Here is a 144,179-nt window from a genome sequence, read left to right as displayed (position 1 = left end):
GGAAGAAGGGGTAGCATAGCTGAACGAAGCAGAATACTTGGGACCTGACGAAGAAATCTGACAGGGTGACCTTAGGCTCCAAGAACTTAGGAAAGAAAGGGTGTGATTAAGGGCGAAAATCGCTTTGGTGGAAGCGGAAGTCAAGAAGCTTGAGGACGAGATAAAGGAAGATTTTCTTGATAAGAAGACCAGGGTGATAAAATAGGGTGTGCACGATCACGCTGACAAATTTTGGGACTATCATTGTGAATTGATCAGTCTGATGCCTTGGCTCGAACCACATATTACTACACGAATCAACCATGGTGGCGCATTGCAGATGATAAAGTGTGCGACACCGCCAGTAACAATAAAAGGTGGGTATTTTCCAGGAAAAGTGATGGATGACCAGATGAAACCCTATATAGGTGGCGTGGCCACCTGACTAACTGTGAGAAGTATAGTATTAGCACTCCTGGTAGTTGAAAGGAGGCACGGGACTATAAACTACTCTGCTCGGGAGCTATGCGATGTTGGAGTTGCGTGTAGAAGCACAGAGTCACAAGGTCCGCGACTACGCAAGGGGGGCTACGCTGCCACACGGGTTGGCCGGAAAGTGACCATTGGAGTCACTATTCATGATGTGATGCTTGACTTGAGACCAAATGGAGCAGGTGGCAAGCATTTAAGACGCGATTTATGGGCAAGATTTGGGAAAATTTGCTGCCAAGGGAGCATTAATGAACCAGATTTGGGGGGAACGATCGAATTCAAATTCAAAAGGCGTTATAAATTACAAAGGGCTGCCCAGCAAACAACACTTGGTAATTTGCAAATTGAGTTGTTGTATACCCCGCGTAGCCTAAGCAGAGCCTTGTTTGACCTGTGCAGAGCATTGATTGAGCCCCTGATTACGCGAGTGATAGATTTCTGGTCGGACATGATGGCAGCATCTGAGGAAGTTATGGAAATTGCAGAGATGACCGCCGAAGAGGCCGCGCAGGCCCTGACTGTGGGGGATTCCCCTAAAGGCACTGGGATTGTGGCAGAAATCCCTAAATCACCACGCACACCAAGGCCAAAGAAAGACAAACAGTCGATGGTTCCCGTACGTGTGTCCCCATGAAACCCGCTACGCACCAGGTTAACAATGGAGGAGAAGGGGAAAGCTGTTAATGTAGAAACCGACGAGGAGGAGGAAGACCTAGAAGAACTTATCATTGAAGACGACGAGGACGAAGGCATGGAGGAAGAAACCGAGCCTGTGCACCCTCCAGCAAAGCTGCCTGCCTATATGCCCCCGTGTAAGGGGAAGGCCAAAGTGCCCAAGGATCTTGACAAGAGCAAGAACTCTCTCCAGACCCCGCTCCTCTCAGATGACATCATTTTTGAGGGCACGCACCTGGGACTGGTGCCTAGCTTGAAATTTGAAGGTTTGGATCTCGCTGACCATGAGAAGTTACCTCGCCTAGAGAATGCGCAACTCATGAAGCCCAAGCAATACAACGTGGCAAGGGTTACCGAATTAGAGCCGAGAAAGTGGTTACGTGGAGTGGAAAGGGTAGGGTTACTAAACCTTCTTTGGGTGCCACATTTCCATCGTGCCCCAATAACAATTTTCGTCATTAGGCAGCTACTCTACCTGGTGCATGGTGGGTGTTTGTGGCTGGAGGAGCCCATCCCCATCATAGACCACTTGATTCACCGCATTACTTGGCTCCCATGCAAAGGTGAGGACCCCACATATATCTCGGAGGGGAAGAGCAGTGACTTGGCCATCGTGGAGACCACGAAGAAGAAATATAAACTGGAGATGAAGAAAAGTGGCTACGCCATATCCAGCATCAACAACAAAGCAGTAAAAGTGGTCACCTAAATATTGACAAGTAAAGTTATGCACAAGTGCCGCATGGACGAGGCACCCGCGTCGGTAGTGGCACTTGCTGAGTAGTGCGCAGAGGGGGTCCAGTTTAACTAGTCTGAGTTCCTCTACAACAAGGAAAATTTTAAGAACCCCCTCAAATTTACATGTATAATAAATGGGCGAATCTCCATGGTGTATAGGAAAAATGGAAGGCAATTTTATCAAAAATATGATATGTATATATAATTTTTTGGCGAATCTCTCACCAGGCATGGAAAATATTTTACTCAATTATAAAATCTTGTGTTTATTGAATACACAAATGAAATCGTTGCATTTCTTTAAAATATATTTTGAAATCAAAATTACCGAAATTACATATCGATAACCTAGTGGGTGTAGGATAAAATTCACCTGTGCCATTCACAGAAAGCATGAGAAAAAACCTAATACTATATATAAAACCAAGAAAAATTCAAATTCATCACTTCTAGGGACCTCGTAACCACCCTGCCAATCCACAAGTATGTTCCTGTTTGCAATTAGAAAAATTACCCAAATTACAATCTGTTTACTCCAAATTCATCACTTCTAGGGACCTCGTAACCACCCTGCCAATCCACAAGTATGTTCCTGTTTGAAATTAGAAAAATTACCCAAATTACAATCTGTTTACTCCAGCATATGTTGGAAAGTTATAGAAGGATGACTAGGGCAATCAATCCATTCCTTTTAGCCCTGGATTTGTTTCAGTTTAAAACAGAAGTATACAAATATACTTGTCCAATGTCTATGCTTTAACCATTCACCTTAAGATGTTTTTACAATATAATTTCCTAAGTCTATTTAATATCTTCATTATCATAAAAACCAACCTATATCCATCTTATCTCCACATCTACCACTCTTAGGGGGATGAAATCTATTTATCCCTCTGAGCACTTGGTAGACCCAGAATTAAGATGGATCTAAGATGATAGAATTTCCCCTTTAAATAATCTATGCTCACATGAATACCATGGTATTACCATGGGTCAATACCATGGGTTATCATAAACCTAGAGCTTAAAAATTACTATTAGTAATTTATATTTTTTATTTTAACCAAGCTAAAATGTTTAACATACATTAAATTACAACATCCATTTTTACTCTTGATCGGATCAAATATTTTTCACTCTATGCTAGTTTGCATATCATATTTGATACCTCTCGGGGGTTAGTAGATCCAGAGTGAAGATGGATCTATGCTAGTTTAATTCCCCCATTTAAATAGGCTACATTCCAAGTGAATACCATGGGTCAATACCATGTGCCATTTTGGTGAATACCATGGGTCAATAACATGTGCCATTTTTATTTTTATTAATACTAGTATTAGGGTTAATAATGTTTTTTTGCATGGTATTAATAACAATCTAGTCCATGGTATTTGTCCCATAGTATTTTTCCCATAGGTTTCACCTAAATATAACGCATTTTTTGAGTGTTCATAAATATAAGGTGACTTATGGAGTAAATATAAAAAAATGTTTTATTTGTTTACCATACCTCTCGTTTATTTATATTTTTATTAATTTACCATACCTCTTTTACAAATATGGTATTTGGCCCATAGGATTCACTTAAATAAAACCTCTTTCTTGAGCCTTCATAAATAGAACGAGGGTTATGGACTAAATATAAAAAGAGGTTTTATTTATTTACCATGCGTCTAGTTTATTTATATTTTTATTTATTTACCATACCTTTTGAGTAAGTATAAAAAGACGGTTTATTTATTTACCATACCTCCACCTTACTTATATTTTTATTTGTTTACACCCTTGCATGTATATAAGGTGACTTATGGAGTAAATATAAAAAATGTTTTATTTATTTACCATACCTCTCATTTATTTATATTTTTATTAATTTACCATACCTCTTTTATAAATATGGTATTTGGGCCTTTCGCCCATAGGATTCACTTAAATAAAACCGATTCTTGAAAATGGGCAAATGGATTCACTTAAATAAAACCTATTCTTGAAAATGGGCGAATGGAAGGTTGTAACTCCTAATTTCAAGGGCTAAATTTACCTTTTTTACCCTCTCCTTTAAAATAAGGTGGGCTATTTGAGGTGATTTGTAAAAATGTACTATGATACAAAATATTCGCCCACTAAAAATTTAAAACCCCTTAATTTCGCCAAAGGGCGAACATTCGCCCCTAAAATTTTCTATGCTCTACAAGGAGTTCCTGGAAAATTGCCGCGAGGTCCAAGAACAAGGCAAAACGTTCCACTATGCATGGCTTCTGCTGTCCATAGTGCTCGTGGTGGGGGAATTATCGGAGGACAGTTAGTTCCCCACAATTGACAGGGATCTACCAGAGGTCGCGAAGTACGCTTCACTCTAGGCCACGAAGGACAGGAACCGTATCCGTGACAGTAAGATATTCTGGGTGTCCATGGAAATGAACATCAGAATGGGGATTAACTGAAAGCTGTGGTTGTCACCCACTGTCTACAACAGCCTGTAAAGTTTTGTAGAGTTTAAAGCGGACCTCCAAGAAATCTATATCAGGGCGCGCGATGACCTGACCAAGCAATGGAGAGAGCTACCCTTTGTAGGCATGGATGATGTAATCTTTGATGTACTGGAGACATGGCTGCCGGAGTGGCGGGCCCTATACATCACAGCAATGGAGAATTCTGTGGCACAAAAGAAGAAAGAGGAGGCCAAACTGCGCATGGCACAGTTGGCAGAGAAGAGAAGGCAGGAGGCAGTGACAGCAAAAGCACAGGAGGCGCGAGATGCTGCACAGACAGAAGTAGAACGGAAAAAGGTTGCTGCAGTAGCAGCATCGCAGGAGGCAGCCAAGAAGGCTCGCAGGGGCCAAAAGTCATCTTTGCATGGGCAGGAAGCAGAGGAAGAAGAGGGAGGCGCGGACCCACAAACCATGTCAACACAGCTGAAGCGCCAGTGCCCGAGTGAGCAGACAAGGCCGCGTAAGAAGGTCAAGGCATCAAAATTGTCTATTGACCCACTCACCCTTACTGAGGGTGATTTGCATGACATCAGCAAGATGGTGTGCGATGTCACCTCCAAGGCTCTCCAGAATTTTATGCAAGAGAACCAGATTATGTTGGGGGCCCTCATAGCGCAGCTGCAGGAGTTACGAGTGCGCAGTCCTCAGGCTGGTACCCTTTCGACCAGCCTTGTAGTAGGGACAACTACAGCAAAGCAGATGTTGTATTCTCAGAGGACAAATATAATAGTGTTGTCGGAAGGGGCACTGGTGACAACAAATGAGGCTGACAAACCTATGATTAGCGCACTAAAGGGTATTGGGATCAGCATGGTTGCACTCCCGCGGGAGACGTTATACGTTCTATAGGATGGGATTACTGCAGAACTGTAGGCTAGGGAGAGCCACGCACTGTAATTACTAAGCGAGCAAAAGATCAACATGGAGCAGTTAAGCTTGCAGCGTGACGAAGTGGTGTCGCAGAATTGACACCTGGTATAGGTACTGGAAGAAGCCTGTCAGATGGTCCCTAAGCTGGCCATACTAGTAGATGCACCAGCAGAGGCGCGCACCCATAGACTAATAGTAGGGGTGCGCGAGGCACGGGAAGAAATGACCAAGGTTCAACTGGAGCTAAACCTTCAGATAGTAGAGTTGCAGTTGAAGGCGCAGCTGTCCACCCCTCCAAAAGTAAGAGAACAGCGTGCCAACACTATTACATCAGGGCTAGACAAGATTGGCAGTGCAGTAAGGGACTACACCAAAATGTTGGAGGAGTCATTTGAGGTCCTCACGAATCTGTAGGAGGACCCCAACATCCAGTGCTTAGAGACAGAGGTGCGCGAACTCTAGCAGCAATATGATAGCGTCAAAGGGATTGCGTAGACGATGGCCCTCACCCAGAGGCTCGCACGGACGCAATAGGCCAAAGCGCTGAAAGAGCAGGTGTTCCCCTTGAGGATGATGTTTTTCTCTACTTTGGGAGAATGTTCCGTGTAATAAAGTTGATTTAGAGCTAATGGACAAGACTCACAGTTCGATATTCAAGTAAAAATCCAAAGGTAAAGAAATACATCCATAAGAGCCATGTGAAGCGTCACCCAAGAAAGGAAAAGGCTCGCCTGTGTGTTTTAATCTCTTCAAAGTCATTTGGATTTGTACTGGTGAGATATGAAAAGTTCACATGCATTATCTTTCATTATATGTAGGGTAATTTTTTTTAATTATATATATAAGGTAGTAGTGATGAAATGATTATGATTATTTTTATGTAAATTTAATTTCCCCATATAACATGATATAATGATTTTGAGTTTTGTTATGAAAAATAAATAGTCGCTCAAATGCCTAAACATCTCATATTCCATACAAAATATAAATATATTCTCTTCATGAACACACACACACATATATGACCATGTACTTTAGATTTACAACAAAACATATACTTTCATTTAATTGTATATCTAGTGATATATACTTTTCTCTAATGTCATATTTCATAAGTATCATTTTCATAAGTTTTGATCTTAAGTATTAACTAGAGATGATAGTGAGTAATAACAAAGAAGGCTTTGAGAAGTGTAGTATACACATCTTATAATTTAAATTTTTCGGATCATTTTTTTTCTTCAAAATTTGATCCAAAATATAGAATAATTGTAAGAATTGGAAATACAATTACTGATATTGGGTGTTGAATGAATTTATGTTTTTAAAATATACTTTCAATGTTCAATGACTAAATACAATTTAACCATAAATTAAATAGCCATATTCTCATGATGATTGCCTAAAATAGTCCAAATTGTATAACATTTAGACTTGCGATGTTTACAAACATGTGAAATTCATAATTAATTTTGTGAATGGATGAAAAATATTTAAAAACAAATTTTATAATCCCCAATGGGGGTGTTGCAATCGACACAAGTGAGTAGCCAGTTGGGGCCTCCCATGTGTGCGTGTGGAAGGAGGACTGGAGGGACAACTATGTCCATTTGGCATTGAAAGCACAACATGGTGGAGGATCCACATGACCGAGGTTTACCTTTTTTCAGCATTGAATCAACCTCACCCAATCTTACCTGAGTAGTCCCTGGTCTCATTGCATTCACTATGCAATGAAGAAATATGAGGAAACATAGGATGCCATTGATGGCAATACTAGTTGCATTGCATTATTCAGTTAATTTATGGGGAAACCAGTAATGTTCCAATCACTATGGTTTTTTTACTATGAAGGAATTGGTAATTCTAGGGTGCAAGCAGGAAACAACTCCATTCATTGCCTTGGTGAAGCTAAGTAATCAGAAGGACCAAGCCATCCTAGCCTAGTCTTGTCCCTTCTTTGCAATTCATTCTCTTGTCTAAGGTTTCTTTTCTTTCATCCCTTTCATCCGTGGTTGGACCTCGCTGGAAACAAAGCTCTTTTAGTTCTCAGTGAAATTTGTCCTCAGTATCATTAGTTGGAATTCTTAGGTATACTGCCTATTAATGATTTTTCAACATTTCTGACAAATGCAACAAGAAATTCTCAATTTGATTTTTCCTTTATTAAATTGAGAAAATTTGAATTTCCATGTCAACAGACAATTTTGATGCAGTTAACTTGTGTGAAATGGCTTGTGTCACCCACTTTACTCAGTAAATTCGAGTTGGAGGAGTTAGAGTTCAGTTAAGTATGTGTTATTGCTAATTTGTATCAGTCAAACTCAGTTATCTCAAATTGTTTTCAGTCAAACTAGTTCCAACTGTTGGAGGAACTAGTGGAAGGTAAATTATGCAGTGGGACTTCATTCAAACTCAATGATCATCCAGTTAACTGATCAATCAACCCAAAATATCTAGTGCATGCTGAGAATTAGAGTTCCATAGCTATGGTGGAAATTCCAAGGCAGTGTAACACTAGTTGTAGACTAGTCTTGAGTGTACAGGTGTTGCGTGTAGTTAGATGATCAACCTTGGCAGTTGCGCAATCCATTTTGGAGAAATTCCTAAAAAATAGGGGTCTAATTTCTTAGGAATTTTGCAAGGAAATAGGGGCTCAAGAAGAGGAAAAAATTAACTAAGTCTAGGTCATAGCTTCTTAGTGAGTAGAGAGAGAGGTTATTCACTTGGAAGGTGTGCTCAGTTGAGTAAAGAAAGTGTAATACATATCTATTCATTAGATTAATGAAAGCAGACATTAGGGTTTTCAACAGTTTTCTTTCTTCGGGAAAAATATTGTTTGCATGTGTGTGATTTCTTATTGCATGTCTGATATTTTTGTTATTAATTGTGAAATAATGTCTGCAGAGTAGTAGAGTAGGTTTGTGTCTTGTGATTTTGATTAAAACTTCATAAGCAGTTGCAAATCTACACCATAATTTCTACATGGCATCAGAGTAGGATTCACATTAGAACAGGAATTTCGAAGTTGTTTCTCATGAGTTTTTAATTTGGAGATCAGTGCAACAGAATTTCTTCATAGATGGGAAGATGGACTTCAATGGACTAAGGCTAGAGTATGCCTTGGAAGGCACCTCTAATTTTGTTGCATGGAAGGATCACATGGAGGCAGTATTGGATGACAATGGATTGCTAGAATACATCAAGACAAATGTTGCAAAACCATCGGAATCTGATGCCCAAAACCTTGCTCAGTGGAATAAAGATGTAGCCAAGGTGAGGAGAATAATCTTAGAGGGAGTACGGGATCACATTGTCTCAAATATCCATGTAAAAGAAACTTCATTCACAATGTGGAAAGCATTGATATAATTGTTCAAGAATAATAGTGACCAAAGGAAGATGGAGCTCAAGGATAAACTTTGAAGTATCAAGATGCAAAAGAATGACACTACTTTGCAATATTTGAGCAAGTTCACACAATGTTGTGACTAACTTGGAGGGGTCAGTGTTAATGTTCCTGAAGAATGCCTAGTAAACCTAACCCTTCTGGGCCTTCCCAAGAGTTGCCATAGCTATAAAGATTCAGTGAACGGGTTGGAGAAAATACTGAATTGGGAGTGCTTTTGGTATGATTTGGTACAGGAGGAAATAAGGCGAATTACCAGAGATGGGACTTCATCCAACGGTAAGGATGAAGAAAAATTTACAATGGATGGAAAGGCAAAGAAGGGAAAAGGGAAGAAATCTCAATCCAAACCAGAATCCATTCAAGGCGAAAAGAAGAAAGATTTGTCCAAAATTAAGTGCTTCCATTGTCATGAATTCAGAGACTCAACGCCACGAAGTCTCCACACAAAAATGAAAGCAAGAAGACCTCAGGAGGAGTGGCAGGTGAACCCTTGGCTTCACAGTTTGAGTTTGACTTTACCCTTATCACATGCATGGCCAACATAATGATGGGTAGCGTGTGGTACTTAGACTCAGGTGCACCATTCCACATGATAGGGTTTAGAGACGTTTTCAGTGACCTGGAAGAAAAATATTCGTAGATGCACATCGAGATGGGGGATGACGGAAGGTATAACATGACCAGAATTGGTACAGTCACCTCTAAGAGGGAGTTCGTCTCCCCCCTTAGGCTAAAGGATGTCATGTTCATACCGAGCCTAAAGAAAAATCTCGTCTTTGTTGCATTTTTGGAAGACCGTGGTTATGATGTGATCTTCAACAAACGAAAGTCATTCCTGAGACACATAGCCATGGGAGAGGTGAAGTAGATTGGAGTTCATGTGAATAACAGGTATAAGCTATATGTGGAAGATTGTGTTGCATTAAGCACAAAGGCATAGAAGGTGCAAAATCATGATGTTGGTGAAATTTGGCATAGAAGACTTGGCCATTTGCATCATGACACCCTAAAGATTATGCAGAAGATAACCACAAGCCTCCCGAAAGGCGCACTTGAGTAGCAAGATGTATGCAAAGGATGTACACAAAATCCAAATTCCATGATCGGGACAAAAAATCACATGTAGTCCTTGAAAGGATCCACTATGATGTTTGTGGACCTTTCTCGACAACCTCCATTAGCAGGCACAAATATTTTGTCAATTTTACTTTTTTTTCATTTTTATTTTTATTGATGGCAGTGCTCGATATTCTTCATGCGCTAGAAATATGATACGTTCTCCATGTTGGTAGAATTCAAGGCATTGGTTGAGAAATAAATCAGAAAGAAGGTGAAGGCTCTCAGGAGTGATAATGGAGGTGAGTACATGTCGAATGAATTTAAAAATTTATGTGCAAAATAAGGCATTTGATGAGAGTTGACAATACCGCACAACCCATAACACAATGTGGTGGCTGAGAAAAAGAACCATAGCATTGTGGGAGCAACGAGGGAAATATTGCATAACCAAGGCCTACCTCTACATTTGTGGACCGAGGCATGCAACACAACAGTCTATTTGTAGAACCGAAGCCCTTGTTGGATTTTCAGCATGATAACGCTAAAGGGGGGTTTCTCAGGGAGGGAATCAAATGTGTCACACTTCAGGATTTTTCGAGCCTTTTGTTATTGCCATGTCTCCAAAGAATCAATGAAGAAGCTAGAGCCAACAACAAATATGGGGGTATTTATGGGTTATATAAAAACTCCCCAAAGTTACCTTGTGTACTTTTCATCCCTCTAAATGACACTTGTGCAAAGGGATGTAAAATTTGATGAGGATAAATCATTGTGGTGCTCTCTTGAGAGGGGGCTTTAGATCCCACAAGAGGAGGAGCTTTTAGCTCCAAAGGAGGAACCTCAAGAAGTTGTGGAGAAACCACAAATTGAGGAGTAGAGAGTGGAGACATCCACTCAAGCAGAACCATCCAGAGAAGGCAGAAAAAGAACTAGGGAAGCTGAGAGACTTGTGCAGGATGCGAGGGAGAATGTGGGTGCTCCTTCAAATCAGCATAGGCAGAGAAGGTCACCTGATCGATACACTAGCTACATGGATCTAATGACTGAGCTTGTAGAGACTGAGTCATCCTATTTTGAGGAAGTAGTAGAGAAACCTATATGGGTTGATGCAATGGTGGAGGAATATGAATCCATTGTAAAGAACAATGTTTGGGAAGTGGTCCCAAGACCAGCAGATAAATCAGTTATGGGTTCGAGATGGATCTTCAAGGTGAAGCAAGCAGCAGACAAAAGCAGAGTGAAGTATAAGGCCATATTTGTGGCCAAAGAGTACTCTAAAGTTGAAGGGATTGACTATGAGGAGAAATTTTCTCTTGTAGCAAGGTACTCATCCATTATATCAATTATTTCTTTGGTTGCATAGATGGGATGGAAGATTTCGTAGATGAATGTAAAAACAACATTCCTCAATGGATTTATTGAGGAGGAGGTGTACATCAAGCAACTAGAATGCTTTGAGACTTTTAATCGAGAGTCTCATGTGTGCAAACTCAAGCAAGAATTGTACGGTCTCAAACAAGTACCCTGTGTTTGGTACACCAAGATCGATAGCTATCTCACTAGTTTGGGATTCACCAAAAGTGAAGCGGATGAAAATCTCTATCATAGCTTGGTAGAAGGTAAATTTCTCATTATTGCCTTATATGTTGATGATGATTTGGTGATGAACAGTTGATAAGAGCTTGCAAGGGAGTTTTAAATGAAGGACATGGGTTTCATGCAGTACTTCCTCAGGCTGGAAGTATGGCAAGGCGATGGGGAATTGTTTGTCTCACAAGGAAAGTATTCAAATGAGATACTATAGAGGTTTTGCATGGAGAGGTTCAAACACATGGAGACATCTCTAGCGACAAACTGGAGGATGGATGATGTCACTTCAGGTCAAGAAGTGGATGCTACCATTTATCAGAAGCTGGTGGGTCACTAATGTATCTTATGAACACACAACCAGATATGTGCTATGCAGTGAACCAAATGATAAAATTTATGGTTAGGACAACCAAATTATTTTGGAAGGAAACTAAGCATGTTCTACGGTACCTCATAGGCACTGCCCAGTTTGGACTATGGTATAGATGGATAGAGGGAGTGAAGATGTGTGGCTTCATAGATGTAGATTTGGTAGTGAGTCCATCATACTGAAGGAGTACATTAGGTGAAATTTTCAGTGTTGGGTTCGAAAATGTTTCCTAGTACAACAAGAAGAAAAGACATGTGGTGCTTAGATAGGCAGAAGCAGAATATGGGGTTGAAATTCAAGCATCATGTGAGGTGATCTGGATGAGAAAGAAACTTGTTGGATTTTTTGGTCAAATGATGGATCCAACTGTGATCTACTGTGATAATCAGAGTTGCATCAAGCTCTATGAGAATCTTGTTTTTCATGATCAATCCAAGCATATAGGTATTTGGTATCACCATTTACGAAACTGCATGTAGAAGCGGATAATGTTGCTTCAATACATTTCGATGGAGGAACAAGATGCTGACATTTTGACAAAGGCCTTGTCAAGAGGGAAGTTCCAGCTCCACAAGTGCCAGATAGGGGTGGTTGATAATCCCATTCTTACTGAGAGGGAGTGTTGAAAAATGCCGCAAGAAATTCTCAATTTCATTTTGTCTTGATTAAATTGAGAAAATTCGAATTTCCACATCAACAAACAACTTGGATGTAGTTAACTTGTGTGACATGGCTTGTGTCACCTAGTTTACTTAGTAAATTCGAGTTGGAGGAGTTAGAGTTTAGTTAAGCATGTGTGATTGCTAATTTGTAGCAATCAAAGTTAGTTATCTCAAGTTGTTTTTAGTTAAACTAGTTCCAATTGTTGGAGGAACTAGTGGAAGGTCAGTTGTGCAGTGGGACTTTAGTCAAACTCAGTGATCATCCAGTTAACTGATCAATCAACCCAAAATAGCTAGTGCATGTAGAGAATTCGAGTTCCCCAGTTGTGGTGTAGATTCCAAGGCAATGTAACATCAGTTGTAGACTAGTCTTGAGTGCACAGGTGTTGCATGCAGGATAGATGATCAACCTTGGGAATTGTGCAATCCATTTTGGAGAAATTTCTAAATAATAGGGGCCTAATTTCTTAGGAATTAGACAAGGAAATAGGGGCTCAAGAAAAGGCATAAATTGACTAAGTCTGGGTCAGAGCTTCTTAGTGAGCAGAGAGATATGTTATTCACTTTTAGGGTGTGCTCACTTGAGCAAAGCAATTGTAATACATCTCTATTCATAAGATTAATGCAAGAAGGCATTGTGGTTTTTAGCAATTTGTTTTCCCCAGGAAAAATACTATTTTCATGTGTGTGATTTCTTATTGCATGTCTAATATTTTTGTTCTAAATTGTGAAATAATGTCCGCAGAGCAATACAGTAGGTTTGTGTCTTGTGATTTTGATTAAAAATTCATAATTTGTTGCAAATATACACCCTAATTTCTACAAACATATCACTTGTGATTGGTCTTTCTATCCTTTGTGGTTTGTGGTTTATTTTGTTGTTATCTTATTTATTAATTTTAATTCCCTCTTAGAGCATAATCCTCAGCACTAGATTCCCTCTTGCCTCCATCTCCTCCTTCTTTCCATATTCATCCACCTTACCCTCACCCTGGTTGTGAGTCTTGCCTCTTCGCTTTCTTTCCCACTACTATCCCCACTCTTCTCATTTGTCTTGTCACTCTCCCCATAGTTGGAAATATTTCATGCCACAGATCTCACTCGAGGAGGGGGTTGGAGGTCATAACACCCACAACAACACCCAAGATCGATCCCAAGTCATGCTTTAGGTAATAGATACTACGAACACGTGCCATTTGTTGTTCAACATGAAATTGTTGACATTGAGCATGAGGTGGCCAGTGAAAGACATGATGTATCAGATTCAAAGGTCATGGAAAAGGTGTCCAACTAAATTCCATATTTAGGTACTCTCAGAGTATGCTAAAACTAATATCTACACATTATTCACCTGTATTGGCACATCAAAAATATGTTGGAAAAGGTCCTATTCGAACATAATGAAAGAAGAGATGAGTTGCTCCTCTACATAGAGGAACTACACTTGCTTTATCAAATTATGGATGAGTGTGTCCATTGCATGGAGGAAGTCATCTTTCACAACAAGGATCAGCCACCACCAAGCCAGCGTAGGTGTCCAACTCTAGCTAGTTAGTATCTTCATGTTCTCATAGTATGTTACATCTTGCATTATATTTTCATTTTATATGGCATCTTGTTTGTGTATCTTGTTCTTAGTTACTCTAGTTTCCATGGCTTTTAGGCCAAAGTTTTGTAATGTAAACACTTGTCATGTCCAACACAATATGCTTATTTTGGAAAATTCATGCTTGAGTTTCAAGTATTGCCTTTGGTCTAGTTTCTAAACCAGTAGACCAACACTAATTAAGGTGTTTATCCAAAGTATGTATTATAAAAATATATATTTAGAAGCAAAAAAATTCCCATTGAAAAACTTGATATTATAAAAAAATTGAAAGTAAATAAAAACTAAAACAAATTCATAGTGGTTGCATCCATACCTTCCCACATCTTAGCCTCCAATTCTCTAAGTGTGGGCTTGATGAATTCCCATATACTTAAATACTTAATGCAATTGGTTCAAACCTCCAGCATTGCAAATATTGATTGAATTTGACTAAAAAAACTCAAACGATCATGAACATAATTTTGAATCCATAGAACTTATAAATCTGTTTAAGGATAAGGGCTTCTTAACCTTGAGTACACATCATATATCCTAGGTCTCTAGGAATAACGTTTCATTTGAAGTAATGGGTTTTATGGAACATAGTCCCTTCTATTTGTATAGTAAATGTCACCTAATAAAAAAATGAAAAGCTTATCATATGGAAGGGCTTGATGTTAATATCAGTTATGTCATTATGTAGAGTAATTCAACAAATTTGAGCTAAAACGGACTCTTAATCTAGAGATTTAAATCCTTGTCTTTAGAACTATCTAACATGCCCACCATAAACAAGAATGAACACAATAATTGTAGAAAAAAATCTTAAGGTAAGGTAACACCATTAATTATTCCTTGGAGGATAAAAATGAATCCACAAGAAATGCTTTCTACAATTACGATATACTTTACAATGCATCTCATTACATTGTTTCCACTTCTTTATATAAATCTATCTAACCTCATATGAAACTTCAAGTTAATGAACCTATTTGTAAGCCTTCTTACAATTATTGTTTTCATATTATGTGACTATATATCTATTATTATTTCCCCTGGGTACCTCCCTAACCCATATTATTCTTTCTAGTTACTCTACATCCCATCCTCGTTCACATGTTTCATCCTTGAAACATGGAAAGGGCCATACAATATGATATTATAAGAAACTTATTCAATTAGTACAAAGCATAAGCATTCATCCATCCTAGTGAAATGTAAACATGGAGTCCAATTGCATTCTTTCTACCTCAATCTTGATTCTAGATGTTCCTTCGGTGCCATGTTGTTCTTGTATTATTATGATATCTTCATGCACTTGATTTTAGTCATCCATCTAGCTACATATGTGTTGTTGTTCTAGTTCCATGAGGGTCCATAAGTTTGTTGACACCCATGCCCTTGCTTTGATAACTGATGTTTCTCTGAGTAATGTGGGTGGTGATATACATCAACCTTAGCTCTCGGTTCTTCTTTCTTGTACTCTTCAACATCGGATTTCTTTGAGTCATTTACCTCCTTAGCTATTTCTTCCTTTCTATTGGACCCTTCCGGTGGCTACTTTTCATGAGCTTATGTAGCTTCTAACAATGTAAAATTTGAAACAGGAATTGTAAACTAAAAACGAGAACTCTAGCCAAAAAAATCCCCAAAAAACATGAAAAACAACCTAAAAACGAAAATTGTGTATTCCATAACGATTTTTTTAAGGGTAATTTTTCAACATTTTTTAAAAATGGCAGTAAAAACCATTTTTTTTGTGCAAAAAGGATGAATAAAATACATTGAAAACGAAAAGTGTTGATGCTAGAATAACATTTTTTTTCGGGGTACAATTTAAACATTTTTTAGCAATGGCATTAAAGATAAAATATTGGGACCAGAAAACCTTAAAATTCCAACAATTCTCATCCATGTCATTAAAGATGAAATAACGTTACTCTAAAAAAACCTAAAATTCTAATTGTTTTCAACCATAGCATTAAAGAAAAAATGTCATAACTTAGAAAAACCTTAAAATTTTGACCATTTTTCAACCATGGAATTAAAAAAATTGAGTTTTCAACATATTTCAACCATTACATTTTGAACAAATTATATGACTAAAAAAACTTTTAAAATGAACACTTGAAAGAAAGAGTCATTATTGCAAGAGTAATTTTAATTTTAAAGGCTAAAAGTATAGTTTTTTTCAAATCTTAGTCTAAGACAACTTATCCCATTGCAACAAAAACATAAAAATCAACCATCCAAATGAAGTATCCCCTTTTAGTGAGGCATTAAAATTACAACATTTTTTTAGCTATGGTATTAATCAAATGATAACAATAAATAATATCATGGAAATATCACTTTATAATTTAAAAATTTAACATTAATTTCTAATATTTTTTTAACTTTTAATCAAATTATCAATACTTGTACATTGAATGAAACATAAATTATTTCTCTCAGTTATTGGTGCATTGTGGATATTATAAACAAATGAATTCATCATAATTAAAACATGTAATCCAACAAACATAGAAATGACTCATAACTTCATGTAAGAGCATACAGAAGTTAAAATATTTATTTCAAGTTACCATGCAAACATAATTTACATAAAATGTCTTAGACAATTATTAAAAATCACTCATATGTTCTGGCACACCATCAGAATTTACAACATCTTCAGATGAATGACTGGATGTAGATGAAAATGACCCATATTATTCTCTTTCGTCAAATAGTTCCCCATATGAGTTAACATGCATGCTTAACATTTCAGGTTTCAAAAGTCTTCTAGATCTACAACTGGGTTCAGTAGACTCCCATCTCAACATAGTTTCTTCCAGTAGAAACCTCTTCAAAATCTCTATCGTCCTGAAGCGAAGAGTTCTTCTCTTTGTTAAATTGAAGTCATAAGCAAGTATGTCAACATCCTCCAATTTTAAGAGGTTTTGTGGCAACAATTTATATTTGTACCCTTTCTTTTTCTCTTTGTACCATTTTTTTTTATCAACCACCCTCTTTGGCTTGTATACACCATTGAATGGGTATGTATTTGTGGCATACCAATGTGCTTCAACGCCTGCAACATCTTCATTTTATTTAATGACCTTTATAACCTTGGCAACCAAGAATGGATAGCCATATTGATCTCCATTTGCTAAAATTGTGATCATGCAACCCTCCTTAACATCATGTACAAAACCCCTATAAAGGTCTTCCATGGCTTCACGTTGTGTGCGAGATCTTCTGGAACTAATAAACTTTTCTCTTTCCCCTACCTGTGAAGAATTGATAATAGCTTGAGATTGTTGTTGTTCAACAATATTTCTCTCCTCGTGTTCATTTGAAACATTTTGTGGCCAAATAAATGGAGTATTCAAAAGTATATCTTCATTTGTTGATCTTGAAATGATATCACTTTATTATTGAAAAAAGACTCCCACCAAACAAAATCAGCAACATCAAAGTGCTCATATGTATATCTAATAGTTTTTATAATTTCTTCCAGGTATTCAAAATAATTTATATCTCTTTTTTCCCTTCTTGTATTATGAATTTCAACAATTGAATCATTGTAATAACAATATTTTTGATGCAAATATTAGATGATCTAGAATGACCCTCAAAAATGCAAAACCTGATGATGACCCCCATTTTGCAGTAGTTGAATACTTCTTTCCCCATATAAGTGTTTTCCCATTAATTTTTTTGATATGAAATTGATGTTGGAAGCTAATGTCATTAAGTTTTTCAATGCATTTCTCCTCACCATGCGATCCTAGAATAAACCTTCTCATGTCAATAGCTTCTTCCAACACATGAAAAATAGGCTCTGGAATGTATGATTTCTTAATACATTCAATTAATGATGGAAAGCTCCCAACATCAATCCATTTCAATGTTACTGAAAAATGATTGAACATATGATCAATATGGTCATGAGTGTGCCCAAAAAGAAGCAAACCAACCTTTACCTTTTGAAAAAATCTCAATTCAAAAATCATGTTTAGATATCCAAAAACAAATTGATTTTTCTTTTCACGACAAGTATAGTTGTCCAATTGTAGATACAAAACTTCTGGAAGATTGCCAGACCAATGAGAAAACACATCATGAATTATGGTTATTGTCATATTTGCATCATTATGAATATTTGGAGTTGTGAAGTAAACCCTTGGCGACATTTTTGCATTAAAGACCATACAACCGACAAAGTGAAATTGAATAAAAATTTTCTCCTGTAAATTTTTTGGTGTGCGGGAAAAATGTGGTAGAAGTGTTTTCTTTTGGTCCATATCATCAATTATCAAACCGAAATATTTATTTGGATTATCATAGCACTTCTTTCGATGCTTATAAAACTTTTTCCTTTCACTTTTTTGTTGATCGTGATGCTATTGAAATGCTTTGACAATGGAATCTACACACACACACACACACACACATATATTAATTACAATTTTTAAAATTAATGTTATGAATGGCTACCTCTTTCTGCCCCTTGACATTTATCCCTTTTTTATTTAAGAGAAGAATATGTATTACAAAACCCATCCTTATCTTCTTAGGAATACAAACATTGTTAAATTGTCTCCTCCATAACTTCATAAAAGATTGATATGGAATAAAATTACCATCTCCTTCAACACCTTCTACATATTCTTTGTATAAGTTGTAGATTTCTTGTCTTGAGAAATTATCCGGAATATGTATTGTGTCTCTATTTTGCATACACTCTCCATGATTTGAAAATAAGTCTTGCATCCATGACAATGCAATGTTTGCTAATGGTCCAAACTCTCATTTATGATGTACTTTTGAATAAGATATGGAATCTTTTCCAAATTTACTTGGATTCTTGACAGACAAAAATTACCAATTAAATGAAACATTTTGAAAATATTTCTATAGAAAAATAAAGACCCAATATGATAATCATAACCTCACAATGTATATTACATGCACTCCACTAAATATGAATTTTGCATGATTTTATTCATTGACAAATATATCTTCATTTTCTCTAATGCAAACTTAAAATTGATATGTGTCAAGCAATCCTTTTGACAACATTCACTTGAAATCATATTACCGATAGAACCTCTTCTCCTGAGATATTCTGTCCTACCCCTTGTATAACTGGAATATTTTGGATTGATACGAAAAGGTCTACTCATACTCTTAGATACAATATTTGTTGGCAACATCTCCATCATTTCATCATCCTCTCTATAAGAATTTTAATCATCATTAGGAGGAATATTATCCTCACTATGATCATTCTAAACATAGTTAGAAAATTCATTACCATCATTGCTTGTAAAATATTCATTACCATCCTCACCTGCAGGAAATTCATCAATACCATCATTTATGCTTTTGAAATACTAACTTGGAGGATATTCTTCATCATCTTCATCCTGACCTTCGTTAGTGTTGCCCTAATAGTCTGTAGAATTAGGACTACGAAAAAAAAATTGACTCTCTATTTACTAGAAATTCTTCATCCTGCCCTTTTTCACTACTACTCTCATAGTCCTTAGGATTGGGACTACATGGAAAATGTGATTCTCTATTTACTAGAAATTATTCATCCTGCCATTTGTCATTGTTGCTCTCATAGTCCTTAGAATTGGGACTAAGTGGAAAATGCGACTCTCTATTTACTGGAAATTCTTCATCTTGCCCTTCGTCACTGCTACTCTCACAGTCCTTAGGATTAGGACTAAGCGGAAAATGTGATTCTCTATATATTGAAAATTCTTCATCCTACCCTTCGTCACTACTGATCTCATATTCCTTAGGATTATGACTAAGTGGAAAAAGAGACTTTCTATTTACTGGAAATTCTTCATCTTGCCCTTTGTCACTACTACTCTCATAGTCCTTAGGATTAGGACTAATTGGAAAACATGACTCTTTATTTATTGGAAATTCTTCATCCTTCCCTTCATTTGTGTTGCTCTGGTAGTCCTTAGGATTAGAACTAGGTGGAAAATTTGACTCTCTATTCATAGTGAAATAATTCTTGTTATTTTCATCAATATGAATAGAATTGTTACGCGACGAAGATGTTGATGCTCCAAAATGATAAATTTCACTATCAAAAGAATCCATGAATTTCAAACAGAATTTGGTGAATGATATAAATACATTCTCTCCCAATGAAAATTTATAGCTTAAAGAATAAAAATTTCCCTCCAAAGTTACCCCCAAAAAATTTCTCCGAAAATTTTCCCTCCAAAAATTTCATTTCAAAAATTTCCCTCCAAATTTTCCTTCTAGAATTTATTTTGAAAACATTCTACTAAAATTTGATCTTGAAAAATTTTACCCTACTTTCCATTCAATTTTTCTATACAAATTTTCCTTTAACACATTCCTTCAAAATTAAAATAAATATTTTGCTTACTAATATTTTACTTAAAATTTTAACATTTACTATATAATTAAGTTATTTTTTATAATTTATATTATATTTTATCCCACATTTAACAAAAGTTAGTGTATCATCTTAATATTAACTATATATTATTTTTTTCTAATTTTAATTTTAATCCCACATTCAAAAAGCGATAAAGTAATCCCATAATCTCTGTTATATAATAACTTTCGTTGTTACTATTCCTTACATCACATCAAGTCTTCTGGAGGTTTCATTAAAAAGCTTGGAGCGATTTTGCAGAGGAGCTACATTATCATCGACAAGACATTCAACAGGAGATTTTCACATTTCAAAGGTTAGTTTCCCTTCTAATTTGACCATTTGGGGAGAATAAGTAGTTTTATGTTGACAAATCTTTTTTTTTTCTTTGTCTTGGGGGACAACTCAATTCATTAGTTCGAAATTTAGGAAATTCTTGAAACAAGGTAGACCTATGTTCAAATCCCACTGAGTATAGATCGCAAACATCCAGATATTTACTAGTACTTACGTGTCAGCTGGGTTGCTATGTTCTTCTAAGATACCAAAAAAAAACCTATTCCATAATTTTTTTTTTTTATTTTTACATTTATTTAAAGAAATAGATTTTTTTTGTCCAAAATAAAAAATTAAAAAAAAATTGCACCTAGATTAGGCTCGTTCACCCCCATGCCAAGGGGCCACTATGCCAGGACATGCATGTGGTACAATGCCCTGTCAGGGGGTTGTTGTGCCATGGGTGGGTGCTACGGGCATGCTCGCCTACAAAGCGGCCTCAACAAGACGTTGTACTGTGGGTTGTTGTGCGGGGATCTCTGAGGGGGATCTGTAAGCAAGTGTGTCACTATGGGCACGCTTGCCCGCACAGTGGCCCCCCATCAGGTTGTTGTGCCGCAAGAGGACGTGCTCCTGATGCAGTGATACACGTGTCGCAGGCACACTTGCCCGTAGGGTGACCCCCTGGCAAGAAGGGGAATGAATCCGTAAATCGATCCCCTACCTTCCAGGTGTGTGATGTGCCACTGTAGGCATGCCCGCCACACAACAGCCCTAGTAGGCAGGGGGTGACTCCCGGAATGGGGGCATAGTGGCTCCCTCGCAGGCAGGGGGTCGATTCCATCCCCCTCGCAGGAAGGGGCTTGGTTCCTTAGCCCCTGCTTGCCAGGGGGTCATTGTGCCATGGGTGGGTGTTGTGGGCATGCTTTCCTGCACATCGCCCCCCTAGCAGGAAGTGGGTCAATTCCACGAATCAGCCCCTACCTATTAGGGGGTGTTGTGTTGCAGATAAGCACCCTCCCGCGGCATATCATCTCAGAATCAAACCCTTACTTGTTAGGGGTCGTTGTGTCATGTGCGTAGCCTTCCCATGGCACAACGGCCCCCTAGAAGGTACGCGGTTGATTCCGGGAATCGAACCCCTACTTGTCAGGGGCTTGTTGTACCATGGGTGAGTGCCCACACAGTGACCCCCTTCCTGTCAGGGGGCCACTGTGTCGCAAACGAGCGCTTTCCTATGGCACAACAACCCCCTAGTCGGTTCTTGCCCAAGTGTGTCGTGACACAACGATGCCCTAGCAGGCGACCTACCAAGGGGGTGATTCTAGGCAGGGGACCATTGTGCCATGAGCACGCCTGCGGCAAGACAAGGTTGGCCCTGGTGCAAAAATTATAAAAGTTAAATTAAAATAGTTTATTTATTTATTTTTAATTTTAAAATTTTAAAATATGGGGTTTAAAAAAAAATTGTTTTGTTTGTTCTTAAGATATGGGTTTTTCCCCTCATATATATATATATATATATCTATATCTATATATAGATATAGATATATATATATATATATATATTATATATATATATATATATATATATATATATATATATATATATATATATATATATATATATATATAGATATATATTCTTTTTGCAAGAAAATGGCTTCAAGGAAGGTCTCTGTGAATCTTTCTGGACCAAAGGAAGCATTTACATCATCTAAAGTTGCAGGTGGACCCTCAATGAATACTGTTGAACGAAGCCGACCTGTGTCACATGGTAAAAATCCAGCAAGTGGCTCCTCAAAGGAAAAGAAGATGATTTCATATTGGATGAAATCACCAAAAATTGCATGGTATGTGAAAGATAGAGAAGGCGAAGAAGATCTGCAGATATATCTATATGCTGGTATGATTTACGATGGTGGAAGTTATGAGGTGCTGGGAAAAGTACTAGACATATGTTTGGTGCCGAATACAAAAGTTGTTTATGTACTTACAAAACTGCCCAAGTCACATGAGAAGATTATATATCGTTTTACATTGTCGATGTATGACACGGATGAAAATTCTACAAAGATATGTAAACAAATTATAAATGACATTGCACAAAAAAAGAGGTAAGTTTTCTTATTTATATTTACGTGTTTTGTATTATTGTAATTGTACCATTACATTTTTTATAACTTACTTATATTTTGTTTAACATAATATCAACAAATTAAACCAACTCTCAAAACTAAATATTCACATTATATAAGTTTTATAAACAATTTTCTCAATTTCGAAATCAAATTTCAAATAAAATCCAATTAAAATTAAAATTTTATATCATTACGCAATGAAATTTGAAATTTAAATTACTTTGCCATTTGAATTGCAATTCCTTCATAACCATTTGAAGTGAACTAAATTAACATTTCATTAAAATATCTACTATTGTTCACCTTTCACACAACATTCTGTCTTTTTGCCAACGTAAATAAATGGTGTTTTGCTGGATCCCATTCCACCGATCAAAAATAAAATCGGAAGAGACAAGGAACTTGTGAATGTGCGTCAATTGAGGAAATCAAATCATGTCCTCACGCTACCATTGCGCCAAAGTTCATAAGGGTCAACGGGAAACAGCCAGTTGGTGAGAACTAATGCGGGGTCAGTCCATGGAATCTGACAGTCGTGCAACCCGTCATAGGTCCCAACTCTAAATTGAGAAAGGGAAATTATTGACAAAACATTTGGGACAATGCATGACATGACGGGCTAAGGATGGGATTTTGATACTCATACAAGGAATCTCGACGCCTTACATTCGACACTGAACTTCCCAACTAATGCCTGCAGAGAGAGAGAGGGGGCAACCCCATCACAATGGACGGTGGACGGTCATTGGTAATGTATCAGTTTTGCGTCCTTTTATGACTTTATAGAGCCTGCTGGCTCACTCTGTCAGAAGAAAAAGCTTGGCGTACTATTAATTATATTTATGGTGGTCATTGTTATGAGATTTACCCCCACTTAAAATTATATTTATGGTGGTCATCGCAAGTAGTGTCTGTATCTTTTAATAAAGTTAACGATCATTCGTGTTGGGCTGCACAGGATTCGAAGATATTGAATTTTTATTAGTTGAGTTTCACTTCTGTTTGGGCATCTACGTAGCAGCCAGTCCCCTTGAGGACGATGTTTTGGTCTCTTTGGGAGAATGTTCACTGTAATAAAGTTGATTTAAAGCTAATGGACGGGATGACATTACAGTTCGACCGTTAAAGTGAAAATAAAAAATAAAAGAAATCCATCCGTTAGAGCCATCCCTAAGAGCCCTGTGAAGCGTCGCCCAAGAAAGGGGAAGGCAGGGAAAGGCTCACCCGTATGTTTTTCATCGCTTCTTCGTATTCAAAGGTACATGTAGGATTTGTACTTGTGAAAGAAAAGAGTAGTTCAGGCTTTCATATATATATTGGATTTTGACCAGTGATAGGGTGAGTTTTAATACGTAATGATTTTGATTTTTGTGGTTTAAAATAAATAGGTTTTTAAAAATTAGAATATGTATATTTATTATATATATATATAGAATATAATTTTATTTTTCACTGGCATGTACATATATAATATTTTAAATTGCCATGTAATTTAGTTCTATAATAAAGTATATATTTTCATGATATTATTATAGCCTTTGCATAATATAATGGAATGTGGATAATTGCATCACATATTTTATACCATAATTTATTGAATTGGTTTCAATATTGGAGTTGTCTATTCATGCATGATTTTTAGGTATTTATGTAGTTATTTTTTAATACGAAAATAAAATCTTTAAAAATAACTTATATTCAAGTAAATAACATATTTACCATAAGTCACTTCTCACCATAATTTAAGAAATCTTTAACCTAATATATAAATAAATATAAATTCAACTTATTGAATCAACAGTTAAATTTTTTTTGACATAATATCTTTCTTATCTTACTCCTTAAGTCTATACATCTTGGTCTAGTAGAGAGAAAAATTTAGTAACATTGGCATATCTCCAGTTTCATAAATGAATTTATATCATTATGCCTTAAGGTCTCCTAGATTCATCTAATATCTTCACTCCCCAGGTTATGATCTTATTCGGAAATTCGGAATCAATGAAGGCTCCCCCTGCGTTTTTTAATGGATTGTTGGGCCCATTTTTGGTCGTATTCTTTCTTTCTCCGGTCTCGATTTTGCTTGGATTTTCACATGTGGCCAGTTTTGGAAAACAAGTGGCTCTCTCCTTCGACCTTCCCCACTCTTTGTTGTCTTGTCTACCAAAGGCATCTTGGTTTCGAGTTATTATTGTATTCTCTCTGAGCTGCAGCGTCTCACTTGGAATGTACAAGCATGGATTTAATTCTCACTTGGAATGTACAAGCATGGATTTAATTCCTCTATCCTGAGTGAGTAATTAGTCATTTCTCTTTTGTACTAGTGAGATTTTTGTAGTGATGTGGGTTCAATGGTTTTAGATAGGCTCACGTTATGGTTTGAGGTTCAATTATATATAGTTTCCTAGAGACAGTTGGTTTCATCACTTGATTTTCCAAACTCCGGTCATCACTGATTTGAATTATATTTTTGTTGGTTGTGGTGCTCTCATCATCCCCTCCCAACTCACCTTGGTCAAGTTGGCATTTCCTTGCTCTTCTCACTCTGAGCTCCATGGATGTAATGGCTGACACAACTGATTTCCAAGACTCTCTCAATGCCTCAAAACTTATTGATGAGTTATTGGACTCCGCCCAATCCATGGTTACCACAATCAACAATTTGGAAAATTTGATTAAGCGTAGTGATGCTCCTTCCAATTATTTCTGGAAGCGAAGTTCTTAGTGCACCATGTGTTAAGCTCCCTCTCCAACGGCTTTCTGGAAACCAACTGCAGTCATTTCTGGAAACCAACTGCAGTCATTTCCTTAGATTATGGAAACCAACTGCAATTATTTCCTTAAATTACAGAAATCAACTATAGTTAATTAATTTCTTGTTGGGAGGTTTTGGAGTGGTCCATTACCCCCTCTGCAGTTCTCTGCCATCATCTGTGGAAACTTGACACATAGCCAACAGAAGCTTGATGGAAGCTTGGCTATATATACTTCTGTTTGGTCCCCAAGCTCACTAACTCAATCCCCTTTAGTCTTACACCATCAAGTTAGAGTGAGCAGAGCTTGGAAGTGCCACAAATGAGAGATTTTGGATGAATTTTTGTAATTGTGAAGGCGATGACTATATAATACTGTTCACATCATCATTCTCATTAACCTCCCCTCTCGCACTGCGTTCTCGTCTCTCTATTCTCTTTTTGTTGTGATTTCTTCCATCTGAGGTTTGGAATCTTGTTTTATTGTCGATATGTGCATGTCAGAATATGAATCGATTTTACTAACCGTGCCTGTCACTATTTAGTATCTATTTGTGTTTTGGCAAACCAAAGTACCCATCACTCGGCAAAATAACTTCCCATTCCTTCTTAGATTTTATAGCTTTGTCCGCTGCTCGAAGGTTTTGATCGCTCGAATATACATGTAAAGTGGATTCTGAAAACACAGAGATCGATGGGGAACGAGCAACAACAATAATTGAAGCAAATATTCTCGTCAAAGAGGAGATGTCCTAAGTGCGGTAATTTTGGAGAAATCAAGACTCTGCATAATGCATAGCTCAGAGTAGAGGTTGAATTGATTCGGCAAGTCTAGAATTGGAGTGTGAGCAGCATCAATGGCCGGAGGTATGATTTTTTGGGCATTAAAGTTTTCGATTCTTTTAAGTGATTATTCCACATTATAGAATCATTATTATGCTAACATTTCGTATCAGAGCGATTTTTTATCTCTGCCTTGGTGTTTATAGACATGCTCTATTATGCTAATGTTATATTTTGAGAATTTTCTGAATTAAGGCATTTATTTGGAAATATGTCTAATTTTTTCTCAATTTTATGCTTATAATATTTACTTAATTATATGCATTTTGAATAATTATTGTGCAAAATTTATTAACTATGCTCACATTTAATTTGCATGAATTTATTATTTCTGCTCTAATTAAAACATGCTATTTTGGATGAGTATACGAGACCCATCGTTAAATGTTATGCATGAATATTATAGTTTTATTTATGCAAATTATCATTATTTTCATATCAAGTAAATTTTTATGAAAGAAATAATGTCTAGTGATCCATATAATTTTAATTGATTAGAGAATAGCCACAACATCTCTAACTAAATAATATTATATATTATGATTAATTAGGATCACATAAGGAATATTTAGACATTAATTGTAATTAATTATAGTACTAAATATAATAAATTTGATCCCACGGGAATTTTTATTATATTTATATAATTAATTAGGATAAAATATTCCTAACTTACCCACAAAAATTATGAATTAATAGTTTTATCATAAAGTTCAAATCTAAGATGGAATTTATATCAAATTATAATCATAATATATCCTTTAGAATTATGAATTAAGTGAATAATTCGATAAATTCTATCATAAGGAATAATTGAATTTGCTTGAATTGAAAATTTAGTCCACAGACAATTTTTATGTCATTAGATTCAATTTTAAGCATGGTTTACATTAGTAAAGCATGAAATTTTATTTTTAGGCCTCAATTTTAACATAAGCATGTGATTTTTAATTTTATGCAGCTATACAACCTGCAAATTTCTTTGATGTTCGTTGTGATATCCCTGAATTTAAGGGAGATAACTATAAGGTTTGGAAGGAGAGAATTCTCCTTCATTTGGGGTGGATGGACATAGACTATGCTATTAGGAAAGATGAACCACCAGCACTCACTAATATCAGCACTACAACGGACATCATGCTTTATGAATGATGGGAACATCTAATCGCCTAAGCATGATTTTCATTAAGACTAAAATTTCAGCTGGTATTCGTGGTTCCGTTGATCAGCATGAAAAGGTCCGAGACTTGTTGAAAGCCATTGATGATCAATTCGTCACTTCAAACAAGGCACTAGAAAGCACCCTAATCATGAAGTTCTCATCCCTAAGGCTCACCGGTGTGAAAGGTGTGTGCGAGCACATCATGCAAATGAGGGACACTGTGGCTCAATTGATGAAACTCAAGGTTGAAATATCGTAGTCTTTCCTGGTGCACTACATTCTGAACACCCTTTCGCACCAATATGGACCCTTCAAAATCTCATACAACACACATAAGGATAAAGTGGTTAATTATTGAACTCATGACCATGTGTGTTCAAGAGGAAGAGAGACTAGTGATGGAACTGGGAGAAAGTGCAATGCTGGCAATGCGTGGAAAGGGAAAATCTCAAGCCAATCGGAAAGGGAAAGGTAAAGTACCTCCCCAAGCCATTATCAAGAAGGATTCCAAGTGTTTCTTCTGTAAAAAGAAGGGACACATGAAGAAGGAATGTGCCAAATTTTAGAAATGGTTTGCAGACAAAGGTAATCCAATCTCGTGTGTTTGTTATGAATCTAATATGGTTAAAGTCAATATTAACACCTGGTGGATTGATTCTAGATCAACAATTCACATTTCAAATTCCTTGCAGGGTTTGCAAAACCTAAGGAAGCCAGTGGGAAGTGAGCAAAGCATCTTATTAGGAAACAAGGTGGGCTTGCATGTGGAAGCTATAGGAACATGCTATTTAACTTTAAGTAGTGGCTTTGTTTTACAATTAGAAAAGACCTTTTATGTTCCAAGTTTTTCTAGAAACTTGATTTCAGTTTCAAGGCTTGTACCTTTTGGATATTCCTTCAACTTTTTAGAAATATCTTTCAGTTTATTTTATAAATCTGATTGTGTTGGAATGGTACTTTGTCTAATGGTCTTTACTGCATTAATTTACAAAACAATGTCACTTATGAGTCAATGCATGTTCACACTGGCACTAAAATATGTATTTAATAATGAATATTCCTCTAAATTATGGCACCGAAGACTAGGTCATATCTCCATAGAAAGAATTAAAAGATTGGTAAATGAAGGGGTACTTAATACTCTGGATTTTACTAATTTTGAGACTTGTGTGGATTGCATAAAGGGAAAGTAGACCAACAAGTCAAAGAAAGGTGCCAATAGGAGTTCGGACATATTAGAGATCATACATACTGATATATGTAGTCTAGACATGGACTCACATGGTCAGAGATACTTCATCTCCTTTATAGATGATTACTCACGATATATGTATCTCTACATGCTTCATAAAAAGAGCAAAGCATTAGATTCCTTTAAGATCTTTAAGGCTGAAGTAGAGAAACAATGTGGCAAGCAAATTAAGATCGTGAGATCAGATAGAGGTGGAGAATATTATGGTAGATACACAGAAGATGGACAAGCACCTAGGCCATTTGCAAAATTTCTTCAAGAGCATGGGATTGTTGCCCAATACACCATGCCTAGTTCACCCAACCAGAATGGTGTAGCAGAAAGAAGAAACCGAACATTATTGGACATGGTGCGGAGTATGCTTAGCAACTCCAATCTTCCAAAATCCTTGTGGACTGAAGCACTTAAGACGACAGTGTATATATTAAACTGAGTTCCAACCAAGGTTGTTCCTAAAACGCCATTTAAATTATGGAAAGGTTGGAAACCGAGTTTGCGACATATGCGCTTTTGGGGATGCCCGTCTGAATTAAGAATATATAATCCATAAGAGAAGAAGCTAGACCCAAGGACCATTAGTGGGTATTTCATTAGATATGTTGAAAGGTCTAAAGGTTATAGATTTTATTGTCCATCTCACAGCACTAGGATTGTGGAATCAAGAAATGCAAAGTTTCTTGAAAATGACTTGATCAGTGGGAGCGATCAAACTAGGAACATAGTTTCTGAGAAGGATCATTCAGAATCTCAACCTTCCACCTCAAGTGATAGATTGGTCATTGTTCATAGCACCCCTCAAGTACAAACTGGTGTTGAACAACCAATTGTTGAAGTTCCACAAACTGCTGACAACATTCCAATAGATCAGATAGTTCAAGAGTTGCCAAGAAATTTTGAACAACGAGTTGAACCACATACTTCTCATGAAGATGATGGAACAACATTAAGAAGATCTACTAGACCAAAGAGATTAGCAATTCCTAATGATTATGTTGTGTATCTGCAAGAATCTGACTACAACATTGGAGCCGAAAATGATCCCGAGTCTTTTTCACAAGCCATGAGTTGCAAAGAATCAAAATTATGGTACGATGCCATGAAGGAAGAGATGAATTCTATAAAGAGTAATGAAGTCTGGGATCTTGTTGAGTTGCCTAATGGTGCAAAATCCGTTGGATGTAAATGGGTCTTTAAGACAAATAAAGACTCATTGGGCAACATTGAGAGATACAAGGCAAGACTTGTTGCTAAGGGATTCACTCAAAAGGAAGGAATCGATTACACGGAGACTTTCTCTCCTGTATCTAAGAAAGATTCCTTGCGTGTTATTATGGCATTAGTAGCCCATTTTGACTTGGAGTTGCAACAAATGGATGTGAAAACGACATTTCTCAATGGAGATCTAGAGGAGGAGGTTTACATTATACAACCTAAAGGATTCCCCTCTAGTGATGGTGAGCAATTGGTTTGCAAGCTCAAGAAATCATTATATGGTTTAAAACAAGCATCCCGCCAATGGTATTTGAAATTCCATAATTTAATTTATTCATTCGGTTTTGTAGGAAACATTATGGATCAATGTATATACTTGAAAGTTAGTGGGAGTAAAATCTATTTTCTTGTTTTATAGGTGGATGATATTTTGCTAGCAACCAATGATAAGGGTTTGTTGTATGAGGTGAAACAATTCCTCTCTAAAAATTTCAATATGAAGGATATGGGTGAGGCATATTATTTCATTGGCATTAAGATCCATAGAGACAGATTCTGAGGCATCTTGGGTCTGTCTCAAGAAACCTATATTAATAAAATTTTAGAGAGATTTCGGATGAAGGACTGTTCACCAAGTGTCACTCCCATTGTGAAGGGTGATAGGTTCAATTTGAACCAATGCCCGAAGAACGACTTTGAAAGGGAACAAATGAAGAACATTCTATATACTTCTGCTGTTGGAAGCCTAATGTATGCTCAGGTTTGCACAAGACCTGACATTCAATTTATTGTGGGAATGTTGGGACGATATCAGAGTGATCTAGGTTTAGACCACTAGAGAGCTGCAAAGAAAGTAATAAGGTACCTTCAAGGAACCAAAAACTACATGCTTATGTATAGACGAACAGACAATTTGGAAGTAATTGGCTACTCAGGTTCTGACTTTGCTAGATGTGTTGATTCACGCAAATCAACATCAGGATACATTTTTATGATGGCCGGTGGAGTTGTATCATGGAGGAGTGCCAAGCAGACCTTGATTGCCACTTCCACTATGGAAGCCGAGTTCGTCTCCTATTTTGAGACTACTTTACATGGTGTATGGCTTAATAGTTTCATTCTAGGCTTAGAATTATGGATTCTATCTCTAAGCCATTGAGAATATATTGCAACAATTCAGCTGTTGTTTTTATGGCTAAAAACAACAAAAGTGGGAGTCGAAATAAACACATCGACATTAAGTAATTAGCTATAAGGGAACATGTTAAAGAAAAGAAAGTGGTCATTGAGCACGTCAGCACTGAGTTGATGATCGCTAATCCTTTGACTAAGGGCATGCCACCGTTTAAATTCAAGGATCATGTAATGAATATGGGACTTGGTTCCATTATGTAGTTTCTCATTGTATGGAAAATGTTATTTTAATGAAATTTTTAATTATTGTGATGTTTTCTCATATTTATTTGCGCCTTAATTTGATTTGAGAGAATTCATCTGTGTATGACCAAGAATAAACATAAGGTTTATTCATTAAGAAATTGTTGCCACATAAATTTTAATAGAAATAAATACATAGTAATACATGGAAGATAATACTCGTCATTAGAGGACTTATCGCCATGATTCATGTATCTATTACTTAATACAGATTATCAATGGGTTTTAAGATGAGACATTAAAATTGGAAGTATGGACCAAGTGGGAGAATGTTAAGCTCCCTCTCCCAATGGATTTTTGGAAACCAACTGCAGTAATTTCTGGAAACCAACTGTAGTAATTTCTAGAAACCAACTGTAGTCATTTCCTTAGATTATGGAAACCAACTGTAGTTATTTCCTTAAATTACGGAAATCAACTGCAGTTAATTAATTTCTTGTTGGGAGCTTCTAGAGTGGTCCATTACTCCCTCTGCAGTTCTCTACCATGATCTATGGAACACTTGACACATAGCCAACAGAAGCTTGATGGAAGCTTGGCTATATATACTTCTGTTTGGTCCCCAAGCTCACTAACTCAATCCCCTTCAGTCTTACACCATCAAGTTAGAGTGAGCAGAGCTTGGAAGTGCCACAGATGAGAGATTTTGGGTGAATTTTTGTAATTGTGAAGGCAGTGATTATATAATACTGTTCACATCATCATTTTCATTAACCTCCCCTCTCGCACTGCGTTCTCATCTCTCTATTCTCTTTTTGTTGTGATTTCTTCCGTCTGAGGTTTGGAATCTTGTTTTATTGTTGATATGTGCATGTCAGAATATTAATCGATTTTACTAATCGTGCCTGTCACTATTTAGTATATATTTGTGTTTTGTCAAACTAGAGTACCCGTTGCTCGGCAAAATAACTTCCCATTCCTTCTTAGATTTTAGAGCTTTGTCCGTTGCTCAAAGATTTTGATTGCTTGAATATACATGTAAAGTGGATTCTTGAAACACAGAGATATATGGGGAACGAGCAGCAACAATAATTGAAGAAAATATTCTTGTCAAAGAGGAGACATCCCAAGTGCGGTAATTTTGGAGAAATCAAGACTCTGCATAATGCATAGCTCAGAGCAAAGGCTGAATTGATTTGGCAAGTCTGGAATTGGAGTGTGAGCAACATCAATGGCCGGAGGTATGATTTATTGGGCATTAAAATTTTCAATTCTTTTAAGTGATTATTCCGCATTATAGAATCGTTATTATGCTAACACCATGAAGCCATGGAGGACTCACTGGACAGTAAGGAGATTTGACAGCTCAGTGCTCGAGTGGCGGTTATGGATATTTCGACTACCCATGCAGGAAGAGTTCTTGAGGAGGATAATGCTAGTGGTGTTCATGTTGGGCATAGGAGGTCTCGTTGCTTCAAATAATTGGAGGAAATGGGTCTTGGACTGTGGTGAATTCCTCTCTCCCTTGCAAAGGTAGTTTTTTGTCTCTAGTTTGTTCTCCTTTTGTACTACTTTGTAAGGTTGGCATGAAAATTTTGGTTCCTGTTGGGCTTTTTATGTAGGTTTTATGGTGAGCATCTCTTTTGTCTGAAAAGGGTACTTTGTTATGGAGATAATAAACATTTTGTTACTCTTTTAAAGATTTTTTTTTTTTTTTTTATAAGATTTGAGATGTAAGGGTAATGGCCCAAAATCTATTTTTTTTAAATATATATAGATTAATTCGGATAATGAGGTTTAATGATATTTATAAATAAAATATTTGAATCTTTTTGTATAAGGCTCAAGACTTAAGGATACGGTTCAAAATCCAAACTTTTCTTAACATATATAGACTGATTTGGATAATGAGGTTTAATGATGTTTAATGATATTTATAAATAAAATATTTGAATGTTTGTGTAAGTAGTTTTTTTCAATATCAACTTCTTATATGTAAAATGAGAAAGTTAAAAAAAAAAAAAATTATATTAACCATGATAAAATATTTTAATGTTAAAAAATTAAAAGTAAAAAATTCAATTACATAAAGTAAGTAATAATGGCATGTATTTAAAAATATATTAATTAAAAAAATAATAATGTGTATATCAAGTTTTATAAATAAAATATTCAATATCCATGTTAATTAAAATATTTCAATCTACACTATGTATTATATGGTTAAAAGGAATTATTATATAAAGCAATTGAGAAAACTAAATTTTTATGGTTAAAATATTAAGTAATTTTATTATTCTATATTTTGACCCTTTTTAAATATATATTTTTTGTATATTTCATATATTTCAATACCATATTGATCTATTGAATAGAGTATTTAGATGATACTATATAAATCTCGTAGTTTCTTGGCTTGTGTTATCTGATTGTGCAGGTTTTAATTTTGGCAATGGAAGGAGCATTCAAGCTAAAGAAGGATCGAAGCCTGCGATGGATTCTAGGTAGGTTTCATTCTATCATCTATCTACTTTAAGTAAAGTATTGGGTTATTTATCTCTTTGTTGTTCTAGATTAGCCACCAAACCTAGGGGAGATACTTTTGCCTACAATCGTAAATCTTGTATAACAAAGGAAGAGGTGGCCAATAAAATAGATGATGTATCAAATTTAGAGGTCATGGTAGAGGTGTCAAACTAGATTCCATATTTGGGTACTCTTAGAGCATGCCAAAACTAATATTTGTAATTTTTTGGGAAGGTTCCTATGTCATGAAAATAAAGATGAACTACCCTTCTACATGGAGGAACTACACCTGATTTATCAAATCATGGATGAGTGTTTGCAACAAATGCAAACAATCATACATCATAGCAAGGACCAACCACCATTAGGCCAACCTGGATTTACAAATGAATTACAAACGAATGACATATATTTAGAAACAAAAATTTTCCCATTCAAAAGCCTAATCTTATACCAATTTTCAGATTAAATAAAATCTAAGACAAATTCATAGTGGTTGCATCCATACCTTCTGACATCTCAGCCTCCAATTCTCTAAGTGTGGGCTTGATGAATTCCCATAGGTTTGAATACCTAATGTAGTTGGTTCAATCCTCCAATATTGTGCATATGGATAATATTTTGACTAAAAAAACATTGAATGATCCTAAATGTAATTTCCAATTTGTAGAACTTCTAAATCCCTTTAAGGATAAGGGATTATTAACCTTATGTGCATATCATATATCCTACTTATCTAGAAATAACTTTCCACTTAAAGTAATGGCTTTTATGGAATGCAATCCCTTCTATTTGTATAGTAAATGCCACCTAACAAAAAATTAGAAGCTTACTAGATGGAAGGGCTAGATGTTATTATTGGTTATGCCATTATGTAGTGTAATTCAATAAACCTGAGGTAAAATAGACTCTTAATCTAAATATTTAAATCCTTTTCTTCACAACTATCTAACATGCACACCATAAACAAGAATGAACAAAAGATTTGTAGATAAAATCCTTGAGACAGGGTAACACCATTAATTATTTCTTGAGGATAGAAATCACTCAACAAGCAATGCTTGTTACAATCATGATATACTTTACAATGCATCTCATTACATTGTTTCTACTTCTTTATATAAATTTATCTAACCTCATATGAACCTTTTAGCTAATGAACTTTATTGTAAGTCTTCCTACAAATATTGTTTTCATATTATGTGACTATCTATCTATTATTATTTCCCTTGGATACCTCCCTAGGCACCCCATATTATTCTTGCTAAGTATTCTACATCCCATCTATTTTCTCATGTTTCATCCTTAAAACATGGATTGGGTCATACAATATGATCTCCTAAGCAACTTAGCCAATTGTTACCAAGCATAAGCATCCATCCATCCTAGTGAAATGTAAACATGGAGTCCAATTGTATTCTTGCAACCTCAATCTTGATTTTGGTTGCTCCTTTAGTTCCATGTTGTTATTGTACTATTATGATATCTATGTGCATTGATTTTAGCAATTCATCTAGCTCCACATGGGTTGTTGTTCTAATTCCATTATGGTACACAAGTTTGTTTGCACCTGTATCTTTGCTTTGATAATTGATGTTTCTCTGAGTAGTGTGGGTGGTGATATATATACATCAACCTTAGCTCTTGGTTTTTCTTTCTAGTACTCTTCAACATGGGATTTATTTGAGTCATTTAGCTCCTCAGTTATTTCTTCCTTTCTATTGGACCCTTCCCGAGGTTTGTGTTCATGAACGTATGTAGCTTCTTCAATCATGTATGTTTCATTTGATGTGAAAATATGTAAATCAATTATTTTACCTATAGTGACTTCTTCATGATGCCCTTTCCTTCTTCTTTACAAAGATTCATATCTTGCATTGTGATTTTCTTTTCTCTTGTCATGAACGTTTTTTTGCACATGAACATTAACTATACTAATTGATTCAATACAGGGATATCTAATGATAACATCCACATCATTCATATTTATAGCATGAAAATATAAATGCAACACATATTTACCCATGGTAAGATTCAAATATTTAAACATTTGAACATTCTTACACTTGACCTGTGTGCTTTGAATATTCTTTGTTATGCAACTCGCTCACAAAATGGAAGAAAATATAGATGAACGCCTTCAAAATCATCCTCTTTGAGGGGGAAACCTCCTTTACATTACACAAATGAAAAATTTTTGGATGCTACAAATGAATAAACCTCCTTTCTATATATAGGAGTCTAAGGGGTCACAATATAATCAAAGCCGACATAACAGTAATAACATAAGGGAACAACAATAACAATAGTGGGTTTCTATGGGGCATGCCAATAACAATATGGGGACAATAGGGGCACAATAATAACAATAAGGGCTACAATGACAATAGTAATGGAGGAATCACTAGTATTATAGGGACCTAACATGCCCATCTACTTCAAAAAAGCGTTGTCCTCAACGCTTGAGTAGTTCTGGATGCTTATGTATAAAATTCTTATCCTCCCATGTGGAATCTTTAGTGGATAAGTTCTTCCACTTGATGAGATACTCCGAAATTGATCGATCTCGTAGTTTTCGAGTTCTTGTTTCTGTAATTGCTTCAAGTTCCAATATGATTTTCCCTTCCTCATCAAGTTCTGGCAATATTGTTTGAACTGGGAGCTTGTCACCTATAACCTTCTTTAAACATGAAACATGGAAAACTGGGTGCACTCGGGAAGCTGCAAGAAGCTCCAATTTGTATGCCATAGTACTAATATTTTGCAACACCTTGTATAGACCATAATATTTTGGTGATAATTTATTATCCTTCTTAGCTTTCTTGAGGGACATTTGTTTATATGGTTGTAGCCATAGGAATACCCAGTCACCTATATCAAAACTTCTTTTGCTGTGATGTTGATCTACCTATTATTTCATTATATTTTGTGCCAATGTGAGGTTATCCTTTAAGAGTTGGAGAACTTGTTGTTGATGCTCAATGTGATGTTCCACTGCTTGAACCTTATAATTTTCTCTTAAATATGATGGACGGTGGATGATATCCGTAAAGTGCCATAAATGGGGTCATTTTTGTGCAGTATGGAAGGAAGTGTTATACCACCATTCAGCCAGAGGCAACCTTCGACCCATTGTGTCTATTTATCAGATATAAAGCAACGAAGATATCCTTCCAAACATTTGTTTACTATCTCAGTTTTCCCATCAGATTAAGGATGATAAGATGAGCTATGAGCTAACTGAGTACCGAGACAAGAAAATAATTATGTCCAAAAAATTCCAGTGAAAATGGGATCCATGTCACTTACAATAATCTTTGGGTTTCCATGTAGCTTTTGAATTGTTTCCATAAATGCAGTAGAAATTGTACTGGCTTTAAAGGGATGCAATACTACACAAAAGTGTGCATACTTAGTAAGTCTTTCAATTACCACCATGATGACACTCTTTCCTTTGGACTTGGGTAAACCTTTGATAAAATCCATTGAAACCTCCTACCTATGTTGGCTTGGAATGGATAAAGGTTGTAATAGACTCGGGGTCTTAATTGTTTCAAATTTATATTGTAGGCAAATCAAACATTCCTCCACAAACTTTTGAATATCCAATTTAAGTCCATCCCAAAAAAATTCCTTCTAAACCCTGTGGTAAGTTTTTAAAAACCTTGAGTGCCCTCCTAAGAGAGAAGTGTGCAATTTCATAAGAACCTTTTGTTTGAGTTGGGAATTCATACATAGGTATAGGTGATCTTTGTACCATAATGAATAATTTTTCCATCTAAATATATCAGATGTATTGGGATCTTGTTGTAATTTTTGAATGAGTTCCCACACTTCTTCGTCATTCTTCCATTCATCCCTTGCTTCCTTTATCCAAACTGGTTGGATAATAGAAATGGCGCACAACAATGCTTCCACATCCTCATCCTTACTTGGGAGTGCATCTGCCACAATATTTTGCTTCCCTTTTTTGTAGATGATTTCAAAGTCATAACCCAACATCTTTGTGACCCATTTTTGTTGCTCTTCAGAGGATAATATTTTTTTATAAAAAGTATTTAAGACTATCATGATCCATTTTTACCTTGAAGAGTCTTCCCATTAGGTAGGGTCACCATTTCTTAAGTGCATGTAGTATTGCCAACATTTCCTTCTCATAAATAGCTTTGTGTAAATTCTTTTCTTTGATTGGATGACTTTCGAAAGAAATGGGTCTTTCATATTGCATTAAAATAGCACCAATTCCATTTCTTGAAGCATCACATTCCACAATAAAGGTTTTTGTGAAGTTCGGCGTAGCTAAGACTGGTGCTTGGCACATTGCCTCTTTAAGATGTTCAAAGGCCTTTGTTGCTTCTAGAGTCCATGAAAATGCATCTTTCTTCAATAATGTTGTTAGAGGTGCTGCTATTCTCCAATAATTCTTAACAAACTTGTGATAATACCCTGTCAACCTGAGAAATCCCTGCAGATGCTTTATGGATGTGGGGATTTTCCATTCCTTGATGGCTTTAATTTTGCTAGGGTCTACCTTAACACCTTCATGAGATTCAATATGACCCAGGTATTCCACCTCTTGTACTCCAAAGAAACATTTGGATCTTTCTGCATATAATTGTTTCTCCTCCAATAGTTTGAGCACCCTGTCAACATGTTGAACATGATCCTTCCAAGACTTGTTGTAGATTAGTATCTCATCAAAAAAATACTAACACAAATTTTCTAAGGAAGGGTTTGAAAATGGAATTCATCAAACCTTGAAATGTAGAAGGTGAATTGGTAAGGCCAAAAGGCATGACCAAAAATTCATAATGACCCTCATGAGTTCTAAATGTTTTTTTCAGAATGTCTTTAGTCTTCATTTTGATTTGATGATAACCTGAATGAAGATCCAACTTGGTGAAGTAAATTGATCCATGCAATTCATCCAATAATTCATCAATGACAGGAATGGGAAATTTATCTTTAATAGTGAGCTTGTTGAGCTCCCTATAATCCGGACACATGCGCCATGATCAATCCTTCTTGTGCACCAATACAATTGGAGGAGAGAAATAACTTTGACTAGGTTGAATTATACCAGCCTCTAGCATTCGTGCAGCCATACGTTCAATTTCACTCTTTTAGTCATGGGGATATTCGTACGGCGTGATGTTTGGAGGAACATTTCCTAGAATCAAATGAATAGCATGATCATGATCACGAATAGGTGGGAGGCCTTTGGGAGTCTCAAATACCTTGGAATGATTGTCCAAGACTTTTTGGAGATCTGTAGAAATAGATGATTTCGATGTGGGAACCTCTAGCGAACATAATTGTGCAATTATGCCTCATTGTTCCTTCTTTAGAAGCTGTCATACCATTAGAGTTGATTATTTTTCTTGGTTTCCCTGCAATACCCCTTAATTTAACTTCCTTTCCTTTCACACAAAATTTCATGATTTTTTTTTGAAAATTTCAAGCTATTGTAGCCAAGGACTATAGCAATTAGACTCTTAGTACAACATCAGCACCACCCATTGGAATGGAAAGCATTGGGCTATTCAATACATATTCTTCCATGGATAGCTTGATATTATAACACTTTCCAGAGCAATTTATGGTTCCTCCACTTGCAAACATCACTTGACACTCTGGTACTGGATATATGAAGCAATTCGATTCCTTGGCTATCTTACAATGAATAAAATTATGGGTACTTCCCGAATCAATCAACACTATTATCTTTTTCATCTTGATATGTCCTTCTATCTTGATAGTTTGAGGAGTGGTAATTCCAGCCAATGCATTACAAGATATGGTCAGATTTATTTCTTCTTTCTCTAGGGTTTGTTCCTAGTGTATATCCTCTTCTTTTGACGTTTCTTGTTCCTTTTCTTCCTCCTCTTCACAATCTATGTAGAATAATTTCTTCTCAACACACTTATGGCCTTTAGTGCATTTGCTATCACAACTATAACAAAGCCCTTTTTCTCTTTTTTCTTCCAATTTTTGTGGTGTCAACCTTGTAGGTTGTGGAAGGCTAGGGGCAACTACACTTCCATATTTATAGTTGTGAGTGGCAGGCTTCCTGGTTTCCGTAATTTTGCTTTCCATTTTTCTTGCTAACCTGAATGCCTTCTCCAATGAATCAGGTTCCCAAAGGCGAACCTCATGTTGGATTTTATCCTTTAAAGTCCCTATGAACACATCAATCCTATGCTTCTATGGAATATCTTTTACCCTTATGTTCAATTTTTGGAAGTCCTCAATGTGCTCCATCATTGAACCCTTTTGTTTGATATTTATCAATTGGCTAAAAAAGGTGTTGCTTTTTGTATCTTCATAATGTGCTATCATTTCTTCCGTAAAAATTGCCCAATTGACAATTTTTTTACGAGATCAAAGCCATAGATACCATACAAATTTATTTGGTTCCAAATATAAAGTTACAATATGTACCTTTTGTGTGTTTTTCACATTATGGAGATCGAAAAGCTCTATCTGTAGTATCCATGTTCCGGGATCCTTGCCATCAAACTTCCTCATATCAATCTTTGGAACATGGTGGGTCTTCAATCCAACATTAGATTCTATGAAATCATGATTAACATTTATTTTTTTCTCGTCATGAGTTTCCTTTACTACCTTTTCTCTATTCGTAAACATTTCTTGTAGCAACTTCGTCAAATCTGTCTTCAAATCTTCCATTTTTCCTTCCATCTTAGCTTCCAAACCATCCATCTTAGCTTCCACGACATTCATCTTAGCTTCCATGCCTTTCCTTAAATCATTCATTTTATCTTCCACGCATTTCCTTAAACCATCCATCTTAGCTTCTGTTACTTTTTGTTAGAGTGAATTTTGTTGCACTTGGTCTCGTAATTTTGATATATCATGTTGCATTTCTTCCTCTTCTTCATGAGTCATGCTAGAGCTTCCAGGTTGCTTACTAGGTGTTTCCATTTTCTTTCTTCGGGGCATAAATTAATGCTAATAATGCTTCACTATTCCCTTTGAATTCCTTCAAACTAATTTTTCAAACCAATCTTATGCAAAATTAAAACAAAAACTACACACCTTTTTTCACTTTGTAAGAGCTCGATATTGAATCTGCTATATCTCTATAATTGCGCATCTCCAAGATCTAAAATTGCGTCCTACAGTATCCCTCTAAGTCCCATTTCTAACCCCACAATTTTGATCAAGATTGGATTCTCCAAGGAAGAGTTATACCAAATCTCTCACAGTGACTTGATTATATACTTGTTCAGTAGAGCGAACTTGTACGAAATGCCACATGTCATTGTTTTAGACCTTAGTACCTAAAACTAATATACATAAAGCTACAACCCGTCCTATTTGTGAAACTTCTTACGAAATTTCAATCTGATGCTCAAAACAAAAGTTATGATGATTTTCCCCAGGCCACCTGTTTGAGATATAATTCGGGATCCTGAAAAAACCCTAAATTCCTTGGATCATATCTCCGAAAGTATAGCGATAAAAGAACTGAAATTCAGACCAGAGCTTTAGAGTGATTTCTTCTCAAACGGGTTTGTTTTTTAGTGTCAAAAACGTTGCAGAAAAAAAGTTATAGCGAAAATTCCACAATGACTTGTTTGGAGCAGCGAAACCCTAGAGTCCAAAGCTCGGACACCAAATGTTATGCAACCAACTCACAAAATAGAAGAAAAGATAGATGAACGCCTTCAAAATTAGCATCTTAGAGGGGGAAACTTCCTTTACATTACACAAATGATCAATTTTTGGATGCTACAAATGACTAAACCTCCTTTCTATATATAGGAGTATAAGGGATCACAATATAATCAAAGCCGACATAACAGTAATAACATAAGGGCACAACAATAACAATAGTGGGTTTCTATAGGGCACAATAATAACAATATGGGGACAATAGGGGCACAATAATAACAATAAGGGCTACAACGGCAATAGTAATGGGGGAATCACTAATATTATAGGGACCTAACATTCTTTGCAAGAAATTACATATTTTATCCAAAATCGCATTGACAAAATTATGCTTGTAACTATGGTTAGTAGAACCAATAACCTTCTTTTGCAAAATAATCCATGATATTCTGTCAATTTGGTTCATCTCAAGTTGTTGGAAGGAATGATTGTTATCCTCCCTATCTAGGTTCAATCCCCACAAGTGACATGATGGGATTTTTTGTAATGGCTTAGATCCTTGTTGTTGAGTGTAAGCACTCCCTCAAGGACCAACAACTTTATATTCCTCATATGGAATATAAATGTATTTCTCATAGAAAAAACAACATGAACCTATAATAGGAATGTTGTGCATGAAAACAAACCCTTGGAGTTGTCATTATTCTTCTTCCCGTGAGATCACGTGTCTAAGAATACTTTTTCATATTCAATATCTAAAAGTGTCTTCATATTGTCATAGTTAAGAAAACTCTACCATATGGTAACATCAGATTCTAAATTAATGTAGAGACTACTTTTTCAAATATTTATTTATGAGGAATTTGTCTCTTTTAAGTATTCTTCAATACCAGAATCATCATGTTTTCTTGTGAAATATATCTTGCTTGTGAAAACCCAAAAAATAAAATTAGGGTTCTAAAGAGAATCACTTATTTTTTAATGGAGCACATATATGTGGTTATGTTTTGATATGTATAATGTAAAATCATCATATCTCTTGTGATATTTCTTAGATGGGCTATCATGGCCATAGTCATAAAATTTCATGACCAGTCCATAACTACTCACACTAATTTGTTTGAAAATTTAGCACTTTAACAAAAGGTAAATAATATATAGTCCATGTAGTTGTCATTGGAAATACCCTAAAAGAAATCATTTTAGATCAATGATATCTCCACTTCCTGAATTTTGGTTACAATGATTTCTTCAAACTTAGGTATTTTTTTAGAAGAATTCATATCTCACTACAAGGAAAATACCTTCTAGCTGAGGTTATAACAGAGGTTTTTAGTGTTATAAAATTGGAAAAAAATGTCAAAAAAACCTCTGCTACAACATGTGTTTGTGATAGCTAATGTTTTAGCGGAGCTGATAACGGAACTTCATCGCAACTAAAAAAAATTGGGCGGTCGAAGGTTTTAGCTAATGTTTTATTAGTGGTGTTCTTATGTTGGCTTGATGGGCCTTGACCCAGGTTCAACATTAATTAGCCAAGCAAATCCCTACACTACTGACCCTTTCGGCATCAATCCACAAAGTGCAGACTGAAGTCTCACCCGAAGCAGTATGGAGGGATGCAAGAACCAAGTTTCTGCAGCCGGAGATGATAGTGATGTCGTTTTATACCCTTATCCTTCCTTCGCGCAGAGCGATACGATTTTTAGGGCTTATCGATATACTTCTCTTATTTGGCTTCGAGACCTTCGCAAAACTCTGCGATCGTCCTTTGCTTACCCAAAATAGGCGAGTCAAATACTTACGCGCCTCTATAATTACTCTTACTGTTGTATTTACCTGGATTAGCTTAAGTAATGGATAAATTCAACATGCATTATGATTATCTTCACATAAACAGATATTCTTAGTTGTGTTCACATAACAAATTAAAGCACACAGAATTGCGCGTCAATACAACGTTAAATCATAAACCCAATATTCAACATAACATAATCGCATACATTCATAACATAAGTAAAATAGCTCATACACAGGTAATTCCAAAATAATTCTCTTTCTTGATGTTCAGATCTCCTTTACATACTCTAACTACCCCATGCACACAGCTGTAGGGGTCCACGCACTCAACTGTGGACTTCTACCCTAGGCCTTTGCGCACTCAGCTGCAGAGACTCTTTCCTATGTTAAGACTCTTCGATCTTAGCTCTCACAGATCCATTACCTCAATGAATCTTCATAATATATCTAAACTAAACTAAAAACTGCCTTAAACTCTTCTAAGACTTCCCTTTTTATACAATCCCATGGTCGGCGGACCGAGGGTGGATCACATACAGCCGACACAAGTTACCTAAACTAAGGGCGGAAACCCTTGATGACTCTTTATATCTTCATGCTCTGTGACCATAAAATGCGGAGACTTTATATTCTTTATACAAAACTTGGGCCTTTAACCCCAAAACTCAGGCTTTTAACCCCAAAATTGACCCTAAGGAGCCGTTCTCAACAGGCCCCCAACACAAATCTGGTGACTCGCACCTGAGTCATTCTGCTGGCATGGAGATCTTTTCACGAAGACCTCCCAGCTCCACATGGACTACTGCAACCTCGGCGGTACACTACGTTTCTGCCTGCTTAACCTGCTCGACTAGTTTCTCCATCGTTGGTCTCGCGCTATCTGCCTGTACTTTCTACTGTATTGCCTACAGACTAGCCAATTTTCCTTGAATGGAGGTCATGAGCACATAGTCTTCTTCTAGCCAAGGCCCCAATCTGGCCTTCAGTACTGCCTCCTTGCATTATGCCGCGTCCTCCAGTTCCTTTAGAGCCTTCACTTCCTGCAGCTTTGCTAACCTCTGTGTGATGGCGACAGTGCACGCCGTCGCTTTGACCTCGTCATATCTCCACTGTAGATCCCTTTCTTCTGTTTCTAGCCACTGTACGTTGGGATCCTCTTGCAGGCTGGCAACTATTTCGAGTGATTGCTCAAAGAGTGAAGTGTGCTCCTTCACTATGGAAGCTGCATCCTTGACAGCTGCCTTATGCTGCTCTCTGACTTCTGGTGGAGTCAAAGGCTGGGCCCTCAACTCGAGCTCCATGATCTTAAGGTTCAACTCAAACTGAACCTTAGCTAGCTTTGCCCTTGCGTCTCACACACCTACAGCGAGCTTCTGAATTCTTGCGTCAACTGGTGCATCTTCTGGGATATTCAACTTTGGAACAGTTTTGCAGGCCTCAACTACCATAGTTGTGGTGCACTCATTCTTCTCAGTGATCTTCTTAAGGAGATCAAGCATGGAAGTCTTTTCTATGAACATCTAGGCATTGTTGACCTTCTGCTCGCTGATCACATTCAGCGCACACTGCTCTCTGTCCTGGAGTTCTGTGATCACACCGTCTTGCACAGCGTGAAGGGCTTCACTTGGTAAAATGGCCAAGTTTAACCCAACCTGCTTGAGAGCGCTAACGGTGGCCTTGTCAGCTTCCACTTCTGTAGTCAATGCTCCATCCAGTAGCACGATGGCCTGAGGGTCCAAAGAGTGGACCCGCTCCACTGCTTCTGAGGTCCCAGGCGTCAAGCTAGTTGATGTCGCGTTGTGTTGTCTTGCACTAGTCTGCACTTGAGTGGCCTAGACCTGAAGCTCGCACAAACCCGTCTGAATGGCGACCAAGGCTTTCTTTTGCTGCTGCCCAAACTATTGTAGCAGTTCTGCGATCGCATCCCTCACTATGTCCTCGATATCATTCATATCACCTTTAGTCAAAGTGATCAGGTCAAGTGATGATTTGCTAGCCTTGGACTTCTTCCGTGGCCCTATTTTTTCCTGCTCCCTAGTGCGCTTAACCCGGAATGGAGTAGTCTTTGGGTTTGCACCTCCCTGCCCTAACTATGTCTTTCTTCCTCTGTCTACGACGAAGGAGACTTCTGAATTCTGTCAAAGTCACGCTCTTCCTCTTCTTCTTCCTCCTTTGCTTGCTTCTTAGCAGTGTGCTTTTCTTTAGCTTTGACTTCAGCCTCCTTTTTCCTTCTATTTGCTAACTGTTGCATCTTCAGTCAGGCCTCTTCCCTCTTCTACTTCGCGGCGGACTTACTAGACCCAGCTGACAAGTTTGAAGTCGTGTGCCACTCTGAAGGTCAACTCTCCAGGACCGTTGTGATTGCATCGTCTGTTGCTAGGTATGGAAGATCATACCATTTTTGCTCGGGGTCCTTGTGTGCCCAGATGGAGACACAGTGGAAGTTCGCTTTGAACTCCACATATCTTGACAACTAGACAAAGATAGTTGGGGATAACCTCAGAGTGCGATTGATTGCGGCACGGATGCTTGCTTCCATCAACACCCAAAATATTTTAGTGTCCTTGACCCTCACGGCGTCTTTGGTGGCCCAAAACGAAGCGAACTTCGTTGCTTCAGGTAGATCTGACGTGACTGGAGGAAACTGGTTGTCCTCCGATAACTCCCATGCAACCAACACAATTAAGAGTAAAATCTAGGCATAATGGAAGGTCTTACTCTCATCTTGTGCTTCTCTTCAGTTCACGAGGAACTCACCGCAGAGGTAGCGTGCCCAATTAAATTGTACGCCCTTCGCGCATTGGGCCGCTATTGACACAACAGGTGTCGGCACTTCATCTGCACGAAAATTGCTCATTATTTTCCTAACCAAAATCTGGGTGGTGACCTTAATCGCAGGGTCGATTATGCTAGCAATTGAGTATCCGCGCGGTTTCTTGGCAAGCTTGAATTTGTCCTTCATTCTTACGCTGAGGTCGCGCTCGCCTGTCTTTCCGACAAATGCCATGGCCAGATTCAACCTTGAATGTGGTAACAACGTGACCCTATGGATCAACATATCTGTAATGGGTATCGATTCTCCTAACCACAGGCACCCATGGTGCACTAAGCATAGAAAATGTTTGATCACCATCAGGGTTATGGGCGCGCGGTGGTAATGCGACACCCATAGTAAGTTTAACAGTCCTGCCTTGTCCACCACTTTTATCCACCGTCACAGTTCCAATGCGGTGACACCAGAATCCTTATAAAACACATAGGTCATAAAGGTATCAGTCGCCATGTGGGGGAATTGCTCTGTGTTCGCCAAGTCCCAATCCTCCAGCTTAAGACTAGGAATGTGTGCCAAGTGTGGCCCTTCAAACATGATCTGGTCTGGTAGCAACGGGGTATTTAGCAGAAATTTCCCCACATCCGGGTCCTTTTGGAGCTTCACCTTACCCTGGCGTGAAGGGATGTACTCAGGATGTACTCAGGTAGCTTTGAGATAGGGTCTATACCCTCTATGTCAATGTCCTTTGCGCCCATATCCACATCTTTGGTGACATCCTCAGATTATAAGTCTACCACCTTGCCTTTCTCCTGCACGGTTGGCTTTCACTTCTCGTGCTTTCTTGGCGACTCACACACTGGCTATGTTGCTTTCTTCTTATCCTTCTTTGTCTTGGGACCCTCTTTCGGTGGCATAGACCTCGGCCAAGGTGACCTTTGCGATTTTGGCACTTCTGTAGGAATTTCCACACTCACAACCTCCGGGGCCACTCCCTCAGATGCCATTGATCCTCCAGCACTGGTGGTTTCCACGGGCACCAACATGAGTCTAGTAAGAAGCTCCTGGGTTTCTTTAGGCAACTTTTCAAATACTGAACTAGCCACCAAAGCCTTGAAATAGTCAAGGTTCATGCACGCCTGATAGCTCAACACCTCAATTCTCAGAATGCAAAGTGTTTTTCGTTGGGCAGCCATCTGTAATTTATAGGAAATTTTGAATTTGAATCCGACCGTTCCCCCCAAAATCCTCTCATAAATGCTATATTGGCTGTATATTTTCATAGATCTCGCTCTTAACTTTTGACTTAAGTGTCGCCCCCCCGCTGCTCCATTTAGCCATTTTCCCACTGTCACTTCATGAACAGTGACCATAACGATCACTTTCTAGCTGCCCTTTGTGGTCTCTCCTTCTATAGCACAACTCCCTTCATGCCTCCACCGATACTGTGACATTCCTCCCTTTCATGCAATACCCCAGTCGTGTAGCTCTACAACCCAAGCAGTGTAGTTTATAGTCTTGCGCCTCCTTTCAGCTGCCTGGAGCACTAAGACTGTGCCTCCACCATATAGTCATCTAGCCAGATCCCCAGTGTATGGCTTCAATCGACTACCATTTACCTTCCCTGGAAATGGTTCTCCATTCAACTTCACCAACTGAACTGCTCCACCATCGGTAATCTCCTTGATGACATAGGGCCCCAGCCAATGCATCTGAAATTTTCCTGGAAATTTATCAAACTTGTTGTCATATAATAATACTAAATCATTTACCTTGAAGGTGCATAGTTTGATGTGTCGATCATGCCATGCCTTTTCGCGCTCATTTTGAACTTGTTAATGGAATCCAGCCAAAAATCTATCTTCTTCCAGTTGCACGAGTTTCTTCCAGGGCTCTGTGATCCGCCATTCCTATGAATTCCTCTATGTGGAGACTAGGTACAATGTACTCCATCAACATTACAGCTTGTACGCCATAAACTAGCCTGAACAATGTTTTTCTAGTCAGCCTTTTGTAGGTCGTTCTATAAGCCCATAGCACCAGGGTTACGCGCATATCCCAGTCATTCCTTTGTGCATTGCTGTTGTGGGGAAAAATGCCTATGCAGGACGATCCTATCCACCTAAGGTGTGACAGTGCCTTAGCAACAAACAGAGACAGCTATTCTAGTATTCTTCCTTTATGAATTAAGAATGAAGAGAGATAGATGGACTAACCGGTGTCTTCCGTTTGTCCCTCGATCCGGTCTCTCTTCTCTTTGAGGGTTCCCAGCTACTTGCCTTCTCGCTCACCCAGCTTCAAGAGGTTTCTGCAAGATCACAAGAAGAGAACACTACACAAAGACATAGATTCATATTCATAACTAGTTCAGGATTAGAAATAAACTAAACATACCAATGCAATCATACATCAAAGATACATCAGTATATAGGATAAACCAAGATAGCTTTATTGATGAATAACAAGGTTCAGGAAGAGATACAACCCAGAGGGCTCCAATCCAGCATCTCCTTCCCAGCAAATGGAATTCCTATCTTCACCCCCTTCAAAGCATTAAGCACCCAATGATTCCAATCTCAAACCAACAGCAATTCTTTGCAATAACAAAATTCCAGCCCCTAGATCTCATGGAGGAGAGATCCATATATAGATGTTTGGAGAGAGGATGAGTCAGCTTGAGATCTAACTAGTGTCCTCTCCCTCTGTCAGTTCTTGATTCCACTTGGAGGTTCTTGCTTCCACTTGGAGATTAAGAGCCTCTTACTCATCATAGTCGAATTCACTGAGGCAAGTGTCATTGAGGAAGATTCTGGAAGCTTCCTGGGTCTTGACACCTCTTGGAATGAACTTGCCATTTGTCAACTCTCGCTTAGCGCACCCTGGTAGTGCTTCTACTTGCGTTGCAGTGCAGGTAGCCAGTGTTGACTTTGACATTCAGCGCAGACAGCTAGTGGAGCCACTGAATTGATCTTGAATTGACTTGTTTTTGAGCAGTTTCTGGTGGAGAACTTCTGTGAATTGCTGTGGTTTGTTAGCCTTGTTCCTCTAGGGGTAGGAACAACATGTTTAGGGACTTTGGATCCCTTAGATTATGGACATTTCATGCTCAATGCTGTAAGGCACAAAAATGTCTATAACAGTTGCCCCCTAAAGTATGAGGCCGTTTATCGGGTGAAATGCTTTATCAGGAGGATCCGAAGTTCATCCAATGCTGGGAGGAGACCTGTAATAAGATACAATACAATACATTATTTTTCATACTGCTTTCATGATCTAGCTGAGGCGGGCATTCCCATGCTCAGCTTTATAAATTCATTTTTTCGTACATAGAACAGACAATCGTCTGATGATAGACTGATAATTTTGATGAAATTATCATCCTTTGGGTAGGATGATTATCTGCTGCAATGATGTACATGTCAATGTCTTTATCTTTCCTGAATACATATCGCAGCCCGGATGGATGAGACTAGATCCGGGGTCTTCAAACTCGTTTGATCTTCACTCTAAGTACAAGTCGATCCATGTGAGAAATGATCTGAAGTCGAACATGGAGAGACATCGCTTGATTACCGGTCAATGAGGTAAACCGTTAACAAGCGCGAGAGGAATCACCGATAATGATAATGACCCTCAAGGTACTGCAGTACAATTCACGTGGTGTGAATAAAGGACTTGGCGTCGAACACCACGCAAAATCTTTCGGTCAAAGGTCATTGATGTATACCTGTTGCCGGAAGTGAGAAACTTGCCATTGAGGCATGCAAGCTTCAAAGTACTGAAGGGGTTGTTCCTAGATCAACTTCTTGGATAATGAGCTGATGTCGACAAGAAGCGATCCGTCAAAGGAGGGCCTTAATGAATCCCACATCAATGACACGGAACGGAGCTAATGATTTTGATGGAGGTGAAAACGATCTGTGACATATGATTCAGGGTGGCGGTCATGAAAGGATGAAGGATAATGTACGGTAGTGGATGGGACACGGTTGACTTTTCTGAACGACTTCTCTTGAACATATGGCGACACTGATGCGATGGATCGATAGCATTACCCCAAATATGGATGGTGTGGCGAGACCATGGTGATGTGACCGGTGAATGAAACAACCCAACCCGATTCTCGTACAGAAGAAAAGTGTCATGTTCAAGAGCGACTTGCTACCATCAAAGTCTTCTTGAGTTTCTCCCAATTTTCCCCAGTCATTGCTGACCAGTACCTCTTTATTTTTTTCAAGCTTGAGGAGGATAACATATGCTTGTTCTATAACTCGCCCTTCGGGCAAGCCCATCGCTATGTTTTAACGAGCCTAGCGATAGTGAAACTCGTTCTCGTCTAAAGACAAGTTTGTCGCTATTTAATGATTTTAACGAGTCTAACGACAAAGATAACTCGGTCCTTTTCATTTTTAGAGAGTCTGAAAAGGTACATAAAGTTAACTCCAAAAGTCCTTTTTCGTCATCTAATCCCTTAAGTCCGAAAAAATATAAAACAATACAGAAGGGATGAGTTTTCGATAGTTTTAACGAGCCGAATAAAACAAGCGCTCGATCTTTTTGTGCAATAATCCCTCAGGTCCAAAAAGATTAAAATCTAGAGGAGGGATAGCACTTCCTGTCCCTTTAACGAGCTAGAAGGCCAAGGACTCGGCAATCTTTTCATATTTTACGAGTCAGATGAAAAGAGCTTAAAGAAGACTCGTCTTTTGAGGAACGAGTGATGAAACAGGTTAGCAGCTGATTCCAGGTACAGGTTGGAATTTTCCAATCACGGCAGTGTCACAAGGATGGCTAGTGAAATCACTCTTCGCAGTTGTTCCTCAAAATGGGTAAACAATCATATGGAGGTGACCGATCGGCCAATGGAAAAGTGGAGGTGACGGTGCAAACACGACCAAGGCTTTAATGGCTGATAATGTTACATTCACAGTGGTTATTTACCGGGTAGTTCATTTTTTAACGAGCTTAAACGCGGGTGGAAACATTTGCTCGATCTTATGTTTATTTTTTAACGAGCATGAACTATGTGCTAAAACTGCTCGGATCTTGCGTTTATTTTTTAACGAGCATGAACTGTGTGCTAAAACTGCTCGAATAACCCAGTCATATGATAAGAGTGTCTCATCAAGATTCTATTTTTATGGAGCTTCATCTCACCAAGCTTTGCTCCGCATCCTTTCGTTATGCAAGTTCGGAAACGACTAATCCTACGAGTTTAAAGGGTTAGACCTACAGGTTTAAAGGGAGGACCTAAAAATTTAAAAAAATAAATAGCCGCCCCTTGCTTGCACTCCAAAAGGTTTGCATGCCCCCAGGTATAAAACAGAGTTTCAAGGTTACCTCTACTTCCTTTCCGCCAAAACAAATGTTCTACCGGGAGAGGCTTACCTCTTTCAGGTCACCCAAAGATTGTTCTGTTAATCTTTCAAACAAAACACTTCTTCGGCGATGTCTACCGAGATAAACAAAGGTGAGCGACGATGCCCGCCAACTCACATAACTTTGACAAAAGAATCTTATTCTAGAATAACCCCTCTTCCTAGACGGACGGGGTGCAGACTAGTCATATTCTCCCGCGGAAACCTACTCTATACCCAAAGTTTTCCTGCCGAAGCAGACCAGGACGCATGCCCCCTGGGTTCCAGTCATATCCTCTCGGATTACTCGCGCTCATCGGGGGGACGGACCATGGGTTGAGACACTTCTTGCGTGAAGAGACCATTTAGGGATGGTGTATGACTATTTGCGATGCGTGATCCAGGAAAGGAAAGTTGGTCCACGAGCTTGACCACTCTTCCTTCGTGCGGAAAACACATTACTCTAAAGAGTGAGGAGACGATGGCTCCCATGCAATATATATAGTCTCGTCCAAGGAGTAGGTTATAATCCAAGGGTCCTTGAACGACCATCACGTTCATTTGAACGGTCTTCCCTTTCAATGTTATGGGCACATTGGGGAGGATCCCTAAAGGTCGACTGGTTCCTTTATCAAAGCCTGTCAGATTTCTCATTTCAGGCAAAAGCGCTGGCGAACCAAGCGCTTTCCAAGCAATAGAGGAAAGGATACTCACAGATGCCCCCTCATCAATAATGGTGCCAGCCATTACCATTCTGTATATTTGAACGATAATCCTGAATGGCATGCTCGCTGGCAAACGGGGTCTGCCTAGTTGGTTCCAGTCGAACGAGACAACTAGGTTGCTTGGTGGTGGGACCGAATAGACGGCCGGGTATGACTCTGACGAAGTTCCTTCCTGTGATAAAGGAATGGGAAAATTGCCCCCTTGTTCGTCGGAGTCTGTGTTGATGAAGAGAATTTGGACGATGTCGTCTTTATTCTCCTCTGTGATGGTATCATTCGAAGATAGAGCCTCTGAAGGCAAAACCGGGTCAACTGCCGCCTCAACCTTTTGAATTTCGTCAGGCATGGATTCAGATGGTTCATTCTCAATGATAGGTGCTTCGGCTGACCACTTGAGCGGGCCAGCCGGGTTCTCAACTGGTGAAGGACTTGGCAGGAGTTTTTGATATCCAGGAGGAAGTTGCACTGGTAAAACTGGGCGATCTTCCAAAACTCTTTTAGCCTTGTCTAAGAAGGGACAACGGTGGATGGCATGGTCGCCTTCACACAGTTTGCAGGGGAATCTAGCTTTCCCTCTCTGTCCTGTGACTTCACTTTCACTAGTTGACGGTGAGATGTCAACATGGCTATCAGAGGTTGACGCCACCGAATTGTGCAAACGGGGAGACCAGTCCCTTAGTATCCGAGGGATGCAGGGACAATCTCTGTGGAAGTGGTCTCCCTTGCATATGACACATGGCGATTTAGGCCTAGTCAGTGCTGTGTGTGGATTTTTGTCAGACGCCACTGGTTTGCCCCCAGTCGCTTTTGGCTCCTTCTTCTTCTTCTCTTTCTTCTTCTTTTCCTTCTTCTCCTTAGGAACTTGGTTTTTTGCTTTACCAGTTCCTTCAAGCGAAGAGGAAGGAGGAGAGGGATAATTAGATGAAGTAGAAGGCTGGTGGGTAACTCTGGTCTGGTCTGACTGTTGATTCGACTGTTCAGGAATAGTGGTGTTTTGAACGACATTGGTTGAGAAGAGCCAGATCGGCAAGCCAATTGTCAGTCCTGGAAGCGACAATGTGGCCATGTGGGGCGCACCAACATCTCCCCAAGAGGAGAAGGGACTAGGATTTCCACCAAGGGGAATTCCTTGGTTGGTGTGCTCCATTTTCTCAACCTAAAGATCAACGCAGGAAAAAGGGGTTATTGTTCCGTTTAAAATAAATTTTAACGACGCTTTAGACACAACTTGCTTTTTCAATTTTAAAGAGTCGAGAAAAAGCTAAAGATGACTCTAGTCTCCTTCGATGTTTTAACGAGCCCGAAGTGACAAATGCTCGGATGGACTTTTTCCGTTATAGAGTCTAAAAAAGGCCAAAAGGAACTGCTCTGGAGTTCTAGGTAGAGGGTGTGCCAAAATTTTCGCAAAACCGCATAATACTTTTTAAGGTACGGGCAGTCGATCTTCCTGAATGCTGTGTTCAGTGCATTGCGATCAGTAGGGCGGCCGACACGGCTTCCTAAGGATAAAGGTTTTATGCCTATAGGGGTCTCCCAATATATACGCGACGGTACGTGGGAGCACAATCCGTACTGGCGCTATCGTCCCTCAGGAGGAATCACCCACCATCAATGAGATCGACAGTCACCAGGCTTTACGACGCCGGAACACGTCTCTAGCCTAGACCTCTATGTTGTGCGTTATGTTGCAAAGCGTTGTTAAGTTCATTCAATTTATTTTAGGTTGATCTTTTTAGAAGTTTGCCTTTTGAGGTTCACCACGAGATGTATGATACAATTCCTAAATGCAGTCTAAAGATGATAAGCAAGCTTTATATCTTTTCAACTTATGAAAATCCTAGCTACAAAGGGAAAAGAAAGACACCATCTTTTCTCAAAGAGCAATCAGCACACTTCTAATGCACTTTTCCTAAATCAAGCATGCGAACTATCAAGATGCAAATGCACAATGCAGGTGTTTGTTTTCCGCTCTCTTAGTATTGATGCCTACAAAGAAAGCTTTTTTGTACAATTTTGAATCTGCTTTTAAATGACCGATACAAACAAGTTTACTTTTTCGAAATCAGAGAGGGTAGAAGAGATTACAACACTTAACGATTTCCGAAATGAATACTTGTTTCGACACTTAAAAGAGACAAACTCAAACCAAAACCAAAAGTAAATTTATAATCAACTGTAAACAGCCAATGAACTCTCTCCTAAGATCACAATCAACAGATCTGAATCAAGGGCTACAGGATGACTATTTCACTATTGCAAAGGAAAACTGTAAATGACGCCACAAACACATAAAAACACTCACAGTCTTTTTGTACAAAAGGAGGCAGAATTTAAGCAGAGAAAAGGAGTTATCAGACTGGTACCTATGCTGGTTACAGGCTGCAAAAATCAGAGATCAAAACAAGGCAAAACAGAGCAGAGAACCCCAGCTGCACAAGGCCTAACTGGATCAGCGCAACCTCAACACAGGGGTTTTGAAATTCAGCGCAGGTAGCCTTCACGGGACCTGCGTTGAAATGCAGAACCTCTTCACAGGGTCTGCGCTGAAGGAGAAACGAGAGTTTCTCACTGGGTTCTGGGTCACAGATTGCTGATTAATCTACGGTTTCAGGCCAAATCAAAGCAACAAGCAAGGTACAATCAAAGGGATGCTTTGAGGAAGGGATAAGATCTATCACAAAGGATCATCAAATCATTTGTGAGTCCATTGTTCAGATCATAGACAAATCCAGTGATTGGATCAAAGCAGCAGCTGTCTACTTTGCATCTGAGAATAGCAGATGCAGTTCGATTGTTGCTGTTGAGTCTATGAAACAAACAATGATAGAAACACAAATAAAATGACTAAACAGATCTCCCTAGCGGAGTCGCCAATTTGTTGTGGGGAAAAATGCCTATGCAGGACGATCCTATCCACCTAAGGTGTGACAGTGCCTTAGCAACAAACAAAGACAGCTATTCTAGTATTCTTCCTTTATGAATTAAGAATGAAGAGAGATAGATGGACTAACCGGTGTCTTCCGTTTGTCCCTCGATCCGGTCTCTCTTCTCTTTGAGGGTTCCCAGCTACTTGCCTTCTCGCTCGCCTAGCTTCAAGAGGTTTCTGCAAGATCACAAGAAGAGAACACTACACAAAGACATAGATTCATATTCATAACTAGTTCAGGATTAGAAATAAACTAAACATACCAATGCAATCATACATCAAAGATACATCAGTATATAGGAGAAACCAAGATAGCTTTATTGATGAATAACAAGGTTCAGGAAGAGATACAACCCAGAGGGCTCCAATCCAACATCTCCTTCCCAGCAAATGGAATTCCTATCTTCACCCCCTTCAAAGCATTAAGCACCCAATGATTCCAATCTCAAACCAACAACAATTATTTGCAATAACAAAATTCCAGCCCCTAGATCTCATGGAGGAGAGATCCATATATAGATGTTTGGAGAGAGGATGAGTCAGCTTGAGATCTGACTAGTGTCCTCTCCCTCTGTCAGTTCTTGATTCCACTTGGAGGTTCTTGCTTCCACTTGGAGATTAAGAGCCTCTTACTCATCATAGTCGAATTCACTGAGGCAAGTGTCATTGAGGAAGATTCTGGAAGCTTCCTGGGTCTTGACACCTCTTGGAATGAACTTGCCATTTTTCAACTCTCGCTCAGCGCACCCTGGTAGTGCTTCTACCTGCGTTGCAGTGCAGGTAGCCAGTGTTGACTTTGACATTCAGCGCAGACAGCTAGTGGAGCCACTGAATTGATCCTGAATTGACTTGTTTTTGAGCAGTTTCTGGTGGAGAACTTCTGTGAATTGCTGTGGTTTGTTAGCCTTGTTCCTCTAGGGGTAGGAACAACATGTTTAGGGACTTTGGATCCCTTAGATTATGGACATTTCATGCTCAATGCTGTAAGGCACAAAAATGTCTATAACAATTGCAGACCTTCATCAGTGGGTTCTCCAATATCTTATTAAACACTTCCACCGTCCCATTAGCTTGTGGGTGATATGGCGTACTCTTATGATGATAAACCTAGAACTCCTCTGTCAACGAGTTGATCATCTCATTAAGAAAATGTGTACTGCGATCACTCATCAAAATATTTGGGAAACCAAATCTAGTTAGTACATACTCAAAAATTAACTTTTCTATTTTTTCCCTTGTACAGTCCTTCACAGGCTACGCCTTCGCTCATCTGGTCAAATACTCGGTCACGGTGATGATGTACCGCGCACCCATCTTCTTTCCTAGAGGCTGAATTGGTCCTACAAAGTCAATCACCCACTTTTCGAACGGCTGTAACGACATCTACGGATTCAGAGGCAGCTCATCCCTCCGTGATGCCCTACCCATCCTTTGACATGCATCACATGCCTTACAATAAGCCTTTGAATCCTTATGAAGCATCGACCACCATAGCCCAACACGTAAAATCTTCTATGTTGTAGCTTTTCCTGCATAATGTCCTCCCACGACTCCTCCATGAGCTTCAGCAAGGATGTTGCTCTGTTCAAAGTCAGGTACATAACGTTGCAAAATTTCATCTGAGCCCATTTTATATAAATGCCCTACATTGACAGAGAAGTCTATTGTGCACACCACCAACTCCTTCTTTTGTTGACTAGTATACCCCTCCGGAGTGAGGAAGTGTATGATATCTTCAAAGTGATTGTCCACAACACGTACTGCAAAGAGTTGTGCGTCAGGCAGTCCTTCCTCCAAATTAGTAGGTTCCTCTCCTGTTTCAATGCACGACAGATGATCCAGTCTAGCATTCAATCGTCTTGCCTTCACAATAACTTAGAAATCATATTCTTGAAATAGCAACAACCATCTGCATATATTCCCCCCAAACAGAGGCTTGTTCACCAAGTACTTCAATGCAGAACGGTTTGTATACATTTTAAAGTGTCCGCCTAGCAAGTAGTGTTTGAACTTCTTGAGCACGTACACCATGGCCAACCGTTCGCGCTCTGTTGTTGAATATTCTCCCCATCTTTAGACAACTTCCTACTTGTGAATGCTATAGGATGATCCAATTCTCCCTCACCAGCCCATGTCAGTACTACCCTGAGTGCAATACATGATGCATCCACATCCACATGAAATTCCTTCTTCCAATTCAGGAAGACTAGGATCGGCGTGGTGACCATCTTTTCCTTCAACACATCTAAGCTTTTTTGACACTCTTCATTCCAACAAAACATAGCATTCTTCTTTAACAATTTCTCCATCAGCACAGTAATTTGGGCATAGCTTTTGATGAACTTTCTATAGTACCTTGTATGCCCCAATGTTGTGCACAGTTGTTTCACACTTCTTGGTGCCTCCAAATTGATTATAACCCCGATCTTAGCAGGGTCTATCATCAAGCCTTGTCAACATACCACATGAACCAGCAAGATCCTAAAAGGGACTGTTATCACCCCAAGAAACTCTCCTAGGTTGTATCTTAGAGATGCTCGGGAACATTACAAACTCAACAAAATGTTGGAGATGGATGAATGGAAGGAATGATGCTTGTCCAAGCCAGATAACCACTTCTACTATGCTTAACTCCAGACATGGGTGAACACCCCCAGACTACAAGGCTATAGACCACCAATTACTCACAGTTTGAGGATTAGGTGAACATGGAGAATACTAACCACACCAGCAGATGCACAAGACCATGTGATGGCCGGCTGCAACCAGTAAGGAGGTCTGCAAATCTATTTCCTTATGCACAGACATGATGACAACTCTCTGGCATTAAGTAAACAGAAACCTGCATAACACATTCAATGATACATACTAGACTTCAACACAGAGGTGGGATGACAACTCCTCTAATGCTAAATATCAAGAGCACATGAACAAATGCATAACAGGCACAGCCTAGAACAGAGTAGAAATGGAAAGTGAGCAATTAACAACAAAAGAAGCTTGTATTAGCTGAAAATGAAGACCAGACGCTGCAAGTATCAAAGTAGTTACAGTCTCCAGAAGTTGAACCTTACATAAAAAAAACAACCATCAACCCTGATTACATTTGTGTTCTGGGTATATATAGAGTTTCATTACAAAGATATTTTGCTGCTCTATGCATGGAGGGGTCATAATGAACCACCAACCACTTTAACTCTCTGATGGTGTCTCCGCTACAGTCCGCTTGCTTTAATGAATTAATTTGACATTCTCTGGTGCTCTGTTGTACTCCTCGAGCAGGTGAAGTGTCGTAAAGGATGAAATTCCTTAACTGCTGGATGTGCTGATCTGCCCGAGTCTTGTCCTTTCCTTCTTGGCCATTCTGTTTCTTGAATGCAGTGGTTGAGGATCTGCTACAAACGGTACCGGGAACTGATTATGCTCGTCCTTTGGGTGCACAGAGCAGTTAAGGAGCGTGGACTTCATGGCGGGTGGACAAACTGAATGGAGGAACGAGGCTGGCCGTCGGATTGTGCAGATGAACGACGACGATTGGTTCACAGAAGCTATCAGGAGATATGAGGGCGGGATGAATGAGGGCCCTTGGATCTCATACGGTCAGATCCAATGATGATCGGGGGTGGAAGATGCGTGGGGATTTAACGGCCAGGAAAAATGGTTTGAGCGGCGGGCGGTATTGATCGCACCGCTTTAGAGCCTACGGCGGTATTCGTACATGGGCTCGTGATCACACTTATCGCATGACGCGTGGCGGATGTGATGGGACTAAAACCACCTTGCTCGTGAGTTAACATGCGGGCGGCTTGTAGGAGTGGAACGAGCGAATGTCGTCCGATCAAATAGATGGATGGCGGAGATCTCTCGGCAGGAGGTATCGGGAGATATGGGATCGGGATGGACGAGGGCCATTGGATCTTGTCGGGATTGATTGGACGGCGAAGGAGTGATCGCAATATCGCATCAGCGGAAGTCAAGGGGTATAGCCTTTATACATGGATGCGATCAACGATGGCGACTAAACTCGGACCCGATAAAGGAGTTAACTATTTTTCAAGACTGATGAAGGGTCGCAGAAGCGCGGGGTCGTGTGGAAGCGGTCTTATGGGGTTTAAAACTTAGCGCTTAGGCCTTTAAGAATAGGGATTTATGCCGGGTTTTGGAGGAATGAAAGGAGGGTTTATGAAGGCATGCACGTATATGAGCACAGGTTATATATGATTTTAACTTTAGCGTTTGGGGCTTAAGGATGAAGGTTTTCATATTATTTCCGATAGCAAGCCCCGGGAAATGGAGGTGGAAGGAGGATGGAAGAGGTGGAGGGGAAGGTGAAAGTGATCGGTATGAGCTTCTTTTGAGCAAAACCAAGAACCAAGCCCACTTCTGTCCTTTGAATATCAGCAACATGTAGCAGAGCTAACAGGGACACATAACAAGCATTTCTTCAAATTGAGCACGATCTCGTACCTCTGGCATGTATCCAAAAGTGTAGACTAGCTATGTGGTGCTTTACCAACCCAAACACTGTCCAATAATCAAAGTATACCTCCAAAAACTTGTGAATGAAGTCCTTGAACGCTGCGATGACCACACGCGAAAATATCCTCGGTGCGTTCTTCAATCCAAAAGGCATCATAGTATATTGAAAGCATCCCCATTCAATTGTGAAAGTCGTCTTACTTCTATCCTCTGGTATGATCTTGATCTGATGGTACCCAGAGAACCCATCAATGAATGAATACACTTCTTGACCGCCGACATTATCTAGTTCTTCGTTGGTAAACGGAGTTGGAAAGGGATCATGTACGCATGCATCATTCAATTTCCTGAGATCTATGCATATCCTTATTTTGTTTCTTGTCCTAAACTACCATTGGTCTTACCCAATTAGACTCTTCTATTGGTTCAATGATACCTGCCGTAAGCATTTTATCCAAATCTTAGCGGACCCTTTCTTTATACTTCGGATTGAGACAGTAAGGCCTCTACTTGATCGGCTTCACGTCCAGTTTCAGTGTAATTTTCATAACCTCAGGGTCTCCTATTATCCCCTTTAGGTCTAAGAACTTTGTAGAGAACAAGTCCTGGTATTCACAGAGCAATTCAGCAACCTTATCTATTATTGTGTCATCCCAGTAGTCCCCAATCTTTGCAAACTTCAGCTCCGCCTCTATCCCAATGTTTACTTGTCTTGTTTTTAGTGGCGCGGTGCTATCTGGATTTTAAATTTATGGTCCTTCAACCTCACGGTGACCTTCAGTCTTTGGGATGTTAATGTTCCTCGGGTTCTCATCCTCTTCTTCGATAGTCACATTGTAGCACTCCAGTGTGTGGCTTAGTTGGGTGGTCCAATCCAGTTGAATTAAGTCCAAGGGATCCTGTGGTACTCTAAAGAGTGTTTCCTTAACTTCCTGCAATGCCTCGTTAATACTTTCAAACCCATCCTCAAAGCTAAACGTCAGTAAGAATCCCTATTGCAACACGTCCCATTCTTCAATGCCATGGAGAAGCTTTAGTTCCAAGTACCAGATCATCAGTATTACATCCAAAGTATGAAAAAACAGATGTACCCATTCAGGTTGAGGCTCCGCTCCATAAACCTTAGTCCATTTGGCCAGGTGATCGCGTGGGTCATTCCTTCCATCATACTTCTCTGTTAGCTATACTTATGGGTGACCAAACCATAATCTCATCATCTTTTTGTACACGCACCAATCATCAAAACTATATTTGTGTGTACCCCACCATCTCGTAGGTGTAGCGCGCAATGTGCAATCCAAGGCCCAGAAGCGATGCTTCTCTAGCACTTCCCTTTCGAATGCATCCAAAATTTTATCGACATCAATTAGACCATCATAGTAAGGCATATTTCTTACATTTGACGATACACAACGCAACGACTTGGTCATCATATTACAGCATAGCGTAGATACTTCATGCAGTCGATTCTGTCAGTGCTCCAAATCCTCATCTAAATTTGATGTGCAGGAAATTTTACGGTCCCAAGCAATGCGTCCATCTGCTGTCAGATTCACCCAATCCTGATCTCACACCATTATCTTATAAATCTGGTCCAAATCATCATCACTTTCATAATCACAGACTGGTTCAGTATAGCACGGTCCTTCTGCAGGGTCCAGGGGCACTACTACACGAAGCGATTTCTTCTCAAATATCATCTTCCACTTCTTCAAATTGATTACCCCATTCATGTCCGTGGCCCAATCGATCCCAAGGAGCATAGGGTAGGGATTATTGTCATCCACAATCTCTATCACTTCAAAATCAACCAATGCGCTTGCACCCTCAATATCAACTGTCACTCCCTGCAATATTCCCATGGGGATGATTTTCTGCTGATTTTCCATTCTTAACTGAATCGGAGACCACTACAGCGCAGGTCTCCCCATCCTCTCCCAGGTATATTTAGGCAAGACATTTGCGTCCGACCCCAGATCCAAAATTACTTGATCCATCTCATATTCTCCTATCTGCGTAGTGAGCCTCATCTCACGCCCCGTTCTTGCCTTATGCTTACCAATCTTCCTGACTACGCACGACCCATCAGGAGTGTTTTCCTTCCCAACACACTTATTTATCAGTTCCTGTAGACCTTTCACAGCCTTGCTGTCACGCAACAACTTCATACAGGTCTCCAAGAAAGTAGTAAGCATGGAAGGGTCCATCTCTTTAGCTGACTTATCCTAACTTCCTGAGGTAGAGGCCTCAGCGAAGCTTTTCTTTGCTTCCATAAACGTTTCCTATGTGCACTTCAGATCAAACTTGACCTCCTTTTCTGGAGCTTTACAGACCCATTCACTTTCTTCAGTTTGCTTCCCCTTATCTTCGCTAATCGTCATCCCACTCTGTAACACAATATTTACCTTTGGATCCTCTTCGTGAGGCTCAACCCTCATCATCTACAGGTTTTGAGTCGACTGTGGAGCTGTGGAGGCTGCACCCCCTTTTCTCGTATCTTATCCAGCAATACCGGGTAATATTCAGTGGTGTGGTCAAACTGAGTACAATAGTGGCATGGTAGACGTGTCAGATTCAGGAAGTCTCGCACATAGTGTCCTAATCGTCCACAGTTGTAACAAATGACCTGTCACCGACCTCTACCAGGTCCTTCTCCACCTCGGCCTCATCCACACCCTTGATATTCACCTCGTGCTCCCCCAACACCTTGGTCTGGAAGCCGGGTTTCTGCCTGCACCCTATATGTGGGCGTTCTATCCACCATTAACTCGTAACTACGACAATTGCACTCATCATGACCTGTTATCACCCCAAGAAACTCTCCTAGGTTGTAGCTTGGAGATGATCGGGAACATTACAAATTCAACTTATTGTTGCAAATGGATGAATGGAAGGAATGATGCTTGTTCAAGCCAGATAACCACTTCTACTATGCTTAACTCTAGACATGTGTGAACACCCCAGACTACAAGGCTTTAGACCACCAATTACTCACAATTTAAGGATTCGGTGAATATGGAGAATACTGGCCATACCAGCAGATGCACAAGACCATGTGATGGCCAGCTGCAACCAGTAAAGAAGCCTGTAAATCTAATTCCCCAACACACAGACAGGATGATATCTCTCTGGCATTAGGTGAAAAGAAACCTGAATAACTCATTCACTGATCCATACAAGACTTTAACACAGAGGTAGGATGATAGCTCCCCTAATGCTAAATATCAAGAGCTCAGAAATACAGCATATCAGGCACAGCTTAGAGCAGAAGGGGAATGAAAAGTGAGCAATTAACAGCAAAAGAAGCTTGTATTAGCTGAAAATGAAGACGAGACGTTGCAAGTATCAAAATAGTCACAGTCTCTAGAAGTTGAACCTTACATCAAAACATCAACCATTAACCCTGATTACATCTTGTTTCTGGGTATATATAGAGTTTCATTACAAAGGCACTCGGCCATTCTAGGTATGGAGGGGTCATAATTGACCACCAACCGCTTTAACTGCCTGATGAAGTCTGAGTGTGATTGCTTGTTGTAGTGGATAAATTTGATCTTCTCGGGTGCTCTATTGTCCTCTCAGGCAGCTGGAGCGTCCTTATCCATCAAGTTCCATAACTGCTAAATGCAACTACCTACTTGTACTCAGTCCTTTTCCTCCTTGGCCATACTGCCTGTTGAATGCGGTTGCTGCAGAGCAATTGCTACTAGTATTGGTGAGCCGGTTGCCTTTATCCTTTAGGTGCACAGGATGGTCAGGGGACGTGGACTGAGTGGCGAAAGGACAGACTGGACGAAGGAGGAAGATCAGTCGTCGGATCGATGGGATGGACGATAGGGACGGCTTAGCAGAAGGTATGGGGAGAGATGAGAGCGGAGTGATCGTGGGCCGTTGGATCTCAAGCAGACAGATCCAACGGTGATCGAGCGGCAAAGGCATGTGGCGGTTATCGGGCAAGTACGTGGGACCGAGCGGTAAGCGGTATTGCTCGCACCAGCGTTGGGGTTGGGCGGTGAACGTACATTGGCGTGCGATACCACTGGGAGTGTGACGCGTGGCGGCGGGGAAAGGACGAGACCACTTTTCATCGCACGTTAACGTGCTATCACTTCGCAGGCGTGGGGAGAGCGAACTTCGTCCGATCGTGGCGGAGATGATCGGACGGTGGGAATCAATCAAGTAGGTTTTTTTTCGGATGTGACGAGGGACCGTTGGATTAGGGTGCGACAATAAACGGCTATAAATAAAAGGCGACGAGGGGTTGCGGAGGAGTGAGGTCATGTGGATGCGGTGCTATGGGGTTTTAAACCTTGTGCTTAGGGCTTGGAGAACAAGGGTTACGTTGGGTACTAAGGGAGAAATGGAGGCAGCGGGGGTGAAAGGGAGTGACTGGAGCGAAGGAAAAGAATGAGGATTCTTGTTGTGGACTTTCTTTTGGGAATAGTCATCTTGACCAAGCTTATAGTCGGCCTTCAAAGGACCATAGTTATAGCAGAGCTAACACTGGCTCCTTTTGGGGATGAGATCCTCCCTGTGAGGTCTCAAGAACTGTAGATCATTGCCTTTCCTGTGAAAACCAATATTAGCAAAATTTCCTAGTGTTCCATTGGGCATGGAGTCTAACTGAGCCTACACTAAAACTGATAAGATAACATATTTACAAATTTAAGGCCAAAGACCCTAAATAACATAAATTTTCAAAAATCGGCCATTAACTAGGCCATCAAAAACTGACTTCCCTTCCATACTTTGCAGTATGAAAATATTGTTTCCTTGGATCTTAGAAATGATAAAAAGCCCTATCCAAAAAGCATCAAACTTCCCATGGTTTCCTTTCTTCTCTTTAAGTGCATCCCACTTCAGAACCAAATCTCCAACCTGAAAATTATCTGTCTTCGCCCTTCTGTCAAAATCTTCCTTGATCTTATTCTGATGTGCTGCAGATTTTTCAACCAACTGTTCTCTGATTTGATGTACCTCTGTTAAATCAGAGATCCTTTTTGCCATCTCCTCTTCCTTATTCTGCTCTTCTTGCAAGAACTTTGCCACAAGGAGGGTTAACTGAATTGGGAATACAACCTCAGTGCCATATACCAGCTTGAATGGAGAATTCCCTGTGGATTTCTTGGTGGTCACTCTGTCAGCCCATAGTGCATATTTGAGCTTAGAATCCCAGTTCTTCTTGTTTTCTTCCAACAGCTTCTTCGTTATCCTTATCAGGCTCTTGTTGGAAGATTCTGCTAGACCATTGCCTTGAGGGTAATATGAGGTGGAATGAACCAGCTTAATGCCCATTGAGTCACACATGTCCACCAATTCTTTTTCCTTGAAGGCTGCTGCATTGTCTGTGATCAATTTATGTGGACAACCAAATCTGGTGAAGATATTCTCTGTCAAGAACCTCATGACCACATTATGATCAGCCTTTCTGGTAGGGATGGCCTCAATCCATTTAGTGAAGTAATCTATGGCTACTAAGATCCATCTGTGCTGGCCACTGGAATGTGGATTGATTTCTCCAATGAAATCCAAGCCCCACTACTGAAAAGGTCCATTAGCATGTATGGGTTTTAAGGGTAGGGACTTCAACTGTTGCTTTCCTTCAAATCTTTGGCACCTGTCATAGGATTTAACAAATAAGAAGACATCAGAAAATAAGGTGGGCCAATAGTATCCAGCTCTGAGAATCTTGTGGGCTATAGTTTTCCAATAATGATGTCCTCCACACATGCTGGAATGAAACTGCTGCATGACTTCAATGGATTGTTCTTTGTCTAAACACCTTAGCAAAATTCCAGAGGGATCCCTCCAGTAAAGCAAATTTTCATGAATGCGATATTTGGTTGCCCTGAGCTTAATAGTTCTAGCTTGGCTTGAACTAAGGCCTGGAGGAATTTCTAGCTTCAGCAAAAATTGAGCTATTGTAGAGTACCAATCACAAGAAGCTAAATTTTCTATCATTGGATGATTTTTCCCTGGTTCAGTTGTTTCTTCTTCTGTCTGACCATTCTCTGAAATCATGCTCATGAGATTTATGTCCAGCGTTCTGCAATTTTCTTCTGCCATCAGTCTGGCAAGGCCCTGACCTCTGACAAGCTTAGTGGGCTTCAGTTCTATGTTAAATTCAATAAGCTTTGCAATCCATTTAGCCCTTCTCCCATCAGCATCGGGCTGCGTTAGAAAATATTTTATTGAAGCAGAGGGCACATATGCAATTATCTTGGAATGCATAATGTAAATTCTAAAATCTTTCAAAGATTTGATAAGAGCATATGCCTGTTTTTCAATGATATCATACTTCAGCTCAGCATCCCTTAATGTTTTGCTGAAAAATGCCACTGGATGCTCTGAGCCTTCCTCATCTGCTTGCAATAAGACTGCTACAAGGGTGTCATCGGAGGCAAATGAAAATATATGGAACTCCTTGCTGTAATATGGGCTGACTAAAGTGGGAGCTTCCATGATAACTTTCTTAATGGATTCAAAGGATCTTCTTGCTATATCAGTCCACTTGACTTCTAACCCCTTTCTCAACATGGAGGTAATATGCTTTACAAGTTCTGCAAAATTTGGGATAAACCTCCTTACAAAATTTATCTTGCCTAGAAAGGACTGGATATCTTTCTTTGATCTTGGGACAGACAAGGTCTATATTGCTCTTACTCTTTCTGGGTGAATCCGGACACATGCAGCAAAAACAACATGTCCTAACAGCTTGCCTTGTTCTAAAGCAAACTGTGACTTCTTAGGATTGACTGAAATCCAAAACCTTCTACACTTTAGGAACACTTTCTTCAAATGCTGTAAATGATCATGATGGTTGTTGGAGTACACTATTATATCATCAAGGTAGACAAGGAAAAACTTATCCTTCTCTCCTACAAATGCTATATCCATAGCTCTCGGAAAGGTGGCTCCAGCATTCATCAACCCAAAAGGCATCTTTGAATACATAAAAGTGCCCCAAGGAGTGGTGAATGTAGTCTTCTCTTGATCATCTGGATGTACATCAACCTGGTTATATCCTAAAAATCCATCCGGGAAAGACATCACTTTGGCTCCTGAGACCTTCTACAGCAAATGCTACATCTTGGGCAGAGGATAATTATCTTTCTTAGAACATTTGTTTAAGTTTCTGAAATCAACACAGAGCCTGATTTCTCCACTTTTCTTCCTCACCAATACCAAATTGGCTACCCATTTTGAATATCTGAGAGGGACTATGATTTTGGCAGCCAGTAACTTCTTGATTTCTTTTTCAATTAAAGGAAGGAGCAAAGGATTTACTGGTCTCATCTTCTGCTTGAAAGGGATGGTGTCTTTCTCTAAAGGAATTTTATGCTGGATGATCTTTTTGTCATATGTTTTCAGGCCACTATACTCCCAGGCAAAGACATCAGCAAATTGCTTCATTAAATTGCAGTATTCAGCACTCTGGGTAGCAAACAAATGGGTGGACAGATTTATATATCTTGGTTTTCCTAGACTCCCTATATTATGCTTACAGACTGCAGATTGGTCTTCTTTTTGGGCAGCCTTATAAGGCACATTATTTTGGTGAAACAACTTTTCTAATGGAACCAAACCCTTAGGTATATGATTGTTGGGCAGTTGGACAATGCTATCTTTACTAATTATGTTTCTAAGCTGGGATTGGGGATTTTCTTCCAAGGTTTCATTCTCTTGGTCAATTTTCATTTCGGAAAATTCATTAATGACTTTCAGAAACCTATTCACTTATCATCATCTTCAAAAACTTTCCAATGCTGGACATTATCAGGCAAGGATGGTCTTTGTTTCATCTGAACTTCATAAACTAATCTGGGAGGCCTAGGAGGAATAAACATGCTAGCAGACACAGCAAGGGAATCGGCAAGCTGATTTTTTACTCTAGGTATATATGAGATACAAAAATTATCAAAAGAATCTTTGAGTCTCCATACCTCATCTCTGTATGCTTTTAGCCTTGGGTGCTTTTCTTGAAATGTTTTGTTTACTTGCTGAATAATAAGGTCAGCATCTCCGAACACCTTTATGTTCTTGATCCCTCTGTCTTTAGCTGCATTGAGACCTAATATCAGAGCTTCATACTCTGTTATATTGTTCATGACTTGGAAAGCCAGCTTAAAAGACAGATGTGTACTTTTTTGTTTTGGAGATATTAGCACCACCCCTACTCCTGCGGTCTCCCTCGAACATGCTCCATCAAAGAACATCTCCCAAACCAGACTTCCTTTCTCTCCCTCGGCCTAGACTATTGGTTTCTTGATCTGCATTGAGGCCTTCTAGGATTCTTCAATTTGGAGAATACAAGCTCCAAAATCAGTGTCCAAAGCATATATGGGATGATTAGAAGGGTTCTTCTCATCACTAATGATGTAGGCCAGCTCTGCTTCTCTATACAATCTCCTGCTTTCCCCTCCAAAGACTGGGACAGTGGCATAAGATAAATCATTCTGTAGTGTCCCACCTAGTCTCTTAATCCACCTTCTGGACAGCAGCATGACAAATTTGGGAGGGACATTTGCTACCACAATATCCATAATCATCCTCTTCATGGGAAATTGAGTTAGGGTAATGGCCAGGTCTTTGATTAATCCTAGGCATTTTACCTTTCTTGAATCAAATGAGAATAAGTCATGATATGGTCTAGTGATATCAAGGCCTAACTCTTCCATGACAGCTTTAGGCATTAAATTGTGGCTGGCCCCTGTGTCTAGCAGGCAGTTATGGAGGGTTTTGTCATGAATGGTCAAGGAGACATAAAATGATGGTGAATTATCATCAACAATTTCAGTCATTGGGCTAAGCACAACTGCAAGCTTATCATCTTTCAAATTGATGTAGTCAGTGGAGGCTGATGAGGCTTTTAGCTCAAGAGCATCAAGGATAGGCTTCCTAAAAATTTCACTCTTTACAAGCTCTATCAGAGGCACAGATATTTTTAACTTCTGGACTTCTGATTCAAAACTGAAAGGGGAAGGGGACTTGTCAGGACCTCTTACCTCTTGAGCTAGTGCTTTGAGGATGACAGGATCAGTTGCTGGTCTTTTTTGTCTAATATTCTGTTGCTCTGTTGGGACAACAACTCTTTGGGCAGGATTGTCCTTGACATTGTTTGCTTTTGACCTCAGCTTATATCTTTGCTGCTCATCAGTCTGTAGAACAGCCTCTCTGTCACACTTTGACTGGTTTTCTCCTGTAGCAATGATTCTTCATAGGCAGCCAATGTCGAAAAGGCATCACTATCTTTATCTTCCATGCAATGAATTTCATCCTCTTCTTCAGACTGCTCCTCTTCCATGACTACATTCTGGAAGGGAGCCTTCACTCTTTGTTGTTCATTTGCTTCTTTGCCCTTCTGAATGATCTGAAATTGCTCATTTGCTCTTCTGAATGGATTTGGGTTTCTTGGAGCAAATGTGTTTGGAAGCCTTGCTTTTCTAGAGCTCTGCTCAACTTTCAGCTTAGATATCTCAGTAGCCAATGACTCTATCATTTTAGTCATCTTATCTAATTTGGGTTCTGAAGATGAAGCAGAGGAAGAAGAAGCATCACCTCTCTGCCTCCTTCTATCAGCATGACTTTTGAGCTTTTCTGCAGCCATGATATTAGACTCCACCTCAAGAGTTGCACCCTGCATTTCAACTAGAGTGGCACATCTTCTTTCTCTCAAAAGCAGGCAGAAATCAGAGTCAAAAGCATTGGCATAAGTGAGTTTGGCATAGGTGGGGGTAGGCTTTACTTCAGCTGGTATCTTACTATACATACGGTTAAATCTTTTATTAAAATCAGGCAATGATTCCCCATTCTCCCTCTTTAGGTTTCCAAATTCTATATGGTAATAGAGCAGGTCTTTCTTATCCCCCCATTGCTTTAGGAATGCGTCATCCAATGCTTCAATGTCTGCTATGGACCTAGGTGCCTATTCTCTGAACCACTTCCTAGCCTCTCCATCAAGGCTCTGAACAAATACTCTCATCCACAAATCATCCTCACTGATGTCTAGATTATCAGCATAACTATAAAAAGACTCAAGGTGTTCTTCAGCTGTTACTCCCTCTGTACCAGTGAACTTGGGAATATATTTCTGATATTCTCCTGTAGGCATGGCATTCAAAGGAACATGGCATTATTTGTGGGTGCTTGCTGGCCTGCCATGACTGGGGTAGGTGGAAGGATACTGGCAGTTTGAATAGTAGGGAGCAGTGAAATGGATGAAAGAGACAAAGGAATATGATGGAAAGTATGGGAGGCTTTCTTTGGACTGAGATCCAAAGGGGAACTGGATGAACAAGGAGATTTATGAATCTCTGAAGGTATTTCTTCACTAACAATGTTAGGCTCTATATCTTCAAACTATATATTCTCAGCTATAATCTTATTTTGCCGAGATACATAAGATATCTTAGGCTTACCTGATCTGGATGCTCCTTTCTGTGATGTTTTCCTTTGCTTAGCAATCTTCTCAGGGTCAGGCACTGGATCAGCTGGTGATTTCTGAGGATTTCTCCAGGTATGCCTCACAAACTGAGCCAGAACTATAATGTGGAGTCGCCACTAGGTTGGTCCTCCAGTAGAGTCGCCAGATAGATGATTACAACCAGAAATGTGTCCACTTTGTCTATCATCAAAGCTGGAACTGTGTCATTCTCCCAGGGAAGCTGAGCTTCAATCTCCTCTCCCCGGCAACGGTGCCAATTAATGTTATCACCATAAGAAACTCTCCTATGTTGTAGCTCGGAGATGCTCGGGAACATTACAAATTCAACTTATTGTTGCAAATGGATGAATGGAAGGAATGATGCTTGTTCAAGCCAGATAACCACTTCTACTATGCTTAACTCTAGACATGCGTGAACACCCTCAGACTACAAGGCTTTAGACCACCAATTACTCACAATTTAAGGATTGGGTGAATATGGAGAATACTGGCCACATCGGCAGATGCACAAGACCATGTGATGGCTGGCTGCAACCAGTAAAGAAGCCTGTAAATCTAATTCCCCAACACATAGACAGGATGACAGCTCTCTAGCATTAGGTGAAAGGAAACCTGAATAACTCATTCACTGATACATAAAAGACTTTAACATAGAGGTAGGATGACAGCTCCCCTAATGCTAAATATCAAGAGCTCAGAAATACAACATATTAGGCACAACTTAGAGCAGAATGGGAATGAAAAGTGAGAAATTAACAACAAAAGAAGCTTGTATTAGCTGAAAATGAAGATGAGACGCTGCAAGTATCAAAAATAGTCATAGTCTCTAGAAGTTGAACCTTACATCAAAACATCAACCATCAACCCTGATTACATCTTGTTTTTGGGTATATATAGAGTTTCATTACAAAGGCACTCGGCCATTCTAGGTATGGAGGGGTCATAATTGAAAACCAACCACTTTAACTGCCTGATGAAGTCTGAGTGTGATTGCTTGTTGTAGTGGATAAATTTGGTCTTCTCAGGTTCTCTGTTGTCCTCTGAGGCGGCTGGAGCATACTTATCCATCAAGTACCATAACTGCTAAATGCAGCTACCTACTCGTACTCGGTCCTTTTCCTCATTGGCCATACTTCCTGTTGAATTCGATTGTTGCGGAGCAATTGCTACTGGTACTGGTGAGTCGGTTGTGTTTGTCCTTCAGGTGCACGGGATGGTCAGGGGGCGTGGACTGAGTGGCAAAAGGACAGACTAGACGAAGGAGGAAGCTCAGCCGTCGGATCGAGGGGATGGACGGCGGGGACAGCTTAGCAGATGGTATGGGGAGAGATGAGAGCGGAGTGATCGTGGGCCATTGGATCTCGAGCGGACAGATCCAACGGTGATCGGGCGATGAAGGCGGGCAGGAAAGTGGGACCGGCCGGTAAGCGGTATTTCTCACACCGACGTTGGGGTTGGGAAGTGAACGTACATTGGCATGCGATACCACTTGGAGTGTGACACGTGGCAGCGGGGAAAGGACGAGACCACTTTTCATCACACGTTAATGTGCTGTCACTTCGCAGGCGTGGGGAGAGCAAATGTTGTCCGATCGTGGCGAAGATGATCAGATGGTGGGGAATCAATCAAGCATGTTTTTTGTCGGATGTGACGGGGGACCGTTGGATTGAGGTGTGGCAATCAACAGCTATAAATAAAAGGCGACAAGGGGTTGCGGAGGCATGAGGTCATGTGGATGTGGTGCTATGGGGATTTAAACCTTGTGCTTGGGGCTTGGAGAAACAGGGGTTATGCTAGGTACTAAGGGAGAAACGAAGGCAGCGGGGGTGAAAGGGAGTGAGTGGAGCGAAGGAAAAGAATGAGGATGCTCGTTGTGGACTTTCTTTTGGGCATAATCATCCTGACCAAGCTTATAGTCGGCCTTCAAAGGACCATAGTTATAGCAGAGCTAACATGACCCACTGATTGACAGAAGTTGCAGAAGTGTTGTTGCAGTGTCTGTACAAATTTCTACAGCAAATGGAAATTATCTGTCACATGTTTTCCAGCTACCTGACAGATAGCACACCATAGCACAAACCCTGTACTTGGCCCTGTTGGAGCTTCCGACCTCATAGGCATTGGTCCCCCTGCTACAACATAATTTGTGAAGATTGGATAGTGATCTTTTTCATGCCCCTGACCTTTGCACTTTAGGCACCAAACTTCTTCGCGCACGTCTAGTCGAGTTGTTCTATCTTTTTTCAAACTCTACATTTCTAGGCAAAGGTTATGAAACTGCGCATGAATCTATTGAACCCCCAGATTAGCATCTTGCATCAGTGTCTCATGCAATCTCATCGCAATTTCCAGGGCTTCCGCTTGGGTCCCAATCTTTTGTTGTGATAGCGCAACCCTTTGATGAGGCAGGAGCGAAGCCACAAACCATTTGTGGTGTTGTCCATCTATCAGATTCATGTTAGCTTCGTAGATTGTACATTTCAATGTCTGATCCAAATCTTAGGGTGTCTTGGTAGGCTTCATCATAATCTATTTGAATCCCACAATTGATTGCACTTCAGGCTTAGGTCTACTGAATTCTTTATTCAACGCAATCTGGATATCTACCAACACAGATGTCGGGTTATCAGTGCAATACTTAATGTACCAAGTTAGCGTGCGTTCCTGCAAAGCACTAACCAATGTTGCTTTCTTCATTTGATCACCTGTGATACCTTGAGCTTCCATCACAGCCTTCACGACGAACCAAAATTGGTCTGGATCCTCATTTCCGAAGCCCTTGAACATAGGTAGCTTTACTGAGTTCGCCATACTGAACAGTGGCAGAGGTGGTAGCAGTGTAGGCGAAGGTGTATGTGGTGGAGGTGAAGATGGAGGCAATCTGGGTGGATGGGGTATTCGTGGGAACCCTTGCTTTATCAACTGAACAATGCTCTGTGGAGAAGCTTGTGCTGCTTCCTTGACGTCACTCAGAGGAGCTTCAATTAGCGAGCTATATTCAATGCGTGTTTTCCCTCTGTTCCTGAATGTCCTTCCACTTTGCGTATCCCCAAACATCAAGTTAGATGCATAACCCGCTTTTCACACAAGAGCATCTTAATCCAAGTATTTAAAGACTTTAAATACTTACCTCACGGCCCTTTGAAGAAATGGCACTCTACTTCGTTGTAACTGACCAAGGTATCGACCGTGAACTCTGTCATGAACCCTCCTATGATACGATCGAGCCAATGATCAACAACGCATGCGATCTTATCTTTAGAGGCTTCTAATCTCCACACTAACTCCGGGGTCTAGACTATTAGACCGTCAAGCCTCCACCTTCCTTGGCCGTTTTCCAATTTCGCGATCCACTCATACAATTTGACCGGGAAGGAACATAAGAAGATCTCGTGTATCTCTGTGTACATATATTTTTTCCAACCACCGTTCTTTTGTCAATCGTAGATTCCTGCTCTCTTGTGTCACAAATTCATGGATCTTTCTATCCAACTAGTCTTCGATCTCTTTCTTAGTTGGATTTCAGTGATGTGACATCACAAATCTCTTTATGAAGATCCTAGTCTCGACAACGGAACCATTTGTTGGCTTGATGGGCCCTAGCCCAGGTTCAACATTAATTAGCCAAGCAAATCCCTACACTATTGGCCCTTTCGGCATCAATCCGCGGAGCGCGGACTGAAGTCTCACCCGAAGCAGTATGGGGGGATGCAAGAACAAAGTTTCGGCAACCGGAGATTATACTGATGTCATTTTATGCCCTAATCCTTACTTCACACAAAGCGATAAGATTTTTAGGGCTTATCGATATACTTCTCTTATTTGGCTTCGAGACCTTTGTGAAGGTCTGCAATTGTCCTTCACGTACCCTAAATAGGCGAGTCAAATACTTACGTGCCTCTGTAATTACTCTTACTATTGTATTTACCCGGATTAGCTTAAGTAGTGGATAAATTCAACATGCATTATGATTATCTTCACATAAACAGATATTCTTAGTTGTGTTCACATAACAAAGTAAAACACATAGATTCGCTCATCAATACAACATCAAATCATAAACTTAGTATTCAACATAACATAATCGCATACATTCATAACAAAAGCAAAATAGCTCATACACAGGTAATTCCAGAATAATTCTCTTTATTGATGTTCATATCTCCTTTACATACTCTAACTACCTTGAGCACACAGTTGCAGGGGTCTATGCACTCAGCTGTGGACTTCTACCCTAAGCCTCTACGCACTCAGTTGCGGAGCCTCTTTCCTACACTAAAACTCTTCACTCTTAGCTCTCACAGACCCATTACCTCAATGACTCTTCATAACATATCTGAATTGAACTAAAAACTGCCTTAGACTCTTCTAAGACTTACCTTTTTATGCAATCTCATGCTCCGCAAACCAAGGGTCGAACTCATACAGCTGACACAAGTTACCTAAACTAAGGGCGGAAACCCCTGATGACTCTTTACATCTTCGTGCTCCACAACCACAAAATGTGAAGAATTTACATTCTTTATACAAAAATTTGGCCTTTAACCCAAAAACTTGGGCTTTTAACCCCAAAATTGACCCTAGGGGACCTGTTCCCAACAACTTACTAGACAAATCACATCGATGTGCTACTAATATAAAAGCACTGGTACTGTAAACTTAAATAAAAGCACCGGGACTAGAAACAAATGTTTGGATCATCGATGCATTAAATTTATAAAAGAATTGGTGCTTTAATAACAAAAATGCACTGGCTCGTACAATATATGATACCATGCACCAGGGCATTGAATGAAAACAAAATCAGTGCCTGAAAAGTATACCATGCTGGTGATTATGTCTTCCAAAAACACCTCAAGAAATAATTTTCAAGAAGGGCACCGTGGCAGGGAAAAAAAATCTTTCAACCCCGGTTCTTTTATCTTCTCCAATGCACCAGGTAGTTAGGCATAACAATGCGCCAGTGCTAATGAGTTGTATTAACAACACTGATGCTTCAAAAGTATAATGCCCCAGTGATTATGTGTTTTCAAAATACCTGGTATTTCACTTTTTACAAAAGGCACCACGTAGGGAAACAAATCTTAGGGTATTAGTGCTTTTACGTAATCTAACGCGTCAGTGCATTAAAGGTAACAATGCACCAATGCATTGAAAGTGAATCACACTGATGCATGAAATGTATATCTTCCCAGTGTGAATTTGTTTTACAAATGCATCGAGAAACCATTTTTCATTATTGTAAATATGGTTGTTGAAAAACAAGTATTTGCAATGGTGTGCATTATTATATGATGCCCTAGTATCCATTTTCTCCTTTTTAGAAACATCGACCTGTGACAGTGAAATTATTGTGATTTTTTAAATTCATTATTCATCAAAAAATCGACATATATCTTATAACAATATTCATATAAATTAAATTTTGATTAGTGCATTTGTATATGATATTTGGATTCATTTTTTATATCATCAGATTTTGCATCTCTTCATTATAATATTTAATTATCTATATATTTAAACATTGATATAACATTTCATAACGACATTGGACAACACAATAGAATAAATTGAAATTTATTTTATTATATATGAATAAGAGGCTCTTTGTCATACAAAATGGGATAGTTATTAGTAACCCCTTGTCTTTCAATTGTGACATTGCATCCATTACATTAAACAAAATGTCTAATTTTCACAAACAACTATTTCAAAAATTACAACAACTTGCGTTGATATCCAAATAGATCATCATTCTTCGTTGGAACTATTGTCAGTGCTCGAGCTACTTCCATGGATTGGGGTATTTAGATGAATTTTTTGTTGGTCACACTGATTGTTTTCATCTTATTCAAGTTCCATATACAAACATAAAAATAAATTGTAATGAGTGTATCTACATTGGTGAGAATAATGAAAATTCAAAAAAATAATACACATCAATGTAAATAAAAAAGCAACATACCATAGTAAGAAGTGAGTCCTGAATGATATACATTCTTTCAAAACCAAATTTAATGCTTCTTTCAACAACTCTTCTGCTGGCGTAGTTCCATACTTTATTTCCTACAAGTTTGATACCCAATAATACATCATAGATTTAATATAAAGGATTTTTTGTTCTATTAATTGTAAACTCAGAGAAGTAAAACAACATAGATACTCACAAATTTCACAAATAATTTTTGGTATGCCAACATATACTCACAACCCATATTTAACCCAATGTCAATCAATTCTTCTAATGGCTCTTATTTGTATGTTAGCACCTATTTGAGTACCTTCAAGGATGGTTGTTGTAAAACATCTTAAAATATACAAAAATGAAATATTAAGTTGTTATAAGGAAATAATAACAATTGCTTACAAACCTTGATACCAACCCTTTTATTCCTTATCATCATGTTTTATGTGTTGAATGGGTTCCATTTTGTTTTCTTTTCTGCAAGAAAATACCTGAAAACTAATCTTTAATGCTAAATTATTTGTTTATATGTACCTAATAGAAAAAAATAATGATTACATATATTTGAAACACGTTGTTGTTGAGATGACTCCTCCTATGATGCAATTATTTCCATTTCTTTGACCATCCCCTTGTATTCGTTTTCGGACATTCCTAATGACATGTTTCAGATATCAGCGCATTGATCCTTTGGGATTTTCATATTCTTCCTGAAAAGGTAATAAACTATTTTTATATTGATATATGTAAACTAAATATAACAAAATCGATATTAATAAATGAATGTTTTGTAGTAATATATATATATATATATATATATATATATATATATATATATATATATATATATATATATATATATATATATATATATATATATATATATATATCTAAGGATATTAATTAGGATATTACTTTTTGAATGATTCTTTTTTGTTATCAAGTATATTTTTGTTATTGCAACTCTGACAAGCCTCATTGACCATTGCTCGGGAAACGCTTCCTGTAATTTAAATATAACTTGATTCTTGGAATCATTGGATTGATTTATGTATTGTAAGTAGAAAGTACGTCTATACGTTCATTATACTATATCACTCATAGCTTTGTAAAAGTTTTTCCCCTTGTCATTAACCTTTAGAACCACTCTAGATGAGCCAAGGACCAATTCATTGTCATTTACATGTTCTATAAAAAAAATCTTAGAAAAACATTATTTTTCCTTCGTAGTTGGTCCTTGTAGAACATCAAGCATATGTGAATTAATAGATTGTTTGAAACATGTTATCTAGTATTCTTAAATATATATTATTAGTGAAAATTCAAAAACAAAAACACATATTGAATAGTATTTTTTCATTCACCTGATTCATCCTCTTGCAATTTTTCTATCAGGATTTTATGCTCTTCTACACTTAAATCAGAAAGAATATTTTTGAGTGTCCTCATTTTGTGGCTCTGCATGACACACACTAATCAATAAATATTAGTTTAACTTACATATAGTTTAAACATATTAATTTTGTAAAGAATTTACAAAGAACTTGTCTTTTATGTTTTCTTGAATGTGTTATCAGTTGTCGATTAGTATTTTTGTTACTTGGAAACTTCTCAGACATTTTTTTTTATCATTATACAACCTGTACCATTCAATACAGAATCCATTAAATATATTTTATAAATGAAAAACATGATTTTCATCCAAAAAGAGACTTGGTAACTAGTGCACTTATATGCATAAATGCACAAATGCCTTTAATTTATTAAATGCACCGGGGTTTAATTGTTTAGCATCGACGAAGAAAAATATTTTTTTAAATAACTTTAAATTATGATTGTGTGATATATAGCGATAAAAGCATCGCCATCACAGTAAAACATGAAAACATAGAAAATTAAACACAAGTTTTTTGGACTTATTGGTGCTATTTGGCATAGATACACCAGTACATTATATTACACAGGGTGCATCAATAAACATAATTCGTTAAAAAAAAGGATAGGGCCGACAGGGTTTGGATTTGATTCAATAAGTGGTATCCCTACTTTACATGTCAGATGTCTTATATATAGTAACACAAAACCATTAAATCTAAAATGCCTAAAATGAAAATCCCTAATTGTGAAGTGGTAGAGGGAGTTAAACCCTAAGGTGAAATTTTGTTGTCACATAAGCAAGAAGAAGCAAGGGTTTAAGGTAAATAATTTTTTTTTCTCTGAATTATAATTAAATCTAAATAGCAATAAAGATTGTAAAAAAATTATTAATAAAATCAAAAGTAAAATATTTATTATGCAAGGTATTTATTTATTTATTTCTGAATTTTAATTAAATCTAACAAAAATTGTAAAAAAAATCATTAGTAAAATCAACAATAAAATTTAAAATATTTACTATGCAGGGTTTTCAGTGAATCACCATACCTTTCAAATTTTGATCTTTTGAATAGTTATGTTGTTCCAAAGTATTTTGCTGCTTCACAGTGCTCCAAGTATGTATGTCTTGCAAATCTCTCCCTTGAAATTTTGGGGAAAATAATGAAATATTGAATAGATTCTTACTATTTATAATACTTTATGAAATTAGATTTTGAAAATAAATTGTCGCTCATTTTTCAATTCAAAAAAAATAAATTGTGCCCTTTTTTTCCCAGTTTTTTAGAACATCGGTGCATTTCATAGAATTCTTTTTATTTTTGAAACCCTAGAAACTGATGCGGTTATTATTTTAATGCATCAGTGTTGTTATTATTTAAACGCATCGATCCAGTTAGTTTTACAAGAGCACTGATATGTTTTAAAAGTTATCTGAATTTTTATTTTCACATAAAATGGAATATTCATCTCAAATTATCCTTTAGGATGCATCCACATGAGTTATAGTAGTTCATAGTATACATTTTCTACTTAAAGTCGTCTTATTATTGAAAAATGGTTTGAAAACTATATTGAAATTCAGATAGTGGTTATATGGTTCTCAAATTAATTTTAGATATGTACACAAAAATTTATTGTTGATTTTTCTCAAATGCAAGGAAAAAATCTCATAATATGAAATGGTAAATTCTTCAAATTTCAGCTCATTCCATATTTCTCAAAGTCCTTTGCAGAGTTTTCCCTTTCCATCTCTAGTAAGTTCAGATTTTATTTATATTCGATTATCATATTGAATTTTATTTTTTTATCCATGTCAATTTGAATAAAAATGTATCTAAATTTACAGGATCCTGATTTAGAATCAAGTTCAGATGCAGAAAATATTTCACAAGTTCAAAAATGTCAAAATCTCTTATCTGGAGTAATGCACCACAAGTAGTTGGTAGATGAAAAAGGGCAACCACTTGACCTTGCCAATTGTAACATTCCATCTTCCAGATGAAATCTTGGGTCAGTGATGGTAATAATTGTTTGGTATAATGTAATTTCAACAAACAAATTGCATTATTCTTACTAATATCATTGATCTACTAATGGTCAATTTTTTTTTAAATTAGGAATATAGTGATGATGAGCGAACACCTATCATCTTCTAGTGCACCCCACTACAATGTAAAATTTAGAGAAGGTTGCATTAATATTAAAACACAAGTAGGAAGCATACCAAGAATGGTTGAATCAACCACCTATTAAATTCCCACCATGTCCAGATTCACCAATTAGGAATGACTATAGCAATAATGGTTCTTCATCACAAGTTGGAAATGGGGGCAATCAAATAGAGGTTGGTATGGATGATTCCTTAAAAGATGCAACTTCCATGGAGACAATGTTATTAGATTAATTCCATAATGATGAGCTAGGGGATGACGCTGATATCATTGATACATTTCTCGAAATCCTGAAATCTACTTCCACCACCCCTCTCTTTGGACCTGGCGGCCAATCAAATTCTACCCAGATGGGGACAACAATGTTACTGTACAACTTGAAAGAAACATTTGGCATGTCGAATGCATGTTTCTCGGCAATATTGAACTAATTGACCATGATCAATTCCCTTATATTTTGAGAAATATTGTCACACAATCAACATTAAAAATGGTCGGTTTATGAATGTTAAGTATTGACATTTACATTTATCTTTCCCACCAACTAAAGGTTATTCAAATATAAGGTTCTTCCGATTGATAATGTCATGATTGGTAGTTGTGAAGACGCAAAGAAATTGTTGAAAATGTTGGGTGTTGACTACATATCATATCATATATGTCCAAATGATTGTATTCTATATAGAGGAGAATATGTAGACAAAGAGATATGTCTAAAATGTGGGCATGGAAGGTAACATAAAAAAAGGGTAAATCACATAGTCCTCCTCATAATATATTGAGGCAAATGCCTATAATCCATAGGATTCAAAGGCTCTTTTGTTGCCAAGAATTAGCTATGTGCAGGGATGGCATGCCTCACACAGAAATGAGTTGGGAGTTATGAAAATCCCAACAGATTCAATAGCCATGAAGCATATAGAGTATACATGGCCTGAAAAATTCAAGGATGAAGTATGAGTTCTACGACTCAGCATAGCGATAGATGGCGTCAACCCATATTCCCTCTAAAACACCAAATATTTTGTTTTTCCTATGGTAGTGATCAATAATAGTATCCCCGCATGGTTTTTTTGTGAAAAATGAACATCTTATGTTGGCTCTCATAGTCCCTGGTAGAAGACAAGTGAAGAATATGGATGTCTACTTACAACCATTGGTAGATGAATTAAAGGAATTATGGGAATGGATACATGTATATGATGTATCAAGACCCACCACAATAGGGAGGAGTTTTATGTTGTATGGCATATGTGCTTACACCACACATGATTATCCAAACTTAGGAGTTTTCTCTGTTAAATTACATGTTTATTTATTTGTTTATATACGTGACAATATTGTTTCACATATTAATTTAATTTGTTTCAATTTATCTGATCTTCATGATCGATAATGTGCACTTTATACAATAATTTCACAAGTCTTGTAACAAAAGGGTATCATGGATGTAAATGTTGTGGAACTTCTCTAAAGGTTAGGCAATCCAACCACCTACAAAAGCCAATGTTGTACTACTCCATGGTATTCCTCCCAGAATAACACCATTACAGAAGAGTAACATCTACTTTCAATGGTAAACCAAAGAGAACCCAAAGGCGTGCAATAATGACACCAGCAAAATGACTTAGAGCATATGAGAGAGAGAAGGAGAAAAATGTTCAATTCAAATGGGGAGCCTATGTTCGATGATCCATAATTCTTTGACACCTATGTTGAAAAATTTCTCATTGGAATGAGAAGGAAATTTGTCTTTTATGAGCTCCCATATTGGGAGCATCTTAGTATTTCCCACTTACTAGATCTCATGCATATATTTAAAAATGTTTCATCTTCTTTATGGAGGCACATATCATCAAATTAAAATAACACACTGGTTGTTATGAGAGATCTTATTTCCTCAAAAACTAAAAGAAACATTGTGTTATAGACATTTTTGTGCCCTACAACCCCAAGCATGAAATGTCCATAAACCAAGGGCTCCTAAGTCCCTAAAAGTGTTGTTCTAACCCCTAAAGGAACAAGGTCAATAGATTACAACTTCTCCCAGAAGTTCTCCATGAAAAACTACTCAGAACTGGTCAAAACTGGATCATTGCACTTGCTCCATGGCCAGAGTGCGATGCATTGCACCTTGTACACATGGGAAGTGCGTTGCATCTCACCTAAATACACTGTGAGGGTGCGTTGCATTTCAAAAGTCCCTTCTCTGGGGTGCGATGGGCGAGAAATGACAAATGGCAGTGTCATTCCGCGAGGTGGAGAGGCAATGGAAGCTTCCAGAATCTTCTCCTGTGACACTTGCCTCACTGAATTCGACCAAGGATGAGTAAGAGGCCTTCAGTCTCCAAGTGGAAGCAAGAACTATCAGAGAGAAGACACTAATCAAATCACAAGCTGACTCATCCCCCTTACAAATATCTATATATGGATCCCTCATCCCAGAGATCCAGAGGCTGGAATTTTGCATATTGTAAGGAATTGTTGTTGGTTTCTAGAGATAAACATCAGATTGTTGGGTGATCTAAGCTTTGTTTGAGGTGAAGAGGGGCTTCTTTGCTGGGGGGTTGATGCTGGGTCGGAACAACTGGTTGTAACTCCTCCTGGATCTTTTCTTGTTTATCAATAAAAACTATTTGAGTTTTCCTCCATGCTTTTGTATCATTGATGCTTGTTACATTTGTATGGTCAATTTACATCCGATCCTAGATTGTTTATGATTATAGATCCATGTCTTTGTGTAGTGCTATGCTTCTGTGATCTTGCAGGTATTTTGTGAAGCTGGGTGTGCAAGGGAGCAGGTAGCTGAGGACTATCAAAGAAGAGAGGGATCGAATCGAAGGATTAGCGCAAGACAGAGGTTGGTCTTTCTGTTCCTTTCTATCTATAATTCATAAAGGAAAAACAAAAGTAGTTTTTCTCTGTTTGTTTCTAAGGCAGCTGTCACACCTTAGTGGGATAGAGCAGTTCTAAATAGACACTTTTCCCTGTAAAAAAATGGCAACTCCGCTTGGGAGCTAATTAGTTTGTTTGTTTATCATTCCTTGTTGTCTATTTCATAAACTTACAAGTAGCATTCGAACTGTATTTGTCATAACAAATGCAAAGTAGATAATTGCTGCTTCAATCCATCCACTCGATCTGTTTATGATTTAAACAACTGATTCACAAACTATCTGATTGCCCTTGTGATAGCTCTTAGATCCTCCTTAGATCTACCCCTGATAGTTGCATTACTGATTGCTTTTTACTCGGCCAAAACCCAAGAACTGAACTGCAAACTGTGACCCGGAACCCGAACAGAGTCTCGTTTCTGGCCCAGTGCAGGTACTGTTCAGAGATTCTGAATTTCAGCGCACTTCCCGAGTGGACAACCTGCGTTGCATTTCAGATTCTCTGTGTTACAGGTGCACTGATCAGACTAGCTCTGTGTAGTTGTGGCTTCTGTGGTTCATTCTTTCTAGTTCTATTCTTGAATTTTGCTGCCTGTGATCAGTATATGTCTGTTTGAAACTCCTTTTCCTTGCTGTTATTCCGCCTCCTTTGTACAAAAGAATTGTAGATGTTTTTGTGTGTTTGTTGAGTCATTTACAGTTCTCCTTTGCAAAAGTAGCATAGTCGTACTGTCGTCCTTTGATTTGAATCTGTCGCAAGTGTCGATTTCGATCGTAGGAAAAAGTTTGATTGCTATTGATGGTCGATTATCCTGTTACTATTGCTTTTGGTCTGAATTTGTAATTTTCTAGTGTCAAGAACAAGTATTCAGTTCAAAATCGTGAAGTGTTGTGATCGTCTTCATTTTTTTTTCAACTTGCTTTTTAGCATCTATATACTAAGAAAGTCGAAAAACAAATACGTGCATGTGCATTTTCATATAGACAGTCTGATTGGCTTGATTTAGGAAAGTGCATTTAGAGTGTGCTCTTTGCTCTTTGTGAAAAGATTCTGTCTTTCTTTTCCCTAGTAGCTAGGATTTTCATTGCATAAAAGAGATAAAAAGTTTGTTTATCATCTTAGATTGCATTTTAGGAATTACATCTACATCTCGTGGTGAACCCGAAAGGAAAACTTCATAAACAAGATCAACTTAAAATAAATTCAATGAATCTAACAACGCTTTGGAACTTAACGCACAACATTTAGAAGTCTAGGCTAGAGACGTATTCCGGCGTCATAAAGCCTGGTAACTGTTGTTCTCACTGATGGTTGGGTGATTCCTCCACTTTGAGACGATAAGTGCCAGTACGGACTTGTACTCCCACGTACCGTCGAGTATATTTTGGGAGACCCCAATAGGCTTAATCCTTTATCCATAGGAAGCCGTGTCTGCCGCCCTATCGATCGCAATGCACTGAACACAGCATTCGGGAAGATTGACTCGTACCATAAAAATTATTCTGCAGTTTTGCGATTGGTTTGGTACTCCCTCTACCTAGACTTCCAGAGCAGTCCCTTTCGTTCCTTTTCAGACTCCTTAACGGAAAAGGTCCATCTGAGCACTTGTCACTTCAGGCTCATTAAAAATCAAAGGAGACTAGAGTCATCTTTTTTTTTTCTCGACTCTTAAAAACTGAAAAAACAAGTTGTGTCAAAGCGTCTAAAATTTATTTTAAATGGAATAATTATCACCTTTCTCTCGCTGGTCTTCGAAGTTAGTCTCCCTTCATCGCAAGTTCTTGTAGAATTGCTAGGAATTCTTTTGGATAGACTAGATATGTTTGAACAACCGTCAACATCTAGGACTGTGTCATCTGACACAATAGCAGCAGAACCTCCTGCTTCTACTCCAACAATGTTCGCCGGTATACCATCTGTCTCGGCAAGTTATCAACAACAAGCCGGAGTCCAATCAGGGACTGTTTCGACAACATGGTCTATTCCTATTTCTTCATTCGGATTATCATATGGTATTTCTTATGTTGAAACTCAACAAATTGATCCAATGTGTCTTCAAAGGCCAATCTACCCTTTAAGTATTGGATTTCCACCATATGGAGGACAGTATGCCTTTTCATTGTTCCCCCCCGGAGAACAACCATATGGGAGTTTACAACAAAGTTCAGGTCAAACTAGAATTACATCCAGCGGTTGGGTACCAATACTGCCTCAGCAACCAAGGTTTGTATATTCAATGCAACCAGTCCACCCTGTGTCGAATATTCCCACTATACCTGCTATGGTGACTGCGTCACAAGTACAAGCGCTACCTGTTGTATGTCAACCCCAAGTTTCTCAGGTTGCAATACAACAGCCTCTTGTCTCGATGACTCAATCACAACCTCAGGTTAGTGCCTCCTTATCTGGAGCAACTCAGGCTCAAACAAGTACTATGACTCCTCATCTTGGTCAATCATCCAGTATTGGACAATAGCAAATGGTCCAACAACCAGGGCTGGTTCAATCTCAACAACCGCAATTTCAGCAATCATATCAAGGACCTGAGCAACAAGTCTTTGTAAGTAATGGGCAACTGCATTTCCAAAGCGGTTATCAACAACCATACTATAATGGTTATGCCCATCAACCTTGTCAAAGTTGGCAGCATCAAATACATTATGCTGGTATTCAAAGACCCACTACTCAGGCGATTCCATCTTATCCTGGGTATGCTTTGCCTAACCTGAATCAACAGTTGCCCTTTGTAGCAACTCTAGAATTACCAGATCTAAACCGGCTGACGAATGATCCAATTGCTTATGCCCCATGGTGGCCAGCGATTCCGCATAAACTTCCGTCAGATATTCCTAAATTTAATGGAAATCCAGGTGAAGATCCGTCGAATCATGTGATGACCTTTCATCTGTGGTGTTCATCAAACACCCTAAATCATGATTCGATTAGGCTTCGCCTTTTTCAGAGGATGTTAACTGGTCCGGCAGCAAAATGGTATATCGAATTGCCCAGAGCTTCATTTGACAACTTCAGTACCCTAGCCACAACCTTTTTAACCCATTTTCAGTTACCGATAAGGTACGAAACGAGAACGGAACTTCTTACCAATTTCAAACAAGCAACGGCCACTCACATATCTGATCATATACATGAGTGGCGAAGTCGTCGTAGAATGGTAAAAACATATGTTCCTGATTAGCTTTTGGCTGAATGGTTTATTAAGTCATTATTGCCTTCCATCATGGAAGATGTGGCAAAAGGAGGGGTCATCACCGAAGAGCAGGTTATCGCTCGTGCACAATATTTGGACTTGATTTACACTCAGTCTGGCACGCTCTATGATAAAATACCTGACGCTCCTAGACCGGAATTCTCAATCCCTCCTCCTAAATGAAACAATGACTCTCATGTTGGCGATGGCGTGATTGGTGCAATAGACACGAAATCGATGAAGGCTACATCTAAAAAGGCCCGTAAGATTTCTAGTCAAAATGCAAATAAGGAACTTCTTGCCTCAGAAGTAAATGCCGTGTCGACCGACAAGGGCAAACAACTGAAGCAACCAGGGGGCAAGAAGAAAAAGAAAGGGAGAAAAAAGAAGCAGGATGAGTCATCTCTGAAAAAGCTTCTGCAAACCCTTCTAGGCAAAGGAAACCCCCTGCGGGGTTTCATATATGCGATGAGGATCATCGGACGAGAGATTGTCCACATAAAGCTAAAGTTAAGAAACTCTTTAAGAGTTCAAAAACCTCAGCAATATTGACATATCCGTTTCCAAACCCGGGAACCAAACTGGTTGCTAATCAAAATGCTTCCCGATCCCAAGTGCTTATGTTGTCTATCTCAGAGCAGCAAAATGATGCTTTGACAAGGAATAAATATTACGGGAATCCACAGCTGTCGAATAACAAGGCTAATGAACAACCTAGTAGTTCGACAACAACTTTGACCGAAGTTGTGCCACACATCATTCATGAACCAATGATAAAGTCGCCAAAGGGAGTAGTACACAAATCGACATTTAATCCTTGTGCAAAAGTAGCACAGAATTATAATATAGTAGAGGACCTGGCCCAATCGTCGTCCGCTATGTCGACACTTGAGGTACCGCAAAATTGCCTCTCCCAAAAGCAGGATCTATTATCAGTAATAGGTGGGATTGACCCAACGGATTCCAATCTTGTATCCTTTAATCATAAAGGATATGACCCTCAGTTACCAGCTCAACTAGCTTTCCTTATTCAAGTGAAAGCCCTCAACAAAATTGTTCATCGAACAATTATTGATGAGGGGGCATCTACATGTATTATGTCAATGAGTTGTTGGAAAAATTTAGGCTCACCACCCTTGTCGAGATCGTCAACGACGTTAAAAGCATTTGATGGACGATCATACACTCCATACGGGATTTTAAGTAACTTGCAAGTTGAACTGGGGGTCAAAACAATAGAAATTGATGTTGAAGTAATCGACAGAAACCTCGATTACAACATCCTATTGGGAAGGCCCTGGATATATGCCATGGCCGCAGTTGTGTCGACCTACTTCAGGAAGATTGCATTTTCCTTTCAAGGAGGAATTACAATCGTCGACCAACAAACATTTCTCCCCAACAGTTCACAAGTTACGGGAAGCATTCCAATGATCCATGGAAGCAATCATTCACTTCAAAATATTGGAGTAGGCCTCCTAAAAGACCCTGCCTTAATGGGTACTTTTTCCCTACCACCTCCGAGTAATCTGGCGGAAGTGGCCACAGTGGAAACCTACGATATGAAGTCTTCTATATCTAATGGATTTAGAAGATTCCTAAATATTTTGTCAGCATGGATCATCGCCATTTTAGAAATATTGTAGCAATCAATTTTCTTGGCTTGGGGGACAAACCCAAATCAACGCTCATCGAGTGTTTGGATAGATAGGTCTAAGGAATATGGCACCTCTTCAGATCCTTGGTTGCATGACGAAGGAATCATTCAATCAATGATGATAGGAGAGGCACCATGGGAAGATTACCACCATCACTCCCATCTACCGGATTACCACGAAGATTATTCCAGCAACCTTAATCATCCATCAGTTTTTGAGTTTCTATCAAATACTGTAAATACGGTGGATTTCGAGGATGGTTCTTATCTCGTGTCGACCTCGTTAAAAAATGAAACAAGGAGTCATGAGGATAGTTCTTTTACTGTGTCAAGCTCATTAAAAAATGAAACAAATCCCCTTTCCAAATATCAAAGGTAAACCTTCATTCCAACCACCGAGTTGAATGAAATGAAGCTTGGGGGGCATGCACCTCGATTTGCATTATTATGTTGGGGGCATGCAAACTTATCACGAGCAGTGTTACTGCAGGGTTCAAGCTCGTTAAAAAATAAACCTGCATCGAGCAGTTTTAGCACATAGTTCAAGCTCGTTAAAAAATAAACATAAGACATGAGCAAATGTTTCCCCCCACGTTTAAGCTCGTTAAAAAATGAACTATTCCCCGGTAAATAACCATCGTGAATGTAGTACTTCAGCCGTTAAAGCCTTGGTCGTGTTTGCACCATCACCTCCACTTTTTCATTGGCCGATCATTCACCTCCATTTGATTGTTTACCCATTTTGAGGAACAGTTGCGAAGAGTGATTTCACTAGCCATCCTTGTGACACTGCCGTGATTGGAAAATTCCAAATCTTACCTGGAATCAGCTGCTACCCGTTTTATCACTCGTTCCTCAAAAGACGAGTCTCCTTTAAGCTCTTTTCAACTGACTCGTAAAATATGAAAATATTGCCGAGCCATTGGCCTTTTGGAGTGCAAGCAAAGAACGACTATTTATTTTTTAAAATTTGTAGGTCCTCTAACCCTTTAAATTCGTAGGATTAGTCGTTTCCTAACTTGCATAAAGAAAGGATGTGGGGCAAATCTCTAAAAGTTGCCATTTTATATGAGACATTCTTATCACACGACTGGATTAATCGAGCAGTTTTAGCACATAGTTCAAGCTCGTTAAAAAATAAACATAAGACATGAGCAAATGTTTCCACCCGCGTTTAAGCTCGTTAAAAAAATGAACTATTCCTCTGTAAATAACCATCGTGAATGTAGTACTTCAGCCGTTAAAGCCTTGGTCGTGTTTGCACCGTCACCTCCACTTTTTCATTGGCCGATCATTCACCTCCATTTGATTGTTTACCCATTTTGAGGAACAGCTGCGAAGAGTGATTTCACTAGCCATCCTTGTGACACTGCCGTGATTGGAAAATTCCAAACCTTACCTGGAATCAGCTGCTACCCGTTTTATCACTCGTTCCTCAAAAGACGAGTCTCCTTTAAGCTCTTTTCAACTGACTCGTAAAATATGAAAAGATTACCGGTGTTACTGCAGGGTTAAAGCTCGTTAAAAAATAAACCCACATCGAGCAGTTTTAGCACATAGTTCAAGCTCGTTAAAAAATAAACATAAGACATGAGCAAATGTTTCCCCCCGCGTTTAAGCTCATTAAAAAATGAACTATTCCTCGGTAAATAACCATCGTGAATGTAGTACTTCAGCCGTTAAAGCCTTGGTCGTGTTTGCACCGTCACCTCCACTTTTTCATTGGCCGATCATTCACCTCCATTTGATTGTTTACCCATTTTGAGGAACAGCTGCGAAGAGTGATTTCACTAGCCATCCTTGTGACACTGCCGTGATTGGAAAATTCCAAACCTTACCTGGAATCAGCTGCTACCTGTTTTATCACTCGTTCCTCAAAAGACGAGTCTCCTTTAAGCTCTTTTCAACTGACTCGTAAAATATGAAAAGATTGCCGAGCCATTGGCCTCTCCAGCTCGTTAAAGGGACAGGAAGTGCTATCCCTCCTCTAGATTTTAATCTTTTTGGACTTGAGGGATTATTACACAAAAAGATCAAGCGCTTGTTTTGTTCGGCTCGTTAAAAGTATCGAAAATTCATCCCTTCTGTATTGTTTTATACTTTTTCAGGCTTAAGGGATTAGATGACGAAAAAGGAATTTTGGAGTTACCTTTACGTTCCTTTTCAGACTCTCTAAAATTGAAAAGGACCGAGTTATCTTTGTCGTTAAACTCGTTAAAAAGATTAATAGCGACAAACTTGTCCATAGACGAGAACGAGTTTCACTATCGCTAAGCTCATTAAAACATAGCGATGGGTTTTCCCGAAGGGCAAATTATAGAACAAGCATATGTTATCCTCCTCAAGCTTGACAAAAATAAAGAGGTACTGGTCAGCAATGACTGGGGAAAATTGGGAAGAAAACTCAAAGAAACTTTGTTGGTAGCAAGTCGCTCTTGAACATGACACTTCCACTCCGTGTCCGAGTCGGGTTGGGTTGTTTCATTCACCGGTCACATCACCATGGTCACGCCATACCATCCACATTTGGGGTTAATGCTACCGATCCATCACATCAGTGTCGCCGATATGTTCAAGAGAAGTCATTCAGAGAATTCACCTGTGTCTCACCTACTACCATACATTATACTCCATTCTTTCATGACCGCCACCCTGAACCTTATATCACCAGATCGTTTTCCCCTCCATTAAAATCATTTGCTCCATTCTGTGTCATTGATGTGGGATTCATTAAGGCCCTCCTGTGACGGATCACTTCTTTTCGAGATCAGCTCATTATCCAAGAAGTTGATCTAGGAACACCCCATTCAGTACTTTGAAGCTTGCATGCTTCAATGGCAAGTTTCTCACTTCCGGTGACAGGTTTACATCAATGGCCTTCGACCGAAAGATTTTGCGTGGTGTTCGACGCCAAGTCTTTTATTCACACCACATGAATTGTACTGCAGTACCTTGAGGGTCATTATCATTATCAGTGATTCCTCTCGTGCTTGTTAACAGTTTACATCATTGACTGGTAATCAAGCGATATCTTTCCATGTTCGACTTCAGAACATTTCTCACATGGATCGACTTGTACTTCGAGTGAAGATCGGACGAGATTGAAGACCCTAGATCTAGTTTCATCCATCCGGGCTGTGATATATATTCAGGGAAATAAAGACATTAAATGTACATCATTGCTGCACAGATAATCATCCACTCAAAAGGATGATGGCTCTATCAGAATCATCAGTCTACACTCAGACGATTGTCTGTCCTATGTACATGAAAATGAGTTTATAAAGATGAGCATGGGAATTCCCACCTCAGCTAGATCATGAAAATAATATGAAGATAATGTATTGTATTGTATCTTATTACAGGTCTCGTCCCAGCATTGAAAGAACTTCGAATCCTCATAATAAAGCATTTCACCCGACACCAAAAGGTTAACGGCCTCATACTTTAGGGGGCAACTGTTATAGACATTTTTGTGCCCTATAACCCCAAGCATGAAATGTCCATAAACCAAGGGCTCCTAAGTCCCTAAAAGTGTTGTTCTAACCCCTAAAGGAACAAGGTCAACAGATTACAGCTTCTCCCAGAAGTTCTCCATGAAAAACTACTCAGAACTGGTCAAAACTAGATCATTGCACTTGCTCCATGGCCAGAGTGTGATGCATTGCACCTTGTACACACGGGAAGTGCGTTGCATCTCACCTAAATACACTGTGAGGGTGCGTTTCATTTCAAAAGTCCCTTCTGTGGGGTGCGATGGGCGAGAAATGACAAATGGCAGTGTCATTCCGCGAGGTGGAGAGGCAATGGAAGCTTCCAGAATCTTCTCCTATGAAACTTGCCTCAATGAATTCGACCAAGGATGAGTAAGAGGCCTTCAGTCTCCAAGTGGAAGCAAGAACTATCAGAGAGAAGACACTAATCAAATCACAAGCTGACTCATCCTCCTTACAGATATCTATATATGGATCCCTCATCCCAGAGATCCAGAGGCTGGAATTTTGCATATTGTAAGGAATTGTTGTTGGTTTCTAGAGACAAACATCAGATTGTTGGGTGATCTAAGCTTTGTTTGAGGTGAAGAGGGGCTTCTTTGCTGGGAGGTTGATGTTGGGTTGGAACAACTGGTTGTAACTCCTCCTGGATCTTTTCTTGTTTATCAATAAAAACTATTTGAGTTTTCCTCCATGCTTTTGTATCATTGATGCTTGTTACATTTGTATGGTCAATTTACATCCGATCCTAGATTGTTTATGATTATAGATCCATGTCTTTGTGTAGTGCTATGCTTCTATGATCTTGCAGGTACTTTGTGAAGCTGGCGTGCAAGGGAGTAGGTAGCTGAGGACTATCAAAGAAGAGAGGGATCGAATCGAAGGATTAGCGCAAGACAGAGGTTGGTCTTTCTGTTCCTTTCTATCTATAATTCATAAAGGAAAAACAAAAGTAGTTTTTCTCTGTTTGTTTCTAAGGCAACTGTCACACCTTAGTGGGATAGAGCAGTTCTAAATAGACACTTTTCCCTGGAACACATTGGCCAAGACAAGAAAGTAGAGGAGAGGTTGATCCCTCTTGGTCTTTTAAATAAGGTTATATCCCATGGATTTTGAAGAAATGTGATATTTATTTGGCAAAGGAAGTTATAATGTGTATGAGAGTGCCTTCTTTATATGGGTCTTCACTATGGCACTGCATCACCGTGGAAGACCATTTTTTAGGGTTGAAATTGCATGACCATTTGAACCTTCTAAGAGTACGTACGTCAAAAACATGATTTTATTATTTGTTATTATTTTTATGTCATGGGATAAAATATAATTAATTTTTGTATGTGTTTACTTTGCAATGTCATTATCCTTTGCATGTGCATGGGTGTGTGAACCATGACTTCCCTCAATGCCTATGACATGCCACATCTAAATTATCTACATTTTTACATTGAAGCACATCAAAGGAGATTCATATGGCTATCATTCCATGGCGGTGTCAAGAGATAGTTGAGATTGTTTGTATGTTTGAGAAGGAACTGGCGACAATTTTCACAGATAATACATATATATACATGTTGAAGCATCCAATACCCCAGACCAAAAACCATTGCGCCCAAAACCATGTGTGGAAACCATGCACAAACCATAGGTAGGTTTGCCCCACCTAATATAGGGTCCAAAAAAAAAATTACCCGGGGTGCTGCCTCAGACCCCGTAGAGGGGGGCTACCTGCCCCCCTCAAACCCCCTCGATAGGGGGGGCTATTGCCTCCCCTGTGACCCCCCCGCCGCTGTGCAACGAAGGGGGGGCTCCACCCCCCATCTAACCCCCCGGTTAGCTAGGGGGCTAGTCGTGGAAAGAATATAACACAACCCAATAGAGTCGAACTATGAGGTGGAGGAGGTGGTTGGTCTGCTCTTTGAGGAGAAACATGAGGTAGTGGATGATCATGAGGTGAATGAGGAGGAGGTGATCAAGTACTACCAGAAGGATCACTGGCACCTTGATCATCATCCAATGGGGTAGTATGTCTGGGTGAAGATTGTGTATTTGATGCATGCCCATCTTGAGGAGGTGGAGTATTACCAAAAGGATCGCCACCCTAATGATTATGATCCGATGGGGTAGTATTATCTGAAGAATTTATATTTGTTGCATGGTGTTGATCCCTCCTCAATCTCAACATAAACCTGTTAGATCTGATGATATGATGCATAAGACTCATCATATCATGCAACAAGTCCATTTAGAGCTCCAGGAGCCTAAGATCTACCCTGATGTCTTGCGTTGTCGCAAGGCAGACTCCTTCCTCAACCAAAATTCTAGAGATTTGGTCGCCCAAATCCATCCTGAATCTAGTATCAAGCATATGGCATGGCGGCATGCCTGCATGTATCCAATAAGGATGTCCCTCACCCTCCGCGACCTCGGCCATCTCCATCCAGTGGGGGAGGAGGCATGTCCCCAACGAATGTGTCGATGTCTACAAAATATATAGTACACAACAATAATTATACATTTTCATTAAAAAAATTAATAAAACACGTTAAAGAACGTGATAGAATAAATTTTATTCTAATTAATTAACACAATAAAATGAAACTATATTAATTTAAAGAAAAAACTAATATTACCTCTATCAACTGATAGTTCATCATGTGTGAAGAGGATGTTGGGACATTATCAACAATCCATTCCAGAGTAAGTACACGACACCAGTGGCCAGCCTCACTACCCAGTAGCCCTAGTGCGTCGGTGGAAATCATGGCTGGATACTTCAACTAGCCCCTCTTGGGAATCGTCTCACCCCACATGTGAATCTTCACCTCAGTCATCGACCTATGAGGGTGGTGGTAAAAAGTAGGCCTCGTCTCCGGAAACCTCTCAAAAAATACACGAAAAATATTTGAATCAAAATGGAAGTTCACCCTCCCATGTATCAAAGCATGACATCTATCTAAAGCTATACAAAACTGTAAAAAGAAATGGCATACCATCTGATACATCATGGCCTCTACACCAAAGAATCAACATAAAAGAAAAGAGGGAAACTAATGCACTACCCATCGCTAGTATAGTGTTAAATGTTCCTCACTAATAGTGAGAGGCACCTAACCTCCTCTGCACCAAAAGAAACGACTTTTAGTTGTCAACCAAACACCTGAAAATCGGCTAGAGAAACTACATGATCCCCAACATATCTCTAAGAATAGACAAGTTGACTCTCTATTGCAAAACCATGGGGGACACACGGAACTAGGCAAAATCCTCCTCTCTCCTACATAGGCTAGTGATAAAATAAATGTCCTCATCAATGGGCTGAAACAACATGTCAAGACCGACACGGAAAGCTTATCGGTGGAAATCCCACCAACGAATCAGTTGTGCCAACAAGCCAGAGTGTCCCTTTAGGGATGTAATCTCATCATAGTACTTAAGGAGGCTTACATTCCTCAAGAAGCCTCGGGTTGTTGCGGCAATAGGGTGAGGGTACAAATCCCTCTCTCCATCTCATGCCTCCCACTCTTGTACCATATTTTACTGGTCAACTATTTTCTCTTGTTGTTGTTGCTCCTCTCTCCTCTAACATCTCTACATGATTGACATATAAAATACATTAGCCTTATACATAAAGCATAAATTTCTTCTATTAAATGAAAAATGTGTTTATAAATATGGACATATAAATTTCAATTAAAAAAAAAAATCAACCTCGATGCTCTAAAAAATCAGGAATGCACCAGATACGGTGCACCACAAAAAATACGAATGCACCGAAAACAATGTGTACATCAACTTGACGCACCACTTTCAGTTCGCGTACATACATAACATTAGTTATTTTTATTTTTCAATGCAGTGCACCAACATAAAATTTCACACTAGTGCATTAAATTTACATCGATGAACTACACCAGAACATTCACGTTAACGAATGAACCAAGCTATAATTTTTTAATATTAACCGGTGCATTTCGAGAAAATAAACGCACAAGGAAGTTACTTTTACCAGGTGCACTGCCATAAAAATTATACTTTTTAAAGTGGTGCATCTTGGAACTTCATGACCCAGTGTGTTTCCATTTACCAAGTGCACCTAGCGACTAACGGTGTGTTAACATTACACACAAACTTGCGGTGCACACTGTGAACGGTGTGTGTCAAACATCTCGAACACGCTGCGTAGAAAAGAAAAAAAAATCTTTTTTTTACTTAATTTTCAATTTTACTCCACTAAAAAATAAAGTTTGGGAGAAACATAGACATTACCTGGACATTTTCTCATTGGGAAGGCATGGTTTCCACGTAAATGGAAAAAACAAATTTGACCACCATTTAACAAAATTCAAAATGCACGCAGTGAGCAACAGAGGAAAGGATGGAAAGCAAGGAAGCACTGATGGTAGGGCACTTCATACAGGAAAATTTTGCCCCAGTGCTTAAGAGCTCTACAACACTACAAATGGTAAAAACGAATTTTATTACTAGTAAGTTTTTTTTTATTTAACCCTATTCTGGTGCGCTTGAGTACCTGAACTGGTGCGGATTATTTACAAAGTGCTCCACAATTTTTTTAAATTAAAAACCCTACCTCAATGCACCATGTTATTTATGCATCAGGGTGTGTGAAAATAGAAATAGCATCGATGCTCCATGGGAGTATAGCACCAAAATGGTGAAAATGAATTTTACGACTGAAATTTTTTAAATTTAACCTTTCTCTGATGCTATCGAGCAGTATAAGCATCGATCCTCCGATTTCACCTAGCACACTGCTATTTTTAAATTAAAAATCCTGCAACAGTACATCGTGTCATATACGCACTGGGGCATTTCGAAAAGGTTAAAGCACAAGGACTTTGTGGGAGTATAACACCAAAATTGTGAAAATGAATTTTATGACTAGCATATTTTTAGATTTACGCTATTCTGGTGCTATGGAGTAGTGCATGCATCGATGCTCTAGAGTTATTTAGAGAACCATTATTTTTTAGTTTAAAAAAAAACACCCTCAAGCAGTGCACCATTGTATATTAAGCACTGGGACATACAGTTCTATTAATGGCACCAGTGCGTATTATATGAGTAGTGCACCAGTGTTTTTTAAATTAAAAACCTTTCCTTAATGCACCATGTTTTTATGCACTAGGGCTTTCGTTAAAAGGGGAAGCATCGGTGCTTTATGTGAGTATAGCACCAAAATGGTGAAAATGAACTTTACTGCCGACATTTTTTAAAAATTTAACCCTTGTCTTGTACTATCAAATAGTATACGCAATGAGGCATCATGCCAGTATAACATCAAACTGGGAAAAATTATGTTTATGACCGACATCTTTTAAATTTAACCCTTTTCCAGTGTTATCAAGTATTATATGCACCAGTGGACATGAGGTACATAGCGCATTGGTATATATATATATATATATTTTTAAATAACTCTGTCACGATGCACCATATGCTATTAAGCACCAATGTGGATAGGCAGAGTAACACATCGGTGCATTAGTGTATGATAGATGCACTGTTAAAAAAATCCGCTAAAATTTATGCTCGCCCAACTCCGCTAGTTACCTCCACTGCAAACAAAATTTTGGGCTATTTTTATAGGGGCTTTGGCAAAAACCTATGCTAGAAGGTATTTTCCTTTTGAGTGTCTACAACTAGTTTCTTCATATTATACATGAAAAGATTCAAAAATCAATCTAAAGGATATTCATCGTCTTTTTTCCCTCGAAAAATGTACATAACACAAAAAGAAAACCCTTTTTACCCCAAGAAAAAGATATAATATCTATTGTAGTGTAACTCAATAGATCTGAAAATATAACAAAGACATTAACTTGAACTTAATAGATCCACATAATAGATAAAAAAATAATGAATACACAATGTTGTAGAGAATATCTTTAAGGTGGGTAAAACCATTAATCAAGCAAGGAAATTACTCCATGAGAAATTCTTGCTACAATTACAATACACTTCACAACACATCTCATTACATTGCTTTTCATTCTTTATATGATTCTATTTAAGCTTACAAGAACTTTCCAAAAATAACCTTCTAGTAAGCCTTCTTACAATCATTGTTTTCCCAACAAGTGGCTCCACATTTATTTTATTCCCCTTGGGTAATTCACTAGGTATCTCATATTGTTCTTCCTAGTACACTAAAATATATGGAAACTAAACAGATATAAAAATAAAAGATATAAATTAATAATAGATAACAAAAGAACAAACACAATAATGTAGAGAAAAAAATTCTTCCCTTTTTTGGGTCCAAGAAAAAGCTCAAATACTAATTGTATGAAACTTTATATATTTAATATAAAACAAACTCTTAATATTGAGAATTAAACCCTTGCCTTCATAACTATCAAATATACTATAAACACAAAAGTGAACACAAGAATTGTAGGATAACATCATCAATTATTCCTTAATAAAGGAAATCACACTACAAAATTTCTTGATAGAATTATAATATAGTTCACAATACATCTCATTACATTGCTTCTACTTTTTTATATAGTTCTATCTAATCTCATAGGGACCTTCACGTAGGTGGAAATTTCTAGTAAGCTTTTTTACAATTATTGTTCACACTATGTGATCACCAATCTATTATTATTGTTCCTCTTGGATACCTCTCTAGGTAATATGTATTGTCCTCCCTAAGTACACTATTGATTAAGGCCTTAAACAATCATCTCAAGAGTTAAATCTTCTAATTTGTTTCTTAGGATCAAGTGAGGGTTTTGTGATGTTCTAAGAATGAATTTTGCGTGTGACTCTAAGATGGGTTACTAAAATTAGAGAAACATGTAGCTACTTTGGCTCACATGTGGAACCATTAGGATGTATAGAAACCACAAGCATTAATGGATTATATTTATGGAAAATAAAGCATGGGGCTCATGGATTTTATATCTTATGTGGTATATAATGGTGTTGGTCATGTGTTGGGTTAAGTTTTCTTTACAATTATTTGTTTGGATACTAATGTAGTTTTTGAACAAGAGTTAATTGTGTTTATAGGAATGTCTATTTTGGAATAGGGCTTCCACAATTTTAATTTAACTATCAATAATTATTAATTAAATGGAATGGATTTAACTTCCATAGAATATTCTAGAATATTCTTAGTATTACACAAAAATAAAAGTGGGATGGTAGGAGCCATGGGGGTGGGGGATGATTTTTCACCTTAAGAATCAGCAAGAACTAAAGTATGCTTCGGGTTTGGGTCCTAGTTCTAACAATGCGGTAGAAGAATATGCCCTCTTTCGAGGGTTAAAATAAAATTCTATACTTGGAGCCTGAGAAGTGGTTATTATTGGAGACTCGGCAAACATAATTCACTATTTATACTCAAGAACATTCCCTTCATATCTAAATCTCAAGAAAATATTCAAATGAGTTCATTGTTTGCACCAAATGGTTCTGAGGAGGAAGTGATTTCATGTTTTAAGAGGTAACAACACCAAGGCTAACCTCATGGCTAATTAAGGGGCAAGCTTGAGTAAGCGGGAACTAAATTGGATTGGTGAGAGAGGCTTCAGCCCACTACCTTAATCTCTTGTATTTATTTAATGTGGTGGTGGATAGGAAATATGAGGCATTCTTGCAGTTGTGTATTTAGGAAGCTTGCAGCCCCAATTCATGGTGCTATGAAGGGGATTATAAAAGAGTGCGTGGAAATCGTGTAGAGTAGTGGGAGGTTTTGCTTCAAGGAGGAAGATGTTGGCCTCACCAAGGTTGAATTCATGAGATTGAATGATTTGGAGGTGTTGATGGTGCTAGACCCCTCAACATTCAGGGGATCACCCCAGTATGAAGTCCCAACTAGACCTCACACCGTTTGGTGTGTGAGTCCCATCCAGTATGATGGTCCAGTTGCCATTGTCTTAAGGATTTGCCTCAACTCTTGCTTGTCAGCACAAGAGAGTGGTCTGTTTTGTCTTTGGGAAGTGAGGTTTGTGTGCCTGGTGAGTTTAAGTGTACGTGTGTCAATGGTTCTTTCACTGTGAATGGGAGAGGGTGAAAGTGAGCTCTAGGTTGGATGGGATCAGTCCCAACTCAGCTAGGAACACACAACACAACAGGACATGCACATCTTCCTAAGGAGCAGTCCACACGGATGCGGCAGTCACAACATACAAGGTAATATAACATGTACAACACTCACGAATCAGTCTGAACGAGTGCAACGGTTTTTACAGCAAGCTTCATGTGAAGGTATGTTTGATGTTCGGGAGAGCAATCTACACGGGCGAGACAATGTTAACAGTATATACAACACATTTCCATTAATAGATTATGCATTACAACAAATGAAACAGTTCAGATGTAGAACAAAGGTTAAAGTAACATGCATTACAAGTGTTAAAGATCAGTCTTACAACAGATACAATACATGTGTGAAAACGTGCTAGCCTGTTTGCAAGATTCTAAATTAAGCGAAAGTTCCAAGACACATCGTTACACCATACATCACTAACCCCGATTGCAGGGTGTTGGAGCCACTACTTACTCCTCAAAGAAAATATTACAGACTCTCTTGGCTATGTGGGAGGAGATGAGGTGAAAAGTCCTTTCCCTGTACAAATGAGGAGGTATTTATAGCCAAGGGTGAAACTGACCCTTGTGGCTATTCGACTACCCTAATGATCGTTTGACTTCCATGAATTTTCAACTTACATGACTCTTTGTTCAACAAGTGGGTCTCTTAGACTTCCATGTTACATCACATTGATTCACAACATATCCCGTAGTGGAGATGTGAGCGATATGACTTATAACATGACTCGACATGACTTGACATGACAGTGCTGGTACATTCGTGCTGCTGCTAGAGTGCATGTCGAGCTATAGTGTTGCTAGGTGATAAATGTCTTCATGGTGTATCATAGCTTCACCTCTGCATGGTGAAGTGTGTGGAGTCTTCGATGGTCCTTGATTCACTTGATGAAGCTTTAGCATGTTGTTCCTTGCTTGCATGCTGGAAGGCTTGATAGGATCATATGTTTGCGAAGGTGCACATTTGTCTCGTTCGTCCACTTCGCATGCTTCGTTCATTTGTCCATTGGTGAACCTATCCTTCTGCATGTGCTCCCTTCATTCATAACATTCGTTGTCTTGCCATGTTTGTTTGTGTACCTATATCTGTAGTCACTCATGACGAGACAACATCAAATCCAAAACCTCTTAGTCTACCATGACACGTGATCATTCCGGATGCAGGTGACCAAGAGAGGCAATAAGGTTGTGAAGCGGGATGACGGCTCTGGGCACTGCTAATGAAAACTAAGCAAGAGTCACTGAGTGATGGAGACAGGCAATCTGAGTCAACAGTGACTGTCTGTGAGGTCTGGCTCGGCTAGGAGGAAACATTGCGCAAATTTTGGGAGGGGCAGTTGGGGCTGCAGGAAGGCAAGGCAGGCATGCTCTGGGCATTTTTTGGAATGAACAATCAGCGGGGGTTGGAAATCTAAATTTGCGCAATTTTCCAAAGGAACAGCTCGTGTTGCATGAATGGTCAGCAAGCAGGGATTGCACAGCTTTTTGGGGGAACTGCCTAGGAGACTGGAAGCCAAAACTGTGCAATTCCCAAAATGAACTGCCAGTTAGCTGCTGGGGTCATTGGCAGCCAAAAATGTGCAATTCCTATAGGGAAATTCCAGTTGGCTGTTGGAGTCACTGGCAGCAAAAACTGCTCAATCCCTGGAGGGAATTAACAGTCTACTGCTAAGGGTTCCTGGCAAGGGAAAATGCACCGAGGCCGGGAGGCCGGCCTACTGATCATATCTGTGCAATTTATAAGCTGAGCTGATTGATGGGTGGTGGAATGTCTGCTCATGAACACTGCGCAATTTCAAGATAAACAGTTGGTCGATTGTCCAGATGACTGATTGGGAAAACTGCGCAATTTTCAGAAGGAGATAGGGGCAGGCACTTGGTGTCTGTCTGGCCTGTTTGCGCAATTTCCTTAGTCAGTTGAGCGGATGAGGTTAGTGGCCTCTGCACAATTTTTGAGGGGAGTCAATCCTAGGGTGACTGTCAAGTATGACTGTCTAGGTGCCCAGCATGAGAGCTAATTGAATTGGTTGCAGGCAGCGCAGCTTGAAAAGACTAGCTTGGTTCTTCTACGTTGTTTTGGTTGACATTCAATTGAGTCGATGGTAGGGTGATGGTCAGCTGTCAGAGGGGAGTCTGGTCGTCAGAACTTCAAAAAAAAATGGCTAAGTGTATGAATAATCGAAAGATGCATAGGTGATCATACGAAAATACACTCGTATGACTTGACGACGAAACGACCAAACCATCCAGACACACATGTTCAACATGACTGATCGATGGTGAAAGTGACAAGTGTGACACTCATGATTGATTGTTCATTGATCGAGAAGACGCTTGCACGACAGTGAATGTGACTCCATGTGTGAGTGCAACAGATGCTTTCATAGATAACACAACAAGCACATACGAAGCGAAGACTTTGAGCATAAACAGAACATGGTCGCAAGCATGACTTAGACATCAGCATGTAGAGACTTGAATGCAATGAACAAGCAAGGCGGATGTAAAGTCTCACACGAGCTTACAGAGTGAACTCGAGTGTGTACAATTATCAATTGAAACTCTTCAAGGGAGGCTCTGAAATTGGTGCAGGCCAAAATTTTGGAGGGTGGTTGTAGTCACTACAACACTTGGTGACACATTGATAGAACTCCAACTTCTCTTTTTCGGTTCATTGCTAGCACAGGGACTTGGTCTTTTGGGGAGTATTGAATCATTGTGCGGGTTACTTTAGTTTCCCCACTTACCCCATGGACATACATGGTTCATCCTTTGCCACTCAATCAAACACAATCAAAAGTTCAGCTTATATCTCAATGTTTCGAATCCAGGAAGGGTAGTTTAGCTTGTGAGTTGAATATTTACAGAGTATAAGTTTTCATCTCTTGTGTTTCTCCATTGCCAGCAGGCCTGGACATTACCCCGACGAAGTCATGCAAGAACACATACATTGCTCCACTGCCAGTGAGCCTGGTCAGTACCCCAATGGAGTTGCATGCTTCACCTCTCTACGCAGGAATCCTTTCTCTTTCTTCACCTTCGTATTTTTCAAGAGGATTGTGCATAGGCACTTATTTATTTTTGGGGCAGATGAGGGATCCCAACTTATTGAGAGAAGAAGAGGTTGTTCCTTTAGAGAATCATGTAAGACCTCTGACATAGGTTTGCTCGTTTAGATTTTCCCCTTCTCCATTTCTACTACTTAGATGAGCTTGAACACACAGAACAGAAGGTTGAGTATAGGCATGGGGCTTCCCAGTGTGGACACAGGTTCATGGCTAGATAGAAAATTCCATTGCAAATGGTTTGTATTTTCCTTCAAGACTTCATCGGCCAAAAGTTATAGCCAAGCATAGAGAAGGCGGACACAGTATTGGCTAAGTGTTGCAATGTCACAAGTTTCCTCAAATTTCATCCACATACTCTATTCAAAAGCCAGTACATAGTAGTTGGCAGCACTTATTTCCGAAAACAAAAATAGTAATATATCAAACAAACAAAACGAATTTGAACAAAAATGGAAAGAAAAATCAAACAAAGAAAAAGCAAAGATAATAAGCAAAACAAACCAAATGAAATAACAAGAAACAATCAGACTATGTGCATGGCACGGGCGCGGCCTAGCCTATTGAAAGTATTGTTTGAGATCTTGGCCATTGGCAGGAAGGTTGTCAATCCTCCTGCCCATTGATTGCAAAATATACGTGTGTGGGCCAAGCTTCTCGTAGACCAATAAAAGGCCAATGAGCTCTACTATTAGAACCTGGTGGCATTCCAGAAGACCTTCAAGTGAAGACAACAACATTGTTTCAGATATTGTGTGCAACATGGGCTCGAATGATGGCAAGGGGTAGTTATTTTTATTCCGAGAAGGATTCAAGTTTCTGAAGTCAATGCATAAGATGATTTTCCTAGATTTCTTACGTGTATGATTTAAATTAGAAAACCACGTATGATGAAAAAATTTGCAAATAACCCAAACACTTAAAATGTTAGTCAATCTTTTTGGTGAAAGGAGTGCAAACAACATGTATGTGTTACCTGTTATTTTCTACAATGGTTTGTCTCTTCCTTTACCTAGAATCTCATGTTGGATTGCCCATGTGTATTGTGTACTCAGGTCATCATCTACTTGTGCAAACCCATCCTAGTACTGTTTGATCAAGCGATCAATGATTTTTCACTGCTGTAGTGTGTAGCTTGTACCAAGATTGGCCATCTTCAGATCGTGGTAGGTTCCCAGGTTTCTTTGTTCATTCGTAGTGTTGGTCCTTTGTGTGTTCAACATGAGTGCTTCATACTCAGCATTGTTGTTTGTGCCTTCGAACTTCAAAAAGCTCGAAATCATGCATTGTCCATTATTTTGGATGACTGAGATACACTCGGTCCTTGAGCCATCACGTGTTCCCGATTTGTCAAGACTCATGGCCCACAACTTGTCTATATATGGACCATTTGGTGTGCTGGTACTGCTGCTACTAACGTTGTTACTACTACTGCTACTATTGGAAAAACAAACTATACAAGTTTCGTTATCATCAATTGGGCGAGGAAGGAGTCCCAACTGCTTGTATAATAAGGTTGGAGCTGGCCGTGCAAGATAACACTCCAATGTCTTTTCCAGGAGGCAGTTGCCAAACATGAGTTCTGCGAAGGCCAGCGATTCATTCTCGTCGTTAGGGGGAGTGACATTGTGTTTCATATACCTCTCGGATAACACCTGAATTTGGTTACATCTTCCCTTGTATAGAAGCCACAAGTGAGACTAGTCTGTAGCAAAATATCCATCTAGCTTGTTGGATCAGTCTCTGCTGAGTAGCAAGCCATATGCTTCCGGTATGTCCACAACAACTATGTTGATGCATTGGTGGACTTGACTATCATGGGATAGTCGGATGATCATGTCTCGAAGTTCACCAATGGATGGTACTAATGTTATGTCAAGTTGGATGATCCTTGCGGATGTTTCACTCCATCGTGCATTGATCTTCTTAGCAATGGAGAGTGGCATGACGTTGGCTACTGCGCCAGAATCAACCAAGCAGTTGTGAACGTTGTAGTTGAAAAATTCAAATGAAAGCGGGAATGGGGGGCAACCTGAGTTTGCTTCTTCCATCTAGAATATGTTGAGCACAGTGGATAGTGATCCGGGAGGTGTGCATGCTCCCTTGCTGGTAGAGGTTGTGTTGTCTATTATTATTTGTCCCAACGCACGCAGCAGGATATCTCGCTGACTCTGGACTTTGGCTAACTCGAAAAAACTAGTGTTTTCTTGAGTTTTCTTCATGTCATCGACTATGTTCTAGTCCAGAGGTCGTAGACTCACCGAGGTGACCAGGGTGGAATAGATGTTTGTGTTGTCCGGCGGAGTGTTCTGCAACTTTCTACTCATGGATATACTCTTATCCACCAATGTCTTCCTAGACTTGCTTTGTGTTTGTTGCAATGAGGCAGCTGGTGGATCGGCCTTCTTTATCAATTGTCTCACTTTCTCTTGCATTTCCCCAAGTGTAGGGGGAGCCCATTTACTCCTAATATTGTAATGATCATTTTTCTTTTGGGGTTGATTCTCGGTGTTCGTCTTCAAGATTACTTGCGAGAACTGATATGTGTTCAGCACATGCCCATAACTTGGTGTTTCATTAGGTCAAACCTCTTCATTATTATCAGTGTCTTCCAGCTGCTCCTGCATATCACCTTCCACATCTAGTGCATGACTGCAAATAGAGCTAACGACTCTTTTCTAATCTGAACAAGAGTTCTTGGGGTGGAACTCTTCATGGAAGGAACAAAAATTAGGATCAACGCATTAATCGAGTTGGACTACAGGCTTTTTCACAAATTTGGAAGCAAATCGGTTGTTGCTTGATGAGCGGGTTGATGAACTGTTTGCCTGTCTCTGTTTGGGTGGATAACTGCTTTCGAATGTGTTCATTTTCTGTTGCTTGAGTTTGGACATTTCAGTGGTCAAGTTCTTGACAAGGCGAGTGAGGGTCTCAATCTCAGTTGCTTCCTTGTCTCTACCATTACTTGTTGTTTCTTAGGGCTTTTTGCTCACATCCTTGGAGTATTTCGTTAATTCATCATCCTTGATTACTCTGATTACACGCAAGCCTTTTTCAACAACAATAGCCTCTTCAGAGCTTTCTAAAAGTGTTGGCTTCATAGCTCACTTAATGAACTGTACAATGGTGGTTGGCAGTGCAAACATGTAATAGTCAACAGTGATGGAGTCATGAGGTTTAGTGTCTGCTGCAAACTTGTTCAAAATACGCATAAACCTCTAGTTGGAGGCTTTCACTTTCTCCTTTCCCTCCATCTTGAGGCTTCCTAATTCTTTGAGTAACATGGTTGGGGTCTTGTCATCAGCAAACTTTTCGAGGAACATACGTTTGAAAGAACCCCAATTCTGTATGGAGTTGGGTGGAAGGTTGTGATACCAAGCAACTGCGCGGCCATCCAAGGTACATGGGAACAATCTACATGCTATATCGTCATAACGTACCTCAAGGGTCTATAGCTGTAGGTAGAAGTTGTCTAAGTGGTCTTATTCCTTCACTGCATTGTGAGGGTTAAACTTGATGTTCATTCTCTCCACTTGTTTCGGCATCTTGTGCAGAATAGCTGCGAGAGCCAATGGTCCCTGAGTCATCCATTCAAGATTTGGGTTAGCCATCTCTTCTTCTTCTTCATTCTCTTTGTCTTCTTCATCCTCATCCTCTCCTTCAGATTCTTATGGTTCTGGCTCTGAGTCTGTTGGTTCGTCTCCACCTTCACCCCCTCCACTGCCTTCCTGTCCACCTCCTATACCGAAGTTCAATACCAAAATCACAAGAGAGCCTTGTTCATCTTAAAGGAAGATTGGAGGTTCCTCTATGTCTTCAATAGCTTCTTCCAAACCTTCAAGAGTGGAAAGGAATGCTTCTTCCACTGATGATATGATAACTCCCGTGGGAGTGGCTTTTGGCTTCTTAGATGTGTGTGGAAGATGTTGTACGCCTGGGATCAGGCCGACTGCTTTCACGAACTAGTTAGTGATGGGACCGACGGAGCGAAGCTGTTGATATGAAATATTGTGTTCAATCTTGGGAGGTGAGGAGTAACCAACTGGAGAGTCATGCGAGAGGGAGTGTGAGTTACTGCCTTGACCAGATGGTTGATGAGTGAGTGTGAGGGGAATTTCAACCATGTATAACTAGCTGCTCTCCTTCTAGCGCCAGAAATGTTGATGGTGCTGGACCCACCAACATTCAGGGGATCACCCCAGTATGAAGTCCCAACTAGAGCTCACACCGTTTGGTGTGGTGGTCCCATCCGGTATGATGGCCCATTGCCATTGTCTTAAGGATTTGCCTCAACTCTTTCTTGTCAGCACAAGAGATTGGTATGCTTTGTATTCGGGAAGTGAGGTTCGCATGCCTGGTGAGTGTAAGTGTACTTGTGTCAATGGTTCTTTCACTGTGAATGGGAGATGGTGAAAGTGAGCTCTAGGTTGGATGGGATCAATCCCAACTCGGCTAGGAACACACAACACAACAAGATATGCACAACTTCCGGAGGAGCAGTCCACACGGATGCGACAATCACAACATACAAGGTAATATAACACGTACAACACTCATGGATCAGTCTGAACGAGTGCAACAGTTGTTACAGCAAGCTTCATGTGAAAGGTTTGTCTGATGTCTGAAAGAGCAGTCTACATGCACAAGACAGTGTTAACAGCATATACAACACATTTCCATTAATATATTATGCATTACAACAAATGAAATAGTTCAGATGTAGAACACAGGTTAAAGAAACATGCAATACAAGTCTTAAATATTAGTCTTACAACAAATACAATACATGTTTGAAAATGTGTTGTCCTATTAGCAGGCTTCTGAATTAAGTGAAAATTCCAAGACACATTGTTACACCATACATCACTAACCTCGAGTGTGGGGCATTGGAGCCACTACTTACTCCTCAAAGAAAATATTACAAACTCTCTTGGCTATGTGGGAGGAGGTGAGGTGAAAATTCCTTTGCCTGTACAAAAGAGGGGCTATTTATAGCCAAGGGTGCAACTGACCCTTGTGGTTGTTTGACTTACCTTATGACCATTTGACTTCCATGACTTTTCGACTTACATGACTCTTTGTTCAACAAGTGGGTCTCTTGGACTTCCACGTTACATCACATTGATTGACAACATAACCCATAGTGGACATGTGGGCGACATGACTTGACATGACAATGTTGGTACATTCATGCTGCTGCTGGAGTGAATGTCGAATTACAGTGCTACTAGGTGATGGATGTCTTCATGGTGTATCATAGCTTCACCTCTGCATGGCAAAGTGCGTAGAGTCTTCGATGGACCTTGATTCACTTGATGAAGCTTTAGCATGTTGTTCCTTACTCGCATGCTGGAAGGCTTGACAGGCTCATCTGTTCACGAAGGTGCATGTTTGTCACAGTAATCTGCTTCGCATGCTTCATTTGTATGCCCATTGGTGAACCTGTCCTTCTGCATGTGCTCCCTTCGTTCATCCCATTTGTCGTCTTTCCATGTTTTTTGGTGTACCTGTACCTATAGTCACTCATCACGAGATGACATCAAATCAAAAAACTCCTAGTCTACCATGACACATGATCATTTCAGATGTAGGTGACCAGGAGAGGCAGCAAGGTTGTGAAGCGGGATGATGGCTCCAGGCGCTCTTGATGAAAACTGTGCAATAGTCACTGATTGATGGATATGGGCAATCTAAGTCGATAGTGACTGTCTGCGAGGTCTGGCTTGGCTGGGAGGAAAATATGCACAAATTTTGGGAGGGGTAGTATGGGCTGTGGGAAGGCAAGGTAGGCATGCTCTACACATTTTTTGGAATGAACAGTCAGGGGGGGCTGGACAACCATATTTTCAAAATTTTCCAGAGGAATGGGTTGGGCTACATGAAGGGTCAGCAGGCAGGGATTGTGCAGTTTTTTGGGGGAACTGCCCAGGACACTGGTAGCCAAAACTGTGCAATTCCTAAAGGGAACTGCCAGTTGGCTGATGGGGTCACTGGCAGCCAGAACTACACAATTCCCAGAGGGAACTGCCAGTTGGCTGCTAGAGTCACTGGCAGCAGAAACTGCACAATCCCTTGAGGGAATTGGCAGTCTGCTGCTACGGGCTGCTGGCAAGGGAAAATGCACCAAGGTCGGGAGGTTGGCCTGCTGATCATCTCTACGCAATTTATGAGTTGAGCTGACTGATGGTAGGTGGAAGGCTTGCTCATGAACACTGCGAATTTCCGAGATGAACAATCGGTCAACTATCTGGATGACTGATTGGGAAAACTGTGCAATTTTTTGTAGGAGACATGGACGGCCACTTGGTGTCTGTCCGGCCTATCTATGAAATTTCCTCAATCAGTTGAGTGGATGAGGTCAGTGGCCTCTACACAATTTTTGAGGGGTTCAGTCCCAGGGTGATTGTCGGGTCCGACTGTCTAGGTGGCCAGCATGATAGCTAATTGAATTGCTTGCAGGCAGCATAGCTTGAAAAGAATAGCTTGGTGCTTCTGCGCTATTCTGGTTAACAGTCAATTGAATCGATGCCAGGGTGATGGTTCGGCTATCAGAGGGGAGTCTGGTTGTCATAAATTCATCAAAAACTGGCTAAGTTTGTGAACAATCGAAAGATGCATAGGTGATCATATGAATACACACTCGCATGAATTGACGACAAAACGACCAAACCATTCAGACACACATGTTCTACATGACTGACCAACAGTGTAAGTGACAAGCATGACACTCATGATTGATCGTTCATTGATCAAGACGATGCTTGCACGACAGTGAATGTGACTTTGTGTCTGAGTGCAACAAATGCTTTCATAGCGAACACAACAAGCACATACGAAGCAAAGACTTTGAGCATAACCAAAACATGGTCGCAAACATGACTTAGACATCAGCATGCAAAGAATTGAATGCAATGAACAAGCAAGGCGGATGTAAAGACTCACACGAGCTCACGGAGTGAACCATAGTGTGTGTAGTCATCAAGTGAAATTCTTCAAGGGAGGCTCCGAAATTGGTGCAGGCCAAACTTTTGGAGGGTGGTTGTAGCCGCTACAACACTTGGCGACACACTAGTAGAACTCCAGCTTCTCTGTTTCATTTCATTGCTAGCATAGGGCCTTGGTATTTCGGGGATTATTGAATCGATGTGTGTGTTACTTTAGTTTCCCCACTTACCCCATGGACATACATGGTTCACCCTTTTCCACTCAGTCAAACACAATTAAAGTTTCAACTTAGATCTCAGTGTTTTCAATCTGGGAAGGGTAGTTTAGCTCACAAGTTGAAGATTTTCAGAGTATAAGTTTTCATCTCTGGTGTTGTTCTGCTACCAGTAGGCCTGGAAAGTACCCCTGCGTAGTCACATAGGAACACATACATTGCTCCACTACCAGCGAGTCTGGTCAGTAATCCGGTGGAGTTGCATGCTTCACCTCTCTACACAGGAAGCCTTTCTCTTCTTTCACCTTTGTATTTTTCAAGAGGACCATGCATAGGCACTTATTTATTTTTGGGGCAGAAGAGGGATCCTGACTTATTGAGAGAAGAAAAGGTTGATCCTTCAGAGAAGCATGTAAGACCTCTGACATAGGTTTGCTCATTTGGATTTCCCCTTCTCCGTTTCTACTAGTTGGATGAGCTTGAACACACAGAGAAGAAGGTTGGGTATAGGGATGGGGCTTCCGAGTGTGGACACAAGTTCATGGTTGGACCAAAACTTCCCTTGCAGATGGTTTGTATTTTCTGTCAGGACTTCATCGGCCAAAAGTTACAACCAACCATAGAGAAGTTGGACAGAAGATTGGCCAAGTGCTGCAGTGTCATGAGTTTCCTCAAATTTCAGCCACATTCTCTATTCAAAAGCCAGGACATAGTATTTGGCACCACTTATTTCCAGAAACAAAAATAGTAATATATCAAACAAACAAAACGAGCTTAAACAAAAATAGAAAGAAAAATCAAACAAAGAAAAAAAAATATAATAAGCAAAACAAACCAAATGAAACAACAAACAACAAGTAGACTATGTACATGGCACAGGTGCGGCCCGACCTACTGAAAATAATGTTTGAGAGCTTGGCCATTGGCAGGAAGGTTGTCAATCCTCCTTCCCAGTGATTGCAAATGATACGTGTGTAGGCCAAGCTTCTTGTAAACTAGTGGAAGTCCACCGGGCTCCACTACCAGAACCTGGTGGCATTCACTGCTACTACTACCGTTGTTGCTACTACTACTACTATTGGAAAAACAAATTGTACAAGTTTCATTATCATCAGTTGGGTGAGGAAGGAGTCCCAACTGCTTGTCTGATGAGGTTGGAGCTGGCTATGCACGATAACACTCCAATGTCCTTTCCAAGAGGTAGTTTCCAAACATGAGCTCTGCGAAGGCCAACGATTCGTTCTCGTCGTTAAGGGGAGTGACATTGTGTTTCATATACCTCTCGGATAACACTCAGATTTGGTTGCATCTACCCTTGTACGGAAGCCACATGTAAGACCAGTTTGTAGCAAAATATCCATCTAGCTTGCTAGACCAGTCTCTGCTGAGTAGCAGGCCATATGCTTCTGATATGTCCACAACAACTATGTTGATGCATTGGTGGAATCGATTGTCATGGGATAGTCGGATGATCACATCTCGAAGTTCACCAATGGATGGTATTGATGTTCTGTCAAGTTGGATGATTCTCGCGGATGTTTCTCTCCATCATGCATTGATCTTCTTAGCAATGGAGAGCAGCATGATGTTGGCTGCCACACTAGAATCAACCAAGCAGTTATGAACATTGTAGTTGAAAACTCCGAATGAAAGAAGGAATGGGGGGAAACTTGAGTTTGCTTCTTCCATCTAGAGTGTATTGAGCACAATGGATACTGATCCCGGAGGTGTGCATTCTCCCTTGCTCGAAGAGGTTGTGTTGTCTGCTGCTGTTTGTCCCAACACACGCAGCAGGATATCTCGCTGACTCTAGACTTTGGCTAACTCGAACAAACTAAAGTTCTCTCGAGTTTTCTTCATGTCATCGACTATGTTGTAGTCTAGAGGTGGTAGACTCACTGAGGTGTTTGGGGTGGAATAAATGTTCGTGCTGTCCGGCGAAGTATTCTTCAACTTGCTCCTCATGGATGTACTATTATCTGCCATTGTCTTCTCGGAATTGCTTTGTGTTTGTTGCTTTGAGGCAACCGGTGGATCAGCCTTCTTTATCAGTTGTCTCACTTTCTCTCGCGTTTCCCCAAGTGTGGGGGGGGGGATTTACTCCTAAGATTGTAACGATCATTTTGCTTTTGGGGTTGCTTCTCGGTGTTCATCTTCGAGATTACTTGCGAGCACTTATATGGGTTCACCACATGCCTAGAACTTGGTGTTTCATCAGGTGCAACCTCTTCGTTATCATCAGTGTCTTCTGGCTGCTCCTGCATATCGCCTTTCGCATCAAGTGTATGATTATAGACAGAGGTAACGACTCGCTTCCAATCTGAACAACAGTTCTCGAGGTGGAACTCTTCATGGAAGGCACAGAAATTACCATCAGTGCACTGATCGAGTTGGAACACAAGCTTCTGCACAAATTTGGAAGCAAATCGGTTGTTGATTGATGAGTTGGTTGATGAACTATTTGCTTATCTTTGTCTAGGTGGATGACTTCTTGCGATGTGTTCGTTTTCTATTACTTGAGTTTGGACATTTCAGTGGTCAAGTTCTTGACAAGGCGAGTGAGGGTTTCAATATCAGTTGCTTCCTTGTGTCTACCCTCACTTGTCGTTTCTCGGGGCTTTCTGCTTGAATTCTTGGAGTCTTTCGTTAATTCGTCATCCTTGATGACTATGATTACGCGCAAGTCTTTTTCAACAGCAATAGCCTCTTCGCAGCTTTCTAAAAGTGTTGGCTTCGCAGCTCACCTGATGAACTGTGCAATGGTCATTGGCAGTGCAGACGTGTAATAGTTAATGGTCATGGAGTCATGAGGTTTAGTGTCTACTACAAACTTGTTCAAAATACGCATAAACCTCTAGTTTAAGTCTTTCACTTTATCCTTTCCCTCCATCTTGAGGCTTCCCAATTCTTTGAGTAGCATGGCTAGGGTCTTGTCATCAACATACGTTTCGAGGAACATACGTTTGAAATAACCCCAGTTCTGTATGGAGTTGGGTGGAAGGCTGTGATAATAAGCAGCTGCGTGGTGGTCCAAGGTACATGGGATCAATCTACATGTTATGTTGTCATAACGTACCTCAAGGGTCTACAACTGTAGGTAGAAGTTGTCTAAGTGATATTTTTCCTTCACTGCGATGTCAGGGTTAAACTTGATGTTCATTCTCTCCGCTCGCTTCGGCGTCTTCTACAGAACAACTGGGAGAGGCAATGGTCCCTTAGTCATCCATTCAACATTTGGGTTAGCCATCTCTTCGTCTTCTTTTTCCTCTTCATCTTCTTCTTCCTCTTCCTCCCCTTCGAAGTCTGATGGTTCTAGATCTGAGTCTGTTGGTTCGTCTCCACCTCCACCTCCTCTGTTATCTTCCCCTCTGCCTCCTATATCAGATTTTGATCCCAAATCACAAGAGAGCCTTGTTCATCTTGAAGGAAGATTGGAGGTTCCTCTCTATCTTCAATGGCTTCTTCGAAGCCTTCAAGAGTGGAAAGGACTGCTTCTTCCACCTTTGATACGACAACTCCTGTGGGAGTGGCTTTTGGCTTCTTAGATGTGTGTGGAAGATGTTGTATGCTTGGGATCAGTATGACTACTTTTTCGAACTAGCGAGTGATGGGATGGATGGAGCAAAGGTGTTGATATGAAATCTCATGTTCTATCCTGGGAGGTGAGGAGTAACCAATTGTAGAGTCGTGTGAGAGGGAGTGTGAGTTATTGCCTTGACTAGATGGTTGATGAGTGAGTGTGAGGGGAATTTTAGCCATGTACAACTAGCTGCCGTCCTTCTAGCGCCAGAAATGTTGATGGTATTGGACCCACCAACATTCAGGGGATCACCCTGTATGAAGTCCCAGCTAGCCTCACACTGTTTGGTGTGGTAGTCCCATCCGGTGTGATGGCTCGGTTGCCATTGTCTTAAGGATTTGCCTCAACTTTTTCTTGTTAGCACAAGAGAGTGCTCTACTTTGTCTTCGGGGAGTGAGGTTCACGTTCCTGGCGAGTGTAAGTGTACTTGTGTCAATGGTTCTTTCACTGTGAAGGGGAGAGGGTGAAAGTGAACTCCAGGTTGGATGGGATCAGTCCCAACTCAACTAGGAACGCACAACACAACAAAACATGCACAACTTCTAGAGGAGCAGTCCACACGGATGTGGCAGTCACAACATACAAGGTAAGATAACACGTACAACACTCACGGATCAGTCTGAGTGAGTGCAATGGTTGTTACAACAAGCTTCATGTGAAAGGTCTATCTGATGTCTGGAAGAGCAGTCTACACAGGCAAGACAACGTTAACAACATATATAACACATTTCCGTTAGTAGATTATGAATTACAACAAATGAAACAGTTCAAATGTAAAACACAGGTTAAAGCAACATGCATTACAAGTGTTAAAGATCAGTCTTACAACAAATACAATACATGTGTGAAAATGTGTTGGCCTGTTAGCAGGCTTCGAAATTAAGTGAAACTTCCAAGACACATCGTTACACCATACATCACTAACCCCGAGTGTGGGGCGTTGGAGCCACTACTTACTCTTCAAAGAAAAGATTACAGACTCTCTTCGCTATGTGGGATGAGATGAGGTGAAAGTCCTTTTCCTATACAAATGAGGGGGTATTTATAGCCAAGGGTGAAACTGACCCTTGTGGCTGTTCGAATACCCTCATGACCATTTCACTTCCATGATTTTTCGACTTACATGACTCTTTGTTCAACAAGTGGGTCTCTTGGACTTCCACATTACATCACTTTGATTGAAAACATAGCCCATAGTGAAGATTTTGGCGGCATGACTCATGACATAGCTTGACATGACTTGACTTGACAGTGTCGATACATTCGTGCTGCTGCTGGAGTGCATGTCAAGCTATAGTGTTGCTGGGTGATGGATGTCTTCATGGTGTATCATAGCTTCATCTCCAAATGGTGAAGTGTGCGGAGTCTTCGATGGTCCTTGATTCGCTTGATGAAGCTTTAGAATGTTGTTCCTTTCTTGCATGTTGGAAGGCTTGCCAGGCTCATTTTTCCACGAAGTTTCATGTTTGTCACATTCATCCACATCGCATGCTTCATTCGTTCATCCATTTGTGAACCTGTCCTTTTGCATGTGCTCCCTTCATTCATCCCATTCATCATCTTGCCATGTTTGTTGGTGTACCTGTAGCAGTAGTCACTCATGACGAGACGACATCAAATCCAAAACCTCCTAGTCTACCATGACATATGATCATTTTGGATGCAGGTGACCGACAGAGGTAGCAAGGTTGTGAAGCGGGATGATGGCTCCGAGCACTACTGATGAAAACTACGCAAGAGTAACTCATTAATGGAGATGAGCAATCTGAGTCGACAATGATTGTCTTCGAGGTCTTGCTCGGCTCCTGCGCAAATTTTTAGAGCGGAAGTCCAGGCTGCAGGAAGGCAAGGAAGACATGCTGTGTGAATTTTTCGGAATGAACATTCAGCGGAGGCTAGAAAACCAGATTTGCACAATTTTCCAGAGGAACAGGTCGGGTTGCATGAAGGGTCAGCAGGCAAGGATTCATAGTTTTTTAAGGGAATTTCTTGGGAGACTAGCAGCCAAAACTGTGAAATTCCCAGAGCAAACTGCTAGTTGGCTACTGGGGTCACTGGCAGTCAAAATTGCACAATTCCTAGAGGGAACTTCCAGTTGACTACTGGAGTCACTGGCAGCAGAAACTGTGCAATCCTTGGAGGGAATTGGTAGTCTGCTGCTAGGGGCTGTTGGCAAGGGAAAATGCACCGAGGCTGGGATGCTGCCTACTGATCATCTTTGTGCAATTTTTGAGCTGAGATGACTAATGGGTGGTGGAAGGCCTGCTCATTAACACTCCTTAATTTCTGAGATGAACAGCAAGTCAACTGTCTAGATGACTGATTGGGAAAACTTTGCAAGTTTCTAATGGAGACAGGGATGGCCACTTGGTGTTTTTCTGGCCTGTCTGGGAAATTTCCTCAGTCAGTTGAGAGGGTGAGGTCAGTGGCCTCTTCTCAATTTCTTAGGGGATTCAGTCCCGGGGTAACTATTGGGTCCGACTGTCTCGGTGGCTAGCATGAGAGCTGATTGAATTGCTTGCGGGTAGCGCAACTTGAAATGACTAGCTTGGTGCTTCTGCACTGTTCTGGTTCACAATCGATCGAGTCGATGGCAAGGTGATGGTCTGGATGTCAAAGGGGATTCTGTTCGTTAGAACTTCAGTAAAAAAAGGCTAAGTGTGTGAACAATCAAAATATGCATAGGTGATCATATGAACACACACTTGCATGAATTGACAACGAAACGACCAAACCATCCAGACACACATGTTCAACATGACTGACCGACAGTGCAAGTGACAAGCGCAACATTCATGATTGATCATTCATTGATTGAGACGATGCTTGCGCGACAGTAAATGTGACTCTTTGTTTGAGTGCAACATATGCTTTCATAGAGAATACAACAAGCACATACGAAGCGAAGACTTTGAGCATAACCAGAACATGGTCGCAAGCATGACTTAGACATCAACATGCAGAGAGTTGAATGCAATGAAAAATAAAGGCGGATGTAAAGACTCACATGAGCTCATGGAGTGAACCCGAGTGTGTGTAGTCATCAAGTGAAACTCTTCAAGGGAGGCTCTCAAATTGGTGCAGGCAAAAATTTTGGAGGGTGGTTGTAGCCGCTACAACAGGAGGCATGGGAGATGACAATGAAGGTGTTAATTTCATGTTTGTAGGGAAGTGAAGCTGCCTTAGAGCAAGGAATTGGTCTTTAAATGATTAATCTTGTGTATGTAGGTATGCTCATGTTTGATAGCTAGGCATACTGTGTCGGGATGTCCCCTCGAAGCACCAAGTTATATATGAAGATGGAAGGCAATCAACTCACTATGGAGGACTCTCTGATAATTGGAGTGTCTAGCGGGCCGATATTGTGGTCTCTTGCTCGAGCGGCTTGGTGTTTCATCCAAATGAAAGGGGAAAAATAAGTGTGGGTTAGTCTATATTCAAGGTAAGAAATTTCACTACTTTTTGTATACTTGTTTCTAATGCTAAGGAGTGATATTGGGGGATCCTTTGTTTCTATTTGATACAAAGATGGGTCATTGTTTTTAAATTTATTCTTTTGTATTGGGGAATGTTGTTAGAGTATATTTTTTTATGGGAGAACTTTTTTTTGAGGCATACTCTTATTGTTGATAATCAATTCGGGTTCTATGTGGGTTGGGTCTCATTATTACAGATCCACAATTTTTTTAGGGGTGTTGTTTGTGTTATTTATGCTTTGTTATTTTGTGTGGCCCGTGTGGTTGTTCATTTCTATATGTTAGAGTTGTGGAGATTTTTCCTCCTATTAGATTTATTGGATGGGAAAAAGTGGGAATTTGGTAGTAGGGTGTAGTTCCTACAAGTATGATTGTGGGTATGCTTTACAAGTTATATTGGGTTTCTCTATTCCCACTTAATAGTTCACCTATGCATATTTTACTGGTGATTCTCACCTGGGAAATTGATTTTGGTATGTGGTCTATTCTAATTGGATTTATAAAGTTTGTTTTTATGTCTATTCTAAAGGTTTTTTTTTTTTTTCCCTCTTAGGCTTAGTCCAAGGAGTCCTGGCTTGGTGATTTCTAAGTACTATGGGAAGTGATTCCTTGGAAATTTAGGGGTGTTGGGACTATTTAACCTCAGTTTCTTGCAATTTGGGACTTTATTTAGATTCTATAATTATATTAGAGCTTTCTTTGGACTTGAACCTCTTTGAAGTTATGATGTAGGGTGGCGAGGGAAGAACTTGGGAAAAAAAACTTGTATATGTGCAATAAGATGTCACAATGCTTATGGAGAATTTCCTCAACACCCAACAGATGTTCCAGAGGCTAGAGGATGGCTTGGATTTCCTCAGGTCACAACTGGAGGAATTGACTTGGAAGTTGAGGGAATTTACTCCCATTTTGAGTAGACATGAACCCACCATAAGATATGGCATTCAATGTGTATGGACCTTAGGCTCCTAAAATATCATTTGCAAGGCACTCCTGATGGTATTTATTATATTCATTGTGTTGGAGGTGGTCAATCTTGTTGTGTTTTTGGATCTAAGCAAGTATCTAAGAAATAAACATGGGAGTCAGTAAAATGCTAATGGGCAAGTTACACAAATGAATAAATACCCATTTTCTATAGTTTTGGTTAAATGGTGCATTATTTTCATATGGTAGCATTGTGTTATATAATGTTGATAATGATCTTATCGATCACCTATATAACTCTACATGCATTTTTTGGATGATAATACCAACTTGAATATATTCCAAGTCTAATTTTATATTGTAAAATCATAAAAATAAAACTATAAAAGTCACCCAATATTTTAAAACTTAAGATATATATGTGTGTGTGTGTGTTTTTATATATAATATAAATTTCATTGAAAACACTAACTCCAATATATTCGAAGTCTAATTTTCTTGATTGTAAAGTCATGAAACATAAGCTAGTGTTTAGGAGATTGATATGTATATAAATTTTAAGTGAGATAAATGTTATTGAAGATTATATGTATTTATAATACATGTAATATTATAATTGTAAATATTCTGCACATAGAAACACCAATTGATTTGTGTGAAGACTCGAACCTACAATCTGCATTAGGGTTTTCTTCTATCTACTCTCTTTGTTGAGGGCCAATGGCTCTCCGTGGGTGGAAGGAGGAAGCCCATCCTTTAGCAATATTGTTGTTGGAAAGAACCCTCGACAAGGCAACCGCAGACCCACCACACTTGCGCAATCAAAATGCAAACAACAAACCCTGACCAACACTACAGAACAAGGTGAAATCGTTGAGAATGAGGAAAATCCAAGCAATCAATAGGGGAAAGTAGAAGCAAAATAAAATGCCCATCTCTTGAAAAAAAAATCCCTAACATATGAGATTATATCAAATAAAATAGTGGGAAAATATGGTAAATGAATGATCAATCCTTAATTTGCAAATTCGTGGGAATTTGGCCAATATAGAAACTTATCATAGTCTGGATCCAGAAAAAAATTGCAGATTAAAGGTGACGTAGAACTGAAACTAGGCTCAAGGGGCTTTTTCATAGTTATTTTCAACTATCTTGAAGACATGAATAAGGTATTTTAGGGTGCCTCATATTTTCTCAACTCTGCAAGGATGTACATGAGACCCTGTGTTGAAAGATTTAACCTTAATAAGAAAAAATTTAACTCAATTCCTATTTGGTTATGTCCTTACTCGTTACCGCAAGAATTTTAGGAGTTGAACATCCTAGAGGGCATAGGAATTCCATTGGATCCTTCATGATGCTCTCAGATACTACCAAACATGGATGATACACTTCCTACGTTGGAATCTACATCTATGGACTTAACCAAATCCATCTCATTCAACATCAACATCAACTATCATGATGACATATGGGAGCAACCCATAGATTATGAACAGATCCCCTTTTTCTTCTAGAAATGCCATGAATACGAGTACTTATTTAGATGATTCCCTTAGAATCGTGTCTAGAAAATAGCCCATGCTAATCAACAAGGAAATGAAGATGGATTCACCAAAGTACTAAACAGGAGAAAATCCACAAAGAGGGGAAATACATAACCCTCCTCTTGTAGGAGAGAAAATAATAACATATTCTAAGCTTTAAATACATAATAAGAAGCACTCCAAGATTAGAACCCACACCCAGAGGGGACATAAAATCAATAAATTGATCAGGAGACAGTCAGGGGAGCAAAATAAGACATAATTCAACATACGCAAGCAACATAGAAAAGCCTAGAGAATGACATAGATATGTTTGAAGATGAACATGACAAATCGAAGAATGATGAAGCATAAGAACCTGATTTAAGAAATCTAAATCTCCTACAAATAGCCCAAGAAATCAAAACAAAAGATCCTCTCAATATTCTATAGGAGCAAGTGAAACTGGTCACGAAATTCTACTTCAACCAACAAAGGAAAGTAGGAAAACAACACTCATGTAACAATGCAAAACCAATTGATTCTTCTTCCTTTTGAATTAAGAGCAACATAAGTAAGGCCCACTCCAAGAGTGGAAAAGAAGGAAAAAATGGGACGAAAAATCTACCCATTAATTAATCAAGGAAATGGGGGAATATCTATTCAATTCGAGGAAGGTCAGACTAATGACAGAGACCTACCCCCCATCTCAGTAACTTTATCAATGAAAATCACATCATGGAACATCAGGGCTCTTAATGGAGAACTAAACAAAGAGACCTAAAATAAATAAATAAATAAATAAAAGTAAAGATGAGAACCCTAATATCATCATGTTGCGGGAAACTAAATTCTCAACTACCACTTTTCAAACTCTCCCCTAATCTAGAGAAAATGCCAAACAATAGATAATGATGCCTCAGGTGCCTCTTGAGGCATTGCAATTCTATGGAACCCAGAGACCTAACTCTAGAAAACTTCTTGTCTACCCATCACACCATCAATACTCAATTCCAACCTATAGGCTCCCCCAACAAAGGCTATCACCAACGTTTTTGGACCTACCTCACCCGGAGATTAAAAAAACCTTTCATATATAGCTTACAAATTCTAGAAAATATTAATTAATAATCACCATGTGGTTATCAGAGGAGACTTCAACCTAATTAAATCCCTACAGGGAAAAAAAAGGAGGAATCAAAACCTTGAGGAAGACTCCCAACACACCTTAAATATTCTTCAATCCTCTAAACTAATTGACATAAAAACCAACAATGGATTATACACTTGGAATAATAGAAGAGGCGGACTGGCTTAAGTCGCCTCATGCTTAGACAGATTCTTAATTTCTAAAATTCTTATTCTTGTTGTTTTAAAACTTCATGCCAACATCTTTCCAACCCATGCTTAAACCCATTGGCCTATCCAATTGTTCATATACTAGGGTGGCAAACCGTAAAAAAAACCCTTCTGTTTTGAGGCATTTTGGATCAAGTAATCAACATTCAAGGACAACATCAAAAAATAGTGGAAAGAGGCTAACTCGCCAGAGGGAAACTCCATGTACAAGTTTCGCCAAAAGTTGAAAGCCATCAAGAAGAAACCTAAGATATGGAATGCACCGAAATTTGACAACATCTAAGAAAACAAAAATAGAATAGATTCTGAAATCAAAATAATTCATCAAAAAAATATGGAACAAAGGAAAACAAAAGATCTCGCAATAAAATAAAATAACATAAAACTACAAATTAATGGGGGGCTACAACAAGATGAGATTCAGTGGAGGAAAAGGTCTAGAATCCAATGGTTGAAAGAAGGGGGAAATAATACCAAATTCTTTTACGAGTCTATGATATAGCACAAGCATAGAAATAGAATCATCTTCCTTAAAAACAGTCACAAATAGAGGTTGGAAGGGCATGAAAATACAACTCAACAACCCAACAAATACTTCCACAATCTATTGATAGAGCCCATTGAGGACTGAAATCGAGCGATTATAAAAATCATTGCCCACATTCCAAATATAGTAACCCGGGTGAAAAATGAAATGTTGATGATAGAAATCATTATAACATAAGTGGAAGAAGCAGTCATGAGCATGCACATAAATAAAGATCTAGGCCTTGATGGGTTCACAATAGAATTCTTTCAAGAATGTTGGGATATCGTTGGAAACAAAGTTTCTCAACTAGTAGAAGATTCCAAAAAATATAGAACTATACCCACTTCCTTGAATGCCACATTCTTAACCCTCATACCCAAGAATTCCAAATGAGAACCCCATGCAGAATTTAGACCCATCTCCCTTTGCAATGGCATTTATAAAATAATCTCTAAATTCATTGCAAGTCAAATTAAGCCTCTTTTTCCCCTCATCATTTCCCAAGAGAAATATGGCTATGTGGAATGCTAAAAGCCTTTGGTTTTTAGGACTCCTGGGTCTCTTGGGTCCTGAAACATATCTCTAAATACTTCTCCATCCTAGTAAATAAATCACCCTCCCCTACCTTATTCCCATCTAGAGGTATTTAGTAGGGGGATCCTCTTTCAACATATCTATTTCTTATCATGGTTGAAGGGCTTGGTAGATATGTAAAACATGTCATTTCCACTAGCTCCTTGAAGGGCTTATTCAATGGTCCCAATTTCCCACCATCCTCTCACTAGAAATTTGGTGACGACACCCTTATCATGGGTCAACCATAGACCAAACAAGCCTCAACTTACAAATCCATTCTCTCATACTTCACTAATGCCTCATAAGTTGACATGAATATGATCAAATCACAATTTTTTTCTTCAACACCCTCACACCTATCCAATCCCACATTTTTGTATTTTTAGTCCTCTGCTCAGAGCTCCCTTCCATCTAGATATTTAGGCACCCCTCTAGTAAAAAACCCCTATGTATTAAAGTCACAAAAGACCTACTTACCAAGTTGGAAAACAAACTATCTTGTTGGACCTTTAAATCCCACAATATTTCCAGCATAACCATCCGTCTTAAAGATATTCTTCAATCTCTTCCCTTATACCTCATCATATCCCTAGCTTCTCCTAAAAACGCGCTAAAAAAATATGCTTCATCCAAAGGTCATTTATATGGGGGGGATCCAAGCAAGAAAATAAATGGGCTCTAGTCACTTGGGAGAAATTATGTGAAGAAAAAATCGTAAGAGGTCTAGGCCTCCTCAAGGACCTAGAAATCCTAAGCAATGCAATGGGAGAAAAGATTTGGTGGAGTTGGCTTAAAAATCCATATGCTCTATGGAGTAAAATATGGAAAAGAAAATTTGTTCTTTATGTAAACAACAATCAAATTATCAAATTGTAGGGACAAATAAAGGGGTATCACCTTTTCAATCATGTATGGAATAACAAGAATCTAATACAAAGCCACAACTTTTGGGAAATACATAGTGGAAATTTTTCCTTATTCTAAGGGGACTCATGGAAAAAATGTCCTAGACTAGAACAAAATGTAGACATAATTATTCTCAAACCAAAATTGCAGCAACAAAATTAAATATTTGTTAGAGATTACTGAAACAATACCACAGTACAACCCTAATGGAAGCATTGGAACAAAGGAAGCCAAGAAGACTCCAACATCAATTTAGAGTCTTATAAAGCCTTGTACAAGGAGTTGGAGCATAAAAATATTAAATTCTAAATGGGAATGAAATTCTCAAATAGGGACAAAACCATAAAGGAGATTTCAATCTTAAGGAAGCCTACAACATATTGGTTGGCACAGTGGAACATTCGGAGGATCATACATGAAGAAGGCTATGGAAGGTGTAGACTAGCCCAAAATATCACTCTTTGTTTGGTTTCTTCTCAATAACAAAACATTAACCCGTGAATAGCTCCAAAAAAAAGGTTTTCATGGCCTTGTGCAATGGCACCTATGTTACTCAAAAAATGAAATAGTGGAACAATTGTTAAATGATTTCCAGTTTGCATCAGAAATATGGGATCATGAAACAATCATCTTTGGGGAAAATGATAGAAACAAAAATAATATAAAGAAAACATTGGAGGAATATTGGCAATCTACACCCTTCAAGAATTCAATAATCAACCAAATATCGCAACTCTTCCTAGGGTTTATAGTCTGGGAAATTTAGAGGGAGCACAACTAGAGAATATTCAAGGATAGCACAAGACCTCTAAATTTGGTTTGGAAAAGTATATTTGATAAATTTAAAGAAACTATTCTCATGTCCCCATGGAATTCTCACGATTAGGACTATGAACCATCTGAAGCTTCTATCCTTAATCTCTTAGGATTACACCAGTCTATGGTGACAAATCATGCTATCGTCGCTCCCACACCCAAACAAGCCTGAAGCATTGGCAACCTCCATCGAATGGTTTCATAAATATCAACTTTGACGATGCATCCAAGGGAAACCATGGGCTTCATAATTATAGTGGAGTGTTTAGAAGTGCAACAAGAGAAATACATGTGTACACTAGAGCTATTGGCCATGACACCAACACAGCAAAGCTTTATGTGGTTAAACAAAGAATAAGAATAGCAAAGGGATTAGGTATTCAAATGTCGATTGTAGAAGGGGATTCAATAATTATAATCAACATGCTCAAAAGAATCCAAAATGGCTCCAATCCAACCAAAGTAACAAAGAACTGCAAACTGTTAGCCAGCTTGGAAAACACTGCAGAGCAGCTAACAAACTTCAATGATCTCATCCTTGAACAAACATTAAGAATGGGCAACATGTTAGCAGACAAGCTTGCAAATGAGGGCCTTAATTACATTTTAAAGGCTTTGGACTCAAGATGGACGCAGCTCCCCTTAGAGCGCTTGAAGGTAGAGTGTTGGGATCTAGCACCGCAATATATGATTCCTTATGGAGGATGCACATCAATAAAACATCAGGATGATAATGAAATTCCACCACTCTAATATAGGGTGGTGGGATACCCACACCTAGCAGCCTACATGGACACCCTGCCACCACCAACCACATTTTAGGTAAGGCAAGGCATATATGGTCTGACATGTAGTTATGCAAAGGGCAATGGGCATCCTCTGGATTCATATATCTCCCACCACTCGAATCAGGCAGGAAATCATGGCTGAGAGAGTTTGAGGACACCACTATAATTTTAAGCAGGAAGGAAAAGCTTTCTGTGTAACTTAGTGGAAGCACTTGCAACTTCTTGTAGTCTTTAAATAATGGCAAGTGCTCCTTTGGTCTAGCAACACAAACCTGACAAGTCTCACTTATAGAGAATATGTATTCCCCCACATTCACTCTTGCAATCAATCCTTGTAGCTCCAAGCTCTCAGTGATCCTTTGTGCCTCTCCTCTACAAGGAGCCTTGTCACTCAGGTTCAAAATTCTATTTCATATCCCCTATAATTCATCTTAGGATTGGAGGAATATTAGCAATCTACACCCTTCAAGAATTCAATAATCAACCAAATATGGCAACTCTCATTTCTCTCTAGTCTGTAATTTTGGATCCTATATTTTTTCCCCTTTCTCGGCCCTATTTTTGTTGGAGGATTATTTACATCTGCCTCTTTGTAATTTTGACTTTCACCTTCTGCTATCAATCTATGCAACCCGCCATTCCTTTGTTTCACCTTGTCGACCACCTATTTCCCCCTCCTTTGGGCTACCACTCACTTTATGCTCTTTCACTACGGAAAACCTCCCCTGCTTCCTTCATTTCCATGGTTTATCATCACATTTCCAATCCTCCTACAAGAGGCCATCATGGCAAGCCCAGTCAGCCTCCCTCTCCTACCCACACCTACCCCCCTCTATGCATGCCACTCACACTCAAGCCTTTGCTAGAGCTACCACCTACCACTATCATCACATAATTATAGAAGTTGTGCAAAGGGCTATTGCTGACATTAAAGAGTGGGTCTTTCAAGTGAGACGATTTGTTCAATATCACCATGTTGTGAGAGAAACCGAGGACTGCATTCCCAACATCAAGAATTCTACCAAATCAAGGACTTATCCCTACATTTAGATAGTCAGTCTATACTGGAATGTCAAAACACTCATGGGTTGAGTCCTTATAGATAGGGATGACACCCAACAAGAGATTCCCATCTACATGTCAGAAGTCATGGAGAAGATGGAAAATATGGAAGGTAAACTCAATCATCTCTTCAAGAAAATTTCAGGTACTACACTGCCACATTCGAACACGAGTAACGATCCTCCCCCTCCAACTCAAGCTTATAACCCAACAGCATGACAACACTCAGAACTCAATTTTTGTTTTATGTTTTGTTAGAAAATGTATTTTTGCCTCCCAGACTATGTAATTTTGTCCATGTTAAACTCTCTTTCTATTCTTGGCTCAAACTTTCAGACCTACATATCATAAACAATGAGGGCAATCTAAAAAAAATATATTATGTTAATAGTCTAGTGTCACCAATAACAAACCAGAAATATCCATCTATGATGTAGCTTTGCTTTTTATGCAAAAATATAATATAACTCCTTATATCATTTAAAAAAAATTATAAATTTGAATGAACTAATTAGATTTAATTTAATAAGGTAATTTTTTCAAATTTTTTATTAGAATCTGGTAATATGATGTTTGATGAAATTATAATATTTAATTTTAAACTATTTTTTAATATAAAATTAATTTTAGTGTTTCAGAAATTCCTTAAATATTCATATTATACAAATTCAATAACTTGTAAAATTTTCTCAATTTCCGAATCAAATTTGCAATAAAATCAAATTAAGAAATTAAACTCTTATATCCTTACACAGTGAAATTTGAAATTTAAATTAATTTGTCATTTGAATTAAAATTCCTTCATAACCATTTGAGGTAATGTTGCACTTATCGCAATAGTATTGCCAAAAGCAACCTCGACGATAATATCGGCAATAATTATCACAATAATTTTCTCTTTTGAAATAATCATGATAATTTATATAATTATCGTAATAATTTCGAAATCATCACCCCACTCTATCAATTTCAACTTATTAACAATTTATTTTTTCTTTTGATTCTAATTTTTTAAAAGTGAGTTAGGGGATTGAGTTATGAGGATCCTCTAACTATTTCCATCAAGTAAACAAGGGGAAATCTATTGTTTTTATTTCCCATGATTCATCTCATGAGATACATAACGTAGTAGTTAATGGTAATATTAAATTCTTAAAATACAAGTGATATTTCATTTATCTTTCATTTTCATCCTTTTACTTAAACTTTTAGCTTTACCATGAATTGACTTAAGATGTTTGAAAGTGATTCCAACCTCATTGGATTTTATATGGAGAAAGTAGAATTTTAGATCCCACTCAAAATTTGGCGAACTTAATAGTTTTTAGGATTTCGGGATTGGTGAGATTGTAGTGTTTCTACTACTTTTTTTGATGTATGAGGATATGGAACTAACACTTAATCAAGATCACCAAGCCCTCTATGTACCTTGATGTCGGTGGCATTGATTTTTGAGCTTCTCCTTCATGATTGTAGTAAAAATATACACTTCACTTAATTACTCATGGCCCTATTAAAAATGTATGCTTTGTTCAAGAAAAATCATTTATTATAACGTTAAGTTTTTTCAATCTCATTTTAATGCTTAGAGGGTGATCTTGATGAGGAGGATCCCAACATAGGAAATGATGTTGACGTTATGTAGTTATTTGTTGTAGCATGATTTTCTTTGGATTTCATAGACCATTTAGAGCTTCTCTATTGATCCTTTTTTATTCAGAGATGGCTTGCACTTGCAGATATTTTGGTTATATGCACCCTTGCTATATACATGAAAATTTTACATATTTGTTATAATAATTTGGATTCATATGGATGCACATGAATTACTTATTGTTTTCAAAATTGAATATTTTATGTATTTTTTTGGTTGATCAATCTTTGGGTCTAGTTGAAGACGTTGTGACCATTTTCCATCAAGCAAACAAGGGGAAATTGTTGTTTTCATTGCCATTATTCATCTTATGAGATACCTTTATTTTTGTTTTGATATGATTTTGTATCATTCAATTAGATCTTATCATATTTTAATATCGATGTCTAGTATATTACTTGATATTTTATCCATCTTATATATTGTTTTTCTTCTTTTTATATTTATGTAAGAATGTGTTTATTTTATGTTGATATTGTTTTAGAAGTTAAAACATTTAGAAAAGAAAAATGATTATTTTTGTAATTTTTAAAGTTTCCTTATAATTTTTAATATTACTGATCATTTAAATTTTGAACCACGATAAATGTAACATTGATTTGAAACAAAGTTGATTAATATTTCATTCAAATGTGTACAATGGTTTAACATTGACACATTCATTCGAAACATTGTCTTTTTGCCAATGTAAATATGTGATGATGTTTTGCTGGATCCCATTCCACCTATCAAAAAACAATTGGAAAAGACAGAAGGAAATTGTGAATATACGTCGATTCGAGGAAATCATTTCGTCAGGCCACCATTTGGCCACGGGAAACCGCCGGTGGGTGAGAATTAATGCGGGGTCGGTCCATGGAGTCTGACGATCGTGCAGCCTGTCCCGACTCCCAACTCTGAATTGAATTGAATTGAGAAGGGAAAAATTATTGACAAAATATTCGGGATAACGCATGACATGACGGACAAAGGATGGGATTTTGATACTCATACAACCAAATCTCCACGCCTTACGTTCCACACTGAACTTCCCCAATGCCCATCACAATGGGCGGTGGACCGTCTTTGGTAATGTATCAGTTTTGCGTCCTTTTAGGACTTTACAGAGGCTACTGGCTCTCTCTGTCAGAAGAAAAAGCTTGGCATAGTACTAGTGTTTGACAAGAAAATGTTATGTGATTTACCCCAGTGTACAATATATATTTATGGTGGTCAGTGCAATGAGTTTCTGTATGTTTTTTCTCTTTTAAAAGGGTAACGTGGAAACAACCTCAAATCCATCAAATCCATTCTCTCTGCGATCAATTTTACAATATCCCATTTTGATAAGGCTTTATTTCCGAAGCCCATGAACTTTTGTAAAAAAATGGGTGTCATATCTATCGTGCAAATTTTAATGATCAACTATTGATCATGGCCTGGGAAGGATGATGTAGGGTGGTTTGTTCTTTATCCCCGTATAGAACGGCGGGGTTTAATCATGTTTATTCAATGCGTAGAGATGGTTTCTGGTTTGAAATGTGGGAAACCACCTGCCCTAAGTTCTTTGTTGCGAATTTTTTTTGTTTTGTGGATTTTGGAGAATTTTTTTTGTTGTGTGGATTTTGGATTTTAGTCTATTGGGTTGGTATTCTAAAGGCATTTAAAATGCCTTTTATGGTTTGTCTTTAGTTTTATGGTACAACAATGTTTGTTGGTTTTTTCTCTCTGGTTCCTAAGGTAATTGGATTTAGTTATAGTGGGAGATAGTTGAAACTTTGAATTCTCCTTATGTTTATGTTGTCATGTACTTCTATCTTCGCAATGTTAGCTTTATCATTCTTTCAGTTCTATCATTGAGCTCTATTCAGGAAAGTCCTTGTTCTCAGGCTCTTTTTCTTTGGCATCTTTATTCCTGGTTTTATTTTATTTTATTTATTAGAGCTATGGAAATGGGCTAAGCTTGAGTTATTAGTCTTTTCATCTATGGCTTGTAGATTATCAGTGTTTTCTAAATTTGAGTTATATTAGCTTAGTTTCAAGATTTGTAGTCCCCTTTTGTTCAAGCTTTTTTATGGTATTTTCTTATGATGATTCAAGGGAAATAAGATGAGTTCTGTTCAAACATGGGAAAAACATTTAAGCCAATAGCAATGTATTATTAGTAATTTCTTCTTAACTTACTAAAATTGAGTAGGCTAGCATTACCCATACTACATTAGGAACATTCTCTTGCTCTAGAAGCAAAGAATCGATTATTTAGAGTTAGAATGTAATAGAGTTCCCAATCTAGTTATCTTGTAGCAAGTGGAAGCTCTCTCCATTACCTCCAACAACCAAGGCATAGAGAGTTTGGTTCAAATGGGGTAAAGGGAGATGAATATGTTCACTAGTTTTGTGATCCTATGTACATTGGGGGACTGAAATCTGCTCAGCTTAATGAGGGGAAGAAGAAGATCCATCTTTATCATTAATTTCAATGTTTTTTTTTCAAATAATTTATGTTTTAAATTAATATGTGAAAGAAGTCGCATGCATAAATACTTGAAATTCATATTTAGAAGTGTTATTTATGTTTATGATATTTATCTAAAATTACCATTTATTTCAAGATTTTAATAAATATAATTTAATATATTTTATTACCAAAATTGATGTAATCAATATTTTAATAAATATAATATTTTTTAATTATTATTATATAATAATAAAAATTAAATATGTAACTTAAAATAAATAATTAACCTTATTTATAATTTATTTTTATTTTAAATTTTATAATTTAAAATATCCACCTAATTTATTTTTATTTTAAATCTTATATTTCACATATCCACCTATGAGAAATAAAATCTTATATTTCACATATCCACCTATGAGTCTATGGTTTGATGAATGCTTCTCCTTTGATGGATGGTCATAGCATGGTGACTTGTGCAAACTCTTCAATTGGCCTTACCACATTTTACAAAGAAAGAGATTTTCTACCTACTCATACCTTATTAATATGTTATGATTTAATAAAGTTTTATCATTATATTTACTCAATATTTTATATTTTATACGAGTTTAAGAAACAATAAAATTAAAGTTGTATAAATTATTTTAAAAAAATAAAAATAATATTTTGGATAATTTATTAATTTATTATTTATTACTATTATATTTTTTATTTATTATTATTGTATAATATATTAAAAAAAAAGATAGGTTAAGTAAATGTGCATATTCATTTTGTAATAAGAGAATCAAAGAATTGTAAAGATATAAAATAATAAATTTCAAAATGAAGTGGTGTTTAAAAACATCATTACAATATTAAATATAAGTGAGGATAGTTAAACATATAGAATATCATGTAAAACTTAATTGTTTATCAGTATGATAGGTTTATTTATAGGATCGTCTACATATATTTCAAATTATAACTAACTATTATAAGACAAGGAAAACATATACAACTTAGATCACCATAGGCACACTTAGATATTTGATATTTTTTCCTTGACCTATGCACCATTCAATGAAGTTGGGATCGCCTTTATATGGCGAGGAGCTAGGCAAGAAAATAAATAGGCTCTAGTCGCTTGGGAGAAATTATGTAAAGAAAAAATCTCAAGAGGTTTAGGCCACAGAGACACGAAAATCATAAGCAAAGCAATAGGGGAAAATCTTGGTGTATGTGGCTTGAAAATCCATATTCTCTATTAGTAAAATATGGAAAAGAAAATATGTTCTTGATGTAAAAAACAATCAAATTATCATATTGCAGGGACAAATAAAGGGGTCTTACCTTTGGAATAACAAGCATCTAATACAAAACCACAATTGTTGGTAAATACACAGCAGAGATTTTGCCTTATTATAGGAGGACTTGTGGCAACAATGGCCCGGACTAAAACAAAACGTAGACATAAATATTCTCAAACCTGAACTGCAACAATATGAACAAAATATTTGTCAGAGATTATTGGAACAATATCACAATACAACCCCAATGGAGGCACTATGACAAAGGAAGCCAAGAAGACTCCAACATCAATTCAGAGTCTTACAAAGCATTGTGGAAGGAGTTGGAGCATAGAAAGATTAAAATTCTAAATGTGAATGACATTCTCAGATAGGGACAAAACCACAAAGGAGATTTCAATCTTAAGGAGGCCTACATCATATCGGTTGGCACAATGTAACATTTGGAGGAGAATTCATGGAGAAGGCTATGAAAGGCATAACATTGACCCAATATATCACTCTTTATTTGGCTTCTCCTCAATAAAAAAACATTAACCTGGGACCAACTCCAAAATAGAGGCTTTCATGGCCCTGTGCAATGCCACCTATGTTACTAAAATAATGAAATAGTGGAACCCCTATCAAATGGTTTCCAGTTTTCCTTAGAAATACGAGATTTGGAAACAATCGTCTTCAAACAAAATGATAAAGAAAACTAAAATAAAGAAAAAATTTGAGGACTGACAATCTACACCCTCCAAGAATTCAATAATTAATAAAGTATGGAAACTCTTCCCATGGTTTATAGTTTGGGAATTTTGGAGGGATAGCAACCAGAGAATATTCAAGGATACCACAAGACCTTTGAATTTGGTTTGGAGAAAAACCTTGGATAACGTTAAAGAAACCATTCTCATCTCCCCATGGAATTCTCACAATTGGGATTGTGAACCATATGAATTTTCTATCCTCAGTCTCTTAGGATTGCATTAGTCCAATGGCGATAAATCATGTTATCGTCACTCCCCACACCTAAGCAAGCTCGAACCATCGGAAGCCTCCATCGAATGGTTTCATAAAACTCAACTTTGACGATGCATCTAGGGGAAACCATGGGCCTGCTAGTTATGGTGGAGTGTTTAAAGAAGTGCAATAGGAGAAATACAACATGTGTACAGTAGATTTATTGGTGATGACACTAACAACACAATAGAGCTTTATGTGGTTGAATAAGGAATAAGAATTGCAAAGAGATAAGGTATTGAAATGTTGATTGTAAAAGAGGATTCAGTTGTGACAACCCCAACCATGGTTCGCCCGTAACAAACATTGTAAATATTTCATAAAATTAGAATTAAATGGGTTGAGTCAAAGGGACATCGATTCCATAGCTCGGGAGGTTGTTTGCTTGAAATTGCTATGGGTTTCTTATTCAAGAATTTTGAAATTAAGAAATCCATTAAAAGAGTTGGTTTGTGAGCCTTAATGGACTGTCCTTGAATTTAATATGGGCTACAAGGAGGTATGAAGGCCATGCTACCTTAAAAAACATTCACAAGACAAGGAGGACAAAAATTAACGCAGGATGGCAATGGAGACAGTAAGGATAGGGGGTTAACCCCTATGCATCAAGGAAAACAACAGAAGAGAAGGCAGGAACGAGGATGTTTTTCCAAAGGGGATTCAAGCATTTGGATAAATAGAGAACATAAGCAGGAGATGAAGAATGGACTGAACTGATTTTGGTTGGAAACAATGGTGAAAATATGTTTTCTCCTTGGTGAGTAGCCATGCCTTTGGATTCCCTGTAAAGCCATAGGGTGGAGATGATTGTCTCTAGATTCCCTTAGTGGTGTGGGTGGAGGATTGGGTCCTTAGATTCCTAGATGGAGAACCTCCGAAACCTGGTTGTTGTTGATAAGTAGTGTGTTTTGCACTCTCCTAAGTGGGTGGAATCACTATGTGATGTTTAAGGGTGGAGAGGTCACTATTTGGATTATGTTTCTATTTTAAGGGTGGAGAGGTTACTCTCTAGATTCCCTTGTTATCTAAGGGTGGATTCAATTGGCCTCTGGATTCCCTTTGTTTATTTTACTGTTAAGTGGTTGGTGGGTGGAGGAGAGAGGTCCTTTGGAGTCCCTGTTTCAGCTGGCAGTTGCCATTATCTCTAAAGCAAGCCCCTCAATCTCTAGAATCTAGTTAGAGGGTGACAATTGCAAGTAATCTTGGTTGTAGTTGTTTATGGTTGGGTAGAGAGTCCTTGTCCCAGACTCAGTTGCTTATGATATCCCAAGATAAGTGTTTCATGCATTTGTCGTGTTAATGAATATGTGTTTTCATTTCTAGATTGAAATGGTGTTGATATTTGTAATGTGACTGTGTTGCAAATATTGGGTTGAAATCATGTTTAAACGTGAGCAACAGAGGTGTAATACATTATTGGCATGGAATGATTGTTATGAAATATTTCTCTATGTTAATGACATGCATATCAAAAAAATAATGTACCTTGGTAAACCTCAGAAATGGCTCAAGAGCCAGAGTCAAATAATATAATTTGTAGCAAATGAATCCTTTATGACAGAATGAACAAATCCTATTGGCTATGTCTATGCAAGCATGTCTCTGTGGACGTATGCTTCCATAAGAGTTACAAGTGGTAAACCAACTTGGGAAGTGAGTGACAATGTTGAGGATGATATCCTCTTCTAACCATTGCAGCCCAGACTTTCCTTACGAGATGCAATCAACCTTGCATTTTCAGTAGTCTTGGAGGTCTTCAACAAGTATTGGAGGGTCATTGGTTGCAACCTGGCGATCTTGAGTTCTCGCCTTGACCTACAAATCAATGAGGGGTGTCAATATCCTTAAGGTCCTTTTGGTATTTAACAACTCCTGTGGACTTTGGAGGAGTTATTCAAACCTAAGCTCAAGAGGGTAGCGCCTGTAAATGCTAGCAACTCTTGGAGGCCAAGCAAGGTCATTGGCCTAAATCACAATGGAAGAAAAATCTATGAAACCTAGACTGGAAGGAACCCATACTCGTCAATGGTGCCATGGAGTTACCTCAAGACCCAATTTATAACTTAAACCTTAGCACCAATACCATTGGATGAAAGAAAAACAAACCTAGACGTGGCAAGCCTTGATTGGCTCTTATAGGTCATGTTTTATCGTGATTGGGAGAGGGGAGGGTATCTTGACTGGGACAGTATCTTAGACCATCTCTCATGGACCAATCAGAGGTAGAAGGGGTAGAGGAAGACCCACTAATTCCATGTTGTGATGCCCCTTCCCCCTAATGTCATCAGAAAAGGTGACGGGGTGCCGCAGTTCTCCTGAACCGTCGATTCTAACGAAAGAGATGTGAACCATTAGATTTTGGGACAAAACTACGAGCTATAACCTCGGTTGCGTCGGTCTCGGATGGGGTTAACAGGTGTGCAAGTCATGACAGTGAAAATCATAGATCAGGATGTCGAGGGGGGAGATCTATCGAATTAGAGGATGTGCAACTACCCACATATGGTGACATGGATGTAGGGACCATCGGGCCTAGTCGAATTACAATAGACATAATGTTATAACAAAAGAAAAAAGGAACAAGACTAACATACAATTAACAAATGATTCAAAAACAAAATATAACCAGTATGGTGTAAGCAGTACATCATTCCTATAACAATACCTAGGGAATTGGATCCTCAATGGCACCATGTCCCACCGGTAGGAGTGGTGAGAGGGGGTTGTTACATCAACAATAATAATCAACATGCTCAAAAGAATATAAAATGGCTCCAATTCATTGACAGTAACAGAGAGTTAGAGACTCTTGGCTAGCTTGGAAAACATTGCAGAGCAGATAATAAACTTCAATGCTATCATCCTCCAACACATATTAAAAAGGGGCAACATGTTGGCAGAGAAGCTTGCAAATGGGAGTCTTAATTGCACTTCAAAGGATTTGGACTAAAGTTGGACGCAACTCACCTTAGAGCACTTGAAGGTAGAGTGCCAAGATCTAGCGTAGCAATATATGATTCACCACAGAGGGTGCACATCAATAGAACATCAGGTTGATGATGACATTCCACCACCTTAATATAGGGTGGCAGGTTTCCCACACTTGGGAGCCTGCATGGCTACCTTGTTGCCACCAACCTCGTTCTAGGTAAGGCAAGCATTTATGGTCTCACATGTAGTCATTTGAAGGGTAATGGCATCCTCTAGATCTATAAATCTCCCACCACTCGAATCAGGCAAACAATCATGGCTCAGATAGATCGAGGATGCCAATAACTTTTAAGCAACGAGGGAAAGCTTGTTGTGTAACTCAATGGAAGCACTAACAAGTTATTGTAGTCTTTGAATCATGGTGATTGCTCCTTTGGTCTAGCAATGTAAAGTTGATGAATCCTACTTGTAGGCGCTACATAGTCCCCCGCATTCACTATTGCAATCAATACTCATGGCTCTCGACTCTCAGTGATCATCTTTGCCTCTCCCTTGCAAGGAGCTACTATGTAGTCCCCCACATTCACTATTGCAATCAGTCCTCATGGCTCTTGACTCTTAGTGATCATTTGTGCCTCTCCCTTGCAAGGAGCTTTGCTCCTCAAGTTCATAATTTTATTTCATATCCCTTGTAATTCATTTTAGGATTGGCATATCTTCATGCTCTCATTGCTTTTGTTAGTCTGTAATTTTGGATCATGTCTTTTTGTCCCCTTTCTTGGCCCTATTTTTGTTGCAGGATTCTTTACATCTGCCTCTTTGCAATTTTGACTCCCATCTTCTGTTATTAGTCTATTCAGCCCGCTATTCCTTTGTCTCAACCTGTCGGGCCCTTGTTCCCCCCTCCTATGAGCTACCACTCACTATGTGCTCTTTCACTATGATAAGCCTCCCTTACTTTGTTCATTCCCATGGTTTCTCGTCACATTGTCAATCCTCCTACAAGAGGCCGTCATGGCAGGCCTGAATCAACCTCCCTCTCCTGCCCCCACCCCTCCTCTCTGCATGCCACTCGCACTCAGGCCTTTGCTAGAGCTGTCAGGGATTGCTATCAACACATAATTCTAGAAGTCATGCAAAGGGCTATTACTCACATTGAAAAGCGGATCCTTCATGTGAGAAGATGTGTTCCAGATCACCATGTTGAGAGAAAAACCTAGGATTGGATTCTCGATATTATGAATTCACCATAGCAAAGACTTATGCCTGCAATAAAATCTGATAATTTAACATTTAGTAAAATTATAATATTTAACTATTTAAATTATTTTTGAAATTATAATATTTAATTATTTAAATTATTTTTTAATATAAAATTAGATTGTTTTAAAAAATCCTTAAATATTCACATTATATAAATTCAATAACTTATAAAATTTTCTCAATTTCCCAATCAAATTTCAAATAATTAAAACCTTATATCCTTACACAAAAATTTGAAATGTAAATTACTTTGCCATTTGAATTGAAATCCCTACATAACCTTTTGAAGTAAACTTAGTTAACATTTCATTCAAAATATTGACAATTATTTACCATTCGCAGGTTCATTCGAAACGTTCTGTCTTTTTGCCAATGTAAATATACGATGTTTTGTTAGATCCCATTCCACCTGTCAAGAAAAACTTGGTAAAGACTCACGCACCATTGCGCCAAAGTTCATGAGGGGCGATGGGAAACTGCTGCTAGGTGATAATTAATGCGGGGCCGGTCCATGGAACCTGACGATCGTGCAGCTCATCATAGGTCCCAACTCTGAATTGAGAAGGGGAAATTATTGACAAAACATTTGGGACACCGCATGACATGACGGGCTAAGGATGGGATTTCGATACTCATACAAGGAATCTCGACGCCTTACATTCGACCTTGAACTTTCACAATTAACGACCGTAGGACTTTACAAAGGCTTATGGCTCACTCTGACAGAAGAAAAAGCTTCGCATAGTACTGGTGTTTGACAAGAAAACATTATGTGATTTACCCACATGTAAAATATATATTTATGGTGGTCATTGCAGGGAGTTTCTGTCTATTTTTTCTCTTTAAAAAAGGTGACGTGGGGATAAAAGTCGATCATTCTTGTCACTCCCTCTGTGAGCTTACAATTAAAATGCCATACATCAGGTAGTTGGGCTGCACAGGCTTCAGAGATACCGAATTTTTATTAGTAGAGTTTCAATTCCGTTTAGACATCTACGTAGCAGTCGGTCCCCTTGAGGACGATGTTTTGCTCTACTTTGGGAGAATGTTCCGTGTAATAAAGTTGATTTAGAGCTAATGGACGTGACTCACAGTTCGATATTCAAGTAAAAAGCCAAAGGAAAAGAAATACATCCATAAGAGCCATGTGAAGCGTCACCCAAGAAAGGGAAGGCTCGCCTGTGTGTTTTAATCTCTTCAAAGTTATATGGATTTGTACCGGTGAGATATGAAAAGTTCACATGCATTATCTTTTATTAAAAAAATAAATTGTGTAAATTTTTTTAAATTATATATAGGGTAGTAGTGATGAAATGATTATGATTCTTTTTATAAATTTAATTTCCCCAAATAATATCATGAATTTAGATATAATGATTTTGAATTTTGTTATGAAAAATAAATAGTCGCTCAAATGCCCAAACATCCTATATTCTATACAAATATAACTAGCATTTGCACCAGATGTTGCAAAGGAAACGCCGTAAGGCATAAAATGCGGAAATTCATTATCCATGCAGTGTGTACTCACTAGAAATACTGGAGGAAAAATGAAGGTGAACATCTCTTATATTTTGTGTAAAGGAAGCGTGTCGCTCTTGAACATGACACTTATTTATTGCTAATGTCAGGTTTGGGATATCCTCACTTCATCACTTGCCTTCCTGGGTTTGGGAAATCCATTTTTCCTATCATCTAATTATACTACCTCGTCATCATGACCTCTCATCCCATGTTGAGTCAAATGGTGCCAAACTCTAGATTCGTGTCATCGATATGTTCAAGAGAAGTCCTATCTATAGTTTTTAACACTTATACATTGTCTTACCTTTCTGCCACAGTCCTGAATCAAACTTACCTACTTGACTATATCCTTTGTTTCATATCAATGATGTGGGATACATTATGGCCCTCCTTTCACAGATCACTTCCTGTCGACTTCAGCTCATTATCCAGGAAGATGATCTAGAAACTCACTTCTAATACGTTGGAGCTTGCATGCCTCAATGGCAAGTTCTTCTCATTCAAAAATAGGTTCACATTATTAGCTTTTGATCGAATTATTCTACAAGTGTTTGACTTCATCTTCATTATCTACACTTTTGGATTTTTCTTATTATACCTTGAGAGCCATTTTCATTATTGGTGGTTTCTCTTGTGCATGTTAATGGTTTACATCATTGACCAGTAATCAGGTGGTTTTCTATCATGTTCAACTTCGACACATCTATTCGCATGCTAGAATTCATACATTGATCGAATCGGGACAAACCTCAAGACCCTAGGTTCCATCTGATAAAACCTAGGTTGTGTGGAGTTGTGAGTTATTCATGATTGTACACGTGCTTATATAGATGGTTGCGACCATATCGTGGGTCCATATATATGATCCTTTTTACTCGGATGGTTGCACCCATACTGTGGATTCATGTACTATTAGATGCCTATTCATGTATCATTAGGCATGTTTATGTCATAGATGTCAGATATGTATATGTATATGCTTGAATTGTGGGTCTCCTCACGATGTTTTTCTGGTCCTTTCCTTGACTTGTAAATTATTTCACCCATCACTCCCTGTGCTTTCTTCATGCTTTAGGGGGCATCTGTTACATAGTATTTTGTCACACCTCCTATCCACTTCCTGTTACACATCCCAAAATGCCAAAATATTGACAACTGTGTAGTGTACTCATCATGAAACACATACTGAAACATCCCCGAAGAATGGAAGAAAAACTGCCCCAAGTCAATTATGGAGAAGGTTGACTAAAACCCTAAATTTCAGGGCCAACACTCGTTGCTCCATTGATTGCCTGTGTTGATGGCAGGTTTCAATTCTTCGACCTAGCTTTGCCAACGCGGGTTTTGATATGAAAACGTGTGTTGAACCTCTTCTGGTAGGTTTTCTCAAAATGGAGGAGAATCTTCGTATGCTGGAAACTTCGAGAATCAACGAGCTAGATGTTGTTGGGTAGAGATATGGTTGAGCTCTCTCATTTGGAGCTCCTTAGCTTACCTTTAAGGGCCTTCCCCTTGAGATGTGTACCTTCCTCCCTCTTTTTTGGATCCCTAACTCCCTCGCCCTTCCTATAAATCAAATCCCCTCCATTCCCAAATGGTTTGTCATTGATATCCTGCATTCCTATGATGAGATTATGCCTAAATGTTGCCCATCTAACTTGGAGAAGGAGTGATTAAAGAGTATTGGCTTGGACTTGGACATCCACCAAAAGGAGGTCTCCAACATCAAGGCAATGGTTGTATGCTTCCCATTTTCTATTCATTAATATATACATCTAATGTTCACTTTCCATCAATGTCTAAATATTTATGCATTTAGCTTGATATTCCTTGATCTATCAAGTAGTTAATGTTTGATATATATTATGTATGCTCTGGTATCTCGTATTGTCCTTTGATCTCTCTTGCAAGTATTCAGATGTAAGGCATAAGCATGGAGCGAGCCTAGAAGCTAAGGGATCGAAGCCATCACCAAAGGATTGAGCAATTAGCATCATAGTGAGGTTGTAGAAATTTTGAATAATTTAACACATATTCACAGAGATTATCCTGATCATACAATTATAAGCGGAACATGTATAATACATAATCTCCTCTACGTTGATCATTAATTTACAGAAGCAGAAACATTCACAGGTACACATAGAAGCATCAATCAAACTCATTAACACAGTATGTATCTGGGGGAAAGCATCTCGCTAAAAACCCCACACTATCTGTATATTATATTCATTGAATCGTGTAACAATACATAGTACAATACTCCTCACAAGGACTCAGTACTATCTCCACATGCTACACACAATACAGCTCAGATCTGATCTCCAAATCTATTCCACTTCTTGCCTGCCTCTCCAGCTCAACACCTGCTCAAGAACTGATGAGAATGGCTTACCAAACTTGTATTTGACCTGCAAATAATCACTCACACTCTGTTGGACGTGAGCACAAACTACAATTCTTGATATTGGCCAATTCATTGTCATACTAAATCCCTCTGATTGTGCAAATCATCATGCACAACTATAGTCACACTCATTTTAAGTGGCGATATTGACTACATTCTCATCTCTTACATCGGATCGACAAGTAGTTTAGTGCATGAAATATGTAAAATGAAATCACAAGGCATAGAACCCCGGCAGCAGCGATAATGCGTCCCCTAGGAAGTGAAAAGCTTGATGACAACAATTATCCCTTTATTGACTGCAAAGGCATGAAAGATTCACCTATAAATCTTTTAAAAAGCAAATATCTATGCAATATATATTTATAAATAAGTTTATCAAATTATATACATTTCATCATTACCATTCATTGTCATCATCATAAGCAATCCATATAAAGAAATTGTTTTTTCTTAAAAAAATTTAATTTTTAATATTAATTTTTTCATATATTTAAATTTTAATATCAAATATAAAAATAAAACTTTATTCTAAAATAAAACTCGTTGAAACAAAAAGTTAAATGAACAATGATATTCTTCATAAAATAAAACTTTGGAATCCCTCTCTTGCACCCTTTTTAAGTTATGAATTATATGATTTGAAATTTAACTAAAAAATAAAATTTCGTCGAATGAACCCCCCAATGTATTTTATCAAAATTTATATTTTATTAGGGAAAGAAAATTTACATAGAATCTTTTTACTAAAATAAATAGATAAGGTGTTGAGAGTGTCATCCCCACACTAGATGGTAACACATCTCTGTTACTCTCTAGTGGATGGTTCTAGGTATACACATTCATCCATGCTTTCTAACTTGTCCATGGTATTGCTACATCAGTGAAGGGCGGGTTTTGTGACCAGGGATGCCTTAAAAAAGTGGAGTATGGGACAAGGGATGGCGTAAAAGCCATAGGAATTACATGACAAGTGACAGTTTAAAAGCTGTGAAATATTAAATTCTTTTTCATATTATCCATGGAATGAGTTTTGGGGGAAATTCTAGTGTATGTAGTTAGCACAATTTTATATTGATGAAATGTTTTTAAATGTTTTTTTACTGCTTAATTTATTTGGGTCAAGTTTTTTTTTTTCTAAGTAAAGCTAAACTATTATATTACAGCAAGAGCAGAGTTACATTGTGAAAATTACAACGGGGCCGCGGCCCTGTAAAATTTGTCCAAGGACAGACAGTAGACACCTGAGAATTCATGCCAGAATTACATAGGACACATGGACAAAGACTTAGAGCCACACTCATGTAGCTGACACATGGACAAAAACACTTGAAGAACATCGACACAGAACAGAGATAACATAAAACCGACACAATTACATAGAGACAGAGTGACAGACTCATATATAACCGCATTGGAAGCTGACTGAGAAAAATTCTTGCTGTAAAACCTGGAGCGCGAGCTGGGCATGTCAATCTTCATCAGTGGTCTGCGGTTCATCTTCTGCCTTGCAGCATGGAGGCTGTAGGATAGTTGACATTATAACTTAATTTTGATATTATAACTTAATTTTTAAGTTGGTATCAACCATTCTTACAATCACTCAATTTTATAGACTTAACAAGATTTGAGGCATGTTATTTGGAGTTTTTATTTTTTTAATTTAACTAAACTTTACAGACTTAACAAGAATTAACTTAATTTTTAAGCTAGTATCAACAATCAATTAATTTTATAGACTTAACAAGATTTGAGGCATGTTATTTGGAGTTTTTATCTTTTTAACTTAACTAAATTTTACAAACTTAACCAGAATTGAGACATATTATTTGGAATTTTTATCTTTCTCATTTAATTCAGTAAGAATTAAGACATCTTTACTTTTTATTTTTATTATAACATACCAACATGCCACTTTACATAAATAGAAACTTTATCATAAAATATCAACATGTCATTTTATAGAAATAGAAACTGTGCAAAAAATGAGGGCACATTAGTGGGACTACTGTAAAGAAATTCAAAACACCAAAACTCCAAAAGTAAATTTTTCTTATTCACTCAAATTAATTCCATGTCATATGAGACCAACAAAGTTATAAATTACTCTAATTACCTGATTAATAAAACCATTTAGCATACCTAAAAAGTATTAAAAAAATGATACAAGATAACTCACTAAAAGTCTATACTGGCAATTTCCCCTTTAAGGTGCAAAGATACACCTAACAAATATGCAACCAAATGTCAACTAACAAGAAACCAAATATGAACTAACATGCCCATTAACATGTTGAAATACTAACTTCTCTTACAAAAATATATAAATTAAATTATTCCAACAAACTTCAGTTAAAAATAAATAAAAAGTAAAAATGTAAATATCATAATCAATGGTGAATACAACATTCAAACTTCAACGCAAAACAAAATGACAAGTGAAAACTCAAATATCACAAAATTCATCACAAAAGAAAATGACAAGTGAAAACTCAGATATCATACCCATTTATGAAAGCAAAATAGTTTTGCATTAGTAATATCATCTTTAATGAAGTCTCCCAGCCACAAATACAAAGAACAACCCTTATATGTTTTGTAAAGTACCTTGGGTTTAAAAAAAACGATAAAGGGGCAAGATATAACCACTGTTGGACAATTGTTTCATTTTATTGGGAAACACACATATATAAACTTTAAAAATATTTTCATATGGTTACCTTATATCTATCCGTGAGCATAGTTCATTTACCACTAGACAATGTATTGACGAAGACAAGCCTAGAACTATCGAACCCTTCCGCAGAACATCCCAAGTTTTTTTCAACTTCGTTATGGCTCATGTTGATGAAGAGCTTCTCACTTGCATTGTCGTTGTTGTTCCTAAAGGGACTCCCGAGTATGCAGCTAAGGTGGACATGTGGTTGTGGGGCACTTCAAGTGGCGATATTGATAACATTGACATCTCTTCTAGTGGATCGAAAGCTGAGGTAGGCATGTGATTGCATGCATTTTAAGTGGCGATATTGACTACATTCTCATCTCTTACATCGGATCGACAAGTAGTTTAGTGCATGAATTATGTAAAATGAAATCACAAGGCATAGAACCCCGGCAGTAGCGATAACACGTCCCCTAGGAAGTAAAAAGCTTGATGACAACAATTATCCCTTTATTGACTGTAAAGGCATGAAAGATTCACCTATAAATCTTTTAAAAAGCAAATCTCTATGCAATATATATTTATAAATAAGTTTATCAAATTATATACATTTCATCATTACCATTCATTATCGTCATCATAAGCAATCCATATAAAGAAATTGTTTTTTCTTAAAAAATTTTAATTTTTAATATTAATTTTTTCATATATTTAAATTTTAATATCAAATATAAAAATAAAACTTTATTCTAAAATAAAACTCGTTGAAACAAAAAGTTAAATGAACAATGATATTCTTCATAAAATAAAACTTTGGAATCCCTCTCTTGCACCCTTTTTAAGTTATGAATTATATGATTTGAAATTTAACTAAAATCCATCATCTTGTTGCATTCTCAACAAGCATTTCTTGTTACACACTTTTCAACAGGTTTCTCCCTCTCTTTGCATTTTTAAACATAACCTAGGAAAGTGTGCATTAGTTTGTTAAGTTTATTGCTAGACCCACTCATTGGGATAAAGAGATTGCCTCTATTTGCAAATGGGATTTATCTTCACAACACTCAGGGATTGGACACCTGGAGGTGTTGGGTTTCTCCTAGAGGTGCTATGGCACCTGAGGAAGTCAGCAAGGTCCTGTTGTGTCAACTCCATTTCCTTAAGGGCATCTAGGAGGTTGAGTCATATCATAGTAGCCATTCATCTCATGTTTACCCCGAGTAAGCCGATGAAAGTGGGTAGTTGTGAGAGGATGTATGTTACAATCTTTATGCATATGGTGAATTTAAAATTTAAAATCAGATATATATATATATATATATCGTCCCCAACTTGTCGTCCCTTGGAAAATTTGTGGGTGTGTTATAGCCACACCGAAAAATTGTCCCCTCGTCCTTGTTATCCCCAAAGGAAGTGCAACATAGCTATAGTAAGTTGAATGGTATCATTCAACTAATTTAATTCCATGTCATATGAGACCAACAAAGTTATAAATTACTCTAATTACCTGATTAATAAAACCATTTAGCATACCTAAAAAGTATTAAAAAAATGATACAAGATAACTCACTAAAAGTCTATACTGGAAATTTCCCCTATAAGGTGCAAAGATACACCTAACAAATATGCAACCAAATGTCAACTAACAAGAAACCAAATATGAACTAACATGCCCATTAACATGTTGAAATACTAACTTCTCTTACAAAAATATATAAATTAAATTATTCCAACAAACTTCAGTTAAAAATAAATAAAAAGTAAAAATGTAAATATCATAATCAATGGTGAATACAACATTCAAACTTCAACCCAAAACACAATGACAAGTGAAAACTCAAATATCACAAACTTCATCACAAAAGAAAATGACAAGTGAAAACTCAGATATCATACTCATTTATGAAAGCAAAATAGTTTTGCATTAGTAATATCATCTTTAATGAAGTCTCCCAGCCACAAATACAAAGAACAACCCTTATATGTTTTGTAAAGTACCTTGGGTTTAAAAAAAACGATAAAGGGGCAAGATATAACCACTGTTGGACAATTGTTTCATTTTATTAGGAAACACACATATATAAACTTTAAAAATATTTTCATATGGTTACCTTATATCTATCCGTGAGCATAGTTCATTTACCACTAGACAATGTATTGACGAAGACAAGCCTAGAACTATCGAACCCTTCCCCAGAACATCCCAAGTTTTTTTCATCTTCGTTATGGCTCATGTTGATGAAGAGCTTCTCACTTGCATTGTCGTTGTTGTTCCTAAAGGGACTCCCGAGTATGCAGCTAAGGTGGACATGTGGTTGTGGGGCACTTCAAGTGGCGATATTGATAACATTGACATCTCTTCT

Source organism: Pinus tabuliformis, chromosome 6 (genome assembly GCF_031772625.1).
Source record: "Pinus tabuliformis cultivar Carrire ecotype Pingquan chromosome 6, CPIR1, whole genome shotgun sequence".
Lineage (NCBI taxonomy): Eukaryota > Viridiplantae > Streptophyta > Pinopsida > Pinales > Pinaceae > Pinus > Pinus tabuliformis.
Note: the sequence above shows the minus strand (reverse complement) of the source record.